General features: G+C 34.4%; 1 protein-coding gene across 4 annotated transcripts; it reads left to right on the top strand.

Moving 5' to 3' along the window:
* The first annotated feature begins 8123 nt into the window (after positions 1 to 8123).
* Positions 8124 to 119556, top strand: LOC126965800 (protein held out wings). Of its 4 annotated transcripts, none has more exons than XM_050809571.1 (8): positions 8124 to 8452; positions 81319 to 81452; positions 107115 to 107231; positions 108040 to 108180; positions 109432 to 109552; positions 111803 to 112105; positions 114884 to 115033; positions 117221 to 119556. In XM_050809571.1, exons 1-7 carry the CDS (start codon positions 8326 to 8328, stop codon positions 114988 to 114990), a joined length of 1050 nt encoding a protein of 349 aa, XP_050665528.1. In that variant the 5' UTR covers positions 8124 to 8325; the 3' UTR covers positions 114991 to 115033; positions 117221 to 119556. The 4 variants fall into 4 exon arrangements, with proteins under 4 accessions (XP_050665528.1, XP_050665529.1, XP_050665530.1 ...); XM_050809573.1 differs by having other exon boundaries at positions 8125 to 8452; positions 114914 to 115033; XM_050809572.1 differs by lacking the exon at positions 117221 to 119556 and having other exon boundaries at positions 109432 to 109537; positions 114884 to 116184.
* Positions 119557 to 122004: the final 2448 nt, after the last annotated feature.

Here is a 122004-nt window from a genome sequence, read left to right as displayed (position 1 = left end):
TTGCAAGATGAGACGAGCAAGACATTCATCTGATGGTAGGCGATACGCACTGACCAATACAATGCAGTGCGGCTAAAGATTTAGTAAACCTATTGTTTTGAGCCGTGATTGTGCGCGACACATTAGGACTTAAGCTGCCTCATAGTATAGGAGCCGAATGGGAAACGACCTTCCCCTGTCTGTTTCACGGATGAAGAGTATTTAACATCAAATTTGATATGTTAAATAATATATAGCAAGTGGGCTGTCTGGAAAATAGTAATAATAATAAAACTCTAGATATATTTTTTAAACACTGCACTCATTCGCGTAACATAAAAATACATACCAATCGATAATATCGAGCATATCGAAAATGAAATCGTAAGATTGACTTTATTTTCCTGTAAGAAGAGGTAATATCAGTAATTTGCATTTTCACACATTACCATACACGGTGACACAGATCTGCACACAATTTTGTTTCATATTTCGGTTGCATTATTTAATTTGTTATAGTCTCGACAAAAATATTTCATGCATCACGCAATAATTTTTGAACATATTAAATATGAAACAAAATACTTTTTATCCATAAAACATGGGTAAAGCCTAGTTATGCTTACGCCGCTGTTAATAACAATCAGATTGGAGCTACACAGACAAAACTTTAAAAAGATAAAAATTGTTTTTCGTTGTAACTTCCTACCACAATTAGGTATATACTATTAATTGATAATAATTTAGCAAATACTGGAATATAATGACCTTAATAACAATCTACACTTCAATTTTATCTAAAGATATTGAATTGTTATGACATTCAACACACACGCGATATATTTTTTAGAATATTAGGTACATTTGATATAAAATACTTTTCTCATCGAGATCCTGTACTCTATACGTTGCAGCACCAGTTTTCATAAAGCCCTCACCTAAAGATTAAGTAGTAATTACGATTAAGATTAAAAGTAAGTAATATACCAACATACATACTTACTTGCCAAAAGCCTCGTTATTTCATCAACGCTTGAATGTAAGTTCTCTTATGGAATCGGTATAGCCCTGTCAATTTACTAGTTCAAACTGAGTTGTCACGCGCGGGTACGATCCACATTCGCCCTCCGCGATCCTTTCTTTATGATAATAAGGACGAGACGCTTACTGCTTCACGGCAGAAATAGGTGCCGTTGTGGTACCCATAATCTAGCCGGCATCCTGTGAAAAGGAGCCTCCCACTGTCCCACTGTTAATCCTATCCTATTTATTGTTACTGCGCAACTATTCGCAGCAACTTCAGAGCGAACTAAAAATTTATCAAGGGGTTGACTCTTGAACTCACCCCTTTAAAATACATTATAAGTACCTTTAGCTACATAATATAACAATATAACGATACGTTTGATAAAGAAACCATTAAAATTGTCGAAATTCGTTTTAAAGTGGGCAGTAGATTTGATCAATTAAAATCACCCGAGTTAGATACGTTTTATCAATTTCGTTAAAAGGATAAATGGATAATTGACCCCTATCCGATGATCTTGGAACTATCGAATTAGACGGCTAAGCATGTTTCCACGTTCCAATTTTTAATGCAACGTCTGGACATTAGGTACCTACTTAAATGTTTGCTTAAATACTTTTATATGGAATTTGCATAATAAAATCATTGGCGCAATTGGGATGCCGCTCAGAATTTTGGGTTCAATATAAAGAATCCTGTGTGGGAAACAAAACAAAACTATTACAGAGGTTTGAATGAGTAGGTAATAATATAATTCAATACATTCATAACCATTTACTCAAAATACAGATAATATAGTAAAAAGCTGTTACTTTGATATAGGTACCTTAGACACTATAAGTACTTCAATTTTATTTAAGTATGTTAAGGTATTTATCTATACAATACATAATACCAACAACATAATATTAATTTAATCGTTACATAATAGCTATATTATATGGGCACATATTCACATTTGGTAGGTAGTAGGTACGTACTCAAGGCAAACAAAGTAAATACCTATGATTAAAAATACATTTATTAAAATTCATAGATACCTATATTATGTGTCAACCATAGAGTTTTTTTTTTTGGTTCTGTTCGTCCATCTGGACAGGCAAAGGGGTCAAAAGCCCATACAGCCATCAACCAAAGAGTACTAAAGTAATCTCTAGGAACTAGAAGAGAGAAAGGTCGAGGCGCCATTTTGTCAAAGGACTAGGATGAAATAGCTGCTATCAAGCGCGTTTGCGTATAATTATTATGAATGGCATTGATTTATTTAAATTTATTGATTATTATAAATTTGGCAACGTCGCTTAAATGTTTCTCTTTCTAATGCGTAACAAACGTGATTCTTGTTTTTCATTGATAATTTAAATATCTATCTCTTACTCTTTATTAATGAAAATAATATCTGGAGTAGATAATATTATATTTTATAATATGTTTAATGTTATGGATGAATGAAAACTTTGAGTTATTTGTAAACGTAGTAGGTAGTTAGATAGGTACTACCTATAACCTACCTACAATAATTTAATATTATAATGTATACTTAGTTGGGCAGTGACGAGCTGTGATAATTATCTGTTTAGGTACCTATATTTGATTGTAGTCTACAATCATTTTAAAGTGGTACAATTTTTAAATTCCACCAAATAAACTGATTATTTGCTTATATGATTTATTTATTTATTTATTTATTTGGAAACAAATACAGATACATCCTTAAACATAAAGTAGATAAAGTAAAAATAGAAATATGGACACAAGGATGTCTCCTTAAACAGTTTCACTAAGTACACTTAATATTTAAATTTACACTTACATTACACTTAGTTGCAGACAACCAGTTAATAAATAAATCTAACATAATGCAGTGGTAGACATTGTTACAATTTAGATGAAATTATGTGATTTCTAACTTTGTTTGTGCCAGGATTTGTTTTATTCTGAGTTTGTAAGTTTTAGAGGAACACGAAAACATATCTACATCATTAAATCTAGAGTTATGGAGAGCAAACATTCTGTGCAGTGGCGTACATACCAGTATTTGTCCTGGTTTTTGAGAGATGAAATAAATTATTAGAGCGTGTAGCACGGGCTGGTATATGAAAATCGATTAACTGAAGCAATTCTGAGGATATGATTTCACTCGTACATATTTTTCTCAGAGTGACCAATTCAATTAAACTCTGTCGCTGGCTTAATGAAAGAATATTAAATTGTTTTAAGAGATTCTTGTAGTGGTTTCGACGTCCACCCAAGCGAAAGTTTAGGATACGCAAGAATTTCTTTTGTATCATCTCGACCTGATGGTCGACCTTATACAGCGGATTCCATATTGGGGTGACATATTCAAGCTGAGACAGCACAAGTGTTCGAAAAAGACACATATATGTATCTTTATTTTTAAATGCCTTAGAGACGCGTGTAATAAAGCCTAACATACGATATGCATTATTCGCTATGTGATCAATGTGGTCATTAAGTGTCAACTTGGCATCAAGGTATACCCCAAGATCACGAATACTGGTAACTGTTTCAAGTTCTTGATCGCCTAGTGTAAATCTCGTTTCAATTTTATTTTTGTTTTTCGTTAAAAGAGATATGCTTACATTTAGTGTAACTTAAAAATAGTTTGTTACTTTTGCAATAGACATCTAACCTATTCAAGTCTTCCTGCATAAGCAGGACATCATTGAAGTCAACCATATGGGAATACAATTTTAAATCATCTGCATATAATAAAAACTTACAAGACTTAAAGCAATCAGAGATGTCATTAATAAAAAGTGTGAAAAGCAATGGGCCAAGTATAGAGCCTTGAGGTACGCCTGACGTTACGTGTACTGTAGGGGAGATGAAACCATTAATAACTACCGATTGTACTCGGGCACTTAGGTAAGCAGCAAACCAACGCAAGAGGTTACCTTTTATACCGTTGTATGATAATTTTTTTAATAACAGTAGGTGGTCCACCTTGTCAAATGCCTTTTGGAAATCTGTGTAGACTGTTTCAATATGGTTTTTATTATCAAGGCCTTTAAATAAATAATCAGTAAAAACAAGAAGATTTGACAAAGTAGATCTGCCAGCCACGAAACCGTGTTGCTGTTCTATGATTGTGTGTTTTAGCTTTGTGTATAAGACTTGGTGTACCAATTTCTCAAAAATTTTTGGAATAGATGACAGTATAGAGATCGGACGATAATTTGCGACTTGATTTTTTGCTCCTGCTTTAAATATAGGCGTAATATAAGCTATCTTCCAGATACTAGGAAAGTAACCATTCATCAGATAAATGCTTGCACCTACCGGGATTTCAACCCGGGACCTCTAGCTTAGTAGGTTGAATATTAAGGGTAAATATTTATTGATATACTAACTAATTTAATAATTAAGGTAATTCGACGTAGGTATTTCCGTTAGTAGGTGATAGGGGTGACAATTTGCGATAATTTTAACCACCATATTTCTTATGTATTGTTCTGTATTCTGAGGCATTATGCAAAAGTGAACCATTTTTGAGTTTAATTTTTTTTTTATCTTTTTTAATAGAACACAAATCATGTCAAAAAGGCAACATAAAATAATAATTTAAAAAAGAGTAACAATTAAAATCTCATTAAACACTGGTTATTTATCAGTATTAAAACAACAACTTCTCGTCAAAATTAAATGACGTAGGTACTTTATCGGTAATAGGTACTTTATCAACCCTGATTACATCATTTCTAGTTTTAAAAACAAAAAGAAATCTAACTTATCGATACGTTTATTCATTGTCCATACAACACTAGGTATTTTGACAGTAGTCAAATCTATTGATACAGAGTTCCTATTAGGTACCTACCTACTTCAAGTTTTTGTTACACGTTATTTATCGCAATTTATGGAAAAGTTTGGAGGTTGTCATAATCACTTTAAGTAGGTACCTATATGAGATTACTCTAATGGTATTGAGTTCGAAATTGAGGATTATTGTGTAGTTATTAAGCTATTGCATAGCTTCTATCGCGGGCCTTGAGCGTGGAGAGCGAATCCAGAAATTCCGTAACGAAAATAACCTAACACTTACTTACTAGATCTATATAGATAATACTATGTCTTTTTGTGCAGAAGGTTTCAGGTTCGAGCCTGGGGTACGTCTTGATTTTTTTTAAATTTCTTTATTTTTTTATCACGTTTTTTAATTTTTATTATTATGACAAGCATTTTTATTTAATTTCACCTGTCCCGTTGTCTGTCTGTAATCAAATCTTGCAAGTTAAATTTTACTCACTTCCCGTTTGCTTTTTTTTAAATTAATTTTATCAAATAAAAAATACTGCATAAATAAAATAAATAAATAATTATAATTGCATAAGTTGATAAAAAATGCTATGCAATAGCTTTACCGCGGCTGTCCCCGAGTGCCACACGTCATTTTTTTTGTGATTGTGATAAAGCAGGAATTAAGTGTTGTATTGCATATTTAATAGATAAATTTGTGAATTTGGCGACATCGGTTTCCATAGTTTGACGACCTGTATAGCCGAGCGGTTAGCGATCCTACCTACTAAGCTAGAGGTCCCGGGTTGAAATCCCGGTAGGTGCAAGCATTTATATGATGAATATGAATGTTTCTTTCCGAGTCATGGATGTTTATAATATATATTTATGTATGTTTATGTAAGTATATTGTATTAAATATATCGTTGTCTTGCAACCCATAACACAGGCTATATATGCCTAATTTGGGGCAAGATAATTTGTGAAAAAAGTGTGTCAATATTATTATTATAGTAAAATGCAATGACGTTCTATACATATGGCATTGGAAAAAATGACATGAAATTGTAATATCACGGCTTTGACAATACACCTACGACATATACACCTACACATCGATCTTCGGTTTTTACATGTATGTATATTATGTGTGTTCATCCATATGCATACAAAGTCGTTGAAATTTGTCGATGATTTTAGTCTATTTTAGTGGGATCAACCAGGTTTTATTGGTATGTTTCAAATATATGTGTGTAACTCAATAGCTAAGTGAGCAACCATATGTTTTCTAGGTTAGGCTAAAGACAATAGATTTGTATCGGATGTTACACAATCAAACTCCGCCTTAAAAAAGATCACAGAGCATAACGTTACGGAAATAATTATTTGTTTTATACCTACCTACTCTCGCATTAAGAAGACTGTAGTATTATACAGTAAGTTAACTGAATAAAAATGAAAAACTTACTATCACCTGGACACATATAGGTAAGTTCAGCACCTAACTACCACAGACTTGCAATTTACTTGCGTAGGTACCTATAGACGAACAAAATGTGCAAGAAAGAAGAACATCTTTATCGGAGATACAGCAAGATAGAAAAGGAAAGCGAATCTATTGTTTATGTAACCGATTTTTATTGACAAGTCGTAAACAGTCAGCCACCGTTCACATTAGCTTCTTAGTATTTTGAAAATTACACTTACAGGTAGGTATTGCACATTTTTTGACAATTCAAAATTGGTTAGGCATTATCGGGTTGTCAGGTCGTCTATAAGCTATGCAAACTATTTAGTTTAGAAAAAATCATATTAGAAACCTCAATATCATTTTTAAAGACCTATCCTAGATTTGGGTTTGATGAAAAAATTTTTTAGAGTTTCAGTTCTAAGTATGGGGACCACCAAAATTTATTATGTTTTTTTGTGATTTCTGTGTTTCTTTTTTTAAAAATCTTAATGCGGTTTGTAGAATACATCTAATTACCAAGTTTCAACAGTGTAAGTTTCGGAGTAAAGTGGCTGTGACATACGGACGGACAGACAGACAAGACGAATCTATAAGGGTTCCGTTTTTTTGCCATTTGGCTACGGAACCCTAAAAAGTAAATTTACTACGACGGAGGGAACCCTGTGCGCTCGAGTCAAACTCGCAATTGAACAAAAATCAAATTAAAAAAAATAACTTTTTTTCTTTTTATTATTCTCAGCAAACCCTTAGAATTAAAAACCCAGATCATATGGGTTCATGAAAATGTCGACGATGTTCACCTTTGAAGAGTCCCCTCATAAGTCATAATCAATAGCCATTCCATGGTGACTGATAAAGTTGACTCAATAGAAACCGTACCTACACAAAATTTCGGATTTTAGTGTTGCCCGAGTTCCTTTATTGCCTGGGGTAGGTACTTATCCTGGATGTCGATCTCATTAAAACTAAAATTTTACTCATAAAATACTTTATTAAGGGAATTGAATCAAGATGCAAAGTTTGACCTAAATCGGTTGCTTCAATCAACAATAAAAAAATTCATAGCAAATTTTGACACGAACAACATACCTAGGTAGGTACCTACTTATAAAAAGCTTGTATATAACAATATAAACTATTGCATATTATTAAAAAGTGAATTAGATATTATTATTTTGATATTAATTATATATTAGCATAATAATATTAGGTACCACTAGACATATCTTATACCTACCTATTCATTATTCAATACTTACATGTACCTACACAGAATTCAAGAGTTACAATCAATAATGAATGAAGCTGAATAGGGTTTGCTCAATCTGTTCCAAAGAAATACATAAAATTATTATTACCTACATGTTCAATATTTCAGTGTGCACTTACTTTCAAACTAACTCTATAAGTATTACTTTATTATTTCAAATTTATTTAATAACAAAAAAACTCTTAAAATAAACCTATTGACTAAATAATTAAATATCTCTGTAGGTAGGTACCTAAGTACATTACTAGATGTTATCCAATGTTCATTGTTATTTATTTCAGTTAACAGAACCTAGATATTGTTATGTTTCATTTATGTAAGCTACCTTTATTATATAAATAGAAAGTATTGCAATAAGTTGAACATAAAACCAAACGTAAAAATATTATGTTCAGTATGTTTTTATTTATGTCAGCCTCTTTGAACTCGCTTATAGTTAAATCTAGGTTAACTAGATGGCACCTCCAGCAGCAGACATTTTGTGTGAAAGAGAGAAGCGCGATGGCGGCCAGTAGAGTAAACAAGATGGCTATATGTTATTTTTACGCCTACACTATAGACGGCGCACGCGTTTACAAAAACTTATTCACCGAGAGCGCAGGCGCAGCTATTCTCCCACAACACAACTTCAGTTCGGTCAACTTCGTCATTTAGTTTAGTGGTGACCGAGACTTCAATGTGTGTGGTAGTGAAGTTAACATTTCTAACATAGCATTCACACTAAATAACCTCAATTAACTACATAAAACGTACATTAAAGAACAAATCGTGATTGAATAAATATTGTACGTGAATCTGTTATCATTTATAGTAACTAAAATGTGTGATAATACGAATCCTTCGACGCAGAGTATAGCGGACTACTTAGCACAGTTGCTCAAAGACAGGAAGCAACTGGCTGCGTTCCCAAATGTTTTCATGCACATGGAACGACTTCTGGACGAAGGTAAGTTGATTATTAGCAAAGCTATCTATTCAAAACAGTATAAGTACTTATTAAATGTTGTTCTTCTATATGTAAGAACTAAGCGTGATTGTGTCACCGGATCAATCTTAAGATGAATGCGTGGAAACTAGAAACGCAAACGAAATTAAGTTTATTTTTGTCTTCGCTCGCGAGTTATACCGTCCAGTGATGTTTGTAATGCGATCCGTGTTTTGTAAAGCAACTAACTATGCGGTCTACTATCGCTAACTAATGATATCGCCATTACGAATGTGGTCGAGTCGTACTAGTTTGATCGCTTAACTTTATATTATGTCGATTTCAATTAATTTTCGAACGATTCCAATTAGTAGTTGTGAAATGAGGGCGCTTAAAGTGAAGGATCGTGTGTCCTGTGTGGATAACCTGTTCGTAGGACCGTGGTACATTCCGCCCGAGTTGGAATGTCGCCGCCACTCGGCAATCGTATGTACCGTAGTCGCCGTTTTCAGTCATACAAGATTGTAGATTGTACCTACTTAATACTCGCGACATCGAGTTAGAAATGATTTATTATAAAAATAGGCTCTTTATAAATCTGTCAGATTATTATAGGAATTTTGGAATTCTAATGTAATTTGATTGAAGTTCAAACATAATCAGTAAACCAGTCAAGCAGGAGCTCGAAGCTGTGAGCGGAAGGTACTATAAGTTCCGAGATTGTAATAATAATTCGGTAATCTGTAAGATAACGAAATCGGCAGGCAAAAAGTTCCTCTTTACTCGGGTACGAAACAAACTGTTTAGTTTCATTGTTTAATGTTCTATAAAGAACTTGCATATTAAATGCAGGTATCAAAAAGAAGGTACTGATAGATATTTAAGATATTATATTCAATTATAACTGTTTATTGGGCTTTTTTAGCCACAAATAAACATGTAGCAAAACTAGGGTTAAGATAAGAAACGCGATAATATTTGTATGCAACGTGGGTATTTAACTTTTTGATTAGAAATTTGCATACTTTATTTAAGAGTTATCTACCTACCTACTTAACTGTTGTGTATCAATGAAAAATGGTAATTAAATCCATATATTTGTCAAAAAAAAACATTGGTTGCATTGCAACTAATTAACGCATTTAATAATTAATTTGTAAGATTAGCTTAATTACTTTGTTGTAAGTAGGTACGTTCCTTTTTAAGAGATGTCATCATAATTTAAATATTATGTTGTACATAAGATCTATAAAAAAAAACCGTATGACATAAATGTATATATATACCTAATATAGGTGACTATTTAATTCCACGTCAAACTGCTTTCGTCGTAATGTCATTAGACCCCTCGCTGCGTAAGGGAGTTAATTTGTAGAAATTACTTTTATTTTTGTTACACATTTACATTTATGTCATTTATTTATATATTTGCTACGTGTCTTTAAGTTTTAAGTCTCTTTGTTGATATTTTTACATTTTTGCATGAATATTTTTTGTTTGTAAAATAAAATAAAATAAATTCCGACGGGCACATGCAGACATCACGTATTGTTTATACTATGAAGTATATTGCTCGAGCCTCGAAGTAAACATCAAAATTCGTTTAAATCACTTATTGGTAGTTATCATAATAATATATTAGCTTATTCCCACGACTTCCACTAATATTTATATAAGGCTCCCTCGGGATCTCTTATTTTAATTTATCGTATAATAACATTTCAGTGTACAATGTAAGCAAAATTTTATGATTCACTACTAAAGGCATGAAGAGCGTAACAAACAAACACACATTCTCATTTATAACATAAAGATTGTTGTATACTCACTACCATCAAGTGAATCCTATTCTTCTTTCATTAGCTCTAGGCACGGACGAGTTAAAAAAGAAGGACTCCGCGTCGTGACATTAGCAAGTGAAGCACCTTTATAATAGTGTGTGTGCGGTTAAAGGGGATACCAGTTACACAATTTTTTCTCCCTTAAATAATCATATATGGCCACAAATACTTTTATAGTATTGTTTTTACACTTTTTCACAGCGCACGACGGCATTTTTAAAATATTTTATTGCGACGCAAACTGGTCTGTCACAGTCCACAGACGATGGCAAATCTCATAATTTCGGCCGATCGGCTTGTATTAGTGTAAGTGTGTGCGTGGGGCTACTTATTTACTCGTTACGCCGGCTTGTTTTGTTGCTTCACTGTTATGTAAGGTGACACAGAGTCCTTCTTTTTATACTCGTCCGTGGCTCTAGGTAGCAATGACTTATACCAATGCAATGTTGAATCATTTGCAATACATAAAACATACATAATTTAATCAAATGTCTCAATATAAACGTGGGGACATGAAGTTACTGATAAAGTGATAAAACCATTTTAATGTAAACACATAATTAAGTACATTTACGATTAATTGCCTACTGTATTTATAGATATATCGCGGTTTAATAGTTCCGTTCATATTACTAAAACTAATGGATGGTTTTTTTAATGAAAATAAGGTAAAACACGAGCTGGACGTTCAGATAATGGTAATTGATACGCCCTGCCCATTACAAAACCGTGCCGCTCAGGATACTTGAAAACTCCATAAATTCTGAGCGGCACTACTATTGCGCTCGTCACTTTGAGACATTAGATGTTAAGTCCCATTTGCCCAGTAATTTCACTAACTACGGCGCACTTTAGACCGAAACACAAACATCAACGTCACACATTGTTCGAGAATGGCTCGAGAACGCCCACTTGGGCGTAATATTAGCTGCCGCACTTTGCGACTACGCCTGCAGTATCTAGTTGGAGCGCAGCGGAGACCAATCCTTAATCTAAAAGTCTAAAACAGACAATATAATTATCATGGATAACTAATTGAGACGCCTTCTGAAATATTTGTGAAAATTTTCAAGTAAATCGGCTTTACGATAGCGAAAACTAACATTATAGAAAGATTTCGTTACAAAGTAATTATATAAATGGTATAAAAATAAAATAGTAGTTAAAAAAACTAAACAAACACGCTTTTTATAGAAAACCGAAATAAGTTTAAAATTTTCATCAATTCTCGCCTTAAAGACGATACATGAAAATTATATAAATTAAGAAATCTCTATTTTTCAAATTGAAAAATGGAATAATTTAATCAAATTAATGTATTGTCATCGGTTCTCGATAAATCTACGAAGTTTGAACGGAATCTGGCCGTTTAAAGTGGGTCAAAATCGCGCCCAAATGAGTCGGTTACAAACAAACATACATACAGGTGAAGCTTATAAAACCGTCTAATAATTACAAACAAACAAAATCAGCTTTCCCTCTATATTATTAATAAAATCAATAGTTTCAGAATATGATCGCCATTATTAAGTCAAGTCACGTTTGACAGGACCGCCTGACTCTAGACTTTATGGGTACGAGCCGAATGTCATACTACCGTAACAATTCTTACTACTCCATCACTATTCATTTAGAATTTCTAATGTGTCTTTTATATTCTAAACACCGTTGACACTCCAGGTCTCAACACCGATACAATCTTATTTGTTCATCAGATTTCGTCCTTTGATTCTCTCAAAGGTTTTTATAATACTGTCATTCATGGAAATAGTTCATTACTAAATATTCATTAATAGTCGTGTAAGCATTATTGTGTTTCAGTCTGAAATTACTGGGCAAATGAGACTTAACATGTTATGTCTCAAGGAGACAGGCGCAATTGAAGTGCCGCTCAGAATTTTTGGGTTTTTCAAGAATCCTGAGCGGCACTGCATTGTAATGGGCAAGGCGTATCAGTAATAGTATTTCCAAAAAAATAAATAAAATTACGTAACGTTCCTTAAAAACGGGTAAGCTATTGCGCTTAAAGCATTGACAGCTGTGAAAACGTCGAAAAAAATAGACTTTAGAACTAACCTCTATTTTGAGCAATTCACTCACACTAACACAAAGTGTCGTTCAAATCGCGAGTGTAAGACGTAGCTTGTCACGCACACTTAACTAATATTTCTGGCCAGTTTTTATCGTTTGTCAACAGCAAGAGACTATCTAGACGTATAAATTGTCTCTTGCGAAAGTCTGACCACGCTCTTATGATTCATTAGATGGCGCGACGAGCACTTTAATTTGCCTTATATATTGAGCTGTCACGTTCGTCTTTGTAACGCTCATACGATTAACGGCTCTAGTCGACTAGCGCGCGCCGCGATCATACGGAGCAAAATCATAAATTTAAATGATAATAATTATTACAGTTATTTACAATAACAACAGTTTCATCGTATTTAATTCGCCTTGATGAAGTTTTCGCTTCTATCGTGTGACCTGGTATCTAACATCTAATAAAAAGTTACAATATTAATTCAGAATACGAGGGTACAATTAAAAGTTAAGATACAACCCTGTAAGTAATTGTTAGTACGCATCTGTGTGCTTGTGCTAAGAGGGAGGGATATGAGCTTGTATTAAGAGAAATTAATTTCTCATTCTCATGGGAATTCTGCCCAAGTAGCCCATTCTTGGTTGGTTTTGCATTTATTGTCGCTGTAGAATGATAACATTTTATATACCAGAATAAGAAATTATAAGTAGATAGAAATATTCGTTTAACTCCATGGAAAGTTTATTAGGTACATAGTTGCGTGATCAATTGAAATATCGTTATTTTCCTTTTCTTTGTGTTTCATCATTTAGATGTCCACTGCTGGACACAGGCCTCCCCCAAAGTTCTCCACGGCAATCGGTCATACGCTGCCCTCATCCAACCTATCTCGGCGATCTTGACCAGATCATCAGTCCATCTTGTGGGGGGCCTACGAACACTGCGTCTTCCGGTACCTGGTCGCCATTCGAGGACTTTACTGCTCATCTGCCATCTATCCTTGGAGCTGCCATGTCCACTGCCAATTCAGTTTCGCATTCATCCTCTTTTTGTATAGCAATAAAAATGTCACGTTTTGGCATACAAGTTATTAATTCTACAACAACGATAGTTAATAGTGCATTAGATGTGCGACGCAAAAAAAGTTTAAACAGTAAACAGAAAATTGAAATGGCGCTGGACAGGACATATATTGAGAGAAAAGAAAGAGAAATGGACCAAAATTATAATCTAATCATACCCTAGAGAAAGCACGCGAAGCAGAGGAAGACAGACAAAGAGATGGGAAGATGATTTGAAGGGAGTAGCGGGCCCATATTTTTACGTATAGCAAAAGATAGAGACAAGTGAGAAGCCTTAGAGGAGGTCTTTGTCGAAAAACAAGCTGATGCAAAAGGAGAACAACCAAATGCCAACGATAGCACCTAGTTAGTTTAAAATTTAATGATATTTTGTTACCTCTATTAAACTTTTAATATGTTATGTTAATTAAGTTAAAAATAACAGCAATAAAGGCTTATTTTATTTTTTATTAGATGCGCGACTGTAGTCAGATTGGTTAATGTATTCAACTTGATATTGTTCATAGTGACGTTAATGGTAATGTCCTTCGTACGAGCCGGTACTCCGAATGTTTGCTCGAGTTATGCCAGTGTTGTAACATCTCGGTTGAAACATGTCAGTAGGACAATGCGAACACGATTTGTTTCGGTACATTCAGTTCATACAAAAAATTTGACAATGTCACCAGAGGCTTTTGTCTCTTAAATATGAATTTTATGGCGAATACTTATTCGAACGTAAACACTGGATGTTACTTTGAAAGGGACCTGAGCGGAGATAATACTTGTGTAAGAATATCAGCCCTGTTGGTTTTGGAAATAAAAACCTCCCAATAGGTTTATGATACATACTCAAAAAAAATCTGATCAGAGATATTAGGTGGGTATAAAAGGGCATAAAAGGTAGGTATTTATTTTCTCAAAACTGATTCCTTTTGAATTCTTTTTGATGTCATTTCTAATAACTACTAGATACTACTACCGCTTCGGAAACAAATGGCGCTCTGAGAGGGAAGAAGCGGCGCAAAAAACTCTCCCAGCATTCTTTTTTTTTGCGCTCTTTTCAATAAAAATATACAATATTGTACAGTCATTTTTATCGCTATAAAATAATCATAATCTAGTCCCAGGCAGTCGGATCATTTGGATATTCAGCTGTGGAGTAGTAGGATTTACGACAGAGACATTTATTAATAAAACATTTAAACTTATTTATAGATAATGCCTGAACAGTGACTGGGACTTTAATACAAAAAGTTTATACATTTACCCTTAAAGCTATTATGTATCTTATGAAGATTACTAAGTATAGGTATATGTTAAGTATGTATTATCTTATAAGGAATTGATTTTGGTTGGAATTTTTTTTGGATTCGGATACTTAAGTAGTAACTGCAGAAATACTTAGGATTATTGACGAGAAAATACCTTTCTTACTATTATAGATGGGACACTATCTAGTCTCGTCTATGTCGTCTCGAATAATCTCAATAATTATGTATAACAAGGAATAATTTCGTATATAAAAAATATTTTAAGCTTCATATTTCAAAATGATGTTATTGATAATTTTAAATGTATTTTTATACGCAGACTGGAGCAAAGTTGCTACGAATGTTTTGAATCTAAGCCAAATATTATTTTGTCGTTTCCGGTTGCGAGGTAGACGATATGATCAACTCATTTGGTTATTCAAATAAGGAAAGTTCTAAATTCTGTTCCATATATCATTTACCTTATTATCAATATATAATATACTAATATTAAACAGATATTGTAGATTAGAAATTGTTTGTCATTTGTTTGTGATGAGTTATCTCAACAACTACTTAACCGGTTTTTAAAATTAACGGGCAGTGGAGTCATTTAGTAAGGTGGTAAGAGGTCTCCGGCGGTGTGTGTATGTTTGTTTGTATGCGGAACCCTGATACTATTGACTTATATTATACCATATTTTTAGCAAGGCTATATTAGATCGAGACAGCCTGGTAATAAATAATCACTTTATTTTAGAGAACTAGGCCATTATTATTTTACCAGTGGCTTTGCACCGGATGCCGGCTAGATAATGGGTACCACAACGGCGCCTATTTCTGTCGTGCAGCAGTAATGTGTAAGCATTACCGTGTTACAGTCTGAAGGGCGCCGGAGCATGTAGCAATTACATCTTGTCTCAAGGTGACGAGCGCAGTTGTAGTGCCGCTCAAAATTTTTGGGTTTATCAATCATCTTGAGCGGCACTGCATTGTTATGGGTGCCGATTAATCAATATTACCATCAGCTAAACGAGCAAGAGCTCGTCTCATCCCTTATTTTCATAAAAAAAAATATAGAATTGAAATAAAAAAAATTAATTTTACATCTCAAATATAGATCATAGGTATGCTAGGTATATTGTAGACAGGTAACATATCCATCCATGAGTATTCTGTATTTTTTTACTCACTATGTTTTCATAGAAAATACCAAATAGACCATACCCATACCCCCATCTAGCAGACAAAGTTTTGTGCAAAGAAGCCCCCGACTGTTTAATATAGTATTATATAGTAGCTCGCTCATATTATTCTAAATATGTAAGTAATTCTGACTGTTTCTATCTTACACCTTACTACTCATTTGATTTTGATAAAAAATTGTACACGACTTGTGGGGAACGAGATCGCGGTTACAAGTCTTGTATGATTAATAAATCTTGGAGAACTATGTTTAACAAATTTATACAGGTTTGTTTACATTTCTCATATTATTAATCATAGGTTTGTATGTGTTTTCGTAACAATCGATTGAAACAATAACAATGTCGCTATACATAATATTGATATTATTGATAATACAGCATTGATTGACCAATTTAAGATAGTATCGAACAATCAGACAACAATATTTATATTACATTCTTGATATAATCTTGAGTGGGCAATATAAGATTTTCTGATAATTTTTATCATCTAGGTAAGATTACACGTGATAAGAGATAAGAGTGAGTTTATTAGCCTTTAAACAAATGTTCACTTCTTCATATACACGATGTAAAACTTACACACGTAATCTTTATAATGAAAATGGTCTTAGTTTGAGGCTCAATCACGCCTAAACCACTGTTTGTATCGACATGAAACTACCACCATTCGATGCGAAATTTATCCTAGATGGTTTATGGCTACTTATTTTTTTATTGTTTATTTTATTTTCTTTTAAAATTCGCCCAGCGAAGCGGGTGGGATCAGCTAGTGTTAAGTATATAAATTATTATTATTAAAGTATTCGTAGGACTATTGTTTTGCATTTATTATTTCGAAACGTAAGATAGGCTAACAGAAATAATTTAATGTACATACTATATAGATGAACCAAAGCGATAATAGTAGTATATATATTCCAGTGGAAGGCTCCTTTGCACCATATGCCGGCTAGATTATGGGTACCACAACGACGCCTACTTTTGCTGTGAAGCAGTAATGTGTTAACATTATTGTGTTCCGGTCTGAAGGGCGCCGTAGCTAGGAAATTACTGGGCAAATGAGACTTAACATTCTTATGTCTCAAGGCGACGAGCGCAGTTGTAGTGCCTCTCAGATTTTTTGTGTTTTTCAATAATCCTGAGCGGCACTCCAAATTTGCTAATGTTCATACATTACATTATCCAAAATATATTAGAAAGCCACCGTTAATAGATAGGTAAGTATTTTTTTTATTATTGTCTCAATAATTATTTAGGAAATAGGTTATAAATCGTGCGAATATGTAGAGCTACTTTGAATCCTAAATTGGTGAGCAGAGCTTGACATTTTAACACATTTCCTGCGTTTGGCATTTCAATTAGCGATCTTCAGAATGTTTTTTTTTTATCTCTTGTTTCAATTCATCATTATTTCATTCATCTAACACGTCATGTATTGTTATAATTAGCTGTGACAGTTTGACGTTTGATATACTACCCGGTTACATTATCTATGGACGTGACGTCAATGATGAAATGAATGAATGAAAAAAATAAAGGCTGTCCCGTACAAGATCAACATAGTTTTAATTCAGAATGAGAAGAATTTTTAATTTATTACAAACATAAAACAATTTTCGTTACAAATCTAACAACAAAACAATGTCATGTTAAATAGTATTGGCGTACACTTAATTAATTATCGTACAATTTATATCTAGATCGAATAATTAGCAACTCTGAACTTATAATGTCAAGAAAATGTCAAAACTCTAAAAGTTAGGGATATTTTGGGTGATTGTTTTTCGCACTGTCTATAAAAATTTGAAATGTAATAAAAATATGAATTTTCTTTTCATATTCTATAGATATAAAATTATTTTTTGTAAAAATATAAACAGTATATAAGCCGTCGAAGAATGGTTTTGGCCGCCATTTTGTCGATTTCTTGGGATAGCAGCCTTAACGCGAGAGGAATTCATATTCCAGCGAGGGTGAACGTCGCCTCGAGATATAGATAGAGATGGAGAGACACATTCATGTGTGCCCATATTCTTGCCGTTTTCATGGCCATCACTTTTAACCTAGTACATATTACAATCGACTGTTTTAAAAACTATTCTAAAAGTATATTTACTAATATTATAAAGCTACGGATCTTTTTGAGTTTATTTATACGCGCTTATCTCTTTAATTACTACTCATTAAGTTTACAGACAGCAATAATTTAAATTAAAAAAGTAGGTATTATAAACATCAATCATTTATCAGTAATATTATTAACGCTTTTGTCAACTGGTAGCGCATCAGTTTATTAATATCTTATGATTAACTAGCTGATACCTGCGACTTCGTCTTCGTAGATGCACGACTGAGCACGTAGCTCTTATAAAATCGTTGTTCCTAATAACTAGAATAGAATAGAAAACACTTTATTAGCAACATTAAATAATTCACAACACCTTTATTTGCCCACATTCTCTTGCAACACCAGAGGAAACACAAGAGCGTTGCCGGCCTTTAAGGAAGGTGTACGCGCTTTTTTTGAAGGTAGGCGCTTTGTAGAGCGCTAGAATGTGGGCCGGCTTGAAGTATTGCCGTGCTCTATTGATAACGCCCAGCTTCTTCGAAGCCAATTTGACTTTGCCCTCCAGATGGCCACGGAATTGGCAATCGCTCGAGATTTCGAGACCCAGCATTCCGATACTAAGCGAGGCTTTAAGGGGCGTGTTGTCGAAGAGCGGTGATACGACAAATAGAGTTTTTTAGTGGTAAACGCGCAAACTTGAGTCTTCTGGGGGTTAAATTGGACAAGGTTCAATTTACCTCATTCCGCGACCTTCTCGAGAGAGGACTCGATAGAAGACACAAGTTTCTCTTTACAAGTTTAAATTCTATAGTATTCATTGAAATCTTAAAATACTAAATTGTACTAGGTACTTAATTAATATAAAAAAAATAACTGTGTGGTGCGTGATTCCGTGCTGAAAGGAGCTGACTCAGTATGTTGTTGTTCAGTGCAGAAGACACCAACACAGCACTGGTTTTCAGCAGCCCCTCGTGAAATTTGGAGTAGACAATTGCTGTAGTCTTCCTATTGTAATTAATTTGTGTATCAAAGGTAATGACTATATATCGCAATATTATTTGAAGTGAAAACTTCTTTGGAAGGGTATAAAATGTTAAAGTCGCGTCAGGACACGTGGCCTGATCGAAAGTTCGTAAGATAATCGTTCAAATTATGGATGAAAGTTGATTTTTCTGAGAGGTAAACTTTTTAATGTAAAATAATTGTCAGTTTTGTGTACGATAGCGCAATATATGAATATTGTATTCATACTTTTATCTTGATATATAAAGCAATTCGTGCGAAATTATTCCCTAACCATTCAAAAATGCACAACGTTAATGTTCAAGTTTTCAACTTCTGCCGGCACTCCCCGTATTTTTTTAGATAAGGTCCAAATGTTTAATTAAAATCTATCCAGTATTGAAAACCTATAAATAATATCACATTGTTCAAGAAAATAAATCCATATTATAGTAGAATTATAAATAAATGTATTCTCTATCTGTTCAATATAAATTCAATGTCAGGTTGCGGTATCTGGCGGAAATGTACTTACACACGATTGCGTTGATAAACTCTTGAATTTAAATAGAATTGCTGACAATTATGAAAGAAGCGAAAGTATAAAAAAAAATAAAGTAAGTTACGGGGAGTACTTAACCTACATTCAAGTTAACAGAGAGTTTAAGTAACATTAAAGTTATTGCAATAACATGTAGGCGGTGCTACTTTGTTAGTTCCGCTATCTCGCTGCAAAAGCAACCTAAGTCGGGCTATTATAAAGGTTGTTGGTATGATTTGGTGCTTGCGGCGGGCGCCCACATTGATGACCAAATGAGGGTAGTCGTGGGTTGGGCGGAGGCGAAGCCAAGGCTGCCCCAGTCGTTTTGAAACACGTCTAAACATGTGGGCCGTCTAATTAATATGATCCAGTCATTGATTTTTAATGACAAATGTCGAAAGATTAGATCGTGACCATACAAGGTGTCGGAAGTGGATATTTATTGGCGAAGCCTTTGGTCGTTTCAAATTTAATTAATTTTAAATGATACACACATTAATATACATCTTGACGCAAGGTATACATAGCATGTCGGTACAAGACAACGATATAATATGTAAATAGGTCCATATAGATTATGTATATACATACATATAAAAAATCCGTAAAACATAAGCGTATGCTCCTATAGTATTCGAATCCGGGACCTTAGCTTATTGGACTAGTTCATTAACTACTAGGCTATACAATCCATATTATGGTAGGTAATGTTGTATTCACTGCTGTGGTTTCGAACCTATGCAGTAGCTACCTATCTATTAATTTCTATGTATGAATGGATATGTGTGAACATGCAACTTTTCTCTATTATTTCTCACGACATCAATATAATTGTACAATCTACAAGCGAGCATGTTACCAAGAGGTCCGCGTCGCGTTTGGTTTATTACGAAAAAAATTGATATAAAATAATTCACAAAGCGTATTGATAAAACCAAGGAAGAAAATTTATAAATACTAATAAACAATCGATTAAAATAAGTTTTGTGTAAGATAGCTATCATAGTTTTATGATAATATAAAACAATTCAAATAAAAAAGCCAATTTTAAAAAAAAAAACCTATCGAGATTTTTTTTCGTAACCTTGTTTTCGAAACTGCCATAATTTAGATAAAGAAATGAAGATAAACATGTCAAAAAATTTGAACCGTAGTATTTGTAGAAGTATTGTAAGTAGATTTTCAAAAATGTTAGTTTTTAGGACTATAGAGCCATAATCTTGACTAAGCATTGAGAAAGAACTTTGAGACTGTTATTTTATTTTTTATTAAGTTACTTATAATTTCGGACTTATAAAAATAACTTAACGTTTTGCTTGAGTAGGTATTTTTAATGGTAAAAGGAAGACAAAGCTTACGGATCACCTGATGTTAAGTGATCAAAGCCCCCTACATTCTCTTGAATCATAAGAGCGTTGCTGGCCTTTTAGAAAGGCGTACGCACTTTTTTTGAAGGTTGGAAAGTCCGCCGCTAAACATGATGTTTAACGGAAATAAATAAGTATTAAAGGCAAATTAATTTCGCTTTTGAATCGTCACTATAAATATTTCTTTTAAGTTACTGAACTAACCATAATATGTTCGGAAAAAGAGGAGCTCGTGAGATAAATGTACAACAAACTCACCGGCCACTCTTTGCAATGAAGGGAGTATTTTAGTTAGCACAAAGAAAATTAGTTTGTAAGGTGCTGCATCCATTTTAAATGAATCATGTTACTTAAAAGGGCTTTAAATATCAAATATTTCATAAAAGTAATAAAGAATTAAACTATGTTTATCAACCTTTAGACCTTAAATTCATTGTTTGTGTAAGGATGCTTCGTGAACAAAACAAATTATAAACGATCTTTCAAACTTGCTTTAGGTAATGTATATTCTTTAACTATGTCACAGTAACAAGTAGGTTATGCAACATATTATTCACTTTTAACTGTTCAAAGAATGAAATGTATCACGTGGGTAGAGAGACCTCACCGAGCGCAGCGCCAGAAACCCGTCATGTGGGTGGAGGTGGGCCTAAGCTTGACTCAAGAACCTACCGTTCGCCTCGTGTCAACGGTGCCACTAACACATTCAGTTTGATGTAATATTTGTCACCTACGCAACTTGTTTGCATATAGTTTGTGCCAAAACTGTTTTAGTGGACATTTTCAAACAATTTATACAAGCTAGCTACTTCATCTTTACTTAAATATACAAGTATTTACCAGTGTACATTTTAAAAGGCATAAAAGGCATTTATTTTCTCAAAATTGATTCCTTTAGAATTCTTTTTGATGTCATTTCTAATATACTAGATACTACTACCGCTTCGGAAACAAATGGCGCTCTGAGAGTATAGAAGCGGCGCAAGAAACTCTCCCAGCATTCTTTTTTTGCGCTCTTTTTAATAAAAATATACAATATTGTACTTTCATTGCTATTGCTATAAAATAATCATAATCTAGTCCCAGGCTGTCCGATCACTTAGATATTCAGCTGTTGAGTAATAGGATTTACGACAGGCATTTTTTTTTATAAAACATTTAAATTTATTTATAGATAATGCCTGAACAGTGGCTGGGACTTTATTATAGAAGTGTATACATTTACCTACCCTTAAAGCTATTATGTATCTTATGAATCAATATATTTTATTGGGATATATTGGTTTGTAAATGTATTTGAACAGAAATAATTTCTCATTTTTCAAAATTAGCAAGCAAATGTAACAGGTCTTTCAAAATGGCGCCTTTGAGTGGAGAATATTATTTGAATAAAAAATTCTAAGGATTTCTAGTGTCTGAAATTTGGATAATGTTTGCAAGTAAACGATGATTTGTATGCTTAATTGATTAGATTTTTTTACAAAACAATTGAACCAAAATCGATTTTGTAATATAAGTTGAATATTTGGATCAAGATTTTGCCCTGTGCTTACCGGGGCATAAAAAGAATAGTCCCAGGGTGTCGTAAGGGGCGACTAAGGGCATTTTCCAGTGGGAGGCTCCTTTGCACAGGATGCCGGCTAGATTATGGATACCACAATAGCGCCTTTTTCTGCTGTGAAGCAGTAATGTGTAAGCATTGTGTTTCGGTCTGAAGGGCGCCGCAGCTATTGAAATTAATGGGAAAATGAGACGTAATATCTTTTGTCTCAAGGTGACGAGTGCAAATGTAATGCCGCTCAGAATTTTTGGGTTTTTCAAGAATTTTCAGCGGCACTACATTGTAATGGGTAGGGCGTATCAATTACCATCAGCTGGTCTTCCTGCTCGTCTCGTCCCTTATAGTAATAAAAAAAGATTATAAGTAATCTATGAAGTAATCTATCAGTTGTTTATTAACTTAATCCATTGTTTTGCTTGTGTGCTTCTACAATAATTTTTGTAATAAATTCTAACGGTTATAAATTACTTTAAAAAAAAGCCTTATTCCAAATGACTGAACGGGTAAACCGGCGGATTTCCGGAGGTCTTTTTATCTGCACTTTAGACAATCATGGGTGCGCCTGCAAGCGGATGCGCCGAGGTTAAAATAGGGAAGACAAAGATACCATTGACTTAAGATAAGTAGCACATACAGTTTGCGTGTGCGTTTTCATCCTCACTTCTAATCTGTATCCTAAAATCTGAGGACTGAGATTTTTTTTTAATACATTTGGCGTCCGGCATTTTGCAACCGCGCGTTTTATGTGGAATTTCTTGCCTTCCACATCCACTTTATGCAATTATTTACCGGCTGTAGTTTTACGGAACCGATATGAATTAGGGAAGTTCAAGTTTAGAAACTCTCGACCTCTGGTGTTGCGGGTATCCTTCGGGGACCTCTTTTCCCCATTTGACCCTCTATGGGGAGCGGTGAGGCCCATGGACATCCGCAACAATAGGTGTCAAGAGATGTGTTACCGGCCTTTAAGATGGGAGTATCCTCTTTTCTTGAAGGTTCTTAAGTATTCATTTGTTATTGTAAGACGAAGATGAATTTCTCTGTGCTTACTCTAGAGGAGGAGGTTTATTTCAAATTAGAATTTGTCCCAATACAATTAGAAGCAAATGAAAATATACCTAAATATAAAGATGGTTAGGATAGCTAGCTAGATTTTATGAAAGTTTTTTTTTGAAAATAAGGGACTAGACGATCAGGACGTTAAGCTGATGGTAATAAATACGACCTGCCCATTACAATGCAGTGCCGCTCAGGATTACTGAAAAACCCAAAAATTCTGAGCGGCACTACAGCTGCGCTCGTCACCTTGAGACATAAGTTGTCAAGTCTCATTTGCCCAGTAATTTAAAGTGCTTAATTTATTGTACTTGAATAATTGTCACAATCTTGTTGGTCCTAGAATGTTTAACCTGATTCCTGCCGCCGAATTCCTTCGCACGACACGTCACAAGTTAGGATATCATCCTCACCATCTGGATGTATGGCGGTCCTCTACAATGCGGTTTTCAAGGCGCTTTCTTCCGCGTACTACAACGCTGTGGAATGAGCTTCCTTGTGCGGTGTTTCCGGGACGATACGACATGGGTACCTTCAAAAAAAGCGCTTACACCTTAAAGGCCGGCAATGCTCTTGTGATTCCTCTGGTGTTTCAAGAGAATGCGGGCGGCGGTGATCACTTAACACTCGTTTGTCCTCCTATTCCAAAAAAAAAAAAGACATACTTACTAGTAAGTACAAAAATAATCAACCTTAATAGTACATTGTTATGTCGATTGTTAACAAAATATGCTCTGTGCGGTATTAAAACTTCAATGATCTCATTCAGAATGGTATTCCTAATGTAAACATGGAAATAACAGTTGACCCACATTACACAATAAGTGAATAAATCATCATGTTTAGACGAAAAGGTATTATTTTATTGACGGACCAACGCAGCTTCATTGATATCTAATACTCGTTTTACTTGATAGATTTACGTCTCCAACCTCCATGTCACAATATCGCATTAAGTTACAAGTATTATTAAATACCGAATCTTTCGGTTGAAGTTAGTTATTCAATATGGAGAATATGTGGTAATCGCCTGTCAATCTAAATATAGTCTATTATTGTTGTTGACTCAAAAAAATTTATTATTGTATAGGTATCCCTACTAATAGTATAAATGATGATGTAAGTTTGTTTGTTACGCTTTTACGCCGGAGCTACTGACCCGATTTTGATGAAACTTGGTACAGCGATAGACTGGAGCTTGGGAAAAGGCATAGGCAACATTGTATCCCGGAAAAATCGATGGTTCCCGCGGGGATTGTTAAAAACTAAATTTCAAGTCGATGAGCTATAACTGTACCAACAGGTTTAGTTTATGGGTAGGTACCACAACGGTGCCTATTTGTGTCGTGAAGCTTCTGTTCTTCAGTCTGAAGGGCACCGTAGCTAGTGGAATTACTGGGCAAATGAGATTTAACATCATACGTCTCAATTTGACGAGCGCAATTGTAGTGCCGCTCAGAACTTTTGGGTTTTGCAAGATGCCTGAGCACCACTGCATTGTATTGGGCAGGGCGTATCAATTGAAGCTGAACCATCAGCTGAACGTCTTGCTCGTCTCGTCCCTTATTTAAAAAAAACACTTATTGTTCATAATAATGCGTGTGAAATCATAAGCAATTACTTATTGTTTTACTAATTGTTTCTTTAATGTTAATAGTAACATTAAAGTGTTGTTTATACAGAATCTGCGATAAACAAGCGACAATATTATAATAAACTTAGGTTTGCAGCCCTCATGAATATTTAATAAAAAATGGTGATTAAGTTGCACATAATCGTGTTTGTGCCTTGGCATAATGAGACCACTTTTTATACGGGAATACATTAGTTTTAAATTGATCACAATGGTATTTTTCCAATTGAATGCACTAAATAATAAATAAATACTAATAAAGTACTTGTAAACATTACATTCACAATAGTCTGCTAACTTAAAGCATTGCTAATTCTCACTCTGTCTTCTTCTATTGATCTAAGTCAGAATGAGAAAAAACACTCCTTAGCGGCTGTTTAAAGTAAGCGGACCATTATAATAATAATAATAATAATAATTCTTTATTGCAGGCATAAAATCCCATACACAATATTGAGTCGTACAAATAAAATAGTATACAAATTCAATACAAATAGTATACGTACAAATAAAATAGTATACAATACAATACAATTACAAATTTATTTTCATTAATTATTTATCTCAGTCAGATAAAAGCAAAAAGAAAACAGCTTTGTGTCCAAAGCTATTTTCTATTTGCTTCCCGATGTGTCGAGAGCCAATGGGTTATCATTGGACTACGCAGGTCCTGGCCCACCACCTGGAGGATGCTGTTACACGAGCTACGCAATCTTTCCCAGAAGGAAGATATACGAGCTCTGATGACAGCAAAGAAGTCGGGCATTCCCGCCTTGGCAAACATGCCCGACGCGCTGCAGTACCGCGGTAACTTCATAAGAATGCGATATGCATCATTATATTGCACCCTTATGGTGCTGAAGGACGCCCTCTTGTATCGGTACCATAACTGGCAGGTATAGAAACACTGGCAGTATGCCCTGAAGAGGGTGCCCTTCACTTCATCACTGCATTTAGCAAATCTGCGCGCGAGCATGTTGCACCGAACCGACAATGACCGCCTTTCCCGCTCCATGTCGAGATCGTCCCTGCGATCGTCAGTGACAATGTGTCCAAGGTATTTGAACTGCTCAACAACCCGAACCTCTGTTCCATTCAAATACACTTCGGGAACTCTCTCCGGACCCTTTTCCGCTTTGAAAACAAGCATTTTCGTCTTCGTGACATTGTACTTCAGTCCGTGAGAGTTGGCATAACTCTCACAGACTGACAATAACTTTCTGAGTCCTTTGATCGACGGGCTAAGGAGCACCATATCGTCCGCATAGCTCAGGTTGTTAAAGCAAACACCATCGATATGGCAGCCGACTCCAGTGCTCCTCAGCCCGCCTATCAGGTCGTTAACGTACACGTTAAAAAGGTCCGGAGAGGTTAGTCCACCCTGACGAACCCCGCATTCTGACCTATAGGCATCAGAGGTCGTGTCGCCCCACCTCACATGATTCGTTTGTCCCCCGTACCAGTATCTCATCACCTCTACCACTGATTCAGGAACACCTGAGGCGCGCAATTTGCTCCAGAGGATTTCATAATTCACTAGATCAAAAGCGCGGCTCAGATCCAGAAAGCAAGCATAAACAGACGTGTTACGGCTCACATAATAGTCAACTGTGTGCTTGAGGCTGACGATGGCTGAGTCTGTTGAGACGCCGGGACGGAATCCAAACTGTGCCTCATCTATACACACTTTCTGCAGTAGTTCGGGCTGCAACAGCCGCTCAAACAACTTGCCCACTACGGTGCCCAGAGAAATAGGCCTATAGTTGTTAGACGAGCCCAAGTCTCCTGTTTTGCACTTGACGATTGGCACAACAACTGTTTTCATGAGAGGATTAGGTAGGTATGCATGCTTCACACATAAATTGTAAAGCACACATAGCTTAGACCACAGGACCTCACCCGCATATAGAATGTGCTCTATACTAAGATCGTCATGGCCTGGAGACTTGCCCCGCTTCATTCCTCGAATTGCCTTGGCTACATCGTCGACTGTGAACTGTACTACAGGTTTCGCAGGAACAACAGGGAAAGTTACCATCTCCGGGCTTTGTGCTGGCATCGAGTGAATTTTGAACTTCGAGGCGAATAGTTCTGCTATTTCTCTGGGCTTCTGCAAGCCATCCACAGATACAGGTAGACTATGTTTGTGTTGCAATTTTTTTGTTGCATTCCAAAAATTTGGGAATTTTTTTTCTCTTCTATACATAGCCAAAATGTCCATCTTAATCATTTCCTCATTACGAACACACCATTTCACTTTATTTTTAAATACCTTTCTACTATCTACCATCCTTTCATATATGTCGCCCGTGGACGGCCTGCCAGTCACTAACCAGCATTCATAAGCAAGCCGAGCCGCTTGATGACTTTCCTTGACATGGAGGTTCCATCCGGTTACAGGCTTCCGATTTTTATTTATAGGGCGCACATCTGAACATTTTACGGCACCTACTTGTAAAACGTTAATAATCCTATCGTAATATTCGTCAATACTTTTAAAACAGTCGTCGCTATCGCTACTTACACAACTACTACACTCATTTATACAATTTACACATTCATTCATACTCACCCTCTCAAGTTCACACTTACAATATTCGTAATAATATAAATATAAATAAGGGGGTAAGTTTTCTATACAAAGATGAAATAGATACATCAAAATTAATTGTACATTTGTCTGTGGGAGTCTTCATTGCACAGGATGCCGGCTAGATTATTGGCCTATTTCTGCCGTGAAGCAGTAATGTGTAAACATTAATTGTTTCGGTCTGAAGGGCGTCCGATAAATTAAATGAAATTACTGGCCAAATGAGACTTAATATAGTTATGTCTTTACGAGCGCAATTGTAGTGCCGCTAATTTTTTTTTGGATTTTTCAAGAATCCTGAAGCACTGCATTGTAAAGGGCAGGGCGTATCAATTACCATCAGCTGAACGTCCTACTCGTCTCGTCCTATATTTATAAAAAAATCTTAAGTTAATCGATACCTAAAGGATTCGATAAATAATATTTAAAAATCATTAGATTGCTTAAAATGACTGGTTATATTAAACAGGGATTATAATTAATAAAAAACTGGTTATCAGTCTTACTTCCTCCTCCTAAGCATCTCTAGATTCCCATCGTTAGAGGTTTAATTATGTAAATCATGCAGTTGTAATAGAAATTGCTTTATTAAAATTATTTGCCTTTTATAGTGTTTGGCCTTCACGGTATACTGTTATTCAGTGCGCCTGCGCATGTCTGACCTGTTATTCAATGTGTACGGAGCCAATGGACATTAAAATTCATTTTTTATATCCATATCTGATTATGATAATGCTACATCTATGAACAATGATCTTGTCGTCGTTATTTTTTTACGACAATAAGGGACGAGACGAGCAGGACGTTCAGCTGATGGTAAAATTGATGATTCTTGAAAAACCCAAAAATTCTGAACGGCACTACAACTGCGGCTGGCACTACAACGGCGCAACTGCGCTCGTTACATTGAGACATAAGATGTTAAGTCTCATTTGTCCAGTAATTTCACTAGCTACGGCGCCCTTCAATCCGAAACACAGTAATGCTTACACATTACTGCATCACATCAGAAACAGGCGCTATTGTGGTACCCATAAGCTAGCCGGCATCCTGTGCAAAAAAGCCACTGTAAATATACTAAGTCGCTTCTCAACAAACGCCCTTGAACACCTCTGGGACTTACTTCCCTAATCTTTTTATGCCCTGAGGAAGCACAGTTCGCTTCAACTTTTGCACACAAAGATTGAGAATTTCTAGATCGCGCAACATCGCCTCTGTTTTATTTCGCGTTCGAAACTTCCGTTTGTCAGAGATTCGGAACGATTCCAGTACATTACGAGCATCGTTCTAGTTTTTCAACTTTCTATACAACTACGTAGGCGACATCATCATTTAATACGATTCAAGTGATCTTTAGTGAAAATATTTGAACCAATTGTTGGACTCAAAGAAATCTTCACTCCGTAATTCATATGGCTTTACTTGCAAATTATTTGCTTGGAGATTTTAGCTAAGAAAAAACTTTGATGTGATACTAAGATTTTTTTTTCTGTAATATGTTTATTCTGTGCTGTATTTCATTCGTAATATAGTATATGGACGACCTGTATAGCCGAGTGGTTAGCGATCCTACCTACTAAGCTAGAGGTCCCGGGTTCGAATCTCGGTAGGTGCAAGCATTTATATGATGAATGATATGTTTGTTTCCGAGTCATGGATGTTTAAAATGTATTTATGTATGTTTATATGAATTTATGTATGTTAAAGTAAGTATATTGTATTAAATATATCATTGTCTTGTAACCCATAACACAGGCTATATATGCTTAATTTGGGGCAAGATAATTTATGTAAAAAGTGTATCAATATTATTATTATTATACATTATACTTCTCATATAAATACACTGGTATCTTGTAAATTACTTGCAACTCCTTTGATATCAACTTCACTTCTGAAAGTAGTCAGATCGTAAATGTTACGGTTACTGTATACTGTTATTTAGACTTAAATGAGCGAAAATAATAGATAAACATAAAATACCAACTTTAAAAAACGATAGATTGAATGAAATATTTAAATAAACTTTTAAATTTTGAATAACTTTACTTCCTGATATTGGTAACACATATAATGTCATATAAACGCAGTGTAAAGTCGAAACTACAAGTTGAAATTACTGCTTATTGTCATGTAGTTCTCTAGTGACACAGGTAAGATAGACAAAAAGGTTTAAATTTGAAATGATTTCGCGTTTTTAAAAACACAGTAGGCGTTCGAAGTACGCCGTGCGAAATTACACACGTTTTTGCTTTTACAAACTTAAATTACTTAATACGTGTAATACTCGGGTATTATAATTAATTTGATTGTTATTGCTAACAATACAGGCTGTATTGTTTAATATTATATATGTATAATATAAATAATTTGTTAGGTTTACAGTGATAACCCTCACTTCTAGGATTAATACACAAAAAAAATTTAATCTACAGGATTTATGGCTTGGAAGCCACAACCTGAGAGTTGAACAAAGCATACAAGATTTTATAACGATACGACACTCGAACGGTTAGCTCAGTTGGTTAGAGCACCGGCACGGAACGCCGGAGGTTGTGGGTTCGAGTCCCGCATCGTTCATAAAATTTAGTTATTTTTCAAATTTTATTAGTGTATTAATCCTAGAAGTGGGGGTTATCACTTTAAAAACATAACAAATTGTTTAGATGTACATGAGCGACATCTAAAGTCTAATTCCTAATATGCAAATATTGGGGTTGATCAGGTTATCAACTGTAAAGTAGATCCTGTAGATGAAGCCACGATTTTATAACGATACGACACTCGAACGGTTAGCTCAGTTGGTAAGAGCACCGGCACGGAACACCGGAGGTTGTGGGCTCGAGTCCCGCATCGTTTATAAAATTTTGTTGTTTTTCAAATTGTATTTATGTATAATATAATAAACTTGTAGTGCCTAAAGGTTTTATTATTTCAATACAATGTTTAATATGAGATTAATCATAACCAGAGAGAGATACTGAAACATGCAGGGCAAGCATGTCAGCCATTAAGTTGGCATAGCGACATCCCATTCTGCACGGACGCACGCCAAGAAAGGAAAGATACTAGTAGGATAATATTTATTGACACACTTTCATACTATTAATTATCTTGCCCAAACTAGGCATAGCCTGTGTTACTGGATTGCAACACAACGATACCTATATACTTAAACATACCTACATTTATACTAAAACATACATACATAAATATAAAAAAAATATGTTTAAAAAAACCGACTTCAAAAACTGAAAAGTTTAATTTAATACACCTCTTATGCAAACCTTTACCTTTAATATTAATAAAATACTATTATTTATATTATGTGCTACCTATTCATAGGTTTTAAGTCAGTGCCAAGCCCTAAACAAAATAAATCTTAATGTTATAAACAGCTTACTTACTGTAATTATTAAGTTGTCTGGTCATGCGTGTTTGTCCGCTTGGGTTGTTTTTTTCTAGCCGAAGCTATCCCGTTCAAAATCACGCGTGGCAAGTGTAGGTACCTTTATTACATTTGGCTTCGCACCGACTTCAAAGCTATCAATATGTAGCACATACAAATAATAGTGTTTTATTAATATTAAAAGGTAAAGGTTTGCATAAGAGGTGTATTAAATTAAATTTTTAGTTATTTTTTACGTTTTAGTGTCAGTTAATCATAATATATAATCAACCTGAATGAAAACTCCAAAAAAAAGCCGTAAACAGAAAACAATTATGTCATCCAGGTAGGCGAAAATTTTCATATAAATGTTCATAAAATGAAAACAACTGGGCCAAACTATGGATCAAATGTCGTCTGTTTCTATTAGAATTACGTAAATACGATCATTAATATAAGGTAAATCGGTGTACATACATAAAAAAAATACCGATCGAATTGATAACCTCCTCCTTTTGAAGTCGGTTAAAAATACATCCATGACTCGGAAACCAACATCTACATCTTTTATATAAATGTTTGCACCTACCGGGATTTGAACCCCTTTAGCTCAGTAGGCAGGGTCTCTAACCACTCGGCTATAGTATGGAATCCTAGTTTCGACGTGTATGAAAAGCGTTAGTAAGTAGTCAAACAGTGTTGAAAGTGTTGCGCCACAAGTGTGGGATACGACGGCGCCGGTCGGATCGCGGCCGTCCATCGAGCATGTTGTTCGAGACAGACTCTCATTCATTTCGTACAACTTTCAAGTAATTTGGTGAACTCAATATTGGTTAAGCATTTCATTCATACATTGTGCAATCATATTCATCTACAGCCGTACAAGTCGAAGTTTTGTCAATATTATTACAAGTATCATTGAATGATATATTTTTTTTTATGAAAATAAGGGGCTAGGCGGGCAGGACGTTCAGCTGATGGTAATTGATACGCCATGCCCGTTACAATGCAGTGCTGCTCAAGTTATTGAAAAACCCAAAAATTCTGAGCGGCACTACAACTCCTCTCGTCACTTTGATATAAGATGTTAAGTCTCATTTGCCCAGTAGTTTCACTAGCTACGGCACCCTTCAGACCGAAACACAGTAATAATTACACATAACTTCACGGCAGTATTTGCTCTCATTATGAGGATAAAGTGTTTGGACTATCCTAATTTAGATTCGGATGGTATAGTGATAATAAATATCCTATTCTACGCCTTGAACAAAATGTCATGCTTAGTATGAGTCATCGGAGAGAATCACCGCATGTAACTAACGTAGACCTGACAGATTAGTCTTATCTCTCTCTCTCCCATGGGTTTTCGTATTGTTGTCTTGTTTCGACAAAGCAAAACAGTTCATTGTCCATGTCGGCGTCATATTGTGTTAACTAATAACTCCTGCAGTCCGCTTAGTTTAGACTCGGATAATTTGTAAATAACGTTATTCTAAGTTAAATTTATACAGTGAAAGAAATCAATATGAATTATCTTAAATTCGTACAGAAAAGAAAATTTTACGACTCTTATAGCCTGAACACATGATTTGCGTACGGCGGGGCCGGACCATCTGGTCAAGAATTGATCCTTGGTACGGCCCGGCCGGACCATCTGGTCAAGAATTGGTCCTTGGTACGGTCCGAACGGTAATAATAATAATTTTGTACGCTGGACAATACGACATACGATATGGTCCGCTACCGGAGCGTCTGATTGCTCGGCCACTTCGCTTCGAAACCTTACTTAAATGTACTACAAAATAGCATTGTTAAATCAACGGGTACATACAATGTTTCACAAAAAATTGCTTGAACTAAATCAATAAAACATTATATGTATGTAGCTGTTATATCAGAAATCTCAAGAATCTAGCATTTCATAGAAATAGAGAAATGGTAAATGAGAAGTAACAACTGGATCGTTGCCAACGTCGATATAATTGGGTTATATTGAATATTTCGCACATATCTCTGAATTAGGTTGCTTGTATTAGTGTAAATGTTATATTTAAAGATCATGACGACCCTTATGTCGTTTTAAAACCACTTATTTTAGTGAAATAAATAATAGCCTAAAATTTTCTGGATGTATATTCTCTTTCTCTCTAGCCGTTCTCTCATGACTGAGGATCCACACTTGGATTAAACTATTTGAACCATCGGCTTCTGTCTTTTGCGGCCTTGACAACCTGGAGTCTTTTATTTGGTTGGTCCATCTGGAAGAAGATCGGCCTCGAGCTCGCCAGTTTTGTTCCCAACTACAATCAATTTCTCCAAAATACGAAAGAATTCGTTGGTGGCATATCGTGGACAGACGGGTTTTTACGAGCTGTGAGAGGATCGACACAAATGTTCTCTTGGCCGTCCATGGTATCCTCAACATACGCCTCCAGCACCACATTTCCACCACAGTCACCTGGTGTTAACTGATCACTGCCTCCCATATTCTCTTGCAACACGAGAGGTATCACAGAGGTGTTGCTGGCCTTTAAGGAAGGTTTACGCGCTTTTTTTGAAGGTCCCCATGTCGTATCGTACCGGAAACACCGCACAAGGAATCTCATTCCACAGCTTTGTAGTACGTGGAAGAAAGCTCAACACCGCACTGTGGATTACCGCCACACATCCAGATGGTGGGGATGGTATCCTTATTTGTGGCGTGTCAAGGTGAACCCTGACCCGTTCAATCACCACAAAAAGTTCTCAGGGATCCTAGAGTTGTTTTCACTTAAAAAAGTAGCAGTTACCAAGCTATGACTGTAGCAAACCAATTATATTATCAAAGAGTAAGAAATACAAAAGCGTGTACCCGCATATGGTATTAATATCGACCTCTCTCCGAACTGTAACGGTACGGGGGCCATTGTGTGTCTGTGAACGATAGCACCCCATTACTACCGCTTCGCAATTACAATTAACAATATCATTGACTTCACGAGCAAAACGTTTTTTATAGACATAACTGCGGTACATCCTCTTAATTGAGTATGATTCACACCAACTGCAGTGTGTGCTGTAAGAAATTTCAGTGAGCAAGCAATTTAATACAATTTATAAGTAAAAAACTTATTATGACATCATAATAATTGTTTTTGGTGGAAATTAAAAACCAGCAATATCTGGCAAAACTTAATCAATGATTATAAGAGGTATACTCAGGTTTAACATATTTGCATAAAATCCTAAAACAAAATTATAACACATAGCTGACCCGGCAAACGTTGTTTGGCCATATAAAGTATAATTCCCGCGATAGTTTTATAAGTAATAAAATATTGCCTATATTATAGCCTGTACATCATTTTGTTCTATTATCAATAGTTTTTGCAGCGCACGCAAAAATAGGTTTTCGATTTTACACCTTGTGTTATAAAATAGCAATTTTATTACGGATCCTAATTTTGAAAAAAAAAATAGCCTTCCTCGATAAATGGACTACCCAACACTGAAAGAATCATTCAAATCGGAACAGTAGTACCAGAGATTAGCGCGTTCAAACAAACAAACACTGCAGCTTTATAATATTAGTATAGATTTTTCACACAGGATTCATTAAACACTTTGTTGGTGACCAAAGCTGTTGATTACCTTTTTTATAATTGTCAAATAAATTAGTTGAGGACTCTCATTCCGGAACGTGTAATGTAATAACTTACCCCCTTATTCATATTGGTCCGCTAACTTTGAACTGCCGCTAAGGAGTGTTTTTTCTCATTCTGACTTAGGTCAATAGAAGAAGACAGAGTGCGAATTAGCAATGCTTTAAGTTAGCAGACTATTATGAATAAGGGGTTAAGGTTTAGGATCACGCCAACGATCTAATGCTTTTTACGGAGCTATCTCGATTCACGCGCGCATACCAACCCCAAACAAATATATTTTTTTCGTAAGTCAGCGGCACACGAACCCGCGGACGGTCGATTGTAGTAGATACAGTATAAAGACCCTTAGTTATTGTTTTTTTTTTACTTTTAAAACGTTAAATTTTTAGAGAAACAGAATAGCTATTCTCTATTGTTAGAGCGACAAAAATATCAACAGTAGTTTAGAAGCAGTAGCAAGTTTATAGTTGAACAGCTTCATTTCAATAATTTTTAATACTTGGTATTTTAAGTTTTACAATATTTTTAAACGTTCGGATTCGGCCATCAAAGATGATCATTTCACGATACCAGGCGCCTCAAGTACCCATAGCATAATTTAAGCGTTCCCACGTGTCTCTAATGTACAATTCCAAAATTACTGCTATTGTTTGAAACAGACCGAACCGAACAAGGCGTTTTATATGGTTCAACTGATGGTCAGTTATATCTGCCACCCATTGTCTTACCAGGTACCTCGGATACTTGCAATATATGTCTTTATATATATAGTTATAGGATTCATTCAATGATGGGTTGACTTCCCTAGTTTCTGAAATACTAAGGTACGCGAAGAGCATTGAAAAAATTCAATAATTCTTTAATATTGCTTTTTTGTTTGTACTTTTTACTTTTAGTGTTTCGTCTAATTAGTGTAAGTGGCACTGCCGTGCTAATTGGACAATAAATAAGTAGATAAATAAATAGTAGTTATATCGTATTCTACTATAAAAGTTCACAATCGAGTCCTAAAATTTTAACGAGAATCAGTTGATCACAATAACTATTGGATAGTTAGTATGTACGAAGATCAACAGGATCTTGAGATTTTTGAAGTTATGAAAAAATTATGAGAGTAAAATTTTAAGATGCACATGCATCACTGTAAAACAAAAGTAACAGGGTGAAGTTGGTTCCTAAAATTTTCTGATGTTTGCGACATTCGTTATTTTTTTTTTATTTCTTCGACAGGAAAGGCTTAAAGCCCATACAGCCGTATTCGTTATTTAATACTTAATTCTCAAAGTTAACTTTGTAAGATTTTTACAATATTGTTCTTTCTACAAACGTAGGTTAAATAATTTTAATGATTTTTGCTTTGTTAGGCTAAAGAAGTATAACTTTTTGCGTGCATACATAAGTTATATACTTTTTTTTATCAAACATAGAACTTAGTCATATAGCTTAAACTTGACGTTAAGTTTAAATCGAAATAATAGATGTCCTTTTAATGAAGACAATGGCGGATCTCCTGGTTTTTATAATTGTACCGGACAGAGTCACGTAACGCATTGCGCAGAAGACTAATTAATTTCCCTGAAATATTATATATTACGACCTATATTATACCTTGCAGGAGATAAAATAAGATTCATTTTTGCTTGATGTTATTTTTTTTTTTAATAATTTGAACGGACCAGTGTTTTACGACTGTGTTAAAATAATTTTTAATGTAATGGAAATAGTTTTTATTGCGATGTAAAAATATTTTATTGATTACCTGCCAGTATTTGTCGGGGAGTTCGTCTGTTTGACGAAAATTATAGTTATTATCACCTGACAGCCATTTAAACATAGTATGCTTAACTGTTATTTGAATAATTTATATTTTTTTAAATACTTGAGCATTTATTATTGAGACCAATACGTACTAATGTTTATTACCAACAAGCTGTATATTTTTATATCTGCTTGCGTGTCTAACTCGTTAACTCCCGATACATTATCTCGGGACCTAATGACGTCACATCGTCGCTTTGATACGGTGCGCAAAACAAGCATCACTGGAATATTATTATTAATATACTAGCTGACCCGACAGACGTTGTTCTGTATATAATAAATAAAATAATGTTTTTTTTATGAATTTGTCAATAATATATCATAACATCAAGAATTACTTCGTAAAATATGCACCCTGCTGTCGTTATGAAATTGTTTCACAGCAGAACTGTCAAACCGTGCGTCAATAAATTCCCTCATAGAAATTATGTATGGACACATCAAACGAAAAACAAATTTGTTGTTTTTTATTTAATTCCGAGAATTTTCCTATTTATTCACCTTCTCTGGACTTCCACAAATAATTCAAGACCTAAATTTTCCAAATCGGTCCAGCCGTTCTCGAGTTTTAGCGAGACTAACGAACAGCAATTCATTTTTATATATATAGATAAACTACGAATTATTTTTTCTGTATTATTGATTGATGTTGTGTTGTGATGATAATTATTAATATTATAATGATGAAAGAATCTGGGTTCAGTAGAAATATAATTTATTTTTCTGGCAGTACTATTATAGCAACACAGAATAATAGAAACTACAGAACTATTAACAACAAAAGTCAAAACATAACAATGAAAACTTCAGACCGAAATACAGTGATGCTCACACATTACTGCTTCACGGCAGAAATCGGCGCCGTTGTTGTATCTAGCCGGCATCCTGTGCAAAGGAGCCTCCCACTTGATCTTTTACAGAGGAAGTGTTGGTATATGATATACGATATGACTGATACCGAGTTTGAAAATGACCGACGACTCCATACCAACTTTGTCCAAGCAAATCCTTTTTCTACTCCATTCCATTATTGTGATTTAATATTAATTTCGATAATATATTGGAAATTGCGGGAATTTTCAATTAAAATTCCGTTCGAGCACGCATGGGTCGTAGATTTTGGTATAACTTGTTCAACTCTCAGGTTGTGGCTCAGGGTTCGAGTCCCGCATCGTTAATTAATTTATTTTGCAAATTTTATTTGTGTTATTAATCCCATAATGATATTACTTTAAATATAGCAAATTAACGTTTTCCAAATTGATTGAATAAAAAAAGTTATTTAGTTGCAACTTTTTAATGGCTAAGCTTGTTAATGACATAAATGATTTAATGAAATTACTATTTCCGATTACTCATGGTTATTAGCCGTATTTATAAACAGGTAGATTAAAGCTATTGTCTATTTCCTAACAATTTATACATTTATATCTGGAAATACATTCTTAGAATCGATAATTTTTCATCAGTCAAATAGATTAGTTAATAAGTTTTTATTTGTAGTAAACTAAGCGTTTCTTTCCTATATTGTTATTTTCAATCGTGTGTTAGTTGCTTAGTAATATTATGCCTTGAAATTATGTAGGTATTATATAAGTACATAAAACTGTATTCTTATTCCTATCTGTGGAATTATTTATCTAGTTAAACCTTAGGCTAAATCAATAAAAAAAAAACGATTTTTAAATTTTATTTATGCCACAACCCGAAAGTTGAACATAGCTTACAAGATTTTATGACGATACGTCACTCGAACAGTTAGCTCAGTTGGTTAGAGCACTGGTACGGAACGCCAGAGTTCGTGGGTTCGAGACGAGACCCGCATCGTTCATACAATTTTGTTTTTCAAATTTTATTTGTGTAAAAAAAACGAGTTATATTGTGAAATGAAAGTTATTTTAAAAATAAAATATCTAAATATTAGTTTATTTTGTTTCAGGTACGTTTCATAGTTGCTGTTCGTTATAGTCGTAAGTTATATATACTACGAAAGAAAGAAAGACTACTCCTATATATGTAGGAGTTCTAGAAGCTGAGAACACTATTGGGTTTTTTTATGAAAAAAAGGGAAGAGACGAGTAGGACGTTCAGCTGGTGGTAATTGATACGCCCTGCCCATTACAATGCTGTGCCGTTCAGGATTCTTGAAAAATCCAAAACTTCTGAGCGGCACTATAATTGCGTTCGTCTCAATGAGACATATGATGTTAAGTCTCATTTGCCCAGTAATTTCACTAGCTACGGCCCCCTTCAGACCGGAACACAATAATACTTACACATTACTGCTTCACAGCAAATAGGCGCCGTTGTAGTACCCATAACCTAGCCGGCATCCCGACAAAATAGCCTCCCACTGGTGATATTCGCAGATGTCTCGGAGCGACCTCATATTCGCTAAATTTTTTGCCCGTTGGTTCGCCTTATCTCTCACATGAAATATACATTGTTTTAGAATTCTTAAATCTGAGATAGGCCAGCTAATGTTGCCTCTTAATAAGAGTTACGTAATATTTAGATGTATTTGTCAAATGTGGACAATAGCAGGCCGGGTGCTATAAAAGCACGGTGCACGGTTCTTATGGGTGTGCCATACTGAATACGTGTTCAATGTCGCAGGCTATCCAAGTATTTTTATTTTATCTATTAACTCTAGTTTGGATCAGAATCAACTGTTTTATGTTTCTTCTTTTCATAAGACTGACACCAACGGACGAGATGATATCTCCCGCTTATTAAAATTAAATCATTTATATTGCAAATAATAGAAATTTTTTCTATTTGATGTTTCTTTCTGGTTACTTCAAGTAATGAAGAGTTAAACAAAGTTGTTCGCGATGAACAAAAGAAAGATTGATATCTTCTTAAAGATGTTGTCTTAACAGGATTACAATTATAGTTTCTTGTCTAGTTCAGGTGTCGCACAAGCCACAAGTTAGGATATCGTCCTCACCATCTGGATGTGTGGCGGTCCTCCACAGTGCGGTTTTCAAGGAACTTTCTTCCACTTACTACAAAGCTGTGCAATGAACTTCCTTGCGCGGTGTTTCCGGTACGACATGGGTACCTTCAAAAAAAGTGCGTACACCTTCCTTAAAGGCCGGCAACGCTCCAGTGATTCCTCTGGTGTTGCAAGATATTGTGGGCAGCGGTGATCACTTAACAACAGGTGACCCATACGCTTGATTGTCCTCCTATTCCATAAAAAAAAATTAGAAACATAGTGAGAGTGTCTCATCAAATATTATAATTATTGTATTTAATGTTTTTTTGTGCTACAACTATTGCTTATTTGAAAAAAGTCTAACACACTATTTTAAATTTGAATTATATTTTTAACTTTATTTTTAAGATATATATTTAGCTATTTATGTTAATAATTATATGCATAGGTACCTATAAATTGTATTTTTTTTTAAATTTATCATTATAAATATAGTGCAGGATTTAAACTTTCTATAACAAAATAAAACAATGAAGATTGCTTCTTCAAACAATAAAGATTAGTTCTTGAAACAACAAAAACAATTATTTAATAGTTAATAAATAAACAGTGTGAGTCATCTCAACTATTCTATTCATTCATAATTCAAATGCAATTGTTTTATAATTACAATGATGACTTTTTATCAAGTAGGAACCGAATACTTGTAAATAACACAAATAAAGACGTCACTTATTATTAGAAGTACATAAATGATTATATTTTAAAATGATAACTTAAAGGGATTAATTACACAAAAAAAAAAATAAGAAAAAAAAAATATGATGGATACGGGACTCGAACCCGCGACCTCTCACGTTCCATGCGAGCACTCTTCCTACTGATCTTACCGTTAGAGTGACGTATCGTTAATAAATCTTGTATGTCTTGTTCAGTTGAGAGATTCGGGACTTGAACCCGCGACCTCTCGCGTTCCATGCGAGCGCTCTTCCAACTGAGCCAACCGTTAGAGTGACGTATCGTTAATAAATCTTGTATGTCTTGTTCAGTTGAGAGATTCGGGACTTGAACCCGCGACCTCTCGCGTTCCATGCGAGCGCTCTTCCAACTGAGCCAACCGTTAGAGTGATGTATCGTTAATAAATCTTGTATGTCTTGTTCAGTTGAGAGATTCGGGACTTGAACCCGCGACCTCTTGCGTTCCATGCGAGCGCTCTTCCAACTGAGCCAACCGTTAGAGTGACGTATCGTTGATAAATCTTGTTGATGAGCAAATTTCATTTGTATACCGTATACATACGTATAACGTTTATAACGTATATATCTAAATATATAGATGTAGCCGCGTTAAACTCGTCCCCTCGCTGGTGACTTATAGATCATCAGTTAGTAAGTAATTATGTTGTATTTCAGTATATTATCAAACTGTGGAAACTCTTCCACAACTAGCAACTATACCAATCAAATTATTCTATTACATCGTCATTTTTTACTTAACTGCTGTTCTTAGGATATACGGCGAACATTTTTCACCGAGAGCTGTTTTGAGTTAATTGTATTTTGTATATCTTGTACACCATTGCTGTACAAGCCCCTCAATATCCGAAGCGTTGCAAGCGTTCGTATCTACATATATACGTATAAGAGACATTTTTCCCTCAATTAGCACTTAATTTCTCTTACCTTCTTATTTAGATTCCTATGGTACGGTTTACGAATAAAAGTGGGCGTAGCTAATGTGCAATTGATAACAATTAGGTGATAACTTAGCATATAAAAATAAGTGTAAAATCTGTGAAAATGGCAACACGTAGGTAGGTTGATTACACAGTGTTTTTTTTTTTTTTCAATTTTAATTGCAGATTACAAAAGCCAAAACAATATTTTGTAAATTACTGTGATGTTTAATAGTAGTAGCGGAGATTGAGGCGGTCTACCTCAATCACGATTTTACTTATAAAAAAAATCTATTTAGTACTTAAGACAACAGTCCGAACAGTATTTATTTTGACATAACAAAGTTTCCGTTGTAATCCTGTTACACAACGATACGCCAAGAAGCAATTAAGCATCGTAGTTATATTTGGACGAGCAATCTTGTCGAAATGTTCCGGTAACATTAACTGCAAAGCCAATGGCGCGGGATTCCGGCAAGCTCCGCCGCGCCCCTAGCGGCGCCGGAGCGTAAACAATCCCGATTCATAACCCATTCCCCTCTTGTGTTAAATATATTAACTTTATAATGAGTACTCCATTCATGGGAATATTTGTAATGAGTAGTAAATAAGGGTCTGGAGAATGAATCAAGGCTAATGATAGATGAATTATAAAGCAACGCTCTTTCATTCTATTTCGAGCGGCCATCTTGAAATGGCTAAATGTTTGCTTTCAGTTGTGCGTAAGGGGCCCAGTTAATTGTATCGTAAGTAGCAAAATCATATTAAAAATGCCATTTATCTTTTTAAGTATTAGTTTTTATAAGGGGAAAGAAATTAAAACAATAATTGACTACCTTATTTGTAAGGCGTAGATAGGTTCCTACTATAGGTGATTGAACTTGTTAACCGACTTCAAAAAGGAGGAGGTTCTCAATTCGATCGGTATTATTTTTATGTATGTACACCGATTACTCTGAGATTTATGATTTGACTTACGTAATTCTTCTTTAGTTCGATACGAAATAGATGTCATTTAAAAAATGGCACAGACTTAAAATCTATCAATAGATAGCACATAAAAATACTAGTATTTTATTAATATTAAGGTAAACGTTTTCGTAAGAGGTGTATTGAATTAAATTTTAATTTTTTTTCTTTGCGGTTTTCATATTACTTCTTAATTATATTTTACAGAGAAGAGTTTATACGTTATTGTAAATTTTAAAGTTTCGAGGATCTTCATATTAGCTACAACAGTAATATTACAATGAGTGTTAGTCTTGTTACAAATAGTTAATTACTTATTTCTATTAAATGTCTAATACATCATGTTTACAACTGTTTCCCAACTATTAAAAACCTGGTTCTCGCGGACTATATTATTACTACCATGTGGTATTGTGATGGAACCAACAACCACAGAAATGGTAAAAGAGATCGCTTCTATGCCTGCAACAACACCATGGGGATATATTTATATGTTTGTATGCTCAATAACGGGCACGACTTGGAGAGCTAAAATGTATTTAAATAATGTATTTATAATGTATTACCCTAGTCAACAAATAAACGTCTTACTTACTTACTTACTATATTATAGCGGATAATATACTAAGTTATATACAGGTCCAACCGATAATCAACCTGTACAACTGCAACTAATTTGTAATTAGGGTCCCCAAGCAATTTTTCCTCTTTTAACCTTCATTTGCTTTCATTTCTGATCAAACATCATACTATAAAATACTTGGCAGTCAACAGGTAGTAGCAGTTATTGAATCATTAACTTAAACTGTAATTAGGAACGACTCTCCATATTTACATGATGGTTTGCCTTAAATAGACGCGATACCTGTACAACTTGATGTTTTTCTCTTTTCACTTCCTCGGCAGCTATTAGTTCATGTAGGAAGCTCTTATAAGACGAACTCGATAGAACACGTAATAGCAAATTTACGTAACAATGTGTGTGATTTTAACGCTCTCGTTCGAATAAGAATAACTTCCTTTATACACGTATTATGAGTCAGTTAGTCAAGTATTATCGGTTGGCTAAACCTTTCAAAGACCTTCCACCTTCCACCTTCGCACGACACGCCACAAATTAGAATATCATCCCCACCATCTGGATGTGTGGCGGTCCTCCACAGTGCGGTTTTCAAGGAGCTTTCTTCCATGTGCTACATAGCTGTGGAATGAACTTCCTTGTGCGGTGTTTCCGGGACGATACGACATGGGTACCTTCAAAAAAAGCGCGTACACCTTCCTTAAAGGCTGGCAACGCTCCTGTGATTCGCTCTGGTTTTGCAAGAGATTATGGGCGACGGTGATCACTTAACAACAGGTGACCCGTACGCTCGATTGTCCTCCTTTTCCATAAAATTCGAATTTCGTAGACGCCGATTATGTTCTTGTGATTGCTCTGATGTAGCAAGTTAGCATGGGTGGTGTTGATTACCAAAAAGGTATCCTAAACTAGCTTGTTTAATAAGTCTTCTATATTGTCAGCTTTATTACTGAAACGGTACGATTTGGAGCACTTTCAAGCCGAAATCGTACAAGATGCGTTTTCTCCAAGAGATCGTTGGTATTTGAGATGTCCATGGGCAGTTGACATTAGCTTAGATACTTTACTGTTTACCACCTCTGGTATAAGAAATATATTTAACTATAGCTGACCCGGCCGACGTTGTTCTGTACATAATAAATAAAATACTTGTCAATAATATTTCAGAACATGAAGAATTATTTCGTAAAATATGCTCCCAGTTGTTAGAATGAAATTATTTCACAGCAGAACTGTCAAACCGTGCGTCAACAAATTCTCTCATAGAAATATGTCCATACAAAACAAATATTGGAAATAAAAATAATTATGGGTCCCAAATCGAAATAAATCCCATCTCTCAAGTTGGACTTAACTGCACTCAATGAAGTGATCTCTATTAAAATCCATTCATTAGTTTGGGAGTTCACTGGAAACAAACATCAGGATTTATAAAGCATATTAAGTTGTAGGACACTAATACAAATAACTCCGTGAAATACCAACTGTTCCAAGTAAAATAACTCCGAATGTTTTCCCTTTGTCAGTTCATGACAGTCGCTACTACATACATCACCTTTTTGTAAATGAGTCCAATTAGAAGCGATGGAAATCTATACAATAAACATCACATAATATGATTAACTAGAATAATATTTGTGTACACAATTACAATGATTATTAATCAGTTCTCGTTTCATTTTCTCCTTCAAAGAGTTAACCTGTTTCCATAGTGATAGTCGTTTATCAAGTTAATGCTTTACTTCATACCAATTGCTTATTTTCATCATAAACAACAACATTGAAAATGTTTAAGCATCAGATCTCCAACAATATCCTTCTTGCTATTCACTATTCTGACTTACTTCTCTGAATGAAAGTGATATCACGCTTGGGTTGAATTTTACAGATTAACAATCTATAAGATAAACCTTTCTTTGTTTTGCACAAAATTTTTCATATCAAAATCGGCTGTGCTTAATTTTCTGGCTGTTTCCTAACTTTTTAATTAATAATTTTATCCAAACATATTTAACATATAAAGGTGAACAGGTGGCAAAAGCCAAGATTTCTCCTAAGAATGATACTGAAGCTAATTTAAGATTAAGTGCCAAAAGTAAAGACGCTCTAAATATTCACCTAGATCTATTCTCTACCGTTGTCAGTGGCGTAAGTAATTGAAATTTACACAATTTAACATTTTTTTTTATGAAAATAAGGGACGAGACGAGCAGGACGGTCAGCTGATGGTTTTTGATGCGCCCATCATCACAATGCAGTGCCGATCAGGATTCTTGAAAAACCCCAAAAATTCTGAGCAGCACTACAACTGCGCTCGTCACCTTGAGACATAAGATGTTAAGTCTCATTTGCCCAGTAATTTCACTAGCTACGGTACCCTTCAGACCGAAACCCAGCAATGCTGCACATTACTGCTTCACGGCAAAAATGGGCGCCGCTGTGGTACCCATAATCTAGCCGGCATCCTGTGCAAAGGAGCCTCCCACTGGTAAACTACTACACTAATTAACACCTTGTTAATTAGTGTAGATAATATGTATTATTTACTTAAACATTTGTGACTTTATTATCAAAACAGATGGTGCCATGTCGTATGTATGTGATCACGTTTCCGGCTACCATATCGTAGGTGTCATTATTATTTCGGCATCAACAGTTTTCTCTCAAAATCTTGTTTCAACTTGCGTAACATGAATGCGTCGCATTTCGTCACCGCGGAAAACGCGCTGGCCCATTAAATTGTTTTATTATAAACCCAACGCCATGTCGTGTATTTTTGGCTGGAGTTTAGGTGTTTATCTGTTGGGACTCGGTCCAAATAGTAATTAGTTAGGTTGGATTTATTTAGAATGTGCGAATTTATGCTGCATTAACCATAGAAAAGTTGATCATAGACAACTGGGATGAAGACAGAATCAAATAACGCTCGAATTAAATCTTTAGTCTAAATTAAAAAAAAAGAGGAAATATAGCGCTGCTAAAATGACTTCATTAACAGATTTTACTCTTAGCATCTAGACTGTTCGGTGGATAACACAATCTTTATTTGGCGGCCTCTAGAGAAGACCATAAATAGAATAGTTAATGTTTGTTCCTATCATAATGTTTTAATCTGCTGGAACACATTATATCTCGCCTATTTGAACTACCATTTTTGTTTAGTGAAGATTCAGCCGATCGTTGTAGAGATCTTTGGGGCAGGGCTTTGTCCAGCAGTGGATATCTTCCGACTGATGATGAGGATTCAGTTAAAAGGAAGATGTAGTGATAATTATTAAGACCGGGTTATTGAGGCATCGACCTTTAAACCCAGAATGCTCTTAATACCTATTTATTCGAAATTCAAGCTTTATAGGCCAGGTAATGACAACATATCGTAAGCCATTGCTACTTACCACTGGTTTTAAATAAAATCTGTATTCGTTGTAGTGAAGTGGATGTTCAAGCAAGGAACAATTTGGCAAACTAGGTGGATACTCCAGTTAAATTGAGGATGTACTGTTAATAAGTACTATAAAAGATTATAAAGAATACGAAAGTTTGCATGAAAGGATTGATGCGATGGGAAGAAATCAAGGAAGTGTTATATCTTCTATATATATATATATATATATAAAAATGAATTGCTGTTCGTTCTTCGTTCGTTCGTCTCGCTAAAACTCGAGTAGTCTCTAATTTTGCTATTGAATTATTCGTGGAAGTCCAGAGAAGGTTTAAAAGATGATTAAAAATGAAAATGCTCGGAATTAAATAAAAACAACAATTTCCAATTGTTTTTCCTTTGATGTGTCCCCCGTCGTTCAGAAATCAAATTGAAAGAATAGTTTAAAATGAATAACTTACTAGAATTTATATCTTTCTAACTTTCTCAGGAGGTAAAAAATGAACTTCTTTTTATATACAGAACAACGTCTGTCGGGTCAGCTAGTTATGAATAAAGATGACCTACGTACGAAAGGTTACTAGAGAAAAGTTAAGCTGGATCCATTCGCAAGGGAAAGTGTCTCGATGTAATTTTCATGGTAGTGTAGAGTTGAATGACCCGCGATTGTCTCACAAACCATCTGATTGCTAACCAGAATCACCTGTTTCATTTATAAGTAAACATGTTAAGGAGATATTTACTGCGATCACTTTAATGTGAAAGCAATGCAATACGAGTAAATGTTTTTGCTTCATTTCATACAAATTTCGAAATCTGAATTGTTTATCAACACAAAAGCAGTTAATTTCAAGGAGATATGATGGAAGTGAAAATATATATTTAGTAGAATGTCCATATTGTATACTGTGTATCCAATGATGAGTTAAAATATTGATGAATCATTAATTTTAGTTTTTCAAGGAATATCCAACAGCTATTTACAAAAAATAAAAAAAACTTAGAGCTCATTACAGATATTCACTAATAGACAATAGAAGTAGTAAGAAGCAAATTTATAAAGAGTAAACACGTAATATTATAATCTAATAATAAGCACATTTAATATTTACAGGATAGTCATCGGATTCAAAAAATGTTTTCATGATACATTGTTTCATTACTTTAACTGCTATATTAAAAATATCCAAATTACTTATTTCACTGCTTAGTTTATTATAGGTGGAGCTAGCCCGCAAGATATAACTATTGCTTCGGTAGTTAGTAGATGATTTGAGGTACATACAATAAATGGCTATGGCGTAGTGCATTAACAAATAAATTATTAAGCTTTTTTTTATATTTAATAACTTTATTCTACACTACAAACAGGACACCTGTGATAATATAAACTATGTTAACAGAATGTCAATTTTATTTTTGTCAGATAATTGAAGCATTATACATTTAAGCGTCAGACTTGACGTTGCTAACAATTACCATAATAGGTGGAGCACGAGCTGTCGTTATATTGACAAGCCCACTTACTTTGTTGAAATGATAGATATGGGATAATAAAATTAGAGAATAATAAACTGTAATACCTAAAACTTAGGATACATTTCTCATTAGTAGCAATCACTTTTATTATTTGTCTAATAGTTGCAAATGTGTTTTATTGGAAGCACGAATCTGATTCTTATTACTTGGAAATATGACCTTTGACTCAGATTTTCCGTTTGAACTTTTTAGGGGGTGTCTGTTGGTGTAATTACAGGCATTTGCGCAATATTATTGTGGTCGTATAACAATTCGTTAGTTTAGGTCTTTTTGTTGTGTGTAACTCAACCCTGCCTCTGGATAAAGTAGCGACGAGGCGCGGTAATAAAGGAGAGCTGCGTCCCCCTCCTCCCCGCGCTGTCCGCACTAGTACCGATTTGTTCCATTGCGGTTTTGTTATTCGTATTTAGGGTTGTCGCGTACAAGAAATCAGTTCCACGCAATTGATTTTCTCATGCCGTTATATGATTTTACTACTGAGTGAAATTTATTATCACATAAGTACTTTTTTACTTTAAATGTGGCACCCCTAGTGGTGTTAATGGTTGTATTTCAAAATTATAGCAAGTTTTTGTGGCAGCCCTCGTATATTAGGACCGATTACTCGTGACAGCGTTGCATAAATTTAGCAACAAAACAACTAAGGAGTTGACCCACTATTTTGTATATTTTATTACACATATGACTTCGTTTTTATCTGTTACATTAGAAATGATAGATACACTGATCTGCTTTTCTTAAGGGGCAGAAATTAATTAAATAAATTATCTGGGGAACTGGCTCCCGTTACTCTATGAGCAGGTACCACTTAACAGGTACATGCTGTTCTACAATTAGTGAAAGAGTTTCTCCTCTTATTCTTCAACTTTGATTTTACTTACTTACTCGTATTTTTATGGAAAAGAAGGACAAGCGAGCGTACGGGTCAACTGGTATTAAGTGATCACCGCCGCCCACATTCTCTTGCAACACCAGAGGAAATACAGGACCGTTGCCGGCCTTTGAGGTAGGTGTAGGCGCTCTTTTTGAAGGTACCCATGTCGTATCGTCTCGTAAACACCGCACAAGACAGCTTATTTGTCTTTCAAAGGGGAGATTTGCCACGGAAGGAATGGGGCTTCATCTTCTATATAAAACAGCGTAAAATACCCGACTAACGACTTGTAAGATCCATTTATTCACAATAGGTCTAAAAACTTGGCAGTAAATTGTCTATAAAAGTTTATAGAAATTCAATCGAATGTTATTTACAGCATTATTATGCAATATATATCTAATGTTTAAATATCATTAGAGTATTTTGCATATACATATTGAAATAAAGAGCTGAGATATTTTATATGATACTTAATAGCAAATATAACGATATATATATTTCTACTTTCGAATACAGACTATAACTATATTAATTTGTGTAAATTTTATTAACATTTGTAAGATATACCAACACGTTTTACGCAATCCAATACGCTTTTTAGTATTCTAGCGCCATAAAAGTGACACACGATATTCTGCTCTCGTCTAGATTCAAGATTTGTTTCTGATATGTCCTATATGTCTCTCCATATTGAGTAGAAATAGGATGATTTATACTAAAGCTACGCTTAAATAGAAATAAGTTATTCACAAGGCTTTACGTGTACTTATTATAAAACATATGTTTATGTTTAAAGATTTATTATACTATACATAGTGGCAATGAACGTTTGACATGTTATAAATGGCGTCTTCTGCATTTGTTTTTGGATATGTTGTGGTCTTTATATAGAATGTTTGCAGACGCATTTATCATTCGTTACTACTTCTTCTTCTTGGTCGTATTCTTCATTTCTGGAGGTCGTGGACGTACTTCAAAGTTGGTCCCTAAAGCCTTCCACTCCTTCCCCGGCCTTCCTTATTGCGGTCGTAAGTGGTAGACCAGTGTGTCTTGATCTGGTCCGACCGGAAACTGGGTGATCGTCTTTTGCCCTCCACTAACTCGAAACGACTTAAGGATATAAATTCAAAAGATCTTTAAAAGGTTGAGCTATGGCCAACCGTGTGGGATTACCCTTTTACCCTAATACCAGGTAACAGAAAGTACACAAACCGCCCAAAAGTAATTTAAATAAGCGGCATCTCATAATATGCTATTATTGGGGTTGAGCAGGTTATCAACTGTAAAGCAGATCCTGTAGATGGAGCCACAACCTAAGAGTTGAACAAGACATACCAAAATTTATTTTCTTTCTTTTCGAATTGTTTCCTGTCAGATATAGAGACAATGTAGAAGCGGTTCTTTTTTACGTTCAAGAACTTCTCTATACATTTCAATAAAACTTTCTATATTCTCTACATAATATAGATTATACACTAAAGATAAAATGGCACCACCTAATATTAAATTGTATATATTGCAATACAACAACGAACAAACTACATCAGTACTCTTTTCTTTCATGTTAGTAATGAAATCGTTTAATCTTTAAACAGTTCCTCATACTGGTTGCCAAAGAATACTTTTAACATATTAAATTAGCTACACTGGTTTATCTAGCGACGTTTGACAAATAATTTCATGCTGTAGATTGACGTGATTAAAGGCAACGTAATTAAATTTGACACTTCGCTACACATATTTTAATTTTGTGAAAGACATCCCGGTGGTGCGGCGTGGGAGAGAGAGTGCATCGACCCCGAACTAAAAATACCAGCAAACTCCCTGCGCCATCCACTCTAACATCGGGCATATTACATGTGGCTCGCACTTCTGACATACTAGAGAACATAGCAATGAATCTAACATGGCTTTTATACGAAACTAATGAGGTATTATTCATACTTCAGAGTGGGAACGGAGTGACTGCGCTGAGGCTATTTAAATTTGATTGTTACGGAATTTTATGAAAGTAGAAGCCCGCTGAGTTTCTTATGCCCATTCCGCTCAGGTTTCTGTTAAATGAAAATACGAGCAGGACGTTCAGCTGATGCTATTTGATACGCTCTGCCTTTGCAGTGCCGCTCATTCTTGAAAAACTACTTCATTCATACTTATTTTCCTTCTGTCCATTAGAATGCAGTGCCGCTCAGGTTTCTTGAAATTCCCAAAAATTCTGAGCGGCACTACAAATGAGCTCGTCACCTTGAGACATAAGATGTAAAGTCTCATTTGTCCAGTAATTTCTTACACATTACTGCTTCACGGCAGAATAGGCGCCGTTGTGGTACCCATAATCTAGCCGGCATCCTGTACAAATGGAGTCTCCCACTGTGTAGTGTTGGAAATTTGCTACTACGATTTGAAAACAGACGAATAGAACATCTAAAAATAACGGGTCAAAGACAAGCATCGTTTAATGTAACACTTAGAGAATTAAAATCAATAGCAAAAAGTGAAGGCGAAAAAATTTGTTTTATATTAATTAATGATGTAAATGTTTACATCTCGCCGCGTCTCATATAAACCGGGTATTGTTTCGACAAAGTTCAATGCCATCTTTAGATAGTGATATGAATTGAATCAGTTCCACTTGCAACGAATTAACATTCATTAAGATATGACACGGGCGTGGCACAACCGTCCTAATGACAGCTATCTCACTCCTGTTGTAAAGTTATAAGAGCGTCCTGTTCTATTTCTCTCTATGACATCAGCTTTGATTTGTTCAAGATTTTATCGTTCTTTGATGACCCTTGCATTACGTGTTTGTCGGTGTTAGATGGATTTACACATAATATATTTAGCCTTCATATTTTCGATTTTTTTTTTGTATGGAATAGGAGGACAAACGAGCGTAACAAACCTGTTGTTAAGTGATCACTGCCGCCCACAATCTCTTGCATCACCAGAAGAATCACAGGAGCGTTGCCGGCCTTTGAGGAAGGTGTACGCGCTTTTTTTGAAGGTACCGATGTCGTATCGTCCCGGAAAAACCGCACAAGGAAGTTTATTCCACAGCTTTGTAGTACGTGGAAGAAAGCTCTTTGAAAACCGCACTGTGGAGGACCGCCACACATCCAGATGGTGGGGATGATATCCTAACTTGTGGTGTATCGTGCGAAGTTGGAATTTGGAGGCAGGATTATTAACGTGGCAGCATGACTTTTTTTTTATTGCTTCGAAATAAAACTAAAATTATGCAATACAATTCAATATTGTGTTTTTGTGACAGAAATGATATAACAGAAAATTGCATCGTTTGGCTTCGAAATCAGGTCTGTAAATCAAAGTCAAGTGATCCGGGAGCAATGGACTATAACTGATGAATTAACTGAGATAAAGGAGTAAAATGAGGGTTAAGTAGAATAGATGTTTATCACTTGTAAGACCAAAGAAATTGCAAAAGTGTTGCAAGCTTTCGTTGCATGGCAAATTTCTTGTCTATAACATCGTCGAAATCGCATGCGCGTGAAACTCTACTGTGGGTTCGAATTGGTCGTCCCTGATAACTTTCTCGGCACTAGGTCAGTTTAGCACGTCTCACATAACGGTACAATCAGGTTGCCGTCCAACGTCCGCTTCCACGTAACAATTTGTGACTGCAGTTTTGATACGTTTATTGTAGCGATCGAAACTATACTTTATTATTGATACGGTAAGTTTTAAACTTCTCTGAATGATAATAATCGATGCCGCCTTGAACTTGTGATCGTATTTGACTGTCTTCCCTTCGTTGCGTTTCATTATTTTATCTACACCCATGCTATAAATCCTCTATTAAAGATTCTGAAACAGTTAGCTTATTGCCAACATTAAAACACCCAATTTATCATAATCATAACAAGACTCCTATTTTTTTTTCATTCCCTTCATGCTCAAAGAGTTTTAACAGACAGCCACATTCTTATTGCTCGATGCATGGCATCTGTATGAATTTCAAAAAAAGAACATTTTGGTTTACGCGCGTTCCACACCACCAGAACGTCGCGCGCCGTAAAAAAAAGTATGTTATTCGAATCCCCGCCATTTTTCTTCGATATTGTTTTATTTACAAAAAATGAGCAATTAATTTCCAAAAGAACATAATATTCAAATGAATTTTAATTATTGTACTATAGAAAATGTAAATTACTACTAAAGTAAATATTTTTTTCATTAATACTTAGTTTATTTGTATATAATCAGAAATGAATGATATTAGGTTACTACTAGGACTGGCTGTTTTATTGTCAGCAGTAAGCTAACTGTTTCAGAATCTTTTAGAGGGTTCATATTATGGGTGTAGATAAAGTCTTGTATGCAACTATTGATAATTAGGTATTAAAACACTCATGTGATACTATTATCACATAAATCCACATTCGTGTTTTGATACCCCTCATTACACAACAGTTGCATAAATAACTAAAACAATTCTAGAATTCTGTAAACATACCGTTATTGTTTTATACTATTCTTTGCATATGCAAATTCCATTCTTAATTTAAAATTTATAGTATTCCTAATTTATGTAACTCTTATCTGAAGTACATGAGACTGTTTGAGAATCATTGTTGAAATAGATTCCATGGCTTTGTGATTTAATGTGATTTTTTACGAACGTTTCGAATTATTCAAGTTGCTGATGATATCACTTCAAGATTGCGATTAGTAATAAAGCAAACATTAAGGCAGTAAGTACAGCTCCTTGATGATTTTCAAGGTTGCTTGAAATTATATCTAGAATGTTAATCAATACATTTTCGTTTATAAGTAACCCGTGTCTTTCAATATTTTCAATTTTTAGTAAATTTTGTTTTTGTAGATTACTTTAATAATTAGATTGATCAAACTGTTGTGAGCTTTCTTGAGTGTTCATTTGGCTAAGATTTGTCTTTTATCATGCTAGAATTCAGTGAGTCAACATATCCTGAGAATGCCTCATGTAGACAGCAAAATATCGACAGATTCAATAAATTTTCTATTGACATTAAACCAAGAAGGATCAATGTTGCTAAGTAGTATCGATTCTTAAATATATGTTATTCCGAATATCTAATACAACTAATGATTTAGATTCAAGACAAACCAATCAACTGGTAATTAACTAATGGAGATCTGGATCGCGTTACACTTTACAGTTAAGAGTGATGCGTACTAGCACAAGTTTGACAACATATTTTGAAATATTAGTTCCAATTTGTATTATACCATCGATATTAAAATTTAGCAATTTTTTTTCATAAAGCGCAATTTGAACTTGGTATTATAATAATATATACTAATAATATTGACACACTTTTACACAAATTATTTTGCCCCAAACTATATAGCCTGTACTATGTGAACAAGACAACGATATATTTAATACAATATACTTACTTAAACACAGATAAATACATATAAACTTCCATGACTCGGAAACAAACATCTATATTCATCATATAAATAATTGCACCTACCGGGATTCGAACCCGGGACCTCTAACTTAGTAGTCAGGGTCACTAACCATTCGGCTATATGAGTCGTCAAATTACAATTTGACCAACAAAATTTGCACGATTACTGTTATAAAGTCGAGCCAGTTTTGAGAATTTCTTGAGTATTCGATGTAAATATTACAACAGTTCGTGGTGCGTCATGAAATACACAATAATATTAATTTAAAATGTACATTTTAATATCCCAAAGTATAAGAGGAAAGGAATGACGCGGACATTTTGACGAGGAGAAAAGTAATTAAGTTCGTTTGTACTTACTGAGATTCGTTCAGAATTGTAAATTGTACAATTGAGATTCAATGAGTTTCTCGAACTCATTTGAGGTCGGCCCAAGCGATTGACTGACACGATTCTGGATTCTCTGTAACCCATCACTTAACCGCGGCGATCGTGAAATGGTGAAATTCATTTAAAACATGTTTACAAGACAAAGGAAGATCTTCTACTGGTAGCTCTAGGAGTTTGTCTTACGTTGTTGAATACATCTATACACGACCCATATAGCCGAATGGTTAGTGAACCTGACTACTAAACTAGAGGTCCCTGGGTCGATTTCCGGTAGGTGCAATCATTTTTATGATGAATAGAGATGTTTGTTTCCGAGTCATGGATGCTTATATGTATTTATGTATGTTTAAGTAAGTTTATTGTATTAAATATATCGTTGTCTTATACCCATACAGGCTATGCCTAGTGCGCGAGATAATTTGTGTAAAAATGTGTGAATATTATTATATTACATATAACTTGAGATTTACACCTATATATTGACTCATCACTATATCTCTGGAACCCTTAGGAGTAGAGACTTGAAATTTGGTAGGAATATTTCTTTCACCGAGTTAAGAAAGCTCGGATTTTACGAAATTCGTTTGGATTCCAAATTTATTTGATTTTTTTTATTATGAACAGAACGTCTGTCGGATCAGCTAGTTTATTATAAAAGAAAATCTTTTATGTGGTATTCATTGCTTGAACTGAGATTTTCCTCCTCTTTAAGGATCTTAAAATTTCTTAAATATTAATAGAAAATTTATTGAATTAGGCGATACTTTGCGGAAATCCTTAATTATATAAATGATTAAAGTTTTCTTTAGTGTTAATACCGCCAATATTTGTTTTCGACACGTGTTTCGCCTCTACACGAGGCATCCCCAGGACGTGTTGTCTCGCCAAAATCTGGCACGAGACTGGACATACCATCATTTTTCATCTTAATTTGTAAATAACAATTACAATTAATTTTGTGCCAATATATCATCGCGATACAATTTTTTCTAGACGTCATTTCGAATCGAATGAACTATTCTTCATACTTTTGAATTTGCAGTCTAACTTAGTATCAGTTACTTTCTATGGTTAAAAATAAATTTAATTTAATTGTCTGCATGCCATTTTAAAATATAATATTAAATGAATATTATACCATTATTATTAAATGCATATTGAACTATTGAAGTCGATTTTAAACGGATGGACTGATTTTGACAGGAGTTTCACTGGAGCATAGCTCGTATTGTTAGGAGTAACTAAAGCAATTTAGCTTCTGTTGGCAGCTTCGTATTCGTTGAATTTTTATGGCACTCCCTCGCGATCTCTTAAATATTTCTATAATTTTGCCTTTCCTCTACCTACTCCTGAATAAATGGCGTGTCCGAAATTTCGTCATGTTCTGAAAATTCATTGAAGTAGGCGTTACTTTGCGGAAATCCATAATTATACAAATGATTTAAGTATTCTTTAGTGTTAATTCCGCCTGAGTCTCGTGCCAGATTTTGGCGAGACAACACGTCCTTAGGATGCCTCGTGTAGAGGCGAAACACGTGTCGAATTGTTTAAAAACAAATATTGGCGGAATTAACACTAACCAAAACTTAAATCATTTGTATCATAATGTTCTGTTGAGAAGTAGAACATAGGTGTTTTTATAAATATTTTAACTCAAAAAAATACAGACAGGTGGATTAATATGTAAACGATATTCAAAATTCAAATATCTAGAACGGTCCACGTTCCTAAGTTATAAATTTTTAAATTAGCTTACAATATCGCTTTTGTGTTATATTTAAACCATTCTTTATCTACGATCTTCATACCTGTCGCATGCTAGGGTAGCACTACCCTATTGTAAGGGACGTGTACAATAGAATAATAGGTTGGTTCTGTGTTATGAATGTATTCATATATTCTCACCTGAGGGGTCATATTCATAAACAGGTGACAAGCTTCCTTGTCTACAGGTGTAGGATATCATTTTATCAAAAGTCTTCATAATTGTGTCTTTTGTAACTATTTATACTTTTTAACCGAGTCATATCTACCGATTAGCTTTGATTACCTTTGTTTTATGAAAATAAGGGACGCGACGATCAGGACATTCAGCTGATGGTAATTGATACGCCATACCCATTACAATACAGTGCACTACAATTGCGCTCCTCACCTTGAGATATAAGATGTTAAGTCTTATTTGCCCAGTAATTTCACTAGCTACGTCGCTCTTCAGACCGAAACACAGTAATGTTTATATATTACTGCTTCGCGGCAGAATTAGGCGCCGTTCTTGTAACCATAATCTATCCATCCTTTGCAAAGGCGCCTCCCACTGGTCCTATCCAAATTTAAACCAAAAATTATCCAGTAAATTTTGCCTTAACCCAACAAAACATACCATAAAATACCCAAAAAATACATACAGTTAGAATTAAATTGCGCTATACTATCTAATAAACAACTGTGGAATTATTTAATATTTTGGTTAAATTTATTTCAAAACTTAATTCAATGAATGGACCGACATGTGTCTACAAATAGCTGTTCCAATTCTGTTTACGAGCTAAGCCGCAAACACACGTATAAAATTTTATTGTTTTCTATTACATATGTACATATATATCTTATAATAGATTCTATAATATGCATTCAATAAAGCATTGTGTGTGTGGTCGGGCTTTTTATTTAATCAAGTTTCTAATCATGCTTATTAAAATATATTATATCAATTCTTTTTCAATTGAAATAACTTGAATTTACGCTACCAAAGTTATTTATTTATTTATTACCATTTAAGCTGACTTTTTTTTACTGTACCCGAACCAGTGGGAGGCTATTTGCACCGGATGCCGGCTAGATTATGGGTACCACAACTGCGTCTATTTCCACCGTGAAGCAGTTATGTGTAAGCATTACTGTGTTTCGGTCTGAAGGGCGCCGTAGCTAGTGACATTACTGGGCAAATGAGACTTGACATCTTATGTCTGAAGGTGACGAGGGCAATTGTAGTGCCATCAGCAGAACGTCCTGCTCTTCTCCTCTTATTTGCATAAAAAATAGAATAAGCGCTACTTTTTCGAGCTATCAGCTCAAAATGAAGCACTTAGCGCACTCCGGAAGTTTTCACTTCAAAAGGAATAAATAAAATGCCAACTTTCACACCACAAACTGTTAGAATTATTATACTGTGTCGAAAGCGAGTTATCTAAACGATACAATCAGTGGAGATATGAAGTAAGATTTAGTTGGCGAGTTGTTGGGATCAGTATGCAAATTATGGATCATACAACGTCAGACCTGTCGCCAACAAATATAGATTGAAGTTTCGAAACCCGTGGGCTGACACAATGGTACATTTGCCGAGTGGAATTAAGATTTGTGGTTCACATACCCTGGTGCCGGTGTCACTCTGAATTCACCTTTCATTACTGCATATTAGAAATTTGATTTATGTGTTCAAGCCTTATATGGATTGTAGTTAGATTTAACATAAATATAGAACAAGTTTTAGTCCTTACATGTTAAGTGTCAATAAATATGTTAAATTTAATGAGATTTCAGTAAGTTGTTTGAAATAAAATATTATAATTATGTGAATATTGTAGCGATAAAAAACATAACATGTAAAAAAACCCAAGACTCGCAACTAATTTCTTCTACCGTAAAAAGTTGTGAGATCCATGTAAGAGGTACCAAGTTGGTCAATTAATTTTTTTCCCTTTTTAGGGTCTTACGTTATTACATAATGAGCTAACCTAACGACATCTTGGGTACAGTGACCATACCAATATTGAAAATATTTTGTGTTTTAAATAAATTTAGGCTTCTAGTTTTATCCACAACACAGTTATAGGGGTCGAAAATGGCCTGAACTGATTTTAGAAAAGGATGGTACATACGGCCGTGCCGCTTGTTTTTGTTCGACTTGGCGAGTTAGATATATGTATAGAGTGCAGATATATATATATATAGTAGCTGACCCGACGTTGTTCTGTATATAATAAATAAAATACTGTCAAGTTGGACTAAACTGCACTCCATGAAGTAATCCCCATTTCAATCCGTTTATTAGTTTAGAAGTCCATCGCGGACAAACAACGTGACACGTAATTTATATACTAAGATATATCCATTATAGATATATACATTAAAACACTAAATTATCTGATTATTTTAAATACTCCATTAAATAGTAGCACTACATTAGCCACTTCAACAGTTCAAGTTAGAATGTGATTAGATAAATTTTATTTGATGTTTAGATAAAACGTTTGAATGGTAGATAAAGTTGAGAGCTCTTGAATGGTAATTGGGAGGGTTTTTAAACTATTTTGGGAAACGCTTTTATCTTTTGGTGTGATTAAATACTGGAGTACACATATCTGAGTGTTTTTTTTTAAAGAATAAGACAAAGTCAGTGTCTGAAGACGAAGGTTTTCAACCAGTGTGTGTTGCCAGTGATTACTTACGGTACGGAGACCTGTTCGCTAACTATGGGCCTTATGGGAAAGCTCATGCTCGCTCAGAGGGCAATGGAGCGGGCTATAATCAGAGTTCCCTGCGAGATCGACTCAGAAATGAGTAGATCCGTAGGAGAACCAAAGTTACCGACATAGTCCAAATTATTGCGGAACTGAAGTGGCAGTGGGCAGGGCACATAGTCCGACGGACAGATGGCCATTGGGGCAGTAAAGTCCTCGAATGGCGACCACGTACCGGAAGACGCAGTGTTAGTAAACCCCCCAAAATGGACCGACGATCTGGTCAAAATCGCAGGAATACGTTGGATGAGGGCAGCGCAGCACCGATCGTCGTGGAAATTTTTAGGGAGGCCTTTGTCCAGCAGTGGACGTCTTCCGGCTGATGATGAAGACAAAGTCGGAGATTTTTTTATGACAATAAGGGACGAGACGAGCAGGTCGTTCAGCTGATGGTAATTGATACGCCCAGCCTATTACAATGCCACTCAGGATTCTTTGATTCTGAAAGTACATGCTCTTTTATTCATTCGTGGTAGGTACAAGAATCTTGCCAGTTTTTGAGAGGGATTCGCTTTGTTATACATATACATGATGTATGGCATAATGCTTACTCTGTACATTGGCTAGACCTATGTCAGCTGGATATAACACTCGTGTATTCTGTTATAAAACGGAGAGCCAGTCCATTTCCTACTCCTCTGCTGTTCACTCGTGATCAGTTCAGACTCAATTATTCTAAGTTCTTATTATATTCTATTTAAATCATTAAGTGTTTTTAATAAATAAAGCATTTTTAAAAAGCCAAATTCAGTATCCCGTATAACAGCTTTAAACAAGTCGTGTCATACAAGTTAGTTTTAAAGAGATAAGTAAAATAAATAGTAGTCGCCGCTATAGCTAATAGAAACTGTTATGTATCTTAATTAATTAAAATATTAAAACTTTCGTGAGACATTGTAAACTTTAATAATATATAAGACTTTACATACGGCCTAGTTCTTTTTAATGACAATAAGGGACGAGACGAGCAGGACATTCAGCTGATGGTAATTGACATGCCCTGCCCATTACAATGTAGAGCCGCTCAGGATTCTTGAAAAACCCAAAAAATCTAAGTGGCACGACAACTGCGCTCGACATCTTGAGACATAAGATGTTAAGTCTCATTTGCCCAGTCACTAGCTTCTAATACCACTAGCTACGGCGCCCTTGAGACCGAAACACAGTAATGCTTCACGGCAGAAATAGGCGCCGTTGTGGTACCTACCCATAACCTAGCCGGCTTCCTGTGTAAAAACTTCATTCTGCATATTCTTGGTTTATCCTTAGTCATTACTTTATACCAAGTTTATTTTTCGTTAAAGTTTTAACTCAGGCTTTAATATAATTAAATTCGTATTACGACATAAGAAACTGTCTGATATTTAAAATCAAATTACTTAACTTGTGCGTATATCTTGATGCCATATTAAGGCAGGGGCCGAGTCATGAGCTCGCCCACTCTTTATATACAATAACGTTATGTACAAATGTCCATATTGGACATCAGTGGCGTTCTAAGACAACGACAAATTAACTGCCGATCTTAGGGCGTGTACACACTTGAGACACACGTATCATGAAAATAAATAAGTATTAATTTACTTTTTTTTTTTACTTTTTTCTGAGCCTTTCTGTTTTTGACATTTGAGTATTTTTGTTGCGTCACTTTGTATATTATATTGTAATTGAAACGATTTGTAAAACAATTATAATGTACATCTTGATATAAAAGAGTGGCAATGAGTTTCTTTCTACTACTTCTCATTAGCTCAACCCTTTACGAAGTAGCGGTAGATTCAATAAGAAACAATATTTTAATTTTTTTTTTGACATTCGTAAGTGTCATTTCCGTGACCTACATGAATAAAGTGTTTTTGAATTTGAATAAGTTATTTATTAAGCAGCAAAAATATTATATTTATTCAATGTGTATAAAGCTTAAAATATATATGTACTTGTTTTGAACGTTATTGCAAACGTGTATTGTAAATAACAAGTGATATTCACTGACATAGACTTGAGTGTGTTATTAAAGGCATAAGATTGATTCCTTTAGCATTCTTATTGATGTCAATTAAAACACAACCACCGCTTAAGAAACAAATGGTGCTCTGAGAGAGAAGAAACGGTGCAACATACTCGCAGCATTTGATTGCGCTCTTTTTAATTAAATATAGATCAATATTGTATGTAGGTACTGTGGAGTAATAGGATTTACTTACGACAGAGCCAATAATGTAACATTTATTACACAAATATAACAATTTTTTTTTGCACCATGCGGGACTCGAACCCGTAACTTCTCGCTGTCGTCCGAGCGCTCTTTCCAACTGAGCCAACAGCTCGAGTGACGTATCGTCATAAAATCTTGTATGCTTTTTTCAACTCTCAGGTTGTGGCTTCATATACAGGATCTACTTTTAAGTTGATAACCTATACAGAGGTTCATATCGTCGTTTATAAAATTTTCTATCAGTTTTATTTGTCTAATAAATCCCAGAAGTGAGGGTTATCACTTTAAAAACATAACAAATTGATAACTTTGATTAACTAAGAAAGATAGAAAACACAAAAAGCCACACACAACATCTGTTGCAGATGTGGTTACAGCCTTACATATACTCCTACCAAAGTGGAAGTAATGTGGGCGATTGATTCACCTTCGATATAAAAGATAATCTGAATGTAGGTGGTAGATACTACCTATGTGATGAAATTAATATTTGTTATGTTTTGATTTTGTAATGTAGTTAATAGAGTGGGTGGATAGGTCTAGCTAAGGCTGTTTATTAAATAAAACTATATACTTGCTTATTAAATTAGCTTATAATAATTGCAAAATTTATTTTGGGTTCAAAATTGTTTGTTGATGGTATCTATTTACTTCTCTTAACAAATCGTTGATCTTGTATCCCATACACGCCTAATAAGAGACGTCGCTTTTTTGTGTTTCTTCTACCGCATTTATTACGGGGAGTGTTCAGCAGAGCTTTTTCATCTTATTCCTGCCGCCGAATTCTACCTTCGCACAACACGCCACAAATTAGAATATCATCCCCACCATCTGGATGTGTGGCGGTCCTCCACAGTGCGGTTTTCAAGGAGCTTTTACCTTGTACAACAAAGCTGTGGACTGAGCTTCCTTGTGCGGTGTTTCCGGGACGATACGACATTGGTACCTTCAAAAAAGCGCGTACAACGTCCTTAAAGGCCAGCAACGCTCCTGTGATTCCTCTGGTTTTGCAAGAGAATGTGGGCGGCGGTGATCAATTAACACCATGTGACCTGTACGCTCGTTTGCCCTCCTTTTCCATAAAAAAATAAAAGAAAATAAAGGGGGAAATCTTTTAGATCTTTGTTAATAACATATATCTCATTTAAATCCACTGAAGTCGGAAGCGAAAGGTTACGTTGTGATTATTATCTGACCAATGAGCTCTCAAAACCCCGACCAAAAAAAAATTGGTGATCAGCCTACTCTTTAACTGGCATTTGAACAAGTTTAAGTTATACTGTGTTTAAATAAACCCAGTTCTTAGTGACATTGTTGGAATGGAGAATGGTGGAACGTTTGCGGTGCCGCTTATAATTTTTTTTTTGTTTCTTATAGCAACGGGAAACTAATTACTATCCATAACTAGTACGACTCAAACAGACAGATATGTCCATTGTCCATTTGACAGAACGTGTATCATAATTGTCAATTTTGACGTATCAGTTACATTCAGGTCTTCAAATCTCTTGTTCTTTTCATTCAACTCCTTGTTAAATTTTTTTCATTTAACAAGAATATCATTTGATTTCTTAATCCATAAATTTCTGTCAACGATAAAACCGCTTTTGTTTGTGTTTGACAATTAAAATTAAAACATCATGGGCTCATATTAAATTGGCTATCATGATATTGTATTTATCGCTACAAGTGCAATGCACACAACAAATTGTAAAAAAAAAATATTTGCTTATTCGCCATCAAGTTTTTAAGTATCGAAGTGTTCCAATAAGGTAAATACTGGCTAGATAGCCGTTTAGAGTATTTACGTAACTTGTGTGACAAGAATCAATATGTATTTTGCTATACATTTACTTTTGAAAGTTTTCCTATGCAGGAAGCATTAGTAAATAATCTTCACAATTATCATCAGCTGTACGAAACATGAAAAATTTGTTGTTTTAAAGTTATAACAATAGTAATCTTTATATATATAATTCTTGTGTGCGTGTGTATGTCACTGAACTCCTCCTAGACGGCTGGACCGATTCTAATGAAACTTTCTGTGTGTATTCAGGTGGATTCGAGAATGGTTTAGATTCACAATTGAACTACCTCCTAAACGGCTGGACCGATTTTGACGATATTTTTGTGTGTTCCAGTGAATTTGAGATTGGTGTGTGTCTTCAGGTGGATTCGAAAATGGTTTAGATTCACAATTAAACTACCTCCTAAACGGCTGGACTGATTTTGATGACTTTTTTTCTTTGTTTCAGTGAATTTGAGATTGGTTTAGATTCTCAATTCCGCCCATATAATATAATTCTCCTGCTCATGTGTATGTTAGTGAACTGCTCCTAACGGCTGGACCGATTTTTCAAATTTAAAACATGTGTACAGGACAACGTCTGTTGGGTCCACTAGTTGTTTATAAATTACTCTACTTAATTTTGTTCTGACTAATCGTACTCAGTTTGTCGGCTCAGCGCTACATAGCCGAGCGTGATAGTTCAGTCTTATTCAATACCTATTAAGTTAAAGAAGTTTTCGCTGCAAAAATCTCATAGAAAAGCAGATAACTAGGTACCTACCTATATAAAAACTAACTATGTTGTCGGCAAAGTTTAATATATCTACAAAAGAAATGGTACAAAATACGTAAGATAAATAAATTTAAAATAAAATACCACTTCTTCTTAATAGCGATCTTTACCATCATACTTTTGGTTTTATGAAATAATTTATGTCAATTGTTACAATTTGTCTGAAAGAAGAACAAATCCTCGGTGATTTTAGCTGCCGAAATTCTTCTACCAACAATAGGCCGTATAGTAAGTAGTACTGTTTTAGTACTAGTACTTTTTGATATTATGTAAGTAAATAAATCTAAGTAAGTAAGTAAATAAATATTATAAAAAAGATCAGGCTGTCCAAATGTTTGTACATCAATCGTGCCGACTGGAAGCTGCTCACAGAAGTCTACATCGCTCTCAATAATTAATTAAAACGTTCTCAACCAACCAAATCAATTGAAGTGGTCAAACCTTACCCCTCAGTTATTTTAATTACCATTCCTAAGTTCTCATTGAGTGTTTTATGTAAAGTTTCTCAGAAATACTTGAAGAACCTCTATTTGCTCACTTATGTTCATTTGAATGGATTGCGGCTCCGAATGAGGTTATATGACTGCATTTTGTTGTTGTTAAGGTTTGTAATCGATTATAGTTTGATATTGTTCATAGATGTCGCCCTAAGCCATCAAGGACGCATTATCTAAGTTTATTATAGAACTGTGACCTTACTTATTATGCAACTGGTGAATATACGATTGGTACGCCCCTATTAAGTGTTTTAATACCTTAGTTAGTGGGATATTTTTGGGATTTGTACAGTTGTTTAATGTTTAATTAATTCAGTCACTAGAAATTTATGTCTTAATCATTTCGTAAGATTTTTATATTTATAAACAATTATCTTACAAACCCTTAATCCATAGTACGAACACTATAAAAATTATAAGATCAACAATATTAACTTAGATCAAGGATTGGTCTCCGCTGCGCTCTAACTAGATAACGCAGGCGTACTCGAGCCAATCTCGAACAATGTGTGACGTTGACGTGCCACATGTTTTGTTAAACTTTGCTAATAATTGAAACTAAAAGTTTGTAAAAATATTACTACAAGAAATGATGATATGTGATCCCATTGTCTACTGGAATCACATATCATCAGTAATTATTTTGTATTTTTAAGTCCACTGTAAAATAACACGAAGCGTATGTTACAAAATTTGAAAGATGCCTTTGAGTGTCAAGATGCCACGCACACAAGCATCTAATAGTTCCCGCAATAAAGAAGCTACTGTACTGTATCTAGTTGGAGTACAGCGGAGACCAATCCTTAATCTAAGAATAAAAATTACAAATTATAAATAGAAACTAGTTGGCAATATCCACCAGCGTCCGTACCTACATTGATCACAGCATCAGCTCGTCAGGCTATGCTATTATTACACCTATCACCCCTTGACATGAACGATGCATTTTTAATACGCTTTTATTAGCTTCATACGCATAGGCCTGTATTCACTTTGATTAGTGCGAGTGCAAGTAATCACTTAATAACTACTAATTATCCTCAATAACTAATCAGTTATTGAGCATGATTAGTGCAGGTGTATAATGCAAGTAGTGTCGAATTCTTGTTTAGTGGCTCTGTTTAGTAAATTCAGTTGTTAGGTGTCGATCAGCAAGTATGGACGAACATAGTGAAGCGCGCTTGCAATTGCAAGAAGTACTTAAAGAATTATTAAACGCGGTGGTATCTGAAACCTAAGAACTTTTGGAAGCTGAACATGCAAGACGAAAAATATGAGTTCGAAAATGGATTAATAGAAGCGCAAGCTACTACACTAATCACCTGCACTAATCAAAGTGAATCCAGGCCTTTATGTTAGTATGTAACAGAATATTTGAACATGATTTTGACCCCCTTCAAAACTTCGGGTTAACGAAATTTGGCATGCTTATTAAGGACCAATGACAATTCAATATAACAAAAAAAATCTAAAAAAATACGCTTTTATAGGGAATTCTACAAAAAAATAGAATTATAATTTGAATTAAATATAGTGTAAGATTATTTTATTGTAAAAAAAAACATGCACCCCGCGCTTTTTTTTACAATAAAATCATTTTTTCTTTTTCACTTGAATAGCATTAAACAAATCGACAGTTCGGTTTCTACAAAGTCAATATTTAGAAGATTCTTATTAAAATTGCGTGATACAATCAACAAAATTGTGATTGCAACATAACTAGATTAATAATCATTAAATTCAAGTTAACCCCGAAAACTTGTGGTCGTTAAATTTCTCAGCACCTCATCATTCAAGCATTACTTCATCCGAAGATAAATCGGTGACAAATTAACATCGTCGGTAGCATTAAGTAGCATTAACCATTATAATCACATAATGAAATCAATAAGCTGTAAAAGAATATTTTACACAAGGCCCATTCATTTATTGTCACATGTGCCATAAGCTGTGACAAAATTTGATTGAAGTATAATTTGGAGACGTTTGAAATATTCTTAGGTAATCCCGTCAATTGTAGACGACCTTCGGCAAACATTGCCCATTTTTAAGGGTTCTGTACCAGAAGATTGACTGTTATTACTGAAGACTGTTATTACTAAGTAGCGTCAGTATCCCTGTATCTCATAAACTGCGATAGAAAAAAAAATTCTATTGCAGATAACATTAATCTAGCCGTATTCTCAAAAACTGACCATAAATCATAATCCAGCGGATTAAGATCGGGACTAAGCTACGGCCAGTCTTTAGCTCTGATGAAGTCCGAAACGTTCGCTTCCAACCAAGACTAGCTTAGCGTAGACCGAGCTTTATGAGCCGGCGCCGAGTCGTGCTCGAAAGGACCATTCTTGGTTATCGAACATGGCGTTGTTAAGGGGCTTCGCTACCTTCTCAAGACTGGTATCTTGATACAGTTGTGCCGATGTTTTGATACTTTTTTCACAAAAGTATGGCTCAGTCACTCCTTCATACCTAATAACCAAACCATCACTGAAGTCGGATAGTGCCAACCTTGCACTTTATCGACTAATTGGGAAGCTTCCTTAGAGTTTTGAGCATAAATACGGTCATTTTGTTTGTTAAAATGTTGCTCAGTTGTAAAAAAAATGCTCATCCGTAAACAAAATTCTGTGACCTTCCTTTTCGTAACGCTTCAGTAGTTGTTTTGATTTAACCATCCTATTCTTTTTTAAGTTATGTTAAAGTTAGTTGGAGCAACCCAGCCTTAATATGCCAAATATCGCACTACTGCTTGCAAGCAATATGCTTGAAAGTTTGTAAAAAGTCCTTTCTTTACGTATTAATAATACATATAGTTGACAAATTCAAGGAAAGAAACAAGTTGTTAATGAACTGCTGAAGAAAGCTATTCAGAATTCATTAAACATGAGTCGTACCTTCGCTAACGTAGTGGACACTGGCTTTATAATCAATTAGTTGAGGCTAGAACCGCGGGAGGTCTTACCTTTGCCCTTTACTTAATAAACCTCTCAGTCCATGTTGAACTTGACTGGCGTATTCATTGTTTGACAGACACCAAATGGATGTCCGACATAATTGTTTAAAAACTTTATAGCAAGCCTAATTCACCGTTGTCGTAATTAAAGCAGCTATTATATGCGTATCGTATAAATTATTTATTATTACGGCTTTATTCACGTTTTGTCGGTGTCGGTACCGACTAGTTTCGGACCATTTGGAGGTCCTTTATCAGGGTGAGTGTGTTGGGTTCGCGATAACGTCCCACCTCTTACTGCGGACTTGTGCTCGTAGTGCGCGGATGGACAGGGCGTGGGGCGCGGGGTGCGCCGGTGGTGATGACGAGCATGGTATCATTGATGAAGGACCTCCGAATGGTAATAATAATAATAACTCAGACAAGTGTGTCTGTTAAGACACGCCAAAAAGCTAATAATTACTGGGGCGCTGAATCTAGAACAGGTCGACAATTTCACCTATCTGGGGTCTTGTATCCGCAACAACGGGTCATGCGAACTGGAAATCAGGCGATGCATTGGAAGGGCCAAAACTGCAATGTCTCAACTCTGAAAAATATGGCGTGACCGTAACATCTCACGAAGAACTAAAATTCTAGTCAACAATCAAATTTGTTCCATTTTTAGCTATGGTGATTAAAGAAGGCTGATAGAGATCAGATAGATGCCTTTGAAATGTGCTGGAGGAAGATGCTTAAAATCCCTTGGACATCCTTCACTCTCTAGGTGTAAAAACCAGACTGTCATTCATTCTCCTCCGTAGAATCTTAGAGTTTATTGGACATATCGCCAAAAAAGATGGCCAACCTCGAACAATTGATGGTTACTTGGAAGGTAGACGGATGACGCCCCAGAGGTCGCAGCCCTATAAGATGGTCTGACTCTGACCAAATCCGCACATCTCCGGATACCGGACTTTGTGACGGACTGCACGTAGCCAAAAAGTTGAATTCTCAGAGATATCACGACCCTTAGCAATAAGGAATTCGACGGTTCGAGGAGGAGGACTCTGTTTAGATATGGTAACGCGTATTAACCGGCTAGTTATTGGACGGTAATTAAATAAAGTATAGTACTAAGCTAGTAGGTGTGACAATGAAGTAATAAATATTTGTGATAACTGTTTTAAAGGTTATTCGTCATACCAGTGATGTAATCTGTGTATTAAAATAACAAACGCTATTATTATGTTCATACAGCTTTAGACTTTATGGTACTTAAATCAATATTGTAAACCTATTTTTTTTATGGAACGTGGCTAAGTTTAATTTGCTACTATTTTTTGCAAAAAAAAAAAGAAAAATGAAATCTTGTGCTCTTTTCGGAAACCACTACTACAATACTCAAATTGGAGGTGTTTCAATTTTATCTTTCTCACTAAAAACGAATCCTACTCACGAACGTAATACCTCGAACAAAAAATTGATTTAAATTTGTGCACTGATTTTAATAGACATATTTGAGACGTGGACACACTTCTAGTGCATTTAAGACATAAACACGATTCTGTAGTTGAGTAACACAGTGAAATAAAATCTAAATTCAACTATGAACACATCTTGTAATCCAAAATATATAAGATTCCATTACACAATTGATATAGGTAGTTTATTATTGGCACAAGATTGAAAAACAACAACTTAATATCCAGTATAAGTACAAGAAGATATATTCACATAAATATAATATTATAATCTCTCACTGAATAAATATGTCAATAAAACAATTATCTTGCAGCATTTCTGCACATTCAATCCGTCGAAATGATCTGCATCATCACTGGACTTGAAGCCAACTAATGTGTTGACAATGAATTCTTGCACATTTCTGTATACATAAACACATTCCATCGGACCATTAAATCAATCTTATTACTGAATAAATAAAAGCATCATTGCTTAATTCGATAAGTTTGTGAAAATAATGGATTGCATAATATCTCGAATATTTGTTCAGAAGTTGATATTAAAAGTTAATTTAGCGACCGTTCTTAACTGTGACGCAGCACTGCGCAGTTGATATATTTCTTTAGATAGAAACTCTAGTACTTCGGAGCTGGCCCTGATTTGGGTGAAATCTATTATTTTCTATCGAAAACGACAAAAACAATAACAAGGTGTTGAGACGATTATAATATCTTATCGAATTTAAGTTTTGAAATTCATTTACTCATTTTTGAGCGGAAAAACAGGTGCCTGATTTAAGACTTAAACTGCATTGATATTCAATTTCCAATTTCAAAATATCTTTATTAACAAGTAAATTAAGTTATGTGCAAAACCGGTTTAGGTAGATCCTAGTAGTATAGTACCTTGATTTTAGGTATTTTTTTGTGGGTAGGTACTTAGGCCTAATAAAAAAATAAAATAGAATAAATTCAACACAGGCGTTGTTATGTATCATAATTAAAATAATTGATTCAGCAAGGTTTAGTCTATATAAGCCTTAGACACAGCATAACATTTTATATCACTGACAATTTTTTGAATTATTGATATTACGATTTTTATATTTTATTCAAGAATTCCTTTTACGCCTCAAATAAATTAAGTACAATTATATCAGCTTGCACAAGGGCTAATCATTCCGTCCGAAATAGATGACACTAAACTATAAATATATATAATCGTAATTTTAATTAGTTAGGCAAAGATAATATTTAATTTAAAAGGGACGTCTGTCATCTATGTCACATGCGGGTAATTATTTATTTATTCTGACTCTCCTAATAAAGAGGAGAAGCTAAAAACACCCTAGTCTATAAAATGAATGATCAACCATTTTATTATTAACTACAGCAATTGGCTGTTTCTCAAAATGTGCATTGTACAAAATGCATTGAAGTTTTTCAACTTATACACAATCATATACAATAAATAATTTGTTAAAACGTGCTTTTTTCTCCATAGTTTAGCTTAGTTGTGTACCGAGATATAAATTAATTCTAAAATGCGAAATATATAAAGTGATCATGCAGTTTTTAACTGCTAGATTGCTCTCCTAGATTTTGACCCACATCATATTATTGTTTTTTTTTTATATCTTATTTCATCTTATTTTTCTTATCAAAATTTTGCATTGTTTTTGGTAAAATAATAATAATGCGTAAGGACCTACTTCTTTGAACATTTTATTTATTTCGTGTTGCGGCAAGAGTAAAATGTATATTAATATAGTCAAGTATAGTAATGTGACATTAAATTAGAAATTAGAACTATAAGTATTTCAAAAAGTACTCTTTTGATTATAAAAAAATCTAGATTTTTATTTTTGTATTTTTACTTTATTATTATCTTCAATGCAATTTGTTTTTTTTTTTTTTCTGTTTTGACTTGGCTTGCCATCCAGGAAATGTGCACGCTTTTTTGTTACTTTCTATTTTCTATAAACGTAAATATGCTAGAGTGAAAAATCACCTATCAAAATTACAGTTTTTATCTTGAAATGACTTTCCATTACGTGGGTTGTGTAGCACTGTGCCTGTAGAAGAAAGAACAGTGATTGCAATACGAACTTGTATAATGCCAGTTAAATTATTTTTAACTGTTTTAAGATTTGATTAATCTCAAAATCAAAATGGATTCATTCCCTGGAGTAAGCTTTCAAATCCACTACTGCATCAAGCTCCTTGTTAAATTACGACTCTTAAATCTACTTGGGTTACAGAAACCTAAATTTTTTATCAGACTTTTTTTTGTAGACGTTTAATCACGATACACACATAAACTTGCTTCAACCAAGTTGAAACCGATGTGTAATCGCCTTACGTCATACCCATAAAGCCCTTCACGCCTATATAGTAACCATAGATTAGTAACCGTTGTACAACAATCAATTTATCAAGAATATATCGCATTTCGGTGTAGAAACTATCAGTTATTAATGGTCGAGTTGACAAGCGTTTTATTATCTGTATCTGCCAAGATCCAATGCTGCAGGCCGAATTATGTATTGTCCTGATGTCATAGTTCCATTATTGCATTAAATTTATTGTAGTCTATTTTAGATTTATGAAACTACAATGCTCTGAAATCACCTTAGTATAATTTGTTCATGCTAGCTAGCACTAGTCAGAAATGCAAATATTTGTAGTTCTCGATCGCAAAATAAAATTTCCTTTTCTTTTGCATTGCATTGCATCGCACGCACACACACACTCACACATACATTTATCATTCAAGTTAATAATTTAAAAATAAAGTACTTAAGTACTTCTTTAAAAAATATTTTTTTTTCATTATTATTGTAAATCTATATCGCTGTATTGTTAAGGTATTCAAAAATAACATTCCAAATATTTAAATTGTAAATTTTTACTCATTTCATTACTTTATTATTATATCACTACCATGTCAATAAGACTTTTGTTAAAAATAACACATTGCTAAAATGGCGGAGCGGAGACAGGCATTATTTGCCTAAAAGGTGACTCCGGCCACTAGCTGCTGTAAACCTGTGTTTTTAAGAGAAATAAATTATTATTTTTTATTATAATTCAGTTGTAACTGCATTTTTGCGCTCCTGTTCTATTTGTAGTTTTCGATCGCAAAATAAAATTTCCTTTTCTTTTGCTTTGCGCAATTCAGTTGTAAACTGCATTTTTGACGATTGATTTATTTTCTATTTGATGTTTTACAGAGATGTTAAATAAGTCTTGTAGAACAATATTATGAAGCGATAATTTTCTAATTTAATATGTAATTATTCTATCGATTCATAATATAAAATAAAAATCTCTAAACCATATACTATACTACTATCTAATTCATGATTCTTAATAAAATATTGTAAGAGTATCCATGTATTGAAATGTCACAAAAAGTATAACTTAGTCATTTACATTTTGCCCTACTTTTTGTATTTAGATGTTTATATTAATCTGCTATGTAAACAAAATGTTTTATTAATATATAACACCGGACGTTATAAACATTACCTAGTTTAATAAGCATTTAAAATACGAAAATATGAGACACGGTAACGCGTAAAGCAAATATAAAACTGTTCGACACAAGCTTGGCAACGGAACGAGCTTTCGTCACCGTAAACGCGTTCTATTTACTGTAATGTTTTACAAGTTACCAGTGAAAAGTAAACGATAAATCAGCTAAGCCGATTTTATGACTCTAATAAAAGAGCAGTCAACAGTTGCTAACAGAACCAAATAATCAACACTGTAAAAGATGCCGTTACAAATTACACTTCATAGTGTTACAGTTACAAATACATTTAAAAATGGCTTCATTTTCCCATATTAAATAGTTTTTACACGCTTTTTATTAGCTTCGTCTGTTTGTTTGTAACTGACTCATTTGGGCGCAATTTTGACCCACTTTAAACGGCCAGATTTCGTTCAAACTTCGTAGATTTATCGAGGACCGATGACGAATTAATGTATTAATTTGCAAAATAAGATTTTTGTTAATTTATATAATTTTTTCATGTATCGTCTTTAAGGCAGGAATTCATGTCAATTTTGAATTTCATCTATTATATTTTCAACAAAAGCGTGTTTATTTGTTTTTTAAACTATTTTTATTACTAATTGATTTGGGAATCTGAAAGATAATGAATCGTTGTTAGCTGTTGTTGATCTAAAATCCTTATTATCACTCGTCATTACTGGACACACATGTTTTTTTCCACTCACTTTTTTTGCCTTATGTTCTCAACATATGGCTATTTAAGAATGAGTCACTATCAATCTTATTCCGTCACCAGTCCTTAGAGGAATCAATGACAGCCCACACATTGTCGTGATAAATAAGTTTTCGGAATTGAGTAACTCGTTAGTAATTAGAATAACCTCAAGAGGCAAAATGATATTTAAGTCTCATATTCAATATTTATGTTACCTACTTTATACATGAATATGAATCATGAAATTTGGCAAGCTACTACGTATCATTATTATATATGAACCATAGATAATCTAAACTAAAGGATATGAACCTATATGTAATAAATATAATATCACAAGTGTTGGGAATGTGAACGCAACTGTAAACATGTCTAATAAAAATTTTGATTTTCTTCATTCAGTTTTAAGTCTTTGTTTATCTTATTTCATTATCAAGTACGGTTTTCTCGGCCCGACCGATTTTTAAGTTTTCTATATTATTAAGTTTATTTGATGTAGCTCTGCGTTTGACTTTTTCGTAATTGTTTTCTATCAGCAAAAATTATATCTAAAGTAAGAATTGCAGCTTTGATTTTATACAAGCAATTAGTTAGTTATCATGTCTATGATCATTGAGCATTGAATGATCTTAATTAACTTCCTAGTCATCACTATTCACTAGCATTTCAGTCTTATACATTATTCATGCTGCATCTATAATGCCAAACATCGTCAGGAAGTCCTTTCTGATGACTGAAAGTGACCGTGTTCAAATATATTTCTTAACAGCACTTAAAATAATATTTGCTTGTAGAAATGGTTCGCTCAGTGCCTTCTTTAATAGCATTTTAATTTTATTTGATCTTACATTTGCTAATGTTTTGTGAGTCATGTTTTGTAATGAGAACGGAATATCATTGTTTATTTATGCTATGCTCTGCGAAGTCGTGGTTGCTGTGAAACCGTAAATTCTGAGATGCTGGTGTAATTTGTTGTAAGGAAATATAGCTGCGATAACAATGTTTCGAATCGACCTAGAAATATGTCAATGCGTCGTACCGTGTTGATCTATCATCGTGTTTGATTTACAGATTCAATACTTCATAAATCTTATTCCTAGATACAGGTTCTCTGTACAAAGGAATTTGAACTTAATCCATAAAATGTTCAGTCATAATAAACAATTCATAATTTGTATCATCTGTAGGAAAATAGGAAGTTTCAGATTTGTATGTCTTAACCATCATTGCTATTCTGTCACTCAAACCATATCCTTGTTTCCCTAAATATTTTTATCTTATTTGTTAAATTTATTTCAACTATTTTCTTAATTGTACTTCATGGGTTCATTCGATAAGTTTGTTGCAATTGCTGTTACACAATATTTGTATTTAGGAGTTTTTCATTAAATATCTGCATTTTACGGCTTGCGTACATGTTCTGCAACAATCGGGTCACTCTATTCTAGTACCTCTAGCAAATTCACCGTAGACGTTCACGCATCGTTACTCTACGTGAGAAATTCGTGTAGATTTCCTATTGTTCTCATTTCTTTAGTAGTTATGTTGTCCGGCTCTAAAGTATCCCATATTCGTTGTACATGTTAAAACATTTAGCCGTTTACAATAATTTACCATTACAATATGCTTTCTAGATCGTGAAAGTATAATAAAGGCAACACACTCAACAAAACTTAACATTTATCATTTACGTTATGTTATTTAAAAACATTTGAGTTCTAGATAATGTGTAGTAGTCTTTAGAAATATTACCTCAATTATGGATTGTTTTAACTGTTATTGTTAATGTAGTCCAATATTTAGTATTTTATTGAAGCCCGCTATCGCCGTGTTAATGGTTATAGTAATGTCAAACATTTACGGAGATTTGTAGTGATGAGCCACTGTGGCGTCGATGATAATAATATGCCTTTGATTTATGGCACCGCGGGCAGCAAGTGTATGATATTATACTAGAAGACGATATAAATTCTGATATGACGTACTTTGTCCACTCAGAAAGCTTCTTATAGGTAATAATAGTACTTGCGGGTTACTTCCCGCATCTTAATGTATATTGTGCACCTTTTGGTGGTAGTAGTTCTGTGAATATTGTACATTTGTACGTACAAATGAAATAAAAATATCGAAATAACATTGGTACGTGGCGAGCAGGGTAGATTCGACCAATTTCGGATGAGAGGCAGCGGCACTATACTTTCCGCATTTCATGGACCTTCATAAAACTATAAATTCGCTTTTTCATGGGCAGACTCAGATTCTCTTCTTGGTTTTTGTTTCTGTGACATTGTACTTTAAGTCGAAACGTAACAGAAAACATTACAGAAACATATTGTTACACATTTCAATAAAACACTTTTGAAGGATTAAAACGTGTGTAATTAAAACTGTATTTTTGCATTCGATTTTTGCTTTATTCTTATTTTAGTTAAACCACCCTTTCAAGACCTTTCCTTGTTTCATGGAAATCGAGATCTGGAGATAGAGTGTTTTTTTTAAATTACTGAAACAGACAAAGTATTAGCGTAGTTTGCGATAGGAATATGATCCCAAGTTAATTCTACACAAACCAGAACAATAGTACAAACACATCGCTATTTTTCAGCAGAAAATACATCTTAACGCCGTTAAAGCTTTCAGAAATATTAATAGTCAAAGTCAAAGTCAAAAAATCTTTATTCAATGTAAAACTTTATAAGTTATTTAGTGCAAGTCAGGATGAAGTACAAAAGTTACAATAGTATTCAAATGAGTATACCAATATTCATTAACAAAATTTAGAACTATCTGTATCATTCCAACTATCTTTATCATTCAAATAATCTTTTACATTATAATAGGCCTTAGATGTTAATTTATTTTTTACGACACATTTAAATTTTTTAACAGGTAATATTTTAATTTCATTTGGGAGTTTATTATAAAATATAACACAATCCACTTCAAAAGGTTTAGCAATTTTACGGAGCCTAGTAGATGGAATTGCGAGTTTATGTTTTGTTTCGAGTATTGACACTGTGTAGATCACTAATCTTTTTAAATTGGCTAGTATTTTTATGAGCGTATAGGAGGTTCTCGTATATGTACTGGCAGTGTACTGTACAATACACGTAAAAGTATGCACTGTGAGATTACAGCGATGTAAGAGCAATTAATCAAAATGATGGCTTCAACCATTTGTAATACCTGGCAAGTGTAGCAATGCATCTTACAATAATTCTGCTCCAATCGTCGCGTGTCTGGTTATTAGCGCAGCACCGTGTAATTTCATCGTCTAGACACCTCTTCAATACTTTGCCTCTTCGCTGATTCACAAAGTGAGAGCTCTTCCGATTGATATGGTCAAGATTTCCACGAGGTGACGGCAAAAATGAAAGTGATTCCGAGACCGAGTTAATAACTGTTAATTAATTGATATTGCAACATATTGATGAGTTTCTCTATAAAAGCAATATTCCGTTATTCAGAGCTATTTTACATGAATGGTATTCTGTTATATATATTTTAATATAATTTCTATGTATTTATAAAGTCAAAATAAAAGCTTTACAAAAACAATCTTTTGATGCGTAGCATCTTTCCTCTCGCTTTCCTTGCTGTGGTTTCGTAAAAAGGGACGGAAGTGTCTATATCAGGAAGCCGTGGAATCGCGCGCTATTTGATTTGACCAATGTGCGCGCAGAGATGAGTTCACCATCAGATACTCCATTTTGTAAGAAGTTGGTAACGTCGGCTTACGTGTGTGCGTGAATAGAGAATGAGAACGCATCAGATACTTGATTGTGTGTATTGTGTTGGTGTGTGTGTGTGTAGTCACTTGTTGTGTAATCCCGCGCGATGAGATTAGGGGCAGATTATTTTATTGTTTAATGAAGTATAAACTTCCTTAAGCGCGCTGATCAGCTGAGATTCTCTGAGTATTCAATGAGACTGAGCCGTCACGCTCAGCTTTGGAGCACTCGTTCGGGTATCCTATTACATATCTCTATTTGTTACAGTTGATCCATACAGACAATTTCATTCACTAAAACTTAATTATTGCGTTGCTCGCTACGCTTTTAAGAATTTTATTTAGAATACTTATCAAAATAAATATGTTTGTATTCTTGGGCATGAAATGTAAAATTAATTTATCTAGTACAGGGTAATATAAACTCTAATAAATAATTTAAAAGAGAAACAATTTCGTTAGGTCCTTGAGCGTTGAGAACTTTTTCTATGTACAATACGTATGTACCATAACTATCAAAAAAAAAAAATGTTCATACACTATAAAGTAAAGTCAGATAGCAAACACAAAAAAATATTTTAATTTAAGGCCGGCAACGCTCTTGTGATGCCTCTGGTGTTGTAAGAGAATGTGGGCGGCGGTGATCACTTAACACCAGGCTACCGTACCCTCGTACGCTCGTTTGTCCTGCTATTCCATAAAAAAAATCACACTTTTTTTACTGTTTTTTTATTAATTTCTTCCGTGCAAAGCTGGAGGCGGATCGCTAGTGGTATAATACGAATGGATTGCCTCTAATCATAAAATTTATAATTTATTTCTCATATTCCTTTGAGATTGGATGTCGAAATAATTTTTTGCTTATAAAACTAAGTAAACTACCTTTGTTAAAACAAAAAACACCTTTTGTTGTTTGTTGCAAATTAAAAACAATTATCAGTCAATTAAATTAATTCATTGGTATGTTTTTCTAGTTTTTACGCAGTTAATATATGACTAGTATAAATTAATATACATTAACTGTAATCGATATTGTATTATTTGAATTAATAATAACGATTTAATACTGTTTTAATTTATGAATATAATTAAGTGATTAGTCATCTACATTGGAAACAGATTATGTTGAAATCTTTTCAAAATATTTTTCGAAAAAATAATCAACTTTATGTATTGTAGTATAAAAATATATAAATACCTACCTAATATTTAAATTATAAAGATGGCGTGATTAGATCTATAACAAGCTAGAGTTTGAAATGTCAAAATTCGTTCTAAATTCCACTTTTGATTAAAGGGCGCGCATCCCTTGGCTTAAAGAATATCTCCCGTGTCGAATAAAATTAAAAAAAAAAATCTTTGCTAGCAAAGCAATTATATCATACCTACTTGTAACTCCAATTGAATTTCTTATGTATGGGCGTTTTGTCATTGGACTGGTTTTAGAATAATGTAACAGTTACAGCGAATAAAGACGGCTTGTAACTAAAGGGTATGTGACAACGTATCCAGTGTTATGTCATGTCTGAATACATTACTAATGATTCTGAATCCATCAATCTCATTGCAGTGACAGCCGGAAAACCTCAAGTTCACCTGTGTCTATACTGCCTCTTGTGTTTAGAAACAACTACACAAACCATTGTATTGTCTGGCTATGTTAATCACGCTTTGACATAAGTCATTATGACATGTTTTGAATCAATTCTTTTTTTCAATCCAGCCTAGCAAAACTCCCTAAGAAAAAATCGATTCACTCGATTGTATTAATCATGCAGTCATTGATGGATTGACAGATGACGGCTGTAATATTGTAAAAAACGGATATAGCTGTTCGCTTTCAAACTTCGCCGGATTATACTTCGTCGCCAATCGCAATAACAGTATTGTAATTACAGAATTACGCTTCATATTAAATACACTTCACTTTTTACAGACTTAATTTTTTTTATTTTTACTTTTTTTACTTCCCGCCTCTTATTTCATATCCTTTTTGTTTCAATCGATTAATTTAACAAAATTGTTCTAGGGTAAAATACACTTATCATGACCATCAATCGATCTAAACCAAGTGCGTAATATATATTGTAACCCCCTTATTCATAATAGTCTGCTAACTTAAAGCATTGCTAATTCTCACTCTGTCTTCTTCTATTGACCTAAGTCAGAATGAGAAAAAACACTCCTAAGCGGCTGTTTAAAGTTAGCGGACCATTATGAATAAGGGAGTGAGTGTTTTCTTTTGACTTGTTATTAATATAAGGTTTACACTTAAACTTTACCGGAATAAAAATAGAATTTGTGTTTTGACACAAATTCTATTTTTTTTTGTGGTAACAGACGGAAAGCCGGTAGAGTCGGAAAAGATGAAACGTATGAGAGTTATTTAATCATATTAGTCTAAATGTATGTTGGCTTTATGAATTGAGCTAAATAGAATATTATTTAAAAAAGGATACAGTTTTGGCTCGACGTAAGTCGTTCATAACACACATATATTCAAAACTTCTCTTTCTAATATTAGTATTAATAAATTTTAAGAGACCAAAAGTAAAGTTAATTCCAATTCGAAGGCTCATTTGCACAGGGTGCCGGCTAGGTTATGGGTACCACAACGGCGCCTATTTCTGCCGTGAAACAGTAATGTGTAAGTCAGTGTTCCAGTCTGAAGGGTGTCGTAGATGGTGAAATTACTTGGCAAATGAGACTTACCATCTTATGTCTCAAGAAGACGAGCGTAATAATTGTAGAGCCGCTCAGAGTTTAAGAATTTTGTAATTTTGCACTGCATTGTAATGGACAGGGGCGTATCAATTACCATCAGCTGAACGTCCTTCACGTTTGGTCCCTTATTTTCATTAATAAAATTAAAAACTTCGCGTAATAGCAAATGAAACGCGTGCCATATTTAGCCAAATAAAATCACAAAAGGCTTGAGCTGTCTGCATGAGAGGGCAGCAATTAAATAAATAATCCGTTGATCACACGACACAATATGGCGGGTTAATAACATGTTTACTTCGCGTCCCTTATTTGGTGTGAAAGCGGCTCAACAATGTTATCGGCTCTTAAGTATCCTCTTTGACACGAGCGAGTCATATTGGTATTCAAACTATATTTAAGTAACCTTTTACTGAAATGTGTAAGAATATATCATCATATTTCATTGCTTAAGTGGTTACAATAAGAGGTTATTAGGCATTAGCTTTTTGATGCGATAGTAGGGTAAACATCCCCTGTTTAGGTACTATTTACAATTATTATAAAAAGGATGTATTTATAACACAAAAATAATAATTACAGTTTCTTAAAGAGTGTGTGAAAGCCTTGTGTGACTTTCTTGGGCAAATAATAAGAGACTATACATGGAATTAATTAAATTATATAACTTAATCCTTGTAATTTACGACGACACAAATGCCTTTGGGGTAATTAACTCGGATTTATCTACGTGTTTAAATGCGCGTAGTTATTTGCGTATGTGTTATGAAAACCTGACATACTTTTTATGCATGAGATGTTGCAAAAACAGATGGTCGCACATTTGTCCTCAGCGGATATTTAGTGAGTCATCGGTATCTTATCTGGATAAGGAAGATAAAAAGAAACTATGTCGATGTGCTAACTGCTAAGGGTCGAACGGTAAATGCGAAACGAACAATCCTTGTAGTTACATAAAATGTCAAAAAATATTTGCATTTTCTTCTTTGAATGTTGGGTTTATCCTTGGTTTGAATAAAGCCTTTCGACATACTTAACAATAAATTGATATTTTAGCTTTTCAATCATGCTTTAGAAAGAGGTGGAAGAAGATTAACGTTTAGTCGAACGGCAAAAGCAAAATAATCTGTTTCGATAAGATTAACGAAACTTAGTCTAGGATGTACACATCCGAATTCGAGGTAAATAACCCCTTTGGCTCCACTCCTGCCTTTTCTTTCGTGGTAGTTTTTTATGCAGACACTAAACCCTTCGTAGGTATGAGTGGTCAGTATTGGATTTCATCGTTTTGAGTTTTGGAATTTGACTGCCCAAATTAGGGTTTTTTGTGATTAGACATAAATTTGTTAGACACGCTGTTGAATTCGACTTTGACCAAGAATGATTATTATAACCGGAGGTTCCTCTGGCCTAACCTGTAAGCACCGGAGATTCAAAGGTTGGCCATAAATCATACACTATTATAAAATTTTGAAACTGTAATAAGTGTAAATTTTACACTGTTGACTTAACCCTAAGCTGTACGTGAAATAGACATTTTAATTTTATCATGTCAGCAATTTCAATTGCAATAATATATGTAAATTTAGAGTTGGACTTTGAGGGAGATGCGAGTCTAATCTATTATAACAGGTATTCAGTTTTCGACCTCAATAGATTTGTAGACTACATATTCGATGTAAATAATTGAAGAGTCTACATAATATAGGGTTTTAGATTTAGGCTTTAGGTATTTAATTTAGTATATTTTCGATTTATAGGCGTTGGGCACATAGAGGTTAAACAGTATACCCAATACCCTGTAAAACTGTATGAAATGCACTTGTAGGTTACTTGTTCCTTGAAAATATAACCAAGCTCCAACTAATTCTAATCGCTGACCCACTAACGTTCGTTGTTGTATTTTATAGTATTGGCACTAGTTGGTACTTTTGTCGTTTTCCTGGAGTCATAACAAAATTCTCATAAATCTTAATCTTCCGCGCTCTATAAAATTTTATCTTACCCACTAAACAGTTGGGCGGACGTCCCAAATTATCGTCACCAATTCGTTTTTATTACACAATTTTATAGCACCAGATGTCATATAACACTGCCATTACTAATAGACTAATTTCTATCTTTTCAGAAATCGCAAAAGTTCGCGCGAGTCTGTTTCAAATAAATGGGGTCAAGAAAGAACCCCTCATTCTTCCAGAACCCGAAGGAATGGTCACTACACTTACAGAAAAAGTATACGTGCCAGTAAAAGAGCATCCAGATGTAAGTAACATTTTTATTTTATTATAAACGAATGAATTTAGAATTGAGAAAAAGAAAATTAAGAGACCTAGTTTGTAGTACTTTACCCTAATATAGGCACGCGATAGGTATAAGCAACAGGCAGCATTTCAAACAAGTATCTTTGATTTATTTGTTACAACATATTCTGTCAATTAATTATCAAATAGGTGATAAGCTAAAGTTAGATTATTTTAATACTAGTTTTTTTTAAATGAAAATATGGGACGAGACGAGCACGACGTTCAGCTGATGGTTATTGATACGCCTTGCCCATTACAATACAGCGCCACTCAAGATTATTGAAAAACTAAATGTTCTGAGAGGCAGTACAACTGCGTTCGTCACCTTGAGACATAAGATGTCAAGTCTCATTTAGTCCCAGTAATTTACTAGCTACTACGGCGCCCTTCAGACCGAAACACAGTAATGTTTACACATTACTGCTTGACAGCAGAAATAGGCGCTGTGGGTACCACACCCATAATCTAGCCGGCATCCGGTGCATAGGAGCCTCCCACTGGTAGTTATTGGTTTCTATTTGTTGTACTATTTTTTCAATTCTTTCAAATATAGAAAAGGATTACCTTACTCTTGTTGTTGGACATAATATACAGCTATTATATTATATATTAAAATATTTATTGAATGATTTTGATTGATTTTTAAACAATTTTCGAGTAAATCCTAGAAATGTGGCTTTACATTAGGCCATGGCAAAGCAATGAACATTGAACTCTTAGAACTTATTTACTATTCGCTGGAAGAAATCGGCAATATTGCTTAACAAACAAATTCCAGTGTCAAATTTCCAGAAATAAATATCGCAATCACAGCAACGGTAAATTATTATGAATGAGTTGTAATGAATGAAACCGTTCCTTGAAATAACATGCGCTGGTTGCGGCACCGACAAAATGTGTCACTTTATAACCTTCGCAAAATAATATCTTTTGTAGTTTTATATTTTTAATTTAAAATTATCACTTACTTATGTTTTAAGACTTCGATAACATCAAAGAACGCATTATTTACATGCATTTTGTATTTGAAGAGTGAATTTTGTTTAAAAGTTATGGAACCATGTTTTGTGATGACTCATGTTCAGTATTTATGTGTTTTAAGATGGTATTTCAATACTAGGAAGGAATTAAACGAGTGGGTTATCAAATCAAATCAAAATCCCTTTATGCATGTAGGTCACGGAAATGATACTTATGTTAAAAAAAATCTGATTATACCGCTACTTCGTAAAGAGTTGAGCTAATGAGAAGAAGTAGCAAGAAACTCATCAAGTTAAACCTGACGATAGGTGATCACTGTAGGTATGCACCTTTGTTGCTCCAGAGGAATAACACAATTAGTGTAGCCGTCCTTTATACGGGGATATGTAGTGACGATCACATTACTTTGCTAGTTTCAATGTTTGTTGGTAATGTGAGAGATGAGCAAAATAATGAATGTCTACCACTGGGAGGCTCCTTTGCACAGGATGCCGGCTAGATTATGAGTACCACAATGGTACCTATTTCTACCGTGAAGTAGTAATATGTAAGCATTACTATGTTTCGGTCTGAAGGGCGTCGTAGCTAGTGAAATTACTGGGTAAATGAGACTTAACATCTTATATCTTAAGGTGACGAGCGCAGTTGCAGTACCGCTCAGAATTTTTTGGGTGTTTCAAGAATGTGTAGGGAATATCAATAACCATCAGCTGAACGTCATGCTCGTCTCGTCCCTTATTTAAATAAAACAATGTTTTTATTTTAATATTTTGAACTAGTCTTTTCTTTTGCAATCACAACCTATTATGACATAATGGCTAGGGCGTTCTATCAAAATCATTTGATTCGCTTCTATGATTACAAATATATTATTATGACATTACAAATATATGATTATAAATATATAGAATTCAAAATCACTTATTGAACGTCAAAAACTACTACCCATTCAAAATTGACTGCCTCAGACCTGAGAAGAACGGGCGCAAGAAACTCAGGGGGATTTTTTTTATAAAAATATGGATAACAATTTAATATCATACATTAAATGTTTATAATTAAAGAGCCTGAGGGTGTTTGCTACATTCCCAGTCTGTGGTATCATTAAGAAAATCATTTATGCTATAGTAACCTTTCCCACACAAACGTTTTTTAACAATTCTTATAAATTTCGTAACATATTCGTTTTCTCGGATCATACTGTAGAAGCATATACATCGCCCAATAAAAGACTTAACCGAGTAGTAGGCATAACAAGTTTATGTTTAGTATCGGGAAAATTCAATAATGTTTATTGAATTAGGTAAGTGCTCTAAGGGTTTTTACAAGCGCATAAATCAAAGAGAGCTAATCTTATAAATAGAGAGACAAGGTTGGCCGCTTGCTACATTTGGTGACTGGTGTCAGGGCAATCTCGTATTACCACTGCACGCTTCGGCGACGCCACGACTGTCCTCAATGACTTAAATCCTTCATTCATTCGGTTATCTTGTATTTACAATGTTCAAATCCACGCTGTTGGTGTCGTATTTCTCTCTCTGAGCGCCTTTGGTAGAGGTTTAACTGACGTTATTTTTTTATGACAATAAGGAACGAGCAGGACGTTCAGCTGATGGTTATTGATACGCTCTGCCCATTACAATGCGGTGCCGCTCAGTATTCTTCAAAAACCCCAAAATTCTTAATGGCACTACAACTGCGCTCGTCACCTTGAGACATAAAATGTGAAGTCTCATTTGCCCAGTATTTTCACTAGCTATGGCGCCCTTCTGACCGAAACATATTAATGCTTGCACATAACTGCTTCACGGCAGAAAAAGGCGCCGTTGTGGTACCCATACCCACGGCATTCTGCGCTAAGGAGCCTCTCACTGGTTAAAAACGTCAAAAAATCAATTTTGAAAAAATAATTTACCATGATAAGGCTGAATTTTGGAATAGGTTTTTTGTAGAAATAATTCTGAACAAGAAATAGTAGTTAGTAGCAATGGCTCTTGCTAAATGCTTCGCAGAACAGGTGGTCATTTGCTCAATGATAAGCCAATATCTATGACAACAAACTAGCACGCTATCATGCACGAGTTGAAATTTAAGCAATTTAAGCTTTTTCTATTACAAGTTGATACTTTGCTGATATAGCACTGAAACTGGCCGGAAATATTCATGTTCTTCCTGTGGAAACATACATATGTGACATATGTGTGATATTTACCTGAATAATGATGCTAAATCCTTCAGCAAATGAGCTATATAATTAAGCACACTAATTCTTCTAGGATTTGATATATTATATTATTAATAGAATTACGTTTCAGTTTCTCTCACTGTCGTATTATTTTTCCACCCACACCTAATGACAGAAAAGATTGACGAGTAAGCCATTCTATATTCATTTGTGGGTATCTAGCTTTTAAGCTGTCAATGATGTGGATATACTGATCAATGCTACCAAGGATCTCCTGGAGATTTATCAGAGAGAGGCTCCATTACGTAGCTAGTGTAATTACTGGGCAAATGAGACTTAACATACTATGTCTCAAGGTGATGTGCGCAATTGTAGTACCGCTCAGAATTTTTGGGTTTTTCAAGAATACTGAACGGCACTGCATTGTAAGGGGCAATGCGTATCAATTACCATCAGCTGAACTGCATAACTGAGCTGTGTTAAGTCGCAAGTAAAAGAATTTATATTTGGTAAAGAAATGAAATCAACAATATGTATATTTTGGGGACGATATTGAAACGCAAAATAAAACATACTGCAACTCGTCATAGAAATAAAGATGAAAAGAGAAGTGTAGGACGTAGGAGAAAATCTCAGCTAAGAAATCTGCGCGAGTGTATGGTTTGAAAAGCAAATCCGTTCTTTATTTATAGCCATATCAAAAGTGCAATTTATCATAATAATCGCCCAACCTCATTAAGTCGAAAACTATTTTCTACAAAATTATCATTATTAAGTCATCTTCAGTCTCTTCTATTATATTGCCAAATACTTCAACCAAAGCTATAGTTACATTTGTTTTAGATCAGCAACCTTCAAAACATTTAAATTTCAATATTCATATTCGTTTAATAGGCGTTGTGTTTTTAAGACTGCGAGTCACTGACCCTACTTTATTTTTGGGAAGTAATTTATACAGCGCCAGACACAACTACTTGTGAAGCTTATCTGATAACTGTTTCTGTGTTCGAGGCTGAGTTTAGGTACTTTAACATTTTCGTAATAACGCACGTGTATAGTTTAGTGGATAATCATTTTTTTTAAAACTATACTAATATTAAAAAGCTGCAGTGTTTGTTTGTTTGTTTGAACGCGCTACTCTCTGGTACTACTGGTCCGATTTGAATGATTCTTTCAGTGTTGGGTAGTCTATTTATCGAGGAAGGCTATATGTTTTTTTTTTCAAAATTAGGGATCCGAAATAAAATTGCTATTTTGTAACACAAGGTGTAAAATCGAAAACCTATTTTTGCGTGCGCTGCAAAAACTATTGACAATAGAACAAAATGATGTACAGGCTATAATATAGGCAATATTTTATTACTTATAAAACTATCGCATGAATTATACTTTATATAGCAGAACAACGTTTGCCGGGTCAGCTAGTACACAATATAATGGTTAATATATAAATTACTGGTTTTCTTGATGAAACAAATGATCAAATACATCGTATTATTTTTTCTTTTATTGTTTAAATAATTGTGACTGACTGTGAAATAACTTTATTTGTACTATACAATCGTCAGCTTTAAATACTTAAAGACTAAAATTACATGTATGTATACTAAATATTTGATCTAATTCTCAATTTATACCATATTAAGAAAATATACACACCAAATGTAGAGAGATACTAAAATTCCAAATGAACGTCTTACAGTGTGGTATAACTTGGCTTGTGGTAAAACAATTTTATTGTAAATAATTTTCTTGAGTCATTCTTCAAAGATATTTAATGCTTATTGTTTTATTCTAAGAAACTACCAATGCAGAAGCTATTTGACGCGGTGTAATAAAGATATACCTTACGATTACGTCGATAGTGTGAAATAATTAAAACATGTTATTGTATTTACAAAGTAAAAAATATGTGATGGTATTAAAATAACTGAGTACATTGGACCAAAAATATAATTCAACATACTGGGAATCCACAAATATAACCTAACCTACTCGTATAAACAAAATACGATTTCGCAAAAGAGCTGCCAAAAGTTTGGAATAAGATTATTTAAATTGTATTTTATGAAGTTTAATCGTCTATTGTCTTCTTACTGCCAAGTGCTTACCTTTTTATAAAAGCATAGGGAAAATAAAAAGCTGATTGTTTTACTTGTGTATCAGCAATAATAGCAGTAGGAATATCACGCAGAGAACTAATGATTAATACTTTCATTGAATGCTTCTGATTTCAGATCGTTAGTGGTTCTAGTCTTGTTAGTGGCCAATTGTTGGCGCCTACCCGCCATTCAGTTTCCTTGTATGGTCTTCTGGGACTATAGGAATTTTATGGCTCAGTTTTTTACTGTGTAGCATTACTTATTCAGCATTACAACTAACCCGTAATGCTCGCCGCTATCAGGAATTTGTAATTTTTTTTTGTCATGTCCAATTCGAAATATCAATGATTTACTTCGAATCATATTATTTTGCTTAGTTCTTGTATCCTCTATGTTCTATATCGTATCTATTAGGTATGTTGCAATTTTTTTTACTAGTACGCTTAGAATTTCATAATCCTCTATTGTTTTATATTATTGTTTGATTTTTAACTGTTATTAAGCGACCAATTTTTTGGTTAGATTGTCCTGAAAATTTGCCTCCCATAGTTACTTCCACTTATATCTGTCGCGATATAACCTTCTACGTCCTTTTGGTAGGTCATATTTCCCATCTCTTGATTTGACGACAGTCTGTTTCCATATCTTGGATTAAGGCATAATGCCTTACGTTAAATAAGTTAATATTGAGGACTGAATATAAAAACATGTCAAATTAAATCTAAGGAATGTTGTGTATGCCATCGCTATATCCTAGCATCATCAAAGCCATTTTCTGGCTGAGTTAACTTCGTGACTGTTATTGTTCTTGAACAAACTGCAAATTCTTAGAGCAAACAAGATAATTATAAGAAACAATGTGTATATAAATCATGTGATAAATTGTTCGGTAAACGATATTGATTGTCGATCAAAAGGCACCGCACCGTGAGGTTGGCAAGTGTCGTCATATGCTTAGTAATACTGTATTATTTTGAACGATCATCTCACCTCACCTGTTAAGAGAATCGTTTGGCAAGCTAGGATATAAAATATAAACACATTTGCCTGCATATAGATCGTCTTGACTATATCTTACTCGTATAGTATTAAACAAACAATTCCTGAGATAGTTACCTACTCTAGAGTCTAAAGTAATTCGATACGGCTTCACAATCTACATTCAATTTTGTATTTTGTGTTTCCTTTACATAAAAATCAATATCAGTCTCTTTACTTTAAAGAAAAGCACTATTAATTCCAAAAACAAATAGTTTTGTAACGCTATGCCATATATTTATGGCACTTCGAATTTTGCTAATGCTAGGTAAACTAAGGCTTTTACTATAGGTATAAAATCGGATGATAAAAAATAAAGTTAAAAAATGCATCTTCAATGACATAATATCTTTAGAGTACCGTAGGTAGGTAATACATACAGTTAGTTCTCTGTAGCCCTGTCTCACTGCGTCTACATGGTGATATCACTATTAATTACTGTGCTATGTAGGCGTCCTGTTAGCCTTGTCATATAATATTTTTTTAATTATTCTTAATTTTTTTAATTATTGCTACTCCTAAAGAATCATTAAGAGAAAAATCTAAAGAAATAAACATTTTAATTGTTGCATGCAATGTTTTCTTGATTTTGTTCTTTAATATCAGAAGTACATTAATGATTTTGCTAGAAACTATGACAATGTTAACACGAGGAACAAAAATAAACTTGTTATGCCTACTACTCGGTTAAGTCGAGTTATTAAGTATTTCATTGGGCGATGTAGGTACATGCTTTTACAATACGATCCCAGATAATGTACAAAACAAATGTGTTACGAAATTTAAAAGAATTATTTAAAGTTTGTGTGGGTAAAGTTATTATAACATAAATGATTTTCTCAATGATACCACAGACTGGGAATGAAGCGGACACTCTTATATAAATATTTTACTGTGCGATATTAAATTGTAATCCTGTAATAGCCCACTGAGTTTCTTGCGCCCGTTCTTGAATGAGTGGTAGTTTTTGAAGTTCATTAAGTTTTGAATCCTATCTTGAATAAAAATATTTCCTAATAACATTTCATTGCAGCCAAGATTCACCTAGATACTAGAAAATAATTCGTTTTATGTGTCCATTACTAAACCTTCACATAAAATAGGCCACTCTAAATCTGTATTAATGACTTGTTTGTGCTCGTCCCAGCTCGTGTGATGTTCCTCTGTGCTTTTATGATTTACATTTAAAATTTATAGAGTTATTCCTGTTTTAATGCACATTATTTATACAGAGATTTATACATGTAAATGCAACGTTTAGTCAAATTTTTAACTTGGAATTAATTGTAACGGTTTTCAAACATACATATCTTGAGGGATAATACGTCGTTATGTTTGAAACTTCACACTATACTATGCAAAATTATTTTGAGAGTTGGGACCTTTATTTGATAGTTAGCAGTAGGAGTCTGATCTGTTGTTGGTACGTGTACACGTGTTCCTACTGCGACAAGGCTTTAGGAGTAAGAGAAATTCAGGTCACCCATACGGTCCTTATTGCTTCTCTTTCATAAAAAGTAATCTCTACGGAGCTTCTTTTTAGCTCCGTAACATCTTCTCGTCTAAAATACCACAGTGTCTGAAGACGAAGGTTTTAACCAATGTGTGTTGCCAGTGATGACATACGGAACGCAAACGAGGGTGCTATCTATGGGCTTTATGAGGTCGCTGTCGCTCAGAGGGTTATGCACGGAGTTTCCCTGCGAGATAGAATCAGAAATGAGGACATCCGTAGGAGAACATAGCCCAGATGGTTGCGGAACTGAAGTGGCAGTGGGCACCTAGCTCGACGGACAGATGGCCGTTGGGGTAGAAAAGTCCTCGAATGGCGACCACGTACCAGAAGATGGACCGACGATCTGGTTAAGATCGCCGATATACCGGCGCCAGCGCAGGTCAATCGTCATGGCGATCTTCGGTGGAGGCCTTTGCCCAGCAGTGGTCGTCTTCCGGCTGAAATGATGATGAACGTTAACATATTAATATTCCTGTTCTCAGTCATATCCAGTTTCACAATCAACTTAGATTATTTATAGTGAGGTCCAATAAACAGGATTGTGGTAAAGACAAGATCCTCTCTATGATTAAATCTTTACGGGATAATAATGTAATTAGAGGGAATCTGTGATCTGTTGTGGAAATAAGCAATTATGCAAGTATCTTAGACTCTATTTAAAATCTCAACAATGTAAGTTAGATTGCCGGAGCTGTTGATGTTAGATTTATGTAATCAAATATGCCTTACACGTAAAGTTTAGAGTTAATGTTGTTTTCCCTTTTTTGACAGTAACTTAAAGATGTTATTTATTATTGGGGATTGTTGGCTGGTGAGACTAAATCTGGGGCACATCCAACCAACTCATTAAATAGGCATTGGGTTTGAGATGTCTTGGAACTTTGATCTGCTGTTCTTAAGGATCTTATAACATCCTCAGCCTCATATAGCTGGGATTATAGTTTCACTACCAATTCTAAGGTTTCCTCATATTCTCTTCTATACTGATCAAACACATTGTACCTTGCAAGCAAGTTTTTATTTTCCTCGAATAACTTTAAGTTTTCTATGTGCAGTTGACATAGTAGTAATAAACTCCACAATGGTTAGCTGTTGTTAATTTTATAGACTATGATTCTAATAATATTTAATTAGATATTAACACTAAATTAAATGATTTAACAATTATTTTTATTAAAATTAATTGGGAGAAGTTCTATTTCTAACTATGCCTTAGGGTTGCCATAGCGACCTTAAAGATGAATTAACAAAATAACAATCCCGTCATGCTATTGAGATGAAGATTAAGATGAAGCTGATAGATGGCATTTTTTACAGAAAAACAATAAATTTTTACAATAAAAGATACCTATGATAAAAACAAATTATTATAATAACATATTTATGCGATTTTACATATTGTTATTAGGACCATAATACTTATATGACATTGATTGCTTTCTATAACAATACAATTCAATCTATTTTATAATATGTACTTCAAACATTGAAGTGACAGCGAGCTTTCTAAACCCTTTACTAAGCACTTTCATTTGACAGTTTGTTTGACATTAAGGGGCAGATAATATAAATAGGATGACATAGTATTCCACTGTTTTTGATACATTTAAAAAAAAGTATTTCTTAACAAATAACTTTAAGTTACGTAATTTTTGAAATGATGGCTTTTTTTTAAATAAAATAATAACAGCTTCTATGGAATAAAAATTTAGACGATTCATTTAGATTTTAACAAGCTAATATTATGAGTACCTGTATATTTTTGTACTCATAAATATATTATGTTTTCTATTTTTAAAATAATTAGATATATAATAGTATGTATAAATGAAAACTTAACTAACTAAAAACACATATGTAATTTTAAGTATTTATCTGATTTTTAATTGACTTTCTTTCGGTTGTAGATTTTTTACACTTCTCTTACGAGTGCTGTCTAGAATAACAATATTATATGTAATTCCATTATATAACTGTATATACTTAATATGTATGTATATACAAATAATTTCTTACGAAATCATATTAATATAGACTTACTTACATATATATCTCTCTACTAAAGTCTTATCTTTTTTAAATTTTAACATTAACCTTGTTTATCGACACTTTGACGCATGGCCGTCGATGAACTCGATTCAAACTAGAATCTTGCCGTATAGGGCACGGCATTATTAAACCCTGCCATATCGGTTCGTCCCGTTACATCGACTTTTTGTTCGTCGTGGGATACTCGTTGGACCACATCTGCAGTCCGCACAGATTTAACGACAATTTAAACATATGTTTTGAAATATACTTGCTGCTGCGATTATGCTGCACTTACAGCTACGAAGGGCTCCTGCAGAGATAGCAACAAACCTTATTTTGTTGTCCATGTGAAATTTCTATGGCTACAAATATAAAATAGGTTTTTGAAGTGGAAACTTCTTTAGCATCTTTGTGATTTAAAAGTCGATGAATGAAAAAGCGAATTTAAAAAGAGACCATAATAAACTCACAAGATTTAACATAGGAGAAAATGAGATATGAAGCATTATACAGTGTTTTGGTACCAGGCGATCATAGTTGAAGAAGAGATTGTCTTATGTATGACGCCAGTATACCATCATATATTCTGACGTCATACGCACGACGTAGGAGAACATAAATATGTTAGCTCTGATAGTAATGTCTTTCATAGCGGTTTAAATTATGTGTCATCCTAGCAACTCGTACCAGGACTTCATATACAGTTTAGAGGTTCATGCATAATGCAGGTTTCACTTCTCACATGTGTACTTTGTACGCACGCATTTTTTTTTATTCGTATGAGAGTAAGTGACGAGAGAAGCAAGACTCACCTGATAGTATCTATGACAATACAATCCGTTAAGGATTCTTGAAATAACCACAATTTTGAGGTAAATTGTTAAGTCTGATATAATCAGAAAACTAAAATTAAAATAACTTTTTGAGTTAGTGTAGTGCTAGTGAATTAGTGTAATACAATAAAAAATAGTGATATTATAAAAGACACATGATCAAAATGACTTCCCCTTAATAGAGACATTAACAAATGTATTTTTGGACTCATTCTGAATTTAATCTATCTAGCAGTTTAAGGCTAGTTTGTTATGCAAGTGGGGCAACATTATAATAACTATATTATTACATTCCCTTGAAATGAAAAAAAAAGTAGTAAGTTTTGCAGTGAAAAAGTACTGTATAATATGAATTAACTAACCCAAAATATACATAATGAAAGAAACTGTACGTACCGGGTGCACAACGATATCTCACTTTTTGTAATTGTTTTACGGCCGTTCCCAATATTCAGTCTATCTCCGGTTGTGGCCTACTTGAGATAAAAAATCGTAACTATCGTTGACTTTTCTGTCCCAATAAACTTATCAACGGTATTTCATCTTATCCGTACACGCTGTCTGTTAATGGGACGACGTATAGCTTACCAAGGATAGAAGTTTGTATGGAAATTGCAACAGTGAACTGGCGATAAGAATGACTTATTACTGACAGTAGAACGTAGTAATTTATCTCTACCTGTAGATAGTATATTGGGAACGGCCGTTAATAAACATAATTTTGAATTATGACTAGCTTAATAATTACTAGCGGAAATTAAAACTTCACACACACACACAACTAAATCGAATAATTATTCAATTCAAAGGAAACATAAACTAGAACGATCGAACGTGTGGTCATCGTAAAATCAAAGGAAAGTGTTAAAGCAAAAGTCACCGGAAAAGTCGGTTAATGCAACAAAACAACTCGTAAAAATGCGGATGCAAAACCGCTGACCTATTCTCCTGAACTCTAGATTTAAATATATGATTTTATGTCGTAATTATTGGTTTGGCGAGTTTTATAACATTTTTTTTAATGAAAATAAGGGACGAGACGAGCAGGATGTTCAGCTGATGGTAATTGATACGCCCTACCTATAACAATGCAGTGCCGCTCAGGATTCTTGAAAGACACAAAAATTCTGAGCGGCACTATAACTGCGCTCGTCACCTTGAGACGTAAGTTGTTAAGTCTCATTTGCCCAGTAATTTCACTAGCTACGGCGCTCTTCGTATCGAAACACAGTAATGCTTACACATTACTGCTTCACGGCAGAAATAGGCGCCGTTGTGGTACGTATAATCTAGTCTGCATCCTGTGAAAAGGAGCCTCCCACTGGTAATAACATTGTCAAGATGTAGGTTATGGTGTCTACGGACGTGTTATTCTTCACTCCGGTATATTATATGTATATGATAGTACATATAGGACCTATGCCTTAAAAAATAGAAAGATTTTACTTAAAATGAAATAAGTAAAGAATTTTTCTAAAATAATTTGCAAAAGATAAATTAAAATCTCATATCTTACAATTTGGCAAAATATAATAAATCTACACTACAACGTAGCTAAATATATATACAAAGTGATGACGAATGAACAACGTATTGATACGTATGTACGTACCCCAAATGTGTCAAATCAAAATGACTTCCCCTTAATAGAGACATTAAGAAACACGTGTTAATGGACACATTCAAATTCAAATATTTTTATTCAAAATAGGATTTATAATCACTTATTGAACGTCAAAATCTACCACCCATTCAAAAGAGACTGCCTCAGACCTGAGAAGAATGGGCGCAAGAAACCTTTTTAAGGGCCTTTTTTTTTATAAAAAATATGGATTACAATGTAATATCGTACAATAAATATTTATAATTAAAGAGCCTGAGGGTGTTCGCTTTAATCCCAGTCCGTGGTGTCACTAAGAAAATAGTTTATGCTATAATAACCTTTCCCACACAAACGTTTTTTAACAATTCTTTTAAATTTCGTAACACATTTGTTTTGTACATTTTCTGGGATCATATTGTAGAAGCATATGCATCGCCCAACAAAAGACTTACTAACTCGACCCAACCGAGTAGTAGGCATAACAAGTTTATGTTTGTTCCTCGTGTTAACATTATGAATGTCACAGTTTCTAGAAAATTCCTCAATGTGCTTATGAACATACAAAACATTATCAAAAATGTATTGAGAAGCAATTACATAATTACATGTACATTCTGAGTATCTATCTAGCAGTTTAAGTAAAAGTAGAGGTACTTATTAGTCTAAGTTAAGGTTAGATTGTAATGCAAGTGGGGCAACATTATAATAACTATATTAAAAAAAAAACTAAAATAATTTGCCAAAAATAAATTACAATTTCACATATTACAATTTGACAATTGTAATAAATCTATACTATACAACGTAGCTTAATATACAAAGTGATGAATGAGTGATGAATGAACAACGTATACTTTGAAAGTATTATGTTGGTGATGCATGGTACAAAACCTATAATCAAGTGAGGCACAGAAGCACACACGTTTGATATATATTATATTAGATCATTTATACGTCTAGATAGACTATAACAGCTGTGAAAACGTCGAAAAAAATAGACTTTAGAACTAAACTCTATTTTGAGCAATTCACGCAAACTAACACAGTGTCTTACAAATCGCGAGTGTAAGACGTAGTTTGTCACGCACACTAAACTAATATTCCTGGTATGTTTGTATCGGTTGCCTAACAGCAAGAGACTATCTAAACGTATAAATATCTAAGCATTTATTATATAAGAAAAAAATGCATTTTAACTAAAGATTATTGACTAAGATATTGAAATTAATAATAGTTTTATACTATTTGATAACAACCTCAATTCATTATGTTTGAATTACGACTATTGGCTGTGTTAATATCTCAGCGACTATTTTAACTGAAAACAAAACGACAGTTATAACATGACAGATTGTAAAACATTTATTGCCTGTCAGTACAAACAAAATAAAACAGGCCAACTTTTAGAAAAACGTTTTCTTTAAAAATTCGTGTTTTCATCATCATCTTTATAAATAGGGTGCATAGATCATATTTTTTTTTGTTGGGGACAATGCCTTGGGGCATATTATGTTATTTTGCCATGTTAAAATCATTTAACCGATTAAGTGCTAAAGACCAAAGGTGTCATAGTATCCGAATATGGGAAATTGTCTGAGACAAAATAATCATTTGCTCTATTTTACCTGCCAGATTTGGTTAAATGAAATATCTGGTTTAAACTGTGCGAGCGAAAAATATCTCCTTCAAGCATTACTGTGCCATCACTATTTGTATTTCTGTATAAAGGGCGTCGCAGCAATTTTTTTTATGGAAAAGGAGGACAAGCGAGCAATCGGGTCATCTGGTGTTAAGTGATCACCGCTGCCCATATTCTCTTGCAACACCAGAGGACTCACAGGAGCGCTGCCGGCCTGTAAGGAAGGTGTACGCGCTTTTTTGAAGGTATGTCGTATCGTCCCAGAAACACCGCACAAGGAAGCTCATTCCACAGCTTTGTAGTACGTGGAAGAAAGCTCCTTGATAATTGCACTGTGGAGGACCGCCATACATCCAGATGGTGGGAATGATATCCTAAATTGTGACGTGTCGTGCGAAGGTGGTTTTCGGAGGCAGGAATTAGGTGAAACAGCTTTTTGGAACACTTCCCGTCATGATTGCGGTAGAAGAAACACAATGAAGCGACATCTCCACGTAACGCCAAGTGATCCAGCCGTTCACAGAGCACTGGGTCTGAGCTGATACTGGGGTGCGCCAGAGCTATAAAATTTACTGGGCTTCTGAGACAGTGGCTGCCGCAAAGCGGCGAACTGTTGCCCAGAATTTGAGTACCAATCCTAAGAGGCTGCATCGATAGCAACAGTTACTATCAGGTGTAAGTACGTCATATGTCACATCCAATGATAAAAAATGCATTCGATGGAAGGAATGGTATCGATGTCTCGTTGGCGGCGGTTTGTTTTTCCACCCCAGCAGTCCTCTGCTCTTCCCGAATGCATACCATATTCACGCATACATATTTCTTAAGCTAGCTTAAGTATGCAAAAGTTCAAATGCTTTTACTGTTCAAAACCTTCAGCCAAATACATTGATACGCTCTCTTCAAGCAAAGGAACCCGATGGGTAAACCTAAAAAGTTGCAGACAGTCGAAAGAACCGATACCTCCACTATTGCTCGGACTTACACCTCGAAACGTCAGCTAAAAAAAAACACGATACTCGATACGAATTTCATTTATGTCATCAATGAGCAAAAATCCTCAGAAGCCTGTTAACATCTCAAGAAATATCTTAACTTCTGGAAGTTGCTGATTTCGTTGGAGTAACTGGCCAGAATTGCCCCTAATAGGAGTTTTGGTTTAATTGCAGTAACAAAAAGCTTCTTACTATGCTGTGGAAAAGACAAACTCTACAACTTGGAAAAAAGTTTGGCTAGACTGTTTCCCAATTGTGGCAAAAACTATTCCTTATTTTCTTAAATGTATTAACAGTCACAAAAATAACCTTACAGGATCCGTGAATGAACATTAAACAGCCAAAGATATTTAACAAAGATTTTATAGACGCAGAACTTATAGGTACCTACCTGGCCCTACTACTGGAAAGGTTTTAATAATCAGGATGATGAGTATTTTTGTGACTGTGTCACTGGTTCGCTCCCTTCCTGAATTATGATGAGAAAAGCGATAGCTAGTCGATAAGTCAAGCACATATTGTTCCTTTGTGAATGCTGTCATCGCTTCGTGAAAAATGAAATCGTTGATTTATGATTATGTGTGGGTTTCTGTTTGTCTTTCTCATGGTCTCTTTGTAGAATATTTATTATGAACTTTGCATGATGTTATCAAAATCTCTAATACACACGCGTAGGTGCGCTGCTTATACAACTTTCATATGTCATATGTGTCTCGACATGGTATGATTCACGCCAAAATGTTTTCAAGATATTTCAACATGAATTTTGTTAAATACGCTTTTTTATTACCCGGTGTCGGTGCTTTAATGTTTGTGTATTTCTAGGTTTACAAAACGTTTATTATTAGATGATACAGCTGTCTGCTCGTAATATATAATACAAGTAGAACACTGAAATTGCGAGACAAGAAACATTGAAGTTGCGAGATTTATATATATCTATAGATATAAAAATGAATTGCTGTTCGTTAGTCTCGCTAAAACTCGAGAACGGCTGGACCGATTTGGCAAATTTAGGTCTTGAATTATTTGTGGAAATCCAGAGAAGGTTTAAAAGGTGAACTATGAAAATGCTCGGAAGTAAATAAAAACAATGGTGTTAAACTTTGAACTCCTCCGAAACGGCTTGACCTTGGTCTGAGAATCGGACAACATCTATCTTTCATCCCCCTAAATGTTAAGGGTGGTCCAAACAATTTTTTTTTATTTTTTTTTTTAAATTTGTTTGATTATGAGTTAGCATTAAAAATACATACAACTTCAAATTTTCACCCATCTACGATCAACAGTTACTTTTGTATCGCGATTTTAATATCGGCAATACAACGTTTGCTGGGTCAGCTAGTAGATATATATATCTTGTGGGAGAGTCCAATGGAAATGGAGCAATATACCCTTTTTAAATCTTGTTTCTAAAAAGCATAGTAAAGCAATATATTATTGTAATGTTCTCTCAGTGGGGTTAAGTGTGATCAGTGGAGTGGCTTGTCTCGGGTCACGAACTAATGCCTCGTAAACTGGTCTACATTGAACTAATGATATCACTGATCTAACATAGCTGATATTTTCTAGCTTATTATTGCATTTTGTGCTCAGCAAACATGTTACGACTAACAATTTTATCTTTTACAAGACTGAGATAACTATAAAGATAATTATCATATTAAACGATTAAATTACCTACTTTTAGTATGTTTTTTTTTATTAATGGATATTTAAATAAAAAAAAATGTTGTCTACGTTCTGTGTGTACTTGTACCCATATTATTTCAATGAAAAATAACTCTTTATATAACTAATTGTAACGTATTATTTGATGGATAAAGTTCCCAATATATTTTGATGAAATTTACTATTAAATATTTTTGGGGCAAAGGTGGAACAACATAGGCTACATTTTATTCAGAAATTTTGAAGAACGATTAAAACCTAATAACCTCTGCGAAAAAACCTGCAGGCTTCAGAAAAATAATAAGAAACAGACGTAGCTAAGTCACGGTTAAACTATTTTAAATTGATAAATTGGTTTGGGCAATGTCTGATATAAAAAAATTTAAAATTTCATCGCGATATCAAAGGAACCAAGACGAGTGTACAGTAAGTCATTTTAGTGGTATTATTCATAATTCTATGGTCATTGTGTATAAATATCATCGGATTTGCAATGCTTTTGGTAAGTCTAAATCTGTCCGATTTCTGTGGTCAGTGCTTAGTTTCGCTGCCAAGAAACTATCATAAGAAGTGTGAATGAAGTGTTTACTTTAAAATGTCAGCATATATCTTAGAATACACAGAAAACTGAATGTATTTTCTTTAATACAAACTGGAGTTTGTTGAACAAATTATAAATAATATCTTGTCAACATATTTTTTTCATTCATCTATATATATAAAAATGAATTGCTGTTCGTTAGTCTCGCTAAAACTCGATAACGACTGTACCGATTTGGCTAATTTTGGTCTTGAATTATTTGTGGAATTCCAGAGAAGGTTTAAAAGGTGAACAAATATGAAAATGCTCGGAAGTAAATAAAAACAACAATTTTGTTTTTCCTTTGATTGTCGTCGATCAGAAATCAATTGAAATAAATAACTAATAAATATCTTCATATCTTTCTCAGGAGGTAAAAAAAACTTCATTTTAGCTTTATTCAGCATTTAAAAAATATATACAACTTTCACACTTCTAAGAGCAGCACCTATTTCTGTATCGCGATTTTTATATTATTCTGTTCCATCCACAGATTCGCAATAGGGTTGCAAGATGGCAATCAAATGCAATAATTATTGCAGTACTGAGAATCGTTCGTCATCTATTTCTTATACCACAAAAATTTTAATTATTGAATTTTTTTATTACTTTATATGGCAATACAACGTTTGCTGGGTCAGCTAGTTACATATAAAAGTTTAGGATGAAGTTTCTAAATAAAAATATCGTGATTTTTTTTTAATATATTTATTTTATAATAAGGTTTCTAATAAAATGGTTTCATTAAGTTGACATCAATGTTTAAGTTGACACTATCAAACATTTTCAATAAGGTTCATTTTATGTTGGAGTTGGAATTATTCAGATATATATGTCAGAGATCTGTTACGATATATACAAAAAACAATTAAGCGTTTATACATCAATATAGTAAAAATTTTAGGAGTTCTCCTTCTGGAGACTTCATAATATCTAGGGCACCCCATTGCCAGTCACAACAACAACCAGATTTTCCACTAGCCCCAACTTGACCCAAGGCTCCGTCAGACTGACAGATGTAGCTGTCAATCTAGTTCCTCCTTAACTAAAGATGGTGCTAACGTAAGATGATACTAGCGATGCGCCGCTACGAGTGGAGATATCAGTGGGAGGCTCCTTTGCACAGGATGTTGGCTAGATTGTGGGTACCACAACTACGCCTATTTAGTATTAGTGTTTCGGTCTGAAGGGCGCAATTACTGGGCAAATGAGACTTAACATCTTATGTGTCAAGGAGACGAGCGCAATTGTAGTGACGTTCAGAGTTTTTGTGATTTTCAAGTATCCTAAGCGGCACTGTATTGTAATGGGCAGGGCGTATCAATTACCATCAGCTGAACGTCCTGCCCGTCTCGTCCCTTATTGTCATAAAAAAATTACGCATGCAAATAACAATTAACCGGACTCAAGCTTCTCCGACTTACATTAATTATTATCATTACTTCAAAGTTTTTACCAATAAAAGCAGATATATCGCCGACACGATCGTCTTGTCATATCATCTACTAAGCATATAAACCTATCCTAATATTCGATTGATGACGGACAATGAATTCTTTAACTACAACATCACTAGTGCCCGAGGCAGTCTACACGGCAAGGTAATCGTGACCACTATATTTTCAAACTGTTTGTGTATAAAATTACTAGCTCAGATATAAATGTCCTATAAGCTGACGATAAGTCAGTAATAGGCTGCGGTATTTAGACGGAACCCGTCAATTACAAAATGGCGTGTAACTTACCTGAATTTACCATTGATTAGTCTTAATAATAGCCAATCAATAGCGATAGAAGTTCATTTACAGACATCAATAAATTTAATACAGTACTTATACTCGAAGTGAGGTCAGGTATAACAGATTAATATGTTGTATCAAATTGACCCTTCCTGAAACGAAAAATATTACATCTTGACATTATAACTTCAGAAAATTTATTGAAGTAGGCGTTAATTTGCGGAAATCCATAATTATACAAATGATTTGAGTTTTTTTTGTGTTAATTCCGCCAATATTTGTATTTAAACAATTCGACACGTGTTTCGCCTCTACACGAGGCATCCTCAGGACGTGTTGTCTCGTTGTGAGAAATCATTTGTATAATTATAAGTTCATTAAATGATTGATTTTTGCTTAAACGCTTCAAACATATCTAAACACATCTAAACGAATATATTAGATTCTATATAGTTATCTAATCTGTAGGTGTGATCATTATAATCCCATATAACTGAAGAGTTTTTCTTTGTTTGTTTGAACATTTAAACGCTAAAAATAATCTCTTGAACATGATAGCCACATTTCTGAGGAAAATAGTGATTTTTGTCAATTTAGTCGGAAAAAATGGTGCCCCCTCTCTACTAAAACCGCATTCGCTGGAGTTAGTGATGTAAATGATGCGTTAATACAAACCCCCTATTCATAATAGTCTGCTAACTTAAAGCATCGCTAATTCTCACTCTGTCTTCTTCTATTGACCTCAGTCAGAATGAGAAAAAAACACTCCTAAGCGGCTGTTTAAAGTTAGCGGACCATTATGAATAAGGGGGATAATGTTTTACAAAAATATTGGTCCTTAGCATATCTAAAAATGATAATATATGCGTATTTCTTATACATAATCTTCGACGATTCCACATGTGTACGTACCTTCTAAAAAAGTGCGTACTCTTTTCTTAAATGCCTTTAACGCTTCTGTGATTTCTGCGGTATTAGAGAACGTCGGCTCCTCCTCTCTAAAAAAAGAATAACATATCCATATTACACATTTTGTGCCAAAAATTTAATTTTCTCCAGTAACCCCGGGATACTACTTCTAGTTCAAAATGCGAGGCATTTCAACTGGGATACATGACAAAGGGGTATACAAAGATTACAAATATATATTTTACATGGTGATCTTATGTCAGCCATAAATACAAGCTTGAATCCTTTTAATGCTAACTTACTTATTCTTGGTTTTCGTAATAGAAAATTGGTACGTCCCTGGGAGCCTACTCCTAAAATAGATATTCGCTAAATCGTGGCATTAGTCGTGTCGAATCCTACTCTTAGTTACATCGTAATCAATGTCGAAACGATGATTGAACGAACGAAACATTATTCGATATTATCGGTCCTAACCCTACTCTTAGTTGAAAATGTCAGAGACGAATATTCGAATTTCACAAATAATCAAACGTCGATTTTGTATTATTTATTAAATTTTTAATGGTCATATTATATTCATTAGATATTTTGTTATCATTTACATTATGTGTAAATGATACCAAATTGGTGGTGCAGAGTCTGGCATGGTCCTTAGAACCTAAACTATGTTTTGACCTTTGACACTTAACAGCGACATAGCACAGATAATGTTTAGGTTTGAACATATTTCATTCACACTAACATCGTAAAAAAATCAAAATATTAGTCTATGGTAACGATAAACGATAAGGAATTCGAACATTTGTTAGAGTAGGAGAGTTGCGATATATTCGGAGTATTGTCGTATCGTTCCGCTGTCGATTTAGCGAGTAGACCTCCTGAACTGATCGGTGAGTGTACTTCTGAAAGTGTTGAGAAAGCTTCTTAATAACTTCATCCAAATTAGTTTATTGAAATAAATCAAGAATTAAATGTTTTCTCTTAAGAAACGTTCGATAATTTACAATACCATTGCTCGTAATATAATAAACTTTATGATTTAAACATCAACAACAGTGAGTAAGTGCAAGGCATTTGTTTCAAGTCAAGAATATCTGAAAAAATAAGCATTTCGTGAGAAAGTTAAACGTTTTATTTATTACTTATACGCGTAGTTTGCCCTGCATGTAATTTTTTAATGGTTGAGATTGTATTCCGATTTTTTGATAATCGCTTATAAAATGCTTGCAAAATACATTTATTTATTTACGATGTGTGTGGTTGATGCAGCTACTGTCCTCAATAACTTTTGTTTTTTATGTAAATTAATAAATTAACATTCCTTTTTTGACTTACTCGTGTAAGGCATTGTGTATTTGACGTTAGATTTTTGTTGGATCACTTTAGATATATTGTAATTGAAATTATTTGGATATGATGGATATCATCATCACCATCTGGATGTGCGGCGTTTGTCCACAGTGCAGATTTCAAGGAACATTCTTCCACGTACTACAAAGCTGTGGAATGAACTTCCTTGTGCGGTGTTTCCAGGACGATACGACATGGGTATCTTCAATTAAACCGCGTACACCTCCCTAAAATTTGGCAACGCTTATTATAAATATATTAAAAAAAGGGCTTCTCGTTTTAATGTGAAGGGATAGCCGTGATCATCAGGTTTATTAAAAGGGTAAATATACGTAACATATCATTCATATCAAATTATACGTTTTCGTAGCGGTATTCAATGAATACCCCTTTATTACCAACATTGGGGCACGAACAATCAACTAACTATTCATTAGAATATCCGGGATTATTTCTAAAGGTTGTTTCACTTCAGTTAACTAGTTGAAATACTTACCTAAAATAGATCTTGAGAATACAATTTAAATCCCGGCACACGTTTCCTAGTCAGTAGCCTCAATTTTTACACATAGATGTTTTTTATAAATAGGAAGTCGAGGGTAGACGCGCTAGTGCAAGCAGGGGGCACAATAGATCCTAGGATTTAAGTGCATATAAATCCCTTACTCATAATAAAAAAATACCTAAAACACTAAACGTCTTAATTTCTCTATCTAAATTCATTCAGTCTGTTAAAGCTTTTAATCTTCTAACATATAATGAAGTTTCTTAAACCTCAAATGTGACGTAGTAATGTGACCTAAGTCCACCCTGACTTATTCTTTCACATTCTTTTACTCTGTATATTTTCTGCCCCAATCAGTCTTCACTCGTTCTAATGACGAGCCGTAATCTATGTAGCAAATTCTTTTCACAATCAAACTTTCAGCCATAGACAAGATCCGCGTCTCTTCATCGCGTATTCAGAGTCAGTCATAAAGAGAGACTACACTCGTTAAGAGACGGCTTCTCCACTGCGTTTTTTTTATATTTATGTTCATTATTATTTTTAATACAGGTAAAGTTAGGCCATAACTACTACATTCTGTATCTTTAACGGATGTTTTCAATATTCAGTCTATCTCTGATTGTGGCCTACTTGAGATAAAAATCGTAACTACCGTTGACTTTTCTGTCCCGATAAACTTAAACCCCTTATTCATAATGGTCCGCTAACTTTAAACAACCGCTTAGGAGTGTTTTTTCTCATTCTGACTTAGGTCAATAGAAGAAGACAGAGTGATAATTAGCAATGCTTTAAGTTAGCAGACTATTATGTATAAGGGGGATAGACGGTAACTCACCCTATCCGTACACGCTGTCTGTCAATGGGAGGACGTATAGCTTACCAGCGATAGAAGTTTGAATGAATTGCAATTCACGCGTCCCAATGTAAGGCGATAAGAATGACTTATCGGGTATATTGGACAGCTTCAGATTATTGACAGCTAATTACTGACAGTAGAAGGTAGTAATTTACACGGAAGGTACTACCTTCCGTGTAAATTACTTTCATTAGAACGGCTGAATTTACGACTAGAATATGCTTCTTTCAATTATTGAAGAATAGTTAGTTACCAGAACAATAATTACTTAAAAGAAACTTAATTATTTGTTTTTTTTTTTTTTCAGTTTCTGTATAAAATGATAATTAACTAATCAGTTATTATGTAATCGTGTATATAGACGCACGATAAATTGATAAGTTTGTTGTATTGATATTAAGCTTCTAAAATCAGATTTTATAATTCACAAATGTGTCAGCTGGACTAATAGCAAAAACCATTCATTTTCATGATTTTTGAAGTTATACTTCTTAAGGCGCGTTATGAAAAGATGATAGTAGTGAAATTTTAAGATGCGCGCACATCACTGTAACACAAAAGTAACAGGTTGAAGTTGATTCCTAAAATTCTCTGAAGTTTGCGTCATTCGTTATTTTTTTTGGTTTCTTAGTTCATTATAAGGAAAGGCAAATTTAATAATTGTCAAAGCCATCGTTGCAAGATTTTTACAATAGCACGAGGAATAAATAATTTTAAGGATTTTTGCTTTCTTAGGCCAAAAAAGTAGGTATAACTTCTTGCGTGCATACATAAGTACACACACACTTTTTTTTATTTGTCAGTAACATCAAAGACATTAAATTAATCTATTTTAATCGTCATTCCGAACGTTTCTAACATTTACTGCAATGCACCTTATTAAATGAACCTTGTCTTATAAATGCTATTCAATTTGCTTGATAGCATATTCTTAGAATAAACCACAGCATTGAAACAACGCCGCTGCATGGAATGTAATCGGTGATTATTGATTAGATGCGGCAATACTTAAGGGCCTTTTGACCTATCTACTTTAAAGAAATAATGTAACGTACATTTAATATGGAATGCTTTAGCAGAATTCATAATACAGGGTTTGCGTGGAACACAGAGTTTTTTGGACTTAGTTACGCCAAATACTTACCCAATTCTGAATTTTTCTTTTTATGAAAAATTTTCATACGATAGACTAGACGAGCAGGACATTCAGCTGATGGTAATTGATACGCCCTGTCCATTACAATGCAGCGCCGTTAAGGATTCTTGAAAAACCTAAAAAATTCTGAGCCGCACTACAATTGCGTTCGTCACCTTGAGACGTAAGATGTTAAGCCTCTTTTGCTCAGTAATGTCACTAGCTACGACGCTCTTCTGACTGAAACACAGTAACTTTTACACATTACTGCTTCAGTGCAGAAATGAGCACCTGAATGACTTATAACTAAAAAAACATGGCTATATATATAGTATTTCTTGGAAATAAAGTTGTAAATAGTGTTAATGCAATCTTATGAAACTAAAACGTTACAATAAAAATACTTCATTTAAATTTAATTGCCATTAACTACATAAGAGGTGTGTCAAAAGCAATTCCCTTTGCAAAAGAAATACATAGCAATTTTTGTTGGGTTTTCGGAAAACAGCAATTACTATTGTCATGAAAATATTAACAACTGTTATATTAACCGACATGGGCGCAAAGCCAACGCTATTTCAACACGGCTCGTCATAGTAATAATACTACCAGCTGCTTCTGTTTTACTCTAGGAAAAAGTCAAACGAGTACTTGTTATTATATTATATTTGTTATTATTGATGTTTTCCACAAGATTGTAGGCTGTTTTTTAATGAAAATAAGGGCCGAGACGAGAAGAACGTTCAGCTGATGATAATTGATACGCCATGCCCATTACAATGTAGTGCCGCTCAGGATTCTTAAAAACCCAAAACTTCTGAGCGGCACTAGAATTGCGCTCGTCACCTTGAGACATGGGATGTTAAGTCTCATTTGCCCAGTAATTTCACTAGCCACGGCGCCCTTCAGACCGAAACACAGTAATGTTTACACATAATAGCTTCACGGCAGAAATAGGCACCGTTGGGGTACCCGTAACCTAGCCCGCATCCTGTGCAAAATAGCCTCCCACTGATACAAGGTTATTACTACTTTTGGTTACAATAATATTTTAAAAATTGTGTTCCCGTTTTTCTTTCTACACCTGTTTATTTTTATAAATAATTCACCAACTCTTTATTCATATTTTTCAGCAATGTCGCTACCTATTTGTTAGAAATATTTATAACTTATAATTAGTAACTATGGCATCTAAACCACCAATAACTTATGATAGATTATATGTATTGTCTATGATTTTCGTTGCTTCGCTGCTGTTTCCTTGCATAATTTTCATTTAATTTTTCTCATCAATATAATATTGTTAAAAAAAAAATCTAAATATGTTAACAATTTTAGTCTTTGTTATTTGAATTCTGATTTAAAAGATATTTCTTAGAGACAATATCGTTAAGTGCCACTTAAAATTCCCAACAAACCGAAACTTAATAATGTGGGTTTATTTCAAATGCAATTCGTAAACATTTGCGACGTGTGCCACTATCTCTTATTTCAGCTTTATACTCAATTAAACGCCAGATATCTCGAAAATTTCAGCCTAATCTTTCGTCTTTGGACACGTGTCAGAAAAAACGAAGTATTCGCTGTATTCTTTGGCGCGATGCCATCTAGTCCATTCCATAGTTATAGACGGTAGAATGATACGCGTTCGCGGTTCATATACCTCGCCCTACAAATGCATTAGAACTGAGGATGTAAATACACTCCGATCTCCACAATCTCGTGTCCAGGAAACACGGTTTATATATAATGAAAATTGCCAATTACTCTAGCAGCTAACAGTATTAAATGTAGCTTATGACCTATGACTGCGCACGTGGGAAGAGTTTCCTGGTCTTAAACGATTTAATGAGCGAACGATCTAAATTGATAGCCCCAAGCAATGAAATACTAGTGTTAGGTTATTAAGTGATGCATATTTTCTATAATGTAATTTTTACTTTCCAGTTCAACTTCGTTGGAAGAATCTTAGGACCCAGGGGTATGACTGCAAAGCAGTTGGAACAGGAGACAGGATGCAAAATTATGGTTCGTGGAAAGGGATCGATGAGGGACAAAAAGAAGGTTAGTTGATATACAAAAATGTTTTGGTTATTGTAGTTTTTGGGTAATTTAATTGCATTATATTAAACTTTTGAAAATACATTACATGCGATACATAAGGAGGATGAAGATAATATTAACATAAAGGGAAGGTAAGTTTTTGTAATTTGAAATTGTGCTTTTTTTTATGACAATAAGGGATGAGATGAGCAGGACGTTTAGCTGATGGTAATTGATACACCCTGCCCATTACAATGCTGTGCTGCTCAGGATTTTTTTAAAACCCAAAAATTCTGAGCGGCACACCAATTGCGCTCGTCATTCTTCTCGTTGTCCTTGAGACATAAGATGTTAAGTCTCATTTGCCCAGTAATTTCTCGTTAATCTAGCGGGCAGACAGTGCAAAGGAGCGTCCGGGTAGTAAATGCCCTGAGTCGCCTCTTACGACACCCTGGGACTTCCCTATTCCTTGTATGCCCCGGGAAACACAGGGCAGGGCAGGCACAGATGTGTCTTGTAAAAGGTTTATCTCACCAAGATCTTCCGCGGAATTGCTGTTGTTTTTTGTTTAAATACGCACATTCACGATTCAACTGTATTATTGCACACGAAACTGTAAACTCCTTTAATGTTTACTTTCGCATATCTGTGTATAAACAGAGTATGCGTTGTGTTCGGCGAAATTTTCTGGAACGATGTTTGACTATAAACCGAAGTTAGAACTTTTGGCAACTGAACCAAGAATTAAAGGGCCAAAAATAACCGCTTCGAGTATGGTGCATATTGCGCAGTATATTTTCACTAATTCATTTCCTTTGGAATATTTCAGGAGGATGCAAATAGAGGCAAGCCCAACTGGGAGCATTTGGCAGATGATTTACATGTGTTACTGACCGTCGAAGATACGGAGAACAGGGCTAAGATAAAGCTTGCCAGAGCTGTAGATGAAGTGAAGCGTCTGCTTATACCTGTAAGTATATGAAGTGTGAAACTTGAAATATTTTTTTCTTACCTTATAATATCTCTCTTAGGGAAAGTGTTCTTCCTGTACTCTTCTCACACAGGCACTTTGTGGAATCATTTAATCAGCTGCACAATAATACAGGAATACCGGAACTTATACGTTTTAGGGACTTGGAAACTTAGAGCATATAATATTCTTCCACTTCATAGGCCGGCGAAGTATATCTAGATCTAGATATTGCAGATATCCATTGTTGGCAGGTTTTTACTTTTCATTGTGTTTTTACTTTCTGTAGTAGCAGTTGGACATCATGGAACGTTCCATCTTCAGTCCAACTCCCAAGGTGTACGTTATCCATGATCAAGTTTGACACTGTCTTTATAACAAACAGTGCATCAATACGAGCTTTAGTCAGGGCGCGATTGATGAATTAGAATAGAATTCTATAATTTGGTCGAGAGTGGCCATGAAATCATCCGCTGGCTTCATGGCTTTGCCCTCCAGATGGCCACGGAACTAGCAATCGTTCGAGATTTCGAGACCCAGTATTCCGATACTAGGCGAGGCTTTAAGGTAAGTGTTCTCGAAGATCGGTGATACGGCAAATGGGGTTTTTTTAGTGGTAAACGCGCAAACTTGACTCTTCTGGGGGTTAAATTGGACGAGGTTCAACTTACCCCATTTCGTGACCTTCTCGAGAGAGGACTCGATAGAAGACACAAATTCCTTCAAATGTTTCAATATAACACTTTTCAGAACCTAAAGCAGTAGAACTACTATGAGTATAATCTGTAGTACTATACCTATTTATGGCATCTACTAGCAATGCAATTATAATATCTTCTGGTTAGAATGGCGTCGGTGTTTTATTAATGTAATGTAAAAATGATAGCCTAATAAGACATAGGCTATTATGCACATGAGACATTTCATTTATAAGTCTCAGGACAAGGATTGTTCATTCGCATGGTCATTACATGTTTTAATCGTAGATTAGCCATGTGGTCTTTCCGCAAGAAAATAAGAATAAGAGAAGATGAATTAAATAGCATCAGCACATGGATCTGTCCATAATCGACAAGAAAATTCCTTTAGATGTTTGGCTATTACGTATATGAGACATTACATTTTTAAGTATCAGGGCATCGTAGCTTCATATATGTTTCAATCGTAGGTTAGCCATGTTGGTCTTTCCGCAAGAAAATAAGAATAAGACAAGTTATAGGTTTATTTATAAGGTTTTTTAATATTTTTCAGCAAGCAGATGGAGAAGATGAACTAAAGAAGCGTCAACTCATGGAACTGGCCATAATCAACGGCACATACCGCGACTCAAGCGCCAAGGGTGTTGTGCCTGTCAACGGTCAGTGCGTATTAAGTATGGCCGCATTTTTGTTTTGTCACTAATTTATATTAAGATCTTACTAACAGTTATAAAATTAAAAAATATCATTAAGGGAGTACATTTAAAATGATTAAAACTGCATCTGGGTTGCCTAACCGTGTGATGAATAACTTTCACTCTAAGTGAGAGGCTCCTTTGCACAGGATGCCGGCTAGATTATCGTTATCACAACTGCCGTGAAGCAGTAATTTGTGAGCATTACTGTATTTCAGTCTGAAGAGTGCCGTAGCTAGTGAAATTACTGGGCAAATGAGACTTATCATCTTATGTCTCAAGGTGAGCGCAACAGCTGTAGTGGCGCTCAGAATTTTTGGGTTTTTCAAGAAACCTGAGCGGCACTGCATTGTTATAGGTAGGGTGTATCAATTACCATCAGCTGAACGTCCTGTTCGTCGCGTCCCTTATTTTCATTAAAAAAAAACTATTTGAAATTTCCTTCAATGTTTCTGTTAGTTAATTAAATAATGTACATGTTAGTATTAAAACAGTCATCATCAAAGTCAATGAAAACCTGTTACGACACGTGTCTTAATCTAAGTTTTAATAATAAATTAGTATGGAAATGCGAATTTGTTTTGGTGTCAAGGCCTGCATCTCTGCTCATTTCCTTTGAATCAAACATATTAGTGCTAATGCGTTTGCAGCTAAATCACACATTTAACACAAAAGATTATGTAAATAGAAGTTTTTTTTTTAATTTTTTATGAAAACATTATTTTAGCCTTTTGCTAATGAGTCACTGTAACTTCAAAGATGACTAACTTAATTGATTTGTAGCATGTTACGGTTGTTAACTAATAATATGGGTGATTTCATTGCGTCGCTATTTTTAATATTTGAGTTCGTGTATGTTGGATTAAAAAATCTTGATCTTTTATCGTTTTTATTCTACTATACAACTCATTATTATTGTTTATTTCGCTACTTGAATTAGTAGATTTAATAAAGTGTTCTTAATCTATGAATTAATTGAATACTAAAAATGAATTGAAAAGTTCGTTAGTCTCGCTAAAACTCGAGAACGGCTGGAACGATTTGGCTTATTTTGGTCTTGAATTATTTGTGGAAGTCCAGAGAAGGTTTAAAAGGTGAATAAATATGAAAATGCTCGGAAATAAATAAAAACAACAATTTTGTTTTTCCTTAAAGGTGTGCCCCGTCGTTCTGAAATCAAATTGAAAGAATAGTTTAAAATGAATAACTAACTAAAATCTTTATATCATTCTAACTTTCTCCGGAGGTAATAAAAAAACTTAATTTTAGCTACCTATAGTTGGTTGATTTTATGTACGACTTAATATTTGGTAGGTCTGAGAATAGGCCGTCATCAATTTTTTATACCCCAAAAATTTTAATAATTGATTTTTTCTTATTACTTTATATGGCAATACAACGTTTGCTGGATCAGCTAGTACCTAATAGAAACACCATCAGGGGCGTTTATATCATATAGGCAATTAGGCAGTGCCAAACTCGTTATGAACTTAAATAAATATAGTGTTAAAGTTAATTTAGCTTAGGTTCCATTATTTTATAACCAAACTTCTAATGAACTGATAAATTTTCCTAAATACCTACGGTAAGCAATCTCCTGGCACAATTGACTACGATTTATTAGATATACAGTTCTACTGAACAGATCTACTGAACACCAGGTATATCTACTTTGTCGTCCTAAATTAAACACTTTACTTTTTTAGTAATATCTTCAAGAATTATAACAATATTTATAGACGATGCGGAATTTGTGACCGTGCTTCTGGAGATGACGCCCCAACGCTCTTTGCCCAATTGTATTGTTGCTCTTAAATTAAATCTATACTATATTGACTTACGTACATACAGAACTCATGTTTTAAATTTATGCAAGCCTTAAAACCACTAACAATGAGTTAAATGTAAAAAAGGCCAGTTTATACTGTGGGATTCCCATGGCCTCTTTTTGATTTTTTTTATGGAAAACTGAGGACAAACGAGCGTACGGCGCGCGATACCATAAGAATCACAGGAGCGTTGAAGGTACTTATGTCGTATCGTCCTGGAAACACCACACAAGGAAGCACATTCCACAGCTTTTTAGTACGTGGAAGAAAGCTCCTTGAAAAGCGCACAGTGGAGGACCGCAACACATCCAGATGATGGGGATGATATCCGAACACACTATGTTTAAGTCTATTTGAGTAAGTTTGAGTACAATTTGATACAACGACGAGGAATCCACAGCTGACGAGGAATGGCGCCGCGTCGCTGCGGAGACCCAGCGTCTCCTAGCGCCGGGCGGAGGCGTCGCTATTCGCACCCAGGCGCCCCTGGGAGCTCCGCTGATACTGTCCCCACGTATGACCACTCCGGGAGGTCAAGCAAGCCTGCTTAACGGTTCAGGCGCGGGAACAGCCGCCGGTCTGCTGTCCCCGGGGGAGACAGCGCACCAGTTGATCTACGCCTCGCCGTATGCTGATTATGCCAACTATGCGGCGCTCACGAACCCGCTGCTCACGGCGGAGTACGCCACCGCCGACCATACTGGTGGGTTGTTCGCCCGTTGATCTCTTTCCATATTTGATAACACCTATTACTTAAAATTAAAAAAAAAAATAACAAAAAAACAACCGACTTCAAAAACACTAGATATAATATGCACTACAAAGTATAAAAATATTTACGTATTTTTATACAATCTGATAAATTAATCTAATTCTAGTAACGATTATTGTTATTATTGGAATCGGTGTCCTCCCGCCGCGACCCCGCTCTCGCCTCTCGTCTCCTCACGACTCAAGCACATCTCACCTATGTAGTTACAAACTTATCTTTGATGACACCTCCTCCTTTTTTGAAGTCGGTTAATAAAGCTAAACACTATTCTATTTTGCAATGTCCCATTAGACCATCGACCTTATAACTCATAGACGCCTAATAGAACGCTTTCAGATATCATTTATCTAATGCAGATCTTATATAAATCCGCAATAGCCAATAGCAATTGTTTACGATATGTTGTGATAATTTTCTGGCCAATGAGCATTCAGTACCTCACACCCGCATACCGCAGTAGGTTGACGGAATTGTTTGCATCGAGAATATTAAAGTATAAGGAGTCTACTGTGTTATAAAGTCGATGAATCTGACACTTCTTAGATCGTAACTGTGCCCGTTTAACATAAATTGCAAAAACAAGCAGATTGATGTTGACTAAGTAATTAACTATTAAAAAAAATGACAAATATTCAATTGTCAGACAATAAAAACTACTTATTTACTATTGATGATATCGTTAATAAATAATAGTCAAATGGGACAACATATTTGCAATAGAGGGTAGTTATAGAAACAGCAGATTTTCAATTATTTAGCTCATTCAGAAATACAATAAGTATAACACAATAATGTACACGCCTGCAGCCATTTTATGTACTAAATGGCAGCACTATAGTAAGATGGGTGTTATCAAATGTTCACTAATATTAATGCTAGGGGTGTCAGGTAAACGTACATTTGCAACACTATCGAGTTAGGTAGGATGAACCACTCATTAAATGCATGTTTTTTGCAGCATAGAATAGATTGCAATGTGTTCATTTTGTCGCAATTTTATAGTTTTCTTTACCAGTACCGCTTGTCTAACCCCAGCATATTTAAATATGATAATAATAGCGAATAAATACGTGAAGATTCTAACGGTACTAACTACAGAGAATACAAGGGCTACACTAACCGGCTAACAGTGGATTAAAACTGTTGAATTGTGTTTTAAATGTTTTTCATGGGGTTACAGCGTCGAGGTATCTTCTTGCTGGTTTTTGACATTGGCCTGATACGCAACCGGCCCAAATAAGATACGCCAGCCTTCCACCATCACCGTTTCAACCACCTCAACATTATTACCATCCCTGACAGATCTAAGAATACGTATCTAGAGTCAAATATGTACCACTTAAGAGCAACGTAGTTTTAATTTTGATATTGTACCTTTCTCATGTTTTCTGTTATGTACAGACGTGTTTATTACCTTTTATATTCGAACAAATTATTTATTTTACAGATTTTAATATATTCTGATGCAGATTTTATTTATATAATTTATTTATTGTTTTATGTCCTGTCGGGCAGTGGCCGTTGTTGAGTATTTAAGTTTATATGAACTGCCAATAGAAAAATTTAAGTTACCGCTAGATATACAGCAATTTAGGTACATTTTTATTGTATAGATTTCCATAATTCTATTTGTGCATGAATCTATCAACATTTTTGTGAATTCCCTTGCTTGTAACAACACTAATATAGTATTAACAATTTATTTAGGTGTTGCTCGTAGCAAATACCGTAAGTGTTACATTAAGTACACTAAGGTAAAAATTGTGCTAATTTTTTGTTTTAAATTTTCAATTGATTTTTATGCACAACTTAAAGGTTTTGTAATTAATGCATCTAGGTTTTTCTCGTTTTTAGTTCATTTAGAGTCTTGCATGCTCCATTTTTAGATTCAGCTGTGACTTATAATTTTATTTACAGAATACAATTTGAATTATTACAAGCAAAAGGGACCAATTATTAAGAAATTATTAAATTAAAAAAATACGCAGTTATAATATATTTAACAGTTAACCTTACTGACAGTAATTATAGTTTAGTAATGTACAATTCGTCGTTGAATATTTAGCATCTTATTTTTTTTTCATACTCGATCGAACGAACCGTCAATAATTGAACAAATATAAAGTTTGTTTTGTTATATTTTCAAAGTCAATTGACGCATTATTTATCAGCCAATATTACTTTTATTTATAAACATACCATAGAATAAGTTTGTATCTTATAAAGATTTATTAGATAATTTAGAATGAGTGAGCTTTATAAATTGATAAATATATACTGAATGTTAAGATTATTAAAATCAAAAATAAATATTCAAATTATAAAAACTGCAACTTCAAAGTATCGGATTATGTTGACATTAATATTTTCCAAAGCAGTAAAGTTATATTTTAAGATTTATAGTAATAGGTTGTCGCGTAGATAAGAAGTATATAGGTTAGCTAAGTATATATTTACTTTTCATGCTTCTAAAAGAGATTTTACGTCGTTGCCAAACGCTTTTAAGGTTATCGTTTCGCGACCGCGTCTTGATGCTATTATCTATACCGACGAATAATAATCGCATTTAAACGTAAACCTGTCTAGGTTGATCAACTGTTATTGAATGTTATAAATGAACAAATTCATTCCAAGCTGGACAATGTTTATAGTATGCTGGCCAATAGCTGGCTTGTGAGACACATTGGTTGATGATCCTGCTCTGTTCAGACACAGATGATATATATGGTGTGCCGCTAGGTGTCGTGCGGAGGGCGAGTCGGCTAGCGCAAGTGAGGGAGCACCCTTACCAGCGCACAGCCTTACCGGCGCCCTAAAATTCCCGCCGATTTGCTCTCACGCCGCCATTTTGTTTACAAGGTGAGGAAGCGCGAACGATCGTATGCCTTACTATGAATAAGCTTGCTTTTTGCACAAAACATTTATAGGTCCCGGCACGGACTTGAGCGGTATGTTTAACTGCGAAGTAGTCACTATTGACGGTGGAACTACACTCACCTCTCGAGATTCGTGCCGAGGCTTATAATTGATGTATTCTGATTTATTTTTTTATTTTATTTCAATTCTACTAGGATTGCTAGGCCAGTTAAATGTTTCACCGCTTCTGTTTATTAGATTTGTGTTAGCAAACATATTCGTTAGTAAGAATGCGTGACCGCCTCTGCTTTATGGTCTCTCTGTGTTTTCTATTTAGTATTATGTACTTATTAGATATTATCTTTAGTTTTAGTTTTAATTAGATCGTGTAAGTATAGTTATTATGCCCGCAACTACTTCAATACTGGATCTGAAGTGAATCTGCATAATCTTAAACTGTGATTTTTATTTTCAATTTAGATTTTTATCTGTTACACGTTGTGATATGGTAAGGATCAAGTTCGGATTGAACTTGACTGTAACACTAGTAAAGGACTTCGGTGTTACCCGCTCGCAAATGCTGCACTATGTCAGCTTGATATCACACGAACTCATATATATTCGCGTGGTGTTAGAAATTTAAGCAAAGGAAAGAAGGATGGTTTATCTTTCTGTCCGTTTTATGTTAATTGAGATAACTCTGCCAAATAATTTCAAGGTGCTAGGCTCAGGTTGTGAAATCCTTCTTTCCTACATCTCCCAGTATTAGTCAAAGGACGGCGCATTTTACAATTCGTGCCATTGTATCCAGTATTAAAGGAAATGCACATCCTTTGATGCGTCTTTTAAAAACCATCACAAGATTTTCTTAGTCAACATAAGTTTATATAAATTTTATATCCGTTTCTATTTTTGCCTTAGATAATATTATTTTATAGGTACATATATTCATTCGTATTTGAAATTATTTTTTAAGATGCACTTGTGTCCTTGTGGATTTATGAAGCCATATATATAATGTCGTATCACGACGTATACTGTTTGAGATTTGTAATAAAATGGTTTTATTTGTATAGAAAAAATCAATTGTTGTTTGTAAATATGAAATACATTTTCCGTTGAATATACGAGCAATAAATTGTCTGAAATATTTATCAATGAGTTTTCTTTTAGCTGGAACAGAGTCGCGATAGAATCTTGAACTGTTTCTATGTTTTTTTATTACTTTTGAAAAGAAAAGTCGATGAGTTGATGACGTGTAGTCATTAGGATCGTCTTACACAACTAACATGCAACTCCACAAGGCCAAGTTACCCGTGTTGTTCTTAATAATTACGAAATGCACCGTCATTAATTGCTACCGTCACTTATAGATATTTATAACTATTTATTTATATTATGAGTCACTAACATGCAAATATGTAAAAGATGTAAGTCATCACAAAGTTATTAACAACGAAATGAATGCTCTCATATATAATATATTTTATTCGGTTGTGTTTAGTTACTTACATAATTGCATTGGGGTGCTATGGTTATATATTAGTGATAAAATTATTACCTTTGCTTGTCGAGCAATGTCTGACACATTGGCCCTTACAAGCGCAGTACTGTCTCATATGTTGCTCGTATGGGAACTATTGGGCATTTAATCCTCTCTGTAGATCATTATCATACTAAATTATTATTTAACATCAACCATTAACCGCGTCGACTAATATTACCTGATGTTTAATTATTATTAACTTTAAATTGTTAGGAAGAATGTCGCGGCACGAATGCCTGATAGCCTCCCGTCGTTTATATTTACAACTATTATTGTTTCTCAGTTTCCGAACACTTACATCGATCCGAGATCACGGTTTACCGTTTCTAATGCGCCGGTCCGAATAAGGAAATGCTATTTAGGTCTGTTACACACGAGCGTAACGGTCACATTGAAAGCATGTCCACACTAATTTCGTATGGACATGCCGAATGTGTCCTAAACTGGTTTACAGGCGAGTGTGTGCAACAAATTTCGTAAATAGCAATTTTAAATTAATCTTATAATTGTGCTTGATTGAAGCCGGTTCGCGCACATAAGCGGTAAATGGTGAGAGCTCGCGATTGAGGCTACGTGTAATCGGACCATGACATTTCGATCGATACTAACATTCTGTTTTTCTTTCTTCTCGTTAACCCGGCTAGGTGAGTGCTAAAGGCGCCGAGCACTAACAGAAGAAGCGGTCGAACGCAACGGATTCGCGTACAACATTATCACCGGAACTTCGAACACCATGTAGCTATAGCTGTTGGGCCTTTCACGTTAACATAATATATTATATAATAGTCTAACTATTAACATTTATATGCCTGTTATGTTTATAACAATTAACAATATATTTATATGGCACGCGCCATCGACTATATTTACTGTTCTGTAATGTCATTTGTTGTCGCTTTTACGTACAGCACGAGTGTTGTTAGGTTACCCCTCTTTCGACGACGCTAAATATTATTTTATTACCTACATGTAATTTTCAGGATTCATTGATTCATTATAATTAATATAAAAATACATATATAGTATGTAAGTAGCCTTAAAATACTCTGTTTAACACTTTCAATGTATTTAGCGTCGTCAAGTTAAAAACTATGGAATGAATATTGAAAAGCAACAATATTGCACTTAAAGAGATTCGACATACATAGTATACATTTAAAAATGGAATTTCCATTGAAGATTATAAAAACAAGATGGCGGATCACAACTAGAGCGAACTATGTGAGTATTCGAAATTTTAAATAAAATGTCGGTATTTAGCCCCCCACTTCTGATTATTTCTTTTAATGAATATGTATTTATAAACAGTTTGTCATTTCAGCTCCCTCCTTAGTAATAACAAGGTTTGAAAATAGTTAACGCTGTTTTGAGGCTATTTACCGATACGCTGTATAACTAAGTTAAATATTTTGATTTTTATACAAGCTCCATGAGCAACATAGTTTACTTATACACAAATGCATGTAAGAATCGACCGCTAGTTGGCAGTATGTTACGTATATATTAAACCAAAGAATATTAACATACATTGTTCAGACAATCGCAAGCTCCCCGCGGTCTTCCTGCAAATAAGGGGAGGTCGATTCTTACATGATCAATTAAATCATGATAAATGCATATAATATTATGCTTTAAATAGTATATTAATTTTTATTTTTAAACATAGTGCTTAATATTTATATATATATGTAGAATCAAATGTGCATCCCGAGTGCCTTAATACTGTATGATCACATATGTGGTTCTTTACATTTTGTTATGCTATTTAAGGAGTTAGAAGAGATTAAATTATTGTTAACTATACTAAATGTTAATGTTTATATCGCTTTTCATAAATCAATTGATTTAGTAATTAATCTCTTTATTTTCATAGGATTATTATAGTTATAGTTGATATATTACAGCCTTTGTTGCATAATCTCTTTCGAGAATCTCTTATGTTTTTCTGATGGAATATTCCTCAATGGATTCTATGTTCTGTTAGGTTTGTCTGGGCCACGTCTCGACCTAGCAACTTGGGCTTATATAGTTAAATATTAATGTAAATAGTCTTTTATTGAAGCAATAATAATAACATAAAAACATTTATTTTGTAGTGCAATAGATGTGTTAAATGCGAATACATATTTTATAGAGCTCGGATATTGTTGAGGTTGATGTTTAAAATTTAAGATCTGATGTTGAGATTAAATCGATATATTGTCAAAGTATAGTTATTGTATGTTAATATTTTAAATTATAAACGGTCTTACAAACTCGAATACTTTGTTATACTGATCTGATTCGATTCGTCACAATATCACTGCAGGAACATTGTTATAATACTGTTTATCTCCGTCCATTGATTTTGGTAAGTACTTAATTTCTTGGGCTATAGTTTGCGAAATAGGAAACAAGATTAGTTCTACATGCAAAACTTTCATTCTCGTCAACATAAAAAATCTGAAAGAGAATCTATTTTTTAACTTTTATCACTTTAACTGAAATAATTTCGTGACTTAGCAATACATTTGGTACAAATACAATATATAATCTGCGCATTTATCTAGGTATTCATGAAACGCCATCTATAATACAAATTTTAAACGAATATTAGTAGTATTAAGATATTTAAACGTACAAAAATGCTGTTATTGTTTCAAAAAGCTTGCGAACGCGAGCGATTTCAAACACCTTGTGCCATTAGAGACGTAATGAAACCGACGTGTTTTATTTTGTACTTATTAAACTACTTATTTATGGCAATACAAAACTATGTGCCTTATGAACTTTGTACATATTTATAAATAAACATATATTGTATTTTTCAAAAGTATTATTGAGGAGAATGAATTCTTATAATTGTTTTCCAAAAGCAAAATATTATAGTATATCTACTTTAAAAATTTAGTTAAGTGAGATTGTGCATATTACTTATGTCTGTTTTAATGTGTGTTTAAGATTGATTTGGCATTAGTAAATATATTATTTGAAAAAATAACGTGACTTTTATTAAATTATCACTCGTATACGTAAGTAGTTATATGACGCCATATATATATTTGAAATGGAATTAAATTTATTTGCATGAATCTTGGATACACCGTTACGTTGTACATGGTCACCATTCGAGGAATTTACTGCCCCTACGGCCATCTGTCCGTCGAGCTATGTGCCCTGCTCAGTGCCACTACAGTTTCGCAACCATTCGGGCTATGTCGGTAACTTTGGTTATTTCTGATTCGATATCGCAGGGAAACTCCGAGCATAGCCCTCTCCATTGCCGAGTTGGATTCGACGAGTTGATTGAGAGATTGTCCGAATGATCCGTCCGATGACATCGCCTTGTCTGACTCCCCGCTGCAGTCAAATAGGCTTCGAGATCTGATCCTGGTGACGGACTGACATGGTGGCGTTTCCATACAAACACTTCAATGCTTCGATATATCGGTAATTAATGGGGCATCTCTGGACAAACTGAAGCACCGCCCAGGTCTCGATCAAATCAAAGGCTTTCTCATAGTCCACGAACGCCAAGCATAGTGGCTGCTTATACTCCTCCGTCTTCTGTATAACCTGCTTGTTTGTATACTCAGATGTATTTTCAGGTTTTGGGTATAAATATTGACATTATAAATTATTTAAGTAAGTATTTACATTATAATTATGTATTCTTCATGATTAGGTTTTTACTTTTTATTGACGAATGGCATATGATCTAGATTCTGAATAAACTATGATTACCGATTGTAGGAAGGTTTAGTGAGCAAATATCTAATCCAATAGAGGTATAGGACCTATATTAAATATATAATTATTGCAAGAGCCCGTTAATCTATACCTCCCTACTCTGTGGTTTGTAACTAAGTACAAACTCTTTTAAGACATTTATCTACAGTCTACACCCATGCTTTAAATCCTCTATTAAAGATTCTGAAACAGTTAGCTTATTGCCAACATTAAAACACCCAATGTTCTAATAACGATTACATCATCCAAACGAGTGTTGTAATGTTGTAGGTACTGAATTTCATAACAACACTCCTATGTTTTTTTTTCGATCCCTTCATGCGCAGAGAGTTATTGCTCGATGCGTGGTATCTGTATGAATTTCAAAAAAAGAACAGTTTCGTTTACGCGCGTTCTACACTACCAGAACGTCGCGCGCTGTAAAAAAAAAGTAGGTTATTCGAATTCCCGCCATTTTTCTTCGATATTTTTATTGTTTTGATTACAAAAAATGAGCGATTAATTTTAAACGCTGCAAAAGAACATTAGGTATAATTAGGTATTACAACACGAATGTGGATTAGTGATAATAGTATCACACCCTTATTACACAACAGTTGCATAAATAACTATTACATGTTTGACGTGATCATCGGAACATAAATGATGGAATGAGTTTGCCATTGTGCTGCGCTGGCTATCGAGCTTAGAATATTGACACTTTTTAGGCATTTAGTACTTTGGAGATTCTGAGGTAGTGGTTAGTGATAAATAATGTCACGGTGAAAAAATTACCGTGATCTGCGTTTCTGGAATGTCACAGTGAACTATCGCAAAGTTCAACAACGTTCCAAAGTCACTAACCTGTATAAATACCACTGGACAGGCTGTCCTTGTCCAGGCTATGTTTGACAATAATTTTTTGTGCCTATTTAAAGCGCCACTCGCGACCGTCCAGAGAACTAATTTTGACATATGATACAAATGGCTGCGAGGGAACGTACAATACTCTGAAGTATTTTTGTATTTTGAATTAATTTTCTGTGTGATTTCTACTTTAAGAATCAACGTAAAAAAGTACACATTTTTTATTGTAAATATATTCCCACCACCTGTCGATGTTTGCCAAGGTTGTCATCACTAGTTTTAGTACCGCAGACTCTCGCTACATGGCCAATAGCGCCAAAATGGCGAATATCAAACAATAATAATAAAATTGTAGAGGTCAGTGCTGAGACACGCAACACGTAACAATATTGGCAACGCTCCTGTAATTCCTCTAGTGTTGTAAGAGACTGCGGGCGGCGGTGATCACTTTACATCAGGAGACCCGTACGCTCGTTTGTCCTTTTCCTTAAAAAAGCGGATGTTTGGATTTGTTATTTAAAAAAATAATATTATAAGAACAACTTTATTTTATAAAAGTAGGTTCTCCTTTTAATTTTATTTTTAAGTGTAAATAAGTGAAATTAGTTTGTTTTGTAGCTACATAGGAACTTTACGGAACTATTAAGACAATTAAATAGAACCGAAGTGACAAAATCACGGTGACTCGATACTGGAACGACAGTCACGGTGACAGTTAAATAATGTTTTTCCCCTTCATTATTCTGAGGCCGTAACTACAAGGAGCAGCCCACAATAGTCATTTATGAACAGAGCTTCTTTTCCCCATAAAAATCGATTTAGTGACATTTCACCTAAAATACTCAACTAATAA

Source organism: Leptidea sinapis, chromosome 8 (genome assembly GCF_905404315.1).
Source record: "Leptidea sinapis chromosome 8, ilLepSina1.1, whole genome shotgun sequence".
In the NCBI taxonomy this organism is placed as follows: Eukaryota; Metazoa; Arthropoda; class Insecta; order Lepidoptera; family Pieridae; genus Leptidea; species Leptidea sinapis.
This window is presented reverse-complemented; position numbering and strand designations above follow the sequence as displayed.

What these genes read in the sequence shown, in the direction of transcription:
- LOC126965800 (XM_050809571.1), top strand. Translation starts at nt 8,326, where the DNA reads ATGTGTGATAATACGAATCCTTCGACGCAGAGTATAGCGGACTACTTA. An exon ending in CAGTAAAAGAGCATCCAGAT is followed by an intron (nt 81,453 to 107,114) that starts GTAAGTAACATT and finishes TTTACTTTCCAG; the next exon opens with TTCAACTTCGTTGGAAGAAT. An exon ending in CGCCACCGCCGACCATACTG is followed by an intron (nt 112,106 to 114,883) that starts GTGGGTTGTTCG and finishes TGCTCTGTTCAG; the next exon opens with ACACAGATGATATATATGGT.